The sequence below is a fragment of the Staurois parvus genome, unplaced genomic scaffold (genome assembly GCF_062004578.1).
Source record: "Staurois parvus isolate SC_StPar_1 unplaced genomic scaffold, SC_StPar_1.0 ptg000145l, whole genome shotgun sequence".
NCBI lineage: Eukaryota > Metazoa > Chordata > Amphibia > Anura > Ranidae > Staurois > Staurois parvus.
Genome location: NW_028317941.1, coordinates 9,431,368 through 9,575,546, shown reverse-complemented (window position 1 = coordinate 9,575,546; position 144,179 = coordinate 9,431,368). Strand labels below are relative to the sequence as shown.

General features: G+C 42.9%; 1 protein-coding gene and 1 pseudogene across 2 annotated transcripts; one reads left to right on the top strand and one right to left on the bottom strand.

Annotated features, from left to right (window-relative positions):
- Nucleotides 1-16,282: 16,282 nt before the first annotated feature.
- LOC149464924 (U2 spliceosomal RNA) lies at nt 16,283-16,397 on the top strand (annotated as a pseudogene).
- A 17,506-nt stretch (nt 16,398-33,903) lies between these two features.
- ASMTL (acetylserotonin O-methyltransferase like) lies at nt 33,904-122,142 on the bottom strand. 2 transcript variants are annotated; one of them, XM_089673884.1, is made up of 14 exons: nt 122,000-122,142; nt 107,853-107,974; nt 105,210-105,341; nt 103,774-103,821; nt 100,389-100,453; nt 100,131-100,195; nt 97,102-97,210; nt 91,740-92,145; nt 86,802-86,964; nt 68,289-68,470; nt 67,409-67,526; nt 60,569-60,712; nt 35,255-35,377; nt 33,904-35,178 (listed from the first exon to the last, which is right to left on the bottom strand). In XM_089673884.1, the coding sequence occupies exons 2-14, from the start codon at nt 107,943-107,945 to the stop codon at nt 34,973-34,975; spliced, it is 1,854 nt and encodes a 617-aa protein (XP_089530010.1). In that variant the 5' UTR covers nt 107,946-107,974; nt 122,000-122,142; the 3' UTR covers nt 33,904-34,972. The 2 variants fall into 2 exon arrangements, with proteins under 2 accessions (XP_089530010.1, XP_089530011.1); XM_089673885.1 differs by lacking the exon at nt 122,000-122,142 and adding an exon at nt 113,873-113,958.
- Nucleotides 122,143-144,179: the final 22,037 nt, after the last annotated feature.

The window sequence follows — 144,179 nt, the reverse complement described above, 5'->3', positions numbered from 1 at the left end:
AAAAATATTAAAACCAATATTTTCATGGATAAGGAAGCCTAACAAGGTAACCAAGAAATGAGAAACAAATTGGATGATAGATAATTGTTTTTAGTCTATTTTACAGCTGATTTAAGACACGGGTCAAAACCGACCCATTAACATAAGAGATGGTAACAGGAAACTAACACAAGAGAAAGGATAAATGGATTTAAGTAGTCTAAGTTTAATAACAATGGCCTTAGAAGAAAAAAAGGTCCCTTTAAAAAGAGATTGAAACTTGAGTCCAAGTGTTTAACTTTTCTGATATGATAGTTTCTGCTGTCTTCTGCTAGCAATGGTTGGGGCCCATAAGCATTAGTGGATACTGGTAATTCAATTGAGTTAAACACATAAGCCATGGTACTGCTTAAAGCAAAGGTCTCTTGATACCGAGGTGTAAAGGTGTCCGCATGCAGTGTCTCTAGAGTGATGAGAGAAATAGGTTGGGCATCTGCCTGCTCACCAATCCCATAGAAAGCATGGTCACCTAGTAATACGAGTTCTTGCACAGGATTTGGCTGATGTCAGGGATGTGCATATTTACAGCCTGATTGCCTGTCAGTACAGAGAGGAGAGATGTCAGTGTGAAGACCAGACAGTGGCAGTTCTGATGGAGAGAAGCTGATGCAATCCTGGTGTGGCAATTTGTGTCACCACTGTGCTGAACCGATGTGAACAGTCCCACAGCAGTAGGCCCGCAATCTGTTCCTGGAGTAGAACAGCAGTCTCCCTATGTTCACCTCTGAATCCTGCATCAAGAGAGAGAGACACTCTCTTACTGTAGAATATATCTGCTTTCTTAGCATCCTTCTTGTTCTCAAGCTCTTCTGTCAGTTGTAGTTCAATCAGCATTTAGGAATACAGGATTTATTGGCTATAGGACTATAGGTCCCAAGATCCTCTGCTATCAGAAAAACTGAATCAATTCTGCTAATAGGAAGTTACGCAGTAGTCCCAGTATTGGACACTAGGGGGGAAAGGATTGATAATAGTCTTATTTGTAAATGTCCCTGAATGGCATAATGATATAGTCAGAACCTGGCTACATGTATAAAAACAATCATATATCATATAAAGGAAGAAATGTTTGTACAAGCTCAGATCCTCAGTTTGGGTGTTTATCTCTTCTACCAGCTGGACAATATTAACCTATTATATAAAGTTTCCACTAAGGTGATTTCCTGTCCCTCACAGGAGTAGGAGCACATGCAGAGGGAGTACTACCTTGGGATCTCAGGGAGAAGTTCCTGTGGGTTAATTTCAGTGGCTCCCTTCCAAGCTGGTCCCCTTTCCCCCTAACACTTGTAGCTTGCAGGGAAGGGAGCTTGTCAGGGTCCCAGACTGAGGAAGGGAACAAGAATGCAGCAGTACAGCTAATCCTGAACTTACCTGCCATGTCCTAGCCATACGTTCTGCAGACTTCAGATGGGAGCTGAGGCATGAGCTGATCCTTCCTCTACTCCCTTAGGCTAAGCATGGAGGCTATAACCCTAGGATTTCCTGAGGACTTCTAGTTCTGGAATGACCATGGAATGCATGGCATTTACATTTCTGATGTCAGGTGTTTCTGTAGCAGGAACCTTTTATGTTCCTATTGTATGTGTCAGTACTGGCAGTTTAAGGTGAGGTTGGTGGGGATCAGTAAAGGGGAACCTGGTTCTGTGGGCAGGATTCAAAGGATTCTGGTCGAGTCTACTGCTGGTGATGCTGCCGGATGATGTGACTTTTTCCTAAGATTCTTACTAGAATTGGAATGCATTTGTTTAAAAATCATATATCCTGATTGTTTACTACAGGACACATGCTGGATATTCATAGACCCTGGGTTATGGGCTGCTACCTTCTGGTAACTGGACACCAGCAGAGTGTCCTTTGTCTCCTTTGGTGTACCCTACCCCAATTCATGAGACCTCTGTTTTCTTTTGCTAGTGTCCTGTAGGTGATAGACCTATTCTTCATTATGGAAAGGTTTCTATGCCTAGCTATGTAGCCAGGTACAAGACTACAACTGTATGAGACAAAGAACTTGCTCCAAAGTACATTTGTCTTGCTGCCCCACACTGACTTATGTTGCAGCACTACTCTCCTCCAGACAGCAGGGGGAGAACCAAGTTACTTCAAGGTTATAGACTTTAATACAGAATGGCTGAAATTCTGGGAGATGTAGTTCAAGGCAGTGACCTTTTTAATGAGACAATTGTCTTCCCAGACTAAAAATCCCTATGGCGTGTGTATGGCAGGAGGAACCAAGAGGGATTTACATTTTTTGGTGGGGAAAAGGCCAGTCTCTTAGGGCCATGGAGATGTGAGCAGTCCAGACCAGTTGAATGAGCAACTCGAGAGGGCCTGAGAGTAGGCTTCAAGTTGCTGGGGTCGGAATCACCATTTGTTTGGTTCACATATCATTGCTGCTATTCTGAGATCAGTGCATTTGATGGACCTGCTGCCTCATCTTTACATGGGAGACCTGCATATTCTCCAAATCAGCTAAACTGTCAGTCAAGTCACTGCTATTTCAGGATCAACTCAAAAAAGACATCACAGCCTTTCCATGAATTGATTAGAGAGCCACCAGCCCACCTGTACCCTTTGAACCAAACATACCACTGAGGGCAGAATGCTGTTAGCATTCCCCTTGCACTCAGAACCCACCACTTTGGTTCACATCACATTTTCACAATCACAGGGTGCAGTTATATCTGAGTTTTTCATGCCCCCCCTGGCTCACGACTGTTCTGCATTGCCCTGATAACATTGCATTTTCACTGCCTGCAGGATATAAAGACCACCACTAGTGCACCAACATCTAAAGGGCCCCAATGTTAGCCAATGGAATATTCATCTTAAAGACTGCCCCTCTTGCTAAGCTATAATCCCTTCCTGTTTTTTCTTTGTTACCTTGTTTATACTGTTTACCAGTGACTGTGTTCTCCCAACCAGTCTAGGACTAGCATAGCCACCATTAGGACATATGGGCAATATAGTTCTTGCAATGCTAAATATGATCTACACATACTCTCAGAGGTATTGCTACTGTTCATTCTAATTTGGAGCTAGTATTCCATTTATGTTTTCTCTGTCTCTCCCCCTCTCCTTCTCTCTCTCTCTCCCCCTCTCTCTCGTTAACTACCCAGTATGCTGAATTATATAACCATAGTTGTTGATAGCTTGCATTTGCCTATTAACCCTCTTTCTAAATAATAATCTATATGTTCACTCAAAATAGACTTAGCACTAAGTGTTAAGGAATTTCCTTCTGTTGTTTACTCCTTTCGCTATTAACCTGGTGTGTCAGAAAGGCTAAGACCTTTGAAAGGTTGTGCCATAGAAAAGGGGACTCATCTTAACCAGAAGCTCCTTCAGAGGTAACACTACAACTAGCTCTTATTTATTTTGAATTCTTCAATCAGTTTTTCAATCAACCTCTTCACTGCCTTCTACTACAACAATAGAAGCAGGGCATCCAGATTTGTGCAACCTGTGTAAAACCTTTTGAACCAGACCCCACACTCTGGAGATGGCCTGTAATTTTGCTTTGGGCACATTAAAAGTTAGCTGCAGGGCACTATACTGATTCAGGTCTGTGGCAATATCTATTTTTCCCAGACTCCTCTGGGGGTATGTCCACCATGATGGGTGAAGCCTGGACCCATACAGGGAACAGTGACATGGAAAAGTAGGACAAGTTTTTCGATCATTAATGTAGTCCTATAACAAATATGAGACTTAATTTCTCCACTGCTTTCAATATACAGGTACTTATTGGTATCTAATTTTTATTATTAAAACTTTCAGGAAACAGGAAATCTATGTTTTAATTTATTCACTGTTGACTGTTTAAACTTTCAAACTTGGCTGTAAAAATTCCACCATTCAGATCTTAATCTTAGGTGAATGACCAAATGTTAAATCAAACATCTTATTGTGCCTTTAGAAGATGTTCCTTCATTCAGGAATTCAACAGCCAGAAAATTTGAGATGTTTTTGAAGACTCTTTACTCTTGCAGGTTAGTTAAACTGCAGCTAACTGGGCTAGGGCAACAAACAGTCAACAGAATCCTCTGTCAGAACACTTGCAAAACATTGTTTTCCCCCATTGATGTTCCAGAACATGTCATAACACAAATTTCCTGAATGGCTCTCATTTCTGTCCATATGTGCAGAATCTGAGGGCTGAAAGCCAGGTTAGCTGAAGCTGCCTATAAAAGACACCTCACTCATATGTCCTTTGAAGGAGGATGTCTCTTGAAGAGGCACTGGATAAATTAATGAAAGATGTCACAGGAGGAAAGGTATTTCTCCTGCAGCAGAAGGTTCCAAAACCCCTTGTTCAGGAGCTTTTACCTCCTCAAAACCAGAGTGCCATACTGCTATCCTCAGGATTCATCTTCAAACCCAAAATTTAGTTCTTCCACAAAGTCCACCAAGTCTGCCAAAAAGCCCTCTCCACAATGAATGGGGGGACAACTGATACACGTTGCTTTTGTTTTGGTCACAGATATCCAAAACACATGCATTGAATAGCTGGGGAGTGGAGAGATAGATCTGGGTGTCATCAGCATAGAGGTGGTATTGGAAGCCATTGGTCCTTCCCCTCATTCCATGGTGCTAGGCGTAATCCTAGACTCTGATCTCGCCTTTGGGCCCCACATCCACTCACTGGCTAAATCCTGCTGCCTCAACCTCCGGAACATTTCCAAAATCTGCCCCTTTCTGACCAATGACACCACAAAACAACTTATCCACGCCTTGGTTATATCCCGCCTTGATTACTGCAACTCCCTCCTCATTGGTCTACCGTTACATAGGCTATCCCCCCTTCAGTCTATTATGAATGCTGCTGCTAGACTCATACACCTTATCAACCGATCAGCGACTGCTGCCCCTCTCTGCCAATCCCTTCATTGGCTTCCACTAACCCAACGTATAAAATTCAAAATACTAACCACAGCTTACAAAGATTATACTGTCTCCCTTATATTGTAAAGCGCTGCGCAAACTGTTGGTGCTATATAAATCCTGTATAATAATAATAATTTTTCTTCAGCGAATGAATATGTTTTTTTTTCAAAAGTGTCCTCTCAAAAGTTGCATCTCATCTTTGCAAGCATGGTTTGTTGATTCAGGATCTACGAGACACGTAACAAGTGACAGTAATTTATTTATTCACCTTGACCAGAATAAAACAGAAAAATCTCCACAGCTAATGGGCAAATAATGGAATCAGAAGGAATAGAAGATGTTTTTTTACTGTCCTATTTCCCAGAGTGTCACCAGAAAGATATTCACAAAACAAGGCCATGTAGTGACCTTCCAAGATAACAGCTGTGCCATCACAATAGGAGATATCTTGCTTACAAAGGCTAAAATTACAGATGAAGTGGATCAGCTGAACTACAATGGGGTGGATAATATTGTCTAGGAGGAAAAACATTCAAACTGCATTCACACATGGCACAGACAACTTGGCTACTGAAATCCTGCATAATAAAGAAATTAACTGAGAATGACTATGCAAGTGGAATAAAAAATAGTTCATGCGATCAAACAATGAAATTTACCAGCTGTATAAAAGGAAAAATGGCAAGAAATGCCTTTCCAAAGCAGAGTAACAGCAGAGCTACAAAACCACTGGACTTAACTAATTCAGATCTTTGCAGTCCAATAGAAACATTTACTCCAGGATAGAAGAGGTATTTTCTCACTTTTATAGATTATTACTCCAACTATATTACACTGTATCTGTTACACAACAAAAGTGAAGTACCAGAGAAACTTGAACAGTATTTGGCTCAAACAACCAACACATTTTGCAAAATGCTGAGTGTATTGTGCACAGACAATGGCACTGAATATATAGGTGATAACACACAGGCAATTCTCAGAAAGCATGGCATAATATCTCAAACTACTGTAAATGCAACCCAGAACAAAATGTGGTTGCAGAAAGAATGAACTGTACTCCATGTGAGAGTGGAAGAACCATGCTGGTTGATGCACATATGTCAACTACATGATGGGGAGAGGCAATTATGACCGCATGCTATCTCCAAAATTGACTACTAGGAAAATCAAATCGCCATATTAACTGTGGAATGGAAAGGCCTCACATTTGAACCATCTAAATAAAATTTGGAAGTAAAGCCTATGTGCACATCCCAAAAGAGAAACATACAAAATGGGAAGCTTGCACAAAGGAAGGTGTACTTGTGGGATACAGTGAATCCCAAAAGAGATACCGAATTCTACACCAAGACACAAACAAAGTAACCTTCAGTAGAAGTGTAACTGTCCATGAAACTTTGGTGCATTCCAAATTTTAAACTAACACACAGGCTTCAAAATGAGGGAAATTCCACATCAGTGTCACATGAAGATAAACAACAGTGGCACAGTAATAGAGATTAAAGCAGACAATTCAAATACTGTAAGAGAAGAAACCAGGCCACAAGAGGCTTTAGGAAATCCACCAGAAGCAATAAAGGCATCCCAGCCAATAGTCTGTCATATGTTGCTTGCATAGCATTAAAACCAGAGCCAATGCAGAGGTGACATCTCTTAGTGAACTGAAACAGATTTATAGAACTGAGATCCAAAATGGGACTAATATAAGAAGTAGTTGGTGAGTGGGGATGTGGGAATACAGGCTCATATTTTGCAACAACTACTAAAGTGTTCAGTAGAGATATATTATTCAACCAATAGATGACAGTGTGTATAAGTTTGTAGCTGCATCTAATGATTAAACTGTCTGTTTCTCTGTAATAAAGTTCCTGTTTCCAGAGAGGAGCAGAGAAACACGTGCACTGTCTGTTCTGTAGGGCTATATACAGAATTTCTAACAACAGGTCCTGTTTTTTGGAGAGATCTGGGATCCATTAGACCTCAGATCTCTCCTATGGCCTCCAAAGCTTCTGATCAAACCAAGATTGATTTGGTCAGTAGTGATTTGTTTACATGAGACCTAAACTGGAAGTCACTTCCAGTTTCTGACATCACACAGTGGTAGGAACAGAATCAGTTAATCTCACTATGTCTGGAAAGCTGATGCCACCAGTTGCATCCTTACTGGGCTCCCCAATAGAACGATAAAGGTGGAGGTGGCGGGAGGGACCCCTTCCACCACCTGTAAAAGTGATCCATTGGCTGTACAGAGACTCAAATCACTTTTACCTGATAGGGAATTATCTGCTCTAAAAATCGATAATGGGATCATGGTTATAGACTCGACCATAATCCGGTGTACCACTTAAATCTTAGGCTGTTTATAAATGACTTGAGGATGGAGCATGGTTAAAGATGTATTACAGATGATAAAATAGATAAATATAAAATCATTAAAATTCAGGGGAGCCCATACTTTTAATTTGAAATTCCTGGAAGTGACAGTTCTCTTTTCCCATGCGATCTTTCAAAGCCCTGGAAGAACACAACTAGTATTTGTCTTCCACCCATATGTACACTTTTTAAATTATTTTCACCAAATAATAGTAAAAGGAGACAAGGAATGTGATCACGCATATGGTAAGGTCAGAGGTCACAGCTAACAGGAGTAGCTAAATTACACATACACACAAAAAATATATATATAGAAATTTAAACCTATAACGTATCATAATTATCAACATAAAAAGTGCCACTACATTCTTGTAATAAATATTAAAAACCTATTGCAATCATTCCCTCAAGATAGAGGAAAAGAAGAAATAAGTGATTCTCACTGCACCAAACTTGCCCAGAAGGTCCTGGTACATAGGTATACTCAAACTCCTAGGAGATGCCCCCTGGGCTCTCACAAATTGGACAGCCAAACCTGCTGTCCCAAGGCCCCCTGTGGCATCCTGCTTCTCTGTAACTAGTTTTAACAGCGAGGCTTTTGAAGCCCAGGTTCTGAAGGACAAGGGTTGACCTGACTGTCATTCCCACGTTACTAAAGGTAAGAAAAGCCACAATCCACTACAGTACTTTGAGAGCTCTTATCGTCTGGTGTGAACACAGGCATTTCAGTCCCAGGGAGGTACTTCATATTCTGGCTTTTCTGCACTTGGGACTTGATTGAGACTTAGTTCTAAGTACTCTAAAGGGACAGGTTTTAGCCTTATACATCATATTCTAAAAGCCTTTAGCTCAAAAGCGGTTTTAGACCAGCTAGAGAACAGCGATAGTAAATTAGAACCACTTGCAGAATTGAGTGATAATGATCCATAGGGAAATTCGTCATCAGACACTGAAAAAGATTTTGCGACTTTGCTCAGTGATGTGCGAACTTGGCGCTCTATTTCAAATTTCAGTGTTATTGGTTTGATTACATTATTTAGTTAAATGTATTATTATTATTATATTATTATTTTTTTATGATTATTTGTTAAATTATAATTTATGACTTCGTGTTTCAAATTGTATCATACCCGGGATGTTTACTAGACTCTTGTTCTGACAGATTTTAGTGAGTTATTCCTAAAAGTTACAGGCCTACAATAAAAAAATGACATATTTCCATGCAAAAAAATGTACCGCTTTGAGTACAGAAATACTGACATAATCAGACCGCTAGGGAGGTTAATAAAGGCATTGTCTTGCCTTTCTTGTGACCTGCTCCTTAGCATCCCATGGAAATTGTTCTTCATTTGGACACAGTCAGGATTCTCAGAGTCTATCTGAAAACCACAGACTCTAAATGAAAAGCAGACCCAATTTTTGTCCTGCCAACTGGTGGATAAGACAGCTTTTTTTAAGAGCCTATATCAGGGGTGGGCAAACTTTTTGACTTGAGGGCCGCAATGGGTTCATATATTGGACCCGGGGGCCGGACCAAGAGTAGATGAATGATGTGTATGTGTCATCCATAGTAAGTATAGTAATATTCCCCCATAGTAAGCATAGTAATTAATCCCCCATATAGTAATTCATCCCCCATAGTAATTCATCCCCCATATAGTAATTAATCCCCCATATAGTAATTCATCCCCCATAGTAATTCATCCCCCATATAGTAATTCATCCCCCATATAGTAATTCATCCCCCATAGTAATTAATCCCCCATATAGTAATTCATCCCCCATAGTAATTCATCCCCCATATAGTAATTCATCCCCCATATAGTAATTCATCCCACATATAGTAATTCATCCCCCATAGTAATTCATCCCCATTATAGTAATTCATCCCCCACATAGTAATTCATCCCCCCTATAGTAATTCATCCCCCACATAGTAATTCATCCCCCCCTATAGTAATTCATCCCCCATAGTAATTCATCCCCCATATAGTAATTCATCCCCCCCTATAGTAATTCATCCCCCATATAGTAATTCATCCCCCATAGTAATTCATCCCCCATATAGTAATTCATCCCCCCTATAATAATTCATCCCCCCTATAGTAATCCATCCCCCATATAGTAATTCATTCCCCATATTAATTCATCCCCCATATTAAGTCCCAAAGTCCCCTTGTGTCAATTCACTTACCTTTGCTCCGCGCGTTCCTCTCGCCGTGTTCCCGCGCCGTTCCGGTGTAGCATGAAAATCTGTCTCCTATGAGGATCTGTCCCCCTCGACGTATCTGTGCATGTGCCAGTTTCAGGCATTAGCAGCCGATCGGCAATCTCCGGCACATGCGCAGATACGTAGAGGGGGACAGATCCTCATAGGAGGCAGATTTTCATGCTACACCGGTCTTCAGGGCGGACTGTGAGAGGAGCCTAGCGGGAGCCTAGCTCCGAGGGCTGGATTAAAAGGTCCGCTGGGCCGTATATGGCCCGCGGGCCATAGTTTGCCCATTGCTGGCCTATACTCTAAGAGATATAGTACTGCATGTTACCCTAGTGTACTCACTCTACCAGAGCGGTGGGGTTAACTGAGCATGCCACAATCAGGCATCTGTTGATCAGCTTTTTAAGGCCACCAATTGGTCTTTAGTTCTACTATATGGATGTCCAGGCCTCTGCAGACTCAGCTTTTAGTCTCAAGGTTCTATCAGGAGCACCCTGAGTTGGGTCTTTGACTTTTTTCTGTTTTGTGGGGTATGTTGAAACTGTTCTATTTGCCTCCTTGTCCCCACCCTTCTAATGCATTGCTTGGGGAAGTCCCAGGGTCTTAGAATATTATGCCCGTGTCCTGTACTGTACAAATAAAATAAAAGGAATTACCTGTAATTCCATATCTTGCAGTACAAGACAAGTCACAGGAAAGCCTTCCCTGGTTTCTGTGCTACTCTGCATTGCTTGCTCAAAAACAGTCACACAGTGGGGTATGGTTCTGGGGGAACACTCAAGGGGGCGTGTTTAAAAGCCCTAAAGGTAGCAGCCTATAACCCAGAGTCTATACATTTTCAGCCTTTGTCCTGTACTGTACTTCAGGATATGGGATTTACAGGTAACTCAGAATTCCTTTTATGTGCCTGTATGGTCAGACTGATAAAGATCTCAATGTCTCTCAGGATATAATCAATACATATGATCTGTTATAACTATATGCACAATCATTTTTCCGCTTGCCATGATCTTCCTTTTGGAACATACTGCATTCTTTGTATGTAGGTATAAGGAAAGGATATTGATTTGCAGTGATTCTTTTCAATGTTGACCATAAACACTCCATTTAATCTTCTCATTCCACACGATTATAGTGATCACATGGGCTTTTTGTCCCAATTATATTTCTGTACTTTTTTCACATATTGGTGGTGTCTGGTAAGCTATACACTAGCCATAAGACTTCTTTGAATGTAGAACTACCCTTGTGAGGGCCCCTGTGTAGGAGGTATCACTAAGCCTCTCTCCGCACAGCCAGGCAACAGAAATTTCTCACACAGACTTGCATTCAAAGACAATGACCAGTCCATGGGCTTGGTTTTGTTGTTTTATTAGGGGAAATCAACTTGGATAGGGAAATAGGGATTATGGGATGCCCAGTTTGGCTTGAATCAATGGAAGGGGGATACTGTACAAAGGCAGATCCTGGACTATTCTTTTCCTAAAAGCTGTCAGTCATTGGGGATCAGAAGCAGCTGACCTTTATGGGCAAGGAACTAGCAGCCCCTCAAAAATCAGCTTTATTTCTCATAGCTACATGCAGAGATGTCTTCTCTCCCTCTATAGAGCTGCTCCCAGCTCCACAGCCTGCAAGCACTACCAGCCCTCCTGGCTTCTCAGACAATCTCCTTGAACAAGGATAAAGGATTGAGCCCAGCACTATCCTTAGAAAGCTTGCTACGTGTGGCAGTCTTTCCCCTTGCAGATCCCAGAGAGTTCTGCTGTACTCACACTGTCCTCTTTGCTCCCTGCTGCTCCAGGTCTCGACCCCATTCATGCTACACTGCTGAATGTATCCTCCTGAGCCAGACCGTGCCCAGCCTGAAGGTCACCCCCCAGACCTAGGGGACCCCTTCCAGGCATCAAAAATCTCCTCAGCATTCCATCGTCCACCCAAAACCTCTGTCAGCCTGACTCTCTCATATTTATGGGCCAGTCCACCATTTTACCAGGGCCTCCAAACCTGGCATTGGCCAGGCTCCCATGAACATGCATAAAAGGTCTCCACCCCTTCCTGCTTACTGAGATCTGGAAGGTTCTATTGTCCTCCAGAGTCAAGAGGAGGTGATACAGCCACAAACTGTTGAGTCATCCAGCTGACCTGCAATAAGCAGACCTCAAATACAGAACCATACACAATGATTTTTACTTACAATACACTACACTAGTCAAGTAGCTCAGTGCAGAGATGTTTTAGACTTTTTGCACAACTAAAATGTTTTAAATAACGGAAGATTCAATTTTTATTCCATTGATAGTGATGTCTCTAGCTTTCCTGATTATAACTTTTACAATTCTTATAGAAAATAGATATCCAGATACAGAAGGTCAATAATGCCTCAATCACACCATGTGCAGAGACATGAGTTTTTCTGCTTTTGTTCTGCAAGGGCACAATAAAAACAATTGTTCTCTATGTGACCTTTTCACATCACAACACTATTATAATGTGGAGATTTTTTTTCTGTGAGGAATCTGCAATGTGTATACAGTTTCAAATCCGAATATACAAATGAAGTCCAAATATATGAAACAAATTCTGAAAACAAATCATTTTAACATACATAACAAATAAGACAAAACAAAATTATTAACTTAACAAACGAATATGAAACAAAACAACATTTTTCATCATGCACATCTCTTATTTCTGATCCCCTTTGCTACAACACCTAGACTGTGTTGAGTACTGGTACAGGAATTCTTACAAATGAGTAAAGTATGCTGTGCTTTATACTATACCATTCAATGTTTTTGTGGAAGGAATGTGTACGCACCAATCAATTTAAAATAAGCCTGTTTAGATATTTGTCATAATAATAGGTGGCCTTCAAATACTTTCTACCTACTGTAAATTAATAATTATGATCCATTCCAATTCATATCAATACCCGAACAATTGAAAGCTCAAAACAATAAAGACACTTGAGAAAACATTTGTGAATGTTTATTATCTGGATTTCCATCTAAATACCTTCTAAAACCCAATCTGATCTCCAAATATCAATCAGATGTCATTTATTAAAACATTTTTCTATTACATACACATATAAACTAAACATATCGACTTTACAAATATGAAAACAACAACAAAGAACATAAAAAATCCCCATTCATACACAGCACAGATATTGAAGTTGCGTTGCCAAAAAGTAAAGCCAGGGATTCGGTGCTGCAAAGCCTCCCTTATCTTTGGGATATTGGAGGAATTATAACCTAATTCGAGGTGGTTTATTCTTCCAGATATAGTCTCTAAAAATACCAAACAAAATATTAAAGATTTTAAAGAGAATCCAGCAGGGGGAGATATGAAACAGATATAACAATTGAGGCATCCAGATCATTTTAATCAAATTAATACGTCCCACCATAGCGATAGGTAGCTTACACCAGGACATAAACTATGACCTAAAACAGGGGTTTCCAAACTTTCTAAAAAAAATAACCAATTCATTGTCCTTCCGACTTTAGGGGTTCCAGACTGTGGCCACTGAGAGTAGAATAGGTCCCAACGCCAGTTGAAAAAGACAATGCCCAATCGTTTGTGTCATTGGGAGGAATTGTGCTTCCTCATTGGTTTCATTAGGCTCCATTATTGGTGTCAATGGTCATTCATTCAGAATGATAGCCAAACAACTAGCATTTTTAGTTAGAGAGGTTAGCAAAAGTAGCCCTCATATATTTTTAGTACAGGATTTAACAAACTTCAGAAATGTTTTACATTGACATGTATCAACTATAAAAATTGTCCAAGCAATCAAAGTGATTGAACAAAAGCCTTTTTAGCCATTAACATAAAGCATTTAACTATGTAAATGTTTATTCTGAAAGCCTCCCAGAAGGTCTAAGACTGAGGAAGAGCTGCTTATAGTAGTCCAGTAGCTAAGGGTGTACAGTCTACCTGGGGGTGCTGTGGCCGCTTGACACTTGTTGTGTTCCATGGCTCTTTCCCATGGCATATTGTTGTCTGGTGAGTTTAGAGAAACAGAGATGGTGAGTTTAGAGAAGCAGAGATGGTGAGTTTAGAGAAGCAGAGATCTGTTCAGAGTGGTTTTTATTGGGGGGGGTTGCAAGGAATAGGGGGTGTCTGTACTGAGGATTCTGTACTGGGGGGAGGGGAGTGTCTGTACTGAAGGGAGGGGTGTATATACAGAAGGGTCTGTACTTGAGGGGGTTGTCTGTATTGGGGAGGAGGGGTGTTTATACTAGAGGGGAAGCGTGTCTATACTGTGGGGTTCTGTACTGCAGAGAAGGCAGTCTGTACCAAGAGGGTAGGCTGTGTAAGTGGATTTAGGAACGTTAGAGGGGTCAGCTGGTACGGAGGGGTCTGTGGTGGAGAGGGGGTGCATCCAGCGACTTGTAAGCTTAAATCCTTCTCTAAAATTCAAAAAGCCAATCGTAGGCCACCCCACCAATACTATATTTATCTACAGATATGTCACTTATTTTCCTCCAAAGTCTCTTGACTCTTGAGAAACCTACCCCCTTTGAGCGTATCTGTATTCAGGACCCATACCAACGGGGCATAATTTCCTCTACATATAAGCTACTTTTAGACTCCCGCCCCCTTTCTATTGATGCCCATCTTTATATGCGTAACTGGTCCCGAGTCCTACAGGGTGATATTGCCCTGGATCAATGTAAAAGGATTCTATATGTGTGGTATATAAAGAAAACACTTATAAAATTCTGATCTTTTGATATAGAACTCCTGAGGTCCATGCTCGTAATCCAACTGTTTCTTCTGTCTGCTGGTGATGTGGCAAGGAAACTGGAACTCTTTTCCACATTTTTTGGGCTTGCCAGTACATTGCACCCTTTTGGAGAGGTCCATAGCCTACTACGGGTACTTTTACGGACCCGTTTCATTTGAACCCCTCCTCTTTTTGCTGCGCCTACCTTTTTCAGGCCTCTCCAAATTTGCACAGAAACTTTCTTCCCAGATTCTAACGACGGCCAGGAGAACCATTTCCATGCATTGGCTTTCTAATATGCCTCCTACTGTATCGGAATTGTTGAAGGCTACAGCTGAGATTAAAAAAATGGAGTATCTCACTGTGGCAGGCGCAGCACCATGTAGTGCCTTGTCTGCTGTGGCATTAGAAAAATTATGCAATTGCTGTTTCTTTGTTTGATTAGACTGACTTTACTCTGTAATTCCCCCAATGCCGCTCTATGGATGCAGTAGGTTTAAAGAGCACACCGAATACTTTAGTTAACTTCTTTAATAACTTCAATCTTCTTCATATAACACTGCTTACAATGGCTTGTTTCGTTTACCTTACAGTGGCTTATTTCTTTCGTATTACAGTGGTTTATTTCGTATTACAATGGTTTAATTCGGTAGATTATATCGATAACTTATTTTGTTCTGTATATTTCGATAGCTTATCTCGATGGAACTATTTGGCCTTCTCTGCTTCCATAGAGCTTCTCTGACTGGAACTTTGTTTCCTCTTCTGTCTGGTGAGAAAGTGTCTCTAGAACAATCTAGCAGGGAGATTTACACAGACACAAATGTGAAACTGGCTGGGATTGGTTAAGGCTCTGTACAGTGTGAGGATGGCTGTGATTGGCTCACCTATACACTGACTCTTAAAGGCATATTTTTGTTTCTGCTTCTGCTAAAACAATGAATATATAAATGTCATATAACATTCAAAGACATAGATTACAGCAATGATTTTGCTTTTGGCCTTAACATATGCACATATATACTGTACTGAGGTTATTGGCAGGTTTGGTATACACATATATGTGAACCATATTAGCAACCTAGGACCGTTCTTAGCTGGCCAGCTACACTCACTGCTTTACATGCCCACTCTGTAACTACTTTTGGAGGCAGTTTGGGAAGCATTGGACACTTTTAATTCTGACCTATCTACTCAGTTATCTGAACATGATTGTTAATTCACTGCTGTATATTGACATTGTATGCACCTATGTACCCCTCATCGATGAGCCTGTTTCTCTGTCTTTTTGTTGTTTTGTGTCCATCATGCTATTTGTTGTAAATGTTTGAAAATCAGTAAAAATTAATTACAAAAAAAGAAAGGATAAGTTCATCTTTTATAAAAAAAATAATAATAAATGCAGTGTTGGGTTTATAAGGGGCAACTGCCCTGGACTTCCCTGACAAAAGGGCCCCTTTTTTTTATACAAAAATGATATAAAACAATATAAAAATAATATAAAATAAACAATAAAATAATATAAAATGTAGAATTAAAAAAATACTTTCTTTTTTTAAATGTATTTTGGGAAGTAATATTTTACCAGCCACCATCTGTGTTTAATCTGGACTGGTATATTGTATCATTTTTAAAAACTAATTTGAACCACACTTAGAGTGCTATGACTGCATGTGTGTCTGCACGTCTGACCTCATTCTGACATTGTGTAATGCATTTTAAAAATGCGTGACTGTCATTGGCAATGTAAACCAACTCTGTGTATAAGAGGCCCCCTATGGTCTAAGTCTGCCCCTAAATAAATGCACATCTTTTTGCAGGTGAAAAATTGTACATTTATTGTATTGCAGTCTGTAAGGCATTCTACCTGTGATCAGCAGATCATGGGGACAATGTGTGGATCCTGCAGACACTCAGTAAGCTGTCTTCATGTACCGCGTACAAGCAGGCAATTAATGAATTTCATAAAGAATTATTGGACTACAATAGCGCTCACTAGTGTCCTTGCAGTTCATTGAGAACTACAACCCATCGCTTCTCGGCCTTTTGGCTAAGATCAAGTGTAGTATCTGTTCTTATCAGTGTCCAGTGGGGGTGCTACCGACCATTCTAGTTTACGGGGATGGTTGTTGTACAGTACCCTCACTGGTATGATGGGGGTCCGGAAGGCTAGTACCGGAGGGACAGAAACCAGGGAGCGCCATGATTCGTTCTGGGGCCTTGGGAGTAATTCCTCTGGGGAGACCGGAAAGACCCAGTTCCTCCTGGTTTGAGCAGGCTACCTTGGTCTGGCCTGGGGTCGGGGACGCAAAAAGTCCGCAAACTCAGTGCCCCCTGGGGAAGACGCTCTCAGGGGTGTCACTAGTAACACTTGGGTGTGGGACCCCACGGTGTGAAGATGACACATGGCCACTGTTTTTCACATCTTTTTGCACAGCGCCCTAAGGACCAGGTCTTTTGGCTAAGTCCAGGGCAATTTTTGCTACAGGCCTCAGGGCCTGGTCTGTGCACTATTAGGCACGGTACCACTTTTTTATTTTATTCTATTTATTTAAACCACTCCCACGTTTTGTCACTTTTTGCTTTCTTATGTGTGTGTTTTTCACGGATGGAGGGTGTGGGTCCTCGGGCCTTACCTGAAGTCTAGGGGGAGGATGTGTGGCCATACGGTTCCTTCCTCCCCTGATCCCTAGGGGGTTTTCTCTTCGGGAGAACCCCCTTGCCTAGTACTGGATGTCCGGCTTCGGCTGGGCATAAGGAACGGTGGTCCACCAGGCCTTTTGGCCAGGAGGACCAAATGGGAACCTTGTCCCTGTCAGGAGCTTCGTGCCCCGGGGGATCGGGTGAACGGTCCAACCCTTTCGGGGGTAGGACAAACACACCCCTAAGTGCACGTTTTTCGTGTGTGTGTTTCTGCACTTGCACTTTTTTGCGGACACTTACGGGTTTTTACGTTATAGTTCCACGTTTGCGGACTTAAAAAAAAAAAAAAAAAAAAAAAAAATTGAGAACTACAACCCATAAACCACAATGGCTGACTGTACTTGTTGGCATTCATTCACAGGAAACTGTGAAGGAATGACTTGGACATGTGGGCAGAGCCCCGCTGTGTTTAAATTGTGACAGCAGGAGCAGGGAGAAGATCCCTTGCCGCTGTCAAAGGGAGGGGCAATCGGGGTCAGAGGAGCTGGACCATGTTACATGTTCTATCCTAAATAACCAACACTTTAAAAGTCTTTCAGGTCACCAGTTTAGGGTTAAACAGGAGGTCTGGCATGAGAATTATTGCTCTCATGCTCGCTTACAGTGATACATTACATGGGTGAAATCATCATTGTATTTGTGCATGTGCATGGGGTACTTTCAACTTTTATCATTTATTTTATTTACATTTTTATTTTTTACACCATCTCTTTATATTATTTTGGTGGATCAACTTTAATGCTATCCCAAAAGGGAGGAACAGCATCAGTCAGGTATTCTTTATTGAGAGATCTGACCCCAGATCTCATCTCTGCCCTCAAGGGCATGTGATCAAACCAAGATCGGCAAGCCAGTAACAGTAAAATCAGTACCAGTAAAATCCTCATCAATTTCTACTTCAGTTTGTCACAGAGGAGGGGAGGGTACGGATGTAAATTTCCCTCTTCTGTACTCAGCCAGCCACACAGGATGCAGTGGTTCCTATTACCTACCCCAGAGCCTTTCTCAATATTGTCAACACAGAGGAACCCTTGAAATAACTTTCTAGTCTCAGGGAACCCCTGCTAAAAATGACTATATCTACAGCTCATGATACATTAGTGTGATGGTTAGTGGGAAGAATGTGCCTTACACTTGTGGTCACTGGGAAGAATTATCCCTTTATAGATAGATAAAAAAATCAATGATGTTGGTGGGAACTTATCTGAGAGGCAGAAATTGCTCATTGCTCAAGGAACCCCTGGCAACCTCTGGAGGAACCATGGTTGAGAAACCATGACCTACTCCCAGTAGTACAATAAAGTAGTAGATACAGTATAATAAAAAAAGAATGTGTCCATATTATACAGTGAAAAATCCCCACATTCTGTATTGAAAGCTGGGTGGTCGCATTTCTAGCAAGAGTGCACTCACCCTGGGTACAATGTTTTCCCCTAGAATTTTCCGCTATCAAAGACTTCTTCAGTGAAAGACTTTGTGGATTTACGCCTTTGGGGACAGGATTCCCAGGATTTCCATCAATTACATGTTAGTCTTTTTCTAAAATGAGTCAAAGATCTATCACATCATTAATGTCTTTTTTTCTTGGACATTACAATTAGGACCTATGTGGGTCTACACTTCACTAGTCTGTACGAGTTATACAGTACTGTGCAAACGTTTTAAGTAGTTGTGAAAATATGCTGTAAATTAGAATGCCTTCAAAACAGCACCAATTCTTCTAGGTGCACTTGCACAGTTTTTGAAGGAACTTCTGTGGATGTAGGCTGCCTCAAATCCTTCAGTCTGTTCTTTTAATTTCAGACTCAATGATGTTGAGATCAGGGCTCTGTGTGAGCCAAACCATCACTTCCAGGACTCCTTGTTCTTTACTCAGAAGATGGTTCTTAATGGCGTTGGCTGCATGTTTGGGGTCATTCTGCGGCTGCAGAATAAATCTGGGGCCAATCAGAGGCCTCTGTATTTATCAGCACTGAAGACACCATTGACTCTGACCAAATCTACAACTCCTCTTGCAGAAATGCAGCCCCAAACTTGCAAGGAACCTCCATTATGCTTCACTGTTGCCTGCAGACACTCATTATTGTAACACTCTTCAGCCCTTCATGAACAAACTGCCTCCTGCAACAGCCAAATATTTCACATTTTGAATTATCAGTCCAGAGAACATGCTGAATTTTTCCACACTTCAGTCCCTGAACTTAAGGCAGAATAAAAAAGATGGAAATTCACGCAACTCAGTATTCATTAAAGTATAGCCAAAGCTATTTTTCCTACACTTCTCGTGGACATCAGTGAAGTGCAGTTCATTCTGTACTCCTGTAACCCGTTTTCAGCCAACAGTGGGTTAAAGCTTGCTGTTGGCTAACATCACTCCAGGCTCTGGATACAGTCGAGATCCACCCAGATGCCTAGACTGAGTGGCTGACAGCCTGAGCCTCCTACCCCCTCCACAGCCTGGTACTCTAGTGATGGCTGGAGGAAAAGAGCAAGAGAGTCAGTGACTGACAGTTACAAGCTCTCTAGTCCCTGAAGACTGAGAGCTGAGTGATCAGCGGTCTTTGAATGTTCAGTTCTCAGTCATAGAAGCAGCAGGGGATCAATTCTACACTCATCTAGATGAGTATAAATGTTTATATTCACCTACTCACTCATATTTCTCTTTTAACCCATCACAGAACTGGGCTTTTTTCTGTGGGGTGTCACATATACCATATGTGTATCTGTTCTTGTGCTGGGAGCACCCACACAGCAATCTCCCAGCACGACCGGGCTGTCACTGGGAACCCCCGGGTCCAGTACTAACGATTGGGACCTGGTACACCTGGTTCAAGGTCAACTGATTGCTGTGATAGCCTCTAACTGGCTATCACAGTGATTAGTCACTGTTAAGTTGCTTCCTGTTGTTTTTTTCTCTCTGAATGGGAGAGATACATTCTATATTTCTCTCATTACAGAGAGAATGTAAACAAACTTGTGTTAAAATAATTATAATAATAATATAAAAAATACCTAGATCAAGGTTAGATCTAGGTCAGTGTTTGGGTTAAATCAGAGTCAAAGGTTAGGGTCAGTAAATTTTGGGCAGGATTTAAAAAAAAGAAAAAAAAAAAAGAAATCAGTATCAGTGTGTTTTAGGTAGGATAAAAAAGCAAAATGAGCACTATTGTTTCTTGGCCTTACTATGGGTACAACCACAAATAACATACACATATGTGGCATCATTGCGATTGTCAGAAGCAGGGGAATTTAATTTTGGTTGTTTGTTGGTGGTAGCAAGAAATATACAGCAAAACAAAAAAAAAAGTTTCTTTTTACTATTTTGGGCCAGCTTTCCTTTGGTAATAAAAAAAAAAATCAGGAGATATCTGTTATAATTTACCACCAAAGAAAAGCCCAATTTATCCTGAAAAAACAAGGTATAATCCACCTAGATGCACAAAGCAGTTTGGATGAAATGTATGATTTTGTTAACACGTGTAAAAGTTTAAAAATTGTGTTCATCATTAAGATTTGTTTTACGTTCAGTCACTAAGGGGTTACAAATTCTTAAATTCTTTTGTTTTATCCAAGCAGTTAAATGTACCTGGATTTGACTTATCAGCCTTTTGCAGTCCCTGTACAGAAGAGCTCAAACTGAATGAGGAAGAAGCCAAACTAGGCGAGCCAACTAGTACAAGAATCATACTGATAAAATTGAGTAGGGTGATGGAAAGCGGAGCTCATCAGTCTGCTGCTTCTCCTTTCACTCGCCAGTCACGGGGATTGAGGTGACCTGTAAGTGATAATAAACTTCAGCACAGAAAACTCAAGTCTCCTGTCCTGCCAAACTGGACTGTACAAATGTTATTAATAGACAAAAATAAAAATACTTTGCCAGCCCTTCAATGTATTACATTTGTGTATTTCAGCCTTGCCTTGATTTGAGATTTAGAATACATCCAGAGAGTTTTTTCAATGGATTAAGAAACACATTTGCCATCTGCCAATCATGTCTAAAATAAGCACCTCAAATGTGTGCAGCGATTGGCACTAAAATGTCCAGAATTCCATTTTAGAATTTTTGTTTATCTGAGAAACAGCCAACATGTGAGGCTTGTAAAACCATACCATAATGTCAGAACAAGCTAAAATAGAATCTGAAGTCTCAAACACTTAAATGTTACAACACACTAGATACAAATATAAGGGTTACAACACAATCTGTCTAACTACAAATATTAAAATGTCCAAACAATTTCTGAAAATTACAGATCATACATGTCTGGATTTCCACGTGAGCCAAATTTCTAACGAAAATGCTCTTCCTCCTTAGATGACAACCACAGAGCAGTGCTGTATGACAAATAGAATGCAAACAATGGAAATAAGTCAGTCTAAGTCCATCAAATTAGTAGTTTTTTTTTCTTTTTTTGGGGGGAGGGATAAACAAATTAACACTACTCTGAAGGTTGATACGAGGTATTCTTAGCATCTCCCAATTAAGCTTTGCAGTGTTGCCTGATGCTTATCAAACTGAAATATGTGAAAATGCATCAAAATGCATGTAAACATGCACTGCTGCAAGTGCAAGTTGCAATGCACTTTAGTTGCATGTCAATGTGTACTAATGCATTTTCAGCATAAGGCTGGAAACAAATTTTTATGCTTTTGCACTATGTGTTTCCAATAAAATAAAGAGAAATGCATCAGAACACGGCAACATGCATTGTAACATGTTTATGTGCATGTTGCCATGCTAGGTAATGCATTTTCATTGATTTAATTGGAAAATGCATTAGGGGAAAAAAGCAAAAAAATGGATGGGCATGTTTTCTGTGAGTTGGCCTTGAAAGTGTATCTCCAGTCAAATTGTTCAAAGTGTTTCTTTTCAGGTTGGATAGAGTGGAAAAAGGGTTCTTTGGTCTGGCGCTCCATTATGGTGGGGAGGGACAATGTTAACCCATGGACAGGAAGGGAGGAAAAACTCCAACAGGCATACATTTTGCACTAAAAAATGAAGTTCTGCCCAAGAGAGGATCAAGTCCACTTTTCTTTAAGCAACATGTCTTCTGGTGCCTCATTGAGGATTGATGTTGGTTAGGTTCCAGAATGTTAATAGGAAGTCATCCAGGCCTTCTCCCCAATATTCAGGCTGACATTCATTGTGATAGAGAAAGAAGGGTGAACAGATTGGCAATGCTGATTGCCCACTGCAAAATGCAGATAGCAATGAGATGGAAAGAAAGAAATGTGTGTAAGCATTTGTGATGTCTATTGAAACCAGAAAGTGTCCCAACAACAGAAAAAAAAAATGGATTTTTTTTCTACATACTTACCTGTAAAATAAATTTATTGGAGTACATTCCGGAACACAGAGCAGGCTATTTATGACTATGTGGGTTATATGCCACCTATAGGTGAATGGACACTGGCCGACCAAAGACGTCCTCCCCTATATAACCCCTCCTACACAGGAAGTACTTCAGTTTTTGTAGCAAGCAATGAAATTCCAAGTATGGAGAAAAAAATCCAGTTTTCTTTATAGTACATCACTGGACACAGAGCAGGCTATTCGTGACTATGTAGGATGTCCCAAAGCAATAAAGAAATTTGAGGGGAGGGTGACACCATAACAGCCACTGTCAATAATCCCTCAGGACCTCCCCAGCCATCCATAAAACACTGCAGCCAAAGGCAGAATCCTCTGCGGCTCTGACATCCACCTGGTAGAACCTTGTGAATGTGTGAACCGAAGACCATGTTGCGGCCTTTTAAACCTGAGCCACTGACACCTGATGGTGGATTACCCAAGATGCCCCCACACTGGTAGAGTGTGCCTTCACCTGAAATGCTGGAACCTTACCTTTCAAACCATAGGATTGAATGATCAATTGGCAGATCCAATGTGAAATAGTCACCATGGATGCCACCTGCCCCTTCCTAAGCCCTTCAAGCAGCACGAACAGAGCATCTGACCTCCTGACCTGTGCCATCACCTTCAAGAAGTCCCCTAAAGCATGTACCACATCCAAAGTATGCAGAGATATTTCTCTTTCTGACAAACCTAGGAAAGAATGACGGCAGAACAATGTTCTGATTGAGGTGAAAACTAGAAACCTCCTTTGGTAAAAAAATCGGTTGAGGTCGCACCACGTTATTATGATGCAAAACCAGAAATGGTTCTCTGCAAGAAAAAGCTGCCAGCTCCGAAACCCTTCTTGTAGAAGTGATTGCCACAAGAAACAAAACCTCATGAGTCAACAGGACCAATGGAATATCTCTAATAGGTTCAAATGGTGGTTTTTGCAAAACCTCCAAAACCAAGTTCAGGTCCCAAGGGCACAAAGGTAACCTGACAGGAGAAGCAATATGCATTACTCCCTGTAAAAAAGTGCGAACCAAAGAGTGAGACACACTGGATCTCTGGAAAAAATAGCTAATGCTGAAACCTGGCCCTTAATGGTAGCAACAGCCAATTTCTTCTGCAACCCTGTTTGAAGAAATTACAGAATCCACACCAGAAACTGCAAGCCTTCCAAGTTCAGTAATAAATGTTCCTAGAGACTACCTTTCTAGCCCCCAACATGATGGGGATGACAGAATTCGATACTCCCCTGTCCTTTAGGATCTGGGTTTCAATAGCCATGCCTTCAAATTTAGCAACCGTAAAGCTGGATGCAATATAGGACCTTGAGACAGCAAGTCTAGCCAACACGGCAGGGACCACGGCCCGTCTACTGCCATCTTCACTATGTCAGTGTACCAGGCCCTCCTGGGCCAGGCCGGGGCAATCCCCCCTCGAGCCCCTAAACTCCTAGTACAGCCCTGTCGGACTAAATCCTTATAGGCCAACCCTAAAGCCTGGATGTCCAATACCTCACAGCCAGTCTCACTGCCCGAAGTTCTAGGACATTGAAGGGTAGAACCCTTTCCTGTGGAAGCCATGTTTCCTGAACTGTTGTCTCCTTCAGGACAGCCCCCCAACCTGAGAGGCTGACATCGGTGGATACCAATTTCCACACCACTGACCAAAAGGATCTCCCTCTCTCCAAATTGTGAGTCATTAACCACCAATTCAGGCTTTGCAGTACCCCTGGAGACAGGGAAATACAGTAATCCAGGGCCAGAACCTGCTTCTCCCAAATAGTCAGAATGTTCCTTTGCAGCTGTCTGCAGTGGAAATGGGCATAGGGTCCAGGGCTGTAAGGTTGCATTACAGGCAAAACCCAGAGGATCCTTCTCCTTATCCAATAAGCCTCAGGTACCATCCATATTGGCTAACATTTTTCCGTATGGATCTAATTAAAGTCCCTCATTCTCTAATGGAATCGTTCTGGACTTTTAGGTATGCTCCTAGAGCACATGCAACACTTTCAGTGACCATCCACCTTAAAGACACTGGCGAAAAAACTGAAGTACTTCCTGTGTAGGAGGGGTTTTATAGGGGAGGACTTCTACTCTGATTGGTCAGTCAGTGTCCATTCACCTATAGGTGGCATATAACCCACATACGGTAGTCTTGAATAGCCTACTCTGTGTCCCATGATGTATGATAAAGAAAAAAACTTTTGAAGGTAGGAACAAATTGTGAGTACTCAGAAGTAGGAAACCATAACATGGTTCAAGCAAAACCCATGAAAACATTCTTTTGTTGGTAAAAAAAAAAGACCCCTTGAGACAAGAGCTGTTGGGCAGCAGCAAGCAGACCCACCATGACCGAGAAACGTTTGCATCAAGCAGGGAGGAGACCTGTGTGAAACCCATAGCTCCTGGAAATAACTTTCTGGGCTCTGGCATCTCAAGTGTTCTGGGACTAGAAGGCCAACAGATGTCCTCCCACTCTGAGATGTGGGGGCACCACATCACTATAGAGGCATTGGAACCAGTCTTGGCTGACTTGGAGGACCATGTCCTCTTATAAACCACTTACCACCTGGCCACTGCACTTAAACGGCCGGGTGGGAGCTTCGCCGTTCTCAGTCGACATATCCATATGTCCCCCAGAAAGTGGCCGCGCACCTGTGCGCTCCTGGTGCGCCTGTGTCCCCAGGACACAGAGCATTACCAATTGGCAGAAGGGCTCTTGATTGGCCCCTCTGATCACATTATGACTGTGTCCAATCGCAGCCATTGTGTAATGTAAACAGAGCCGCCTGTCAGTTAATCAGCTCTACTAACACAGAGCCCATTAGTGAGAAGCAAAGTTGATCTGTGTTGCCAGCCAGGGAGCAATGAGTTATAAAAGCACTTGCACACACTGATCACCCAGCTAGTGTCCCCACACATCTGTCACAGTGTCAAACACATCTGTACCAGTGATCAACATTTGTCAGTGTGCCAGTGTCAAATCCACATCTGTACCAGTGGATCAACATCCGTTATACAGTATTAGTTTCAAATAACATCTGTACCAGTGATCAACATCTGTCACAGTGTACCTGTGTAAATCCACATCAGTACCAGTGATCAACATCTGTCACAAAGTACCTGTGTCAAATCCACATCTGCACCAGTGATCAACATCTGTTGCAGTGTACCAGTGAAAATCAAAATCTGTCACACAATACCAGTGATCAAAATCAGCAATATCAGCAGTGCAGCATCAACATGTTCAAAAAATTATACAACAGCGTGGAGGCTTTCCAGATACTGAGTATGAGGGACAAGAGTAGCGGGGAACTCTGTCAGACTCAGATTCTGAGTATGAGCCAGCTGAAAGCAAAGGGTTAGCAACAAATTGTGAGAAGGAGAGAGTTCAAAGAGGTTCAGTATATCTGAAGAGAAGCAGGCATCCACCAATAGTGCTGCAAATCCTGATGCAGTGGCGAGTACAAGCAGGGCAGCACTCCCAGAAGATAGGCCAGGCACTAGTAACAGGGTGTCCCATCCACAACAAGGTAGGGTCCATACTAGACTCCCAGACTTACTTTTATATCCTACATGGTAGCAGAACCTACAATTCCCCCTTTTACAGAGCAGCCAGGCCCTCTGATACAAACAGAAAATGTTTCCCCAATATATTTTTTTTGCTGATCTTGTACAGTGTAATTTGTATGCCAGCCAATATATTTGCCAGCAATCCTAATTCATAATATGCCCGTCAATCTGTGTGGAAAACCCTCACTATGGAGGAATTTAACCACTTTTACCCCCTTCCTGCCCAGGCCAATTTTCAGCTTTCAGCGCTGTCGCACTTTGAATGACAACTGCGCGGTCATGGAACACTGTACCCAAACAACATTTTTTTAACTTTTTTGAGACAGATAGTGCTTTCTTTTGGTGGTATTTAATCACAACTGGGGTTTTTATTTTTTGATAAACAAACTAAAAAGCCTGAAAATTTTGAAAGTTTCTGTTATAACATTTTGTAAATAAGTAATTTTTCTCTTTCACTGATGTACACTAATGAGGCTGCATTGATGGGAACTGAAAGGCGGCACTGATGGTCATGGACAGGCATCACTTGTGGGCACTGACAGGCATCACTGATGGGCACTGAAAGGCAGCACTCATATATGGCACTGATGGACACTGATAGGCGGCACTGATTGGAACTGTTAGGCGGCACTGCCAGCCCTGATGGGCACTGATATGTAGCATTGATGTGCACTGGTAGGCACTGATGGGCACTGACATGTGACACTGATCAACAGTGCCCTGATGATCAGTGTAGATGTCCGCTCTCAGTAATGCCGATTACCGGCTCTCCTCACAAGTTGTCAGCGGGAGGAGAGGACTGCTGATACCCCGCATTTCCTATTTACATGTGATCAGCTGTGATTGGACACAGCTGATCACATGACAGAGCAAACATCATTGGCTTTTTACAGTGGTGCTCCACTGTGTCCCAGGGACACAGCGCACTGCCGATCGCTGCGCGCACGTGCAGTTAGAGTGGGAGGACGTCATATGACATCCTCCCAGAACGAGAGACCTGCCACCCTCCCGTCATTACCTTATATGGTGGGTGGGAGGCAGTTAAAATTTTTCTTGTACTTTGAACATGGGACTGACAAAAAAAATGCCTACTGGTCTACAAAATGTATATATCATATGCCAGTCTAATCATCTTTAATGCCCAGAACACGCTACGAGATAATGAGGTTTTTACATTTCAATAATAATGCCACGTGCCCTCAACATCATCATGATTATGACAAACTGTTCAAAATTCAGCCACTAATCAACTTTTTTTGCTGCATCTTTAAGGAAATGTTTACTCCTGAAAAAAAATTTGTGTGGAAGAATGCCTAGTCCACTTCACCAGAAGGCTTGGCATTAAACAGTACATCCCTAGTAAATTGGACAAATATGCGGTAAATTTCTACAAGGTATGCCACAGGATATACCTATAACGTCAAAATTTATGAGGGAAAGAACAGCCAGCTAGACCTCCCTGGATGCTCTACCTATATGGGGTAAAGTGGCAAAATTTTTGGCAACTTATAGAACCGCTGTTTGAGAAGGGTTACCATCTGTATGTAGATAATTTCTACACAGGTCTTCCACTATTCCACCATCTCTATCTAAAGCAAACTGTGGCCTGTGGGACAACACGGGCCAACCGCAAGGGCTTCCCACAAAGATTGGTCACCACAAAACTAGGACGGGGAAAAAGCCAGTTTGTGGAAAATTAGAGATACTAGCCCCAAAGTGGAGAGAGAAAAGAGATGTCTATAGCTTTTCCTCAATTCATTATGACACCTCAGTAGAACAAGACAAGGTCCTGTCCAGAAACCAAAATGCATACAGCATTTTAACCAGTTAATTGGGGGGGGGGGATGGATGAACGACCAGATGTTACAGCCCTACTTAGCCACCAGATCAATCTATTGGTATAAAAAGGTCACCATCTACTTGTTTCATTTAGCCCTGTACAATTTGTGTCATCTTCTCTAAGTGCACACAAAGATCCCTAACCTATCTGAAATACTAAGGACATTGTTACAGCCCTTTTATATCCGCATGGCCATGCCCTTGAACAAGTTTGCTCTGATTCATTGACCAGACTCCATGAAAGGAATTTCCCCGACATCTTCCTTCTTACCCAAATAGGCTGCAAACCCCAAAGAAAATGTCATGCATGTTCCAGTAACGGAATTCAGTGTGTCACCCAATACTACTGTCCGCAATGTCCCTCCAAGCCAGGCCCATGTAGTGGAGAGTACTTCGGGATCTATTATACATCACTACACTATCTCCCTGTATGACCTGGATTGCTTATCGACAATGCCGCTGCTTGCCGCCTGAACTGACCCTGGATTATTTATTGACAATACCTCTGCATGCCGCTTGAACTATCAACCACATCTGCCTTCCAGGTGAATTGACCTCAGCCTGTTAATCCACCATGCTTTTTGCCTGCATCCTGAACTGATCTTTTGCCCTGCCACTGTATTAGTGAGAGTCAAGACAACATAGGGGTCCCACGTATGTGAGGGGCTCCAGAATAGTTTTTCCAAGTGGAGAAAAAGTTTTTGGCTTTCTCTGGGTTTTGTATTTATCATATTAGGGTGTGCAGACCAGAGGCTTTGAAGAGATTTGGGTGGGAATAAGTCTCTACCCGTTTCCAGGTCTTACCTGAGTTCCTAAGCCTGATTTTTCTGCCTGCTGCCATCTGACCCTGGTTTGTTAATTAACCATGCATCTGCCTGCCATGTGAGCTGACTACGACTCTGCCTGCTACCTGTACTGCCTGTTTATAGACCATGTTCCTGCCTACTGCCAGAACCAATACTTTGGCTATAGTGTTGTTGACCACATCTCTGCCTGTTGCCTGTACTGACTATAGACAGTACTGCCTGCTGCCTGGAGGATTCATTTCGCTGTCCAGGTCCCTACCCGCTGCGTGGACCAATGCTCCCCTCTATGGACAACTGCACTACTAAAATCACAAGTAATCTTTTGTTTACCCTTGTGCAGCAGAATGTATTTTGATGTGTAATTCTTGGTATGTACATGCTATGTATTAGAAGCCTGAAGATGCTACTTGGATGGTGGGCCTCTGTATCTGGCCAGGCTGTGGAAAAGTCTCACATGTGACATTACCATACTCAGGAGTAGCAGAATGTATTTTGGGTAATTCTTGGTATGTACAAGCTGTGTATAAAACATATCTTATAAATTGACAACTTTGTTTAAAAAAATAAGTTTTCATTTTCTTTCCAAATTTTCCCAAAACTTGGGGAAAAAAATGACACGTTCAAAAGACTCATTATGCCTCAGAATATACACTGGGGAGTTTGCTTTCCAAAATAGGGTCATTTTGCAGGTAATTCCATTGTCCTGGTGCTCCAGGGCCTTCAAAATATATGATACGTAGTCAGGAAATTAGATATGTAATTTATGCCTCTAGAATGCCTGTAGGTGCTACTTGCATGTTGGGCCTCTGTACGTGGCCAGGCTCTTAAAAAGTCTCAAACATGTGGTATCGCCATACTCGGGAGGAGTAGCAGAATGTATTTTGGGGTGTAATTGCAAGCATGCTTATGCCGTGTGTGAAAAATAACTTAATATGACAATTTTGTGTGAATAAAATTATTTGTTCATTTTCACAATTGTGGGGAAAAAATTACAACTTTACAACAAAAAACTCGTCATGCCTCTTACTAAATACCTTGGACTGTCTCCTTTCCAGAAATGGGTCATTTGGGGGTATTTGTACTGTCCTGACATTTTAGGGCCTCAAGAAATGAGACAGGCAGTTAGTACATCAGAAATGATCCATTTTCAATGATACGTAGCATAGATTGTAGACACTATGGCCCTGATTTACTAAAGTGCATAGACAGCATCTAGGTCCATGCCCGTAGACTAAAGTCTACTTTTCATTGGAATCTGTCTACTTTTAGACAGCAAAGACATTTACTAAAGAAAGCATCTAACAAATAGACGCAAAAGCAAATTTACTAATGGACACAATAAAGGAATCCATCTAAAAAAGCAGACGTCCTAGAAGTACGTCTAAAGGAATGAAAAATCACTGTAGAAACATGTTCACATTGAAATTTGCTTCCCAAATATCTGGACTTAACTTTAAAGAATACATTCCTTTTAAAAAAAAATTTCAGTGGGTAAAAAATTGTTTTTTTTTTTTTAGGAAATTCCTGATAGTCAAGAAATAGACTATCATGCATTTCTTTTAGACTGTGTCTTATAGTAAATCTCTGTGTGGAGTCCTCAGGAAGACTGCAATCGTGAATGTCAACTGAGTTTTAGAAACAGCACTATTTTTAGCTAGGCATATCTTTATGTATTCTAATTTGTTTTCCTTAGTTCTATTGATTATATTTTTGTTTTTTATCTTTTATGATTTTCTGTAATGGATTTACATGACATTTATTCATATTTCTGTATATTTTGCTCAAAATGTTGTGAATTTGATATATCATATTTCAAAGACCTAGATAATAAATCAGGCTGCTCCAACCCTAAGCAAGAGCATATAGCACCAATAAGGGAAGCGATGGTACCCGTAAGCTTGGATTAAATTTCTGTTACAGGTATGTCACTGATCTGATGCCTCAGAATGAGTGGAATCATCCTCAACTGCCACTTCTTACTCAGGCAATATGTCTGGCATAAAGGCAAAATCAAAGACTGATTTAGGAGGGGATGTCAAAGGGGCACAGCTGTAACCCCTGCTGTCTATGGCCTCTATAAGGCCAGAAATTCAGCCCATGAATTCTGACACTTTGTCAGAAAATTCTTCTCTAGATACAGAGGAGGAAGCAGGTGTGGCAGACAGTCCAACAGAATGGCCAGAGGAAGGCAGAGAGTTAAAGTGAAAGTAACCATGTGAGGAGAGTGTACTTGGTCCCTGAATGGACAAATTACCACCCTTAATGTAGTTAACAGCAGGACCTGAGCTGTCAAGTCCATCTGACCCTTTTTCCCTGTGCTTAAGATCTGTCATGCTTGTAATATTGTCCCCAAATGAGTACTCATGACCTCTGCAGCAGTTGTAAAGGAGGGAAATGTCTGTGCAATAAGAGCATCCATAATGTGCTCACAGAAGGGAGAGAGAACCAGGAGAAGCTGCTAGTCTAAAGTCCTGCCTGCATACAGGAAAGATAGGGCATGCAGCTGCAATAACCCCCCCCCCCCTTTGATAAAGAAGACATGCAGACATATCAGGCATCGTTTGGGGGACTTGTGCAGGTGCAGTAGTACTGGGATAGACATGACAGTGCCAAGTTTCAAATTAACCCTGGCACTCCTAGTTCTCTGCCACGACCACTGAAAGGGTGGTTGGTGGCTCCAATGCACCACAACACCCAACCCCCCCACCCCATTAACAGGCGCATCGGTTCACATCGGTCCAGGACGCATATGTAAACGGCGATCACACCATAATGCCAGGTACCGCTGCAAACATGAGAGCGAGAGCAATAATTCTAGCACCAGATGTCCTGTGTAACTCTAAACTGGTAACCTGTAAAAGCTTTTAAAACGTTGCCTATGGAGACTTTTAAATACCGCAGTTTGTCGCCAATCCACGGATGTGTGCAATTTTGAAGCGTGACAGGTACCGTATTTTTCGCTCCATAAGACGCACCTGACCATAAGACGCACCTAGGTTTTAGAGGCAGAAAACAGGAAAAAAACATTCTGAACTAATGGACTGCAGACATAGTACAGGAGATGACCAGAGACTGCGGACACAGTACAGGAGATGACCAGAGACTGCGGACACAGTACAGGAGATGACCAGAGACTGCAGACATAGTACAGGAGATGACCAGAGACTGCGGACATAGTACAGGAGATGACCAGAGACTACAGACAAACTAGAGGAGACAGTCAGAGACTGCGGACACAGTACAGGAGATGACCAGAGACTGCGGACACAGTACAGGAGATGACCAGAGACTGCGGACACAGTACAGGAGATGACCAGAGACTGCGGACACAGTACAGGGGATGACCAGAGACTGCGGACACAGTACAGGGATGACCAGAGACTGCGGACACAGTACAGGGATGACCAGAGACTGCAGACACTGCAGGAGATGACCTGAGACTGCGGACAGTACAGGAGATGACCTGAGACTGCGGACAGTACAGGGGATGACCAGAGACTGCGGACAGTACAGGGGATGACCAGAGACTGCGGAGAGTACAGGGGATGACCAGAGTCTGCGGAGAGTACAGGGGATGACCAGAGACTGCGGACAGCACAGGGATGACCAGAGACTGCGGACAGTACAGGGATGACCAGAGACTGTGGATAGTACAGGGGATGACCAGAGACTGCGGACAGCACAGGGATGACCAGAGACTGCGGACAGTACAGGAGATGACCAGAGACTGCGGAGAGTACAGGGGATGACCAGAGACTGCGGACAGCACAGGGATGACCAGAGACTGCGGACAGTACAGGGATGACCAGAGACTGTGGATAGTACAGGGGATGACTGCTGACCTTTGGGGAGGGGGGGGAGCGGGTACCTGAATTTGACAGGTACCCGCTCCCACTTCCGCGGAGTTGTTCTTTCATCTTACCTGTTCCTCTATCCAGCCGCGCGCTGTCTTCCCGGCTTCTGTAATGGCGCTCGGCATGACAGCCGGGTGCCCAGTGCGCATGAGCAAGAAGCACTTGCGCTTTGTGATTGGTCCGGCGGCTTCTGGGATCTGTCATGTGTCCCAGGTGCCGCCTTCCCATTCACAAAAAGCACCGCTTCTTGCGCATGCGCACTTGGCACCCGGCTGTCATGCCCACACTACAGAAGCCGGGAAGACCGCGCCGCTGGATAGAGGAACGGGTAAGATGAAAGAACAACTCCACGGAAGTGGGAGCGGGTATCTGTCAAATTCAGGTACCCGCTCCCCCCCCTCCCCAAAGGTCAGCAGTCATCTCTATAAGGTCCCGCTGTAGAGCTGAGCGGCCGGCCCGGTATTCTGACACGGCGGCAGTGGAAATACCGGACCGGCCGCTCCATATTCGCTCCATAAGACGCACTGACATTTCCCCCCCTTTTTTGGGGGGAAAAAGTGCGTCTTATGGAGCGAAAAAATACGGTATCTATTTACTCAGTGTAACATCATCTTTTATATTTGACCAAACAATAGGGTATTATATTGTGGTTGTGTGCACTAAAATTTATTAAAGTGCATTTTTTTTAAATTGCGCTTGAAAAACCGCTGCACAACATTTTTTTCTCCTGGGCCTTTGCTTTCAGAAAATATATAATATTTTGTAGTTCAAAGCAATTATCTAGTAAAAAAATAAATATTCATCACCGCTGAACATTCCTACATATTTTAGATTAACAAAATCAAATTAAAATGGATTGATTTGGGATATTTATGTCCTTGACCTTCATAATACAGTCCTTATTGTTGAAATGGAAACATCTACATCATTTTCCAAATAACCTACAAATAAACTGAAAAAATCTTGATTACATAAGTATTGATCCCCAAGTTAAAAACTCTTAAGCTCTAGTGCAACCATTTGCTTCAGAAATCATATAATAATTTTATTGACCACCTCTTTGCAAGTAACCTGTCAGATGATTTTATGATGAATACACTGGTTTCTGAAGCTGTCTTTGTTAGAGAACATACAGTGATTTACATAAGTATTTGTTTCCTTTGCTTCTTCCAAATTTAGAAGCGTTTCTGTCTGGATTTTAAATGGAACTAATTGCAATTGTACCACTTCATTTACATAACATGCTGCCTCCTCAGCAAAGTATACCAAACAGCCAAATGTCAGACCTGATAAGACTTTCCGACACTAAAGAACAGGGTACTCCTGTAGGGAGGAAAAGGCTGGATGGACAGAGATCATGGAACAGTAAATATATGTTTATGGGGAAGGGGGTAAAATTATAGAGCTCTCCCGCATAAGAAATGGTGAACTGTAATATATTACATTTTGTTCTTGGGTTTAAATACGCTTCAAAGTCAGATGTCACCAATGGACAGGTATACCACTGCTTTATAAAGAGTACAACATGTGTGAAACTGGCAAATTGTGAAATTTATTTGTATATGTCAGGTATTTAGTAGCTCCAAAAAAAGAATTTCAACCTACAGTAAGTACAAGACATCCATCTTTCTCTCTGGATACTTCTTTATTTAGGGTAAACTAGTTCCTAAGCAACTTTTAAAACTAGACTGATGTGACATTTAAATTCCAGAGTAATAGAATTAAAGTGATAGGGTAGAACACTGTTCAAACAACACTGAAATGTTTAGACACCATGGTGTGGAAACCTTGCTGCAAAACCCCACCGAATTATTAGTGGGATTATGATACTAATCATCTAGATGTTTTAGTCAGCAAATCAATAAAAGAGTAAATAGATGTGTATGCTTTTTACCAACACTTTAATAATAATGGATCTGAGTCGATAAGAATTATGATGAACCTATTATATGTGTTCTGAAGGTATTTTATCCAATTAATTTATATAAAACAATAAAAAAGCTTTGGGAATTAAAGAGCCACCGATTGTTCACCAGTTCAGAGCAAAGCAACATCCTGGCAGCCCTCCACTACCATCCCTGCACTCCTTTGCTGCCTACCTGCTATGTTGGTCTAATGTTTTCAGCAATGGGGGAGCATGCAATCTCCCCCTTTGACAGTGCTTCGGCCTGAGCAGCCAAACGCCAGGCACAAACACTGTCAGGTAGATGGAGTAGTTATATCATCCACCTGGGAAACCACTGATGCCAGAGCTTACACATTTTAAACTCCTGCACTGAAGAGGTGGCAAGGGAGTGTGGATTGGTGAGCTTATCTTGCTGCGGGAGGGAGTGGGCTAGGAGGTACTGTCAATCTGCCCTAAACAGAAAGGTAACAGGGTCTCTTTGAAAGGATTATTATTCAAACTTTATGCCAAACTGCCCCCCCCCCCCACCCCCACCCACATGCAATCTACAGTCCTCACTTCAGGCCTCAGGACAACAGATTACTTTATCCAAGGGTCAGGCATAGCTTTCATCCTCTACTGAGAAAAATGGGAGGAAGTTGGGCTCAAGTAACATATAAGTGTAGTCATTCTTTAGTATAACCTTCTTAAAACCTATCTTTTTACAGCAAGAATTGCATCTAATAAGTTGCCAGTGTTCTTAATTTGTACTCTATTAAATCCATGACTTTCTAGAAGTTGCTTGTATTCTGTGCCACTTCGCTGCTTTCCTCCACTCATGCTCAAAGACTGTAATAGTGCTCTTGGCTCCCTCTTTTCTTCATCCAGGACAATTTCAGCAATAAGCAGAGCACTGTTCCCTAAAGAGAAAAAAAAATGAATACACAACAAAATGGTTTAAAATTTAAAACATTTTCTCAGGTATTTATATTGTACCTGGGCTACAAGCTTCTGACACCTTCCTCAAAAGATGGTGTAATTTGTCTTCCAGTAGATCATGCAAGACTCTAGATAAGATGTACAGATCAGCCTTTGGAAGAGCATCATCTAGAAAGTTACCTATAAGCAAAAGACACAGGTATAATATGTACACAAATACTAGAAGCTAACAAGATCATTTACCCAGTACTCATGGAGAGTTGGGGGTGGGTCACTCAGTGGTACACCTGCACCCAGACTATTTACAGATTCTTAAAGTGGTAAAAGAGCTTTAAAACAAGACCTTATGCACCTTGCTAGCTTGCTACTTGTAATCTGCATTAATTGTTTCTTAAAGGGTAACAACATTTTGGAAAAAATGAAAAGGTGAATTTACAAACCCCCCCCCCCCCCCCCTTATGTGATCCCCATCCTCTGATGCCCTCTCCAGTCAGTATAATGGTCTGGACCTTTAAAGCTCCACTGAAAAACATTGGGAGGCTGTATATATTTCTCAAAATCACAAGTGCTCAGTAGTCAGCACTGACCACATGACCAGGACGATCAGAAAGAATGTCTTCTTTGTTCTGGGTTGTCATCCCGGAAAAAAGAAGCCTCAAAAGTATTCTCACTGGTCACTGCAGTCATGTGGCCAGCGCTGATTAATGAGCCCTTATCACTGATCGAGTGTCTGGCACTGTGTAGTTTTAAAATTCTGTATCATACCAGCTGGAGATGGTGGCAGAAGATGGAGATCACATAAGGTATGTGCACTAAGAACTGGAAGGGTACGGAGGGTATTGTTTGCTAGTTAACCTTTTCATTATTTGTGAACAGGTGAACTAGCTTTAAACTCCCTGTAAATATCACAGCAAAGACTCTAAAGTTGGGTTTTAGTCAGTTTCTTACAGCTTAGAACACACCTGCTGCTTGCTTGCATTAGATGGTTGGCAGGCTGTCAAAATCAGCTCTTAGGCTGCAATCACACTACAGTAGTGTGTGAAATGTGCTTGATTTTGCGCATGTTCACAAAATGTGCAAAAACTGGATTTCATGCTTGTAGTGCCATTCAATGTTAATGGGACTCCAAACATGGCATGCAAGAAGAAAAAAAAATAAACATGCACAGCTCAAAAAGATACCTGAACTTCTTTGCCACATTTGTCGCATGTAGGCCAGCCCACTAAAATTAATATGTGCTAAGTGTGACAACACACTACATAACATGAATAGGGGCTTAAAAAAAAGCTGAGATTCCTTTGCTATATTGTGAAATTTTGAAAACACATTTCTCCACAATGCTTATAGCTACAGAGGTGAATAATGACTTAAAGCGCTTTTACAGGTTGTTCAAACAGTAAATACTTTAGTGTGAATAGTCTAGACAAAGGTTCCTTTTTATGTCAGCACACAAAGCCGAATTTCATATTAATTTTTGGAGTTACTCTGATGAAAGTCAGTGCAGCATTTAACACCTATAGTGCTGGGATCCAAGTCACAATGCAGGATTAAAGTGTTCCTTTAGTCAAAATGCATTTTTGTACCTAATTTTGCTAAGTGCTGGGAAGCTGTTTGTAACCAAATTGTAGCTTTATACTATACATTCACTGCAGTTCCCTTAAAGGGTAACACCACTTTTGTGAAAAAAAAAGTGCAAATAAAAAAATAAATACTATGGTGTATACAATTGCAACACGTCATATTGTAATTGAATGTTATTAAAAATTACCTTTCCTTTTCAATCTGCAGCGCTGTAATTTTCTGTAAACTGCAATGCAATGCAATATGGCTACCTGGAGATGGTGTACAAAACACCCCTCAGATATAGGCATGGCAAAAAATATTGGCATTCCTGCATTTCTGTCAGATGATGCATCACTTCACCCAGAAAATTGTAAAAATGTTTAGGCATTCTCATGTTTATTTTGTTTGTGTTGGTATGACACAAAAAAGTGGAAAAACAATAAGCCAAGTCTGATGCATTCCACGCAAAACCCTAAAAATGGACTGGCCAAAATATTGGCACCTTCTCAAAGATGTAAGAAATAATTGCATTCCAAGTTTGTGATGCTCCTGTAATTTGTAAGTAAACTCACCTGTATCACATAACAGATGCTGAGGGGGCGTGGCTAGGCGCATGGAGCGAGAGGCAGCACCTCTGCTTAGCTCTCGGCTCGGACCTCCTATACAGGCTTCCATCCCTCTCACAGGTTGCCTTACGCCCTCCACATGGGCAAGAATCAGCACCGGATCCCCCCCGGAAAACAATGGGGGGGGGGCGGTCCGGCAGTGATCTACACCGGCTTCTAACCCGCCTAGGGCGCCCCGGCCTGCAAGATGGCACCAGCACCTCTGTCCTTCTCATCCCCTCGGGACACAGGGCTCCATGAAGATGGTCAGGTAAGCCCTCGGGGCTCCCTCTCTCCACCTAGGGATTCTGCCATCAGCCTACAGGGCACAGAGGTATCGCAGCCCTTCCCCAGCATCTCTCTGCTCTGAGGATGACTGGGACCTGCAGTCCCACATGCGGTCCCTGCACAACTATATTAAATCTCTCCCTACAAAGCCGGATTTTGAACTTTGTATGTATTTTCAATATGTTTCACACAGACAAGAAATCTCTGATCTTCAATAAGATATTTGTGTGTGTATGGAAGAGATTGAAAATACCACCGACGGCCTGTGCAACGCCTTAAAATCCCATGAAGAGACCCTTAACTCCCATACGGTCTTAATACAACAACTCATGTATCAACAAGTAGACACTGAGAACAGGAACCGCCATAATAATATACGGATTAGGGGCATACCAAAATCCATTGAATCTAAAGATTTAGCCGTAGCGGTTACCGCCATATTCAATCAACTGTTACAGCAACCTAAAGACACCTATATTGAGTTGGACCGCGCACATCGCACAAATGCCTCCAGAAACCCTGATCCATCTTTTGTTCGTGATACCCTATGCAGGGTCCACTACTTCAAGGTCAAGGATGCCATTATATGTGATAGTCACAAAGACTATCCAAGACTTTGTTTTTGATCACTCATTGGACACCATAGGCCCCCTTACTCAATGGAAGACCATTAAATGTGTTCTTAGAGGGGTTCTTATTAAACATGACTCTTGCTTGAACGGCCGAAATGCGTCGCCTGTTTTCGCTCATTGCATGTCTAGAATCCTCCCACAAATGCACATTGGACCCGGGGCTTGCGGTAGACTTATCGCCAACTTTTAGATTCTTCCCCCTCATTGCACAAGACAAAGCACGCAACACTCATTACTCCCTTGTTAATAAATGTGGCCAAAACCTGGCGCATGTACTCCATCCTCGACCGTCCCGTCACCCAATCCAGTATATTAAGGCGCCTGGCAATGCCAAACTCTACCACAACAAAAGAATCTCTTCTGCGTTTGAGCGATATTATTCTCAACTTTATAATTTGTCTTCGGCAAAACCTGATGCTCCTTCTGTTTCCTCTCTTCCGGCTATGTCCCAATACATTGCTGAGATGGCGTTGCCAGTTCTAGATGCCCAGGACGCATTGGATCTGGAGGAGCCCTTCTCGATTATGGAAGTTCTTGGGGCAATTAAGGCCCTGAAAACTGGTAAGTGCCCAGGCCCAGACGGGTTTACTCCAAGATTTTACTAAACATTCGCCGCCCAACTGGCCCTGCTTCTAGCCCAAGCTTTTTAGGTTATCGACGATATGAACGTGCCCTCGCCAGCCTTCTTGTCTGCTAATATTTTAGCCATCCCTAAGCCAGGTAAAGACCCTTCTCTTTGCGGTAGCTACCGCCCAATCTTTCTACTTAATCTAGATGTTAAGCTTTTTGCTAAAGCTCTAGCGAACCGCCTTTCACCTTTCCTACCAACTTTGATCCGCCATGATCAGGTTGGCTTTGTTCCTGGTCAAGAAGCTAGGGATAATACTTCTAAAACAATCCATCTTATCTCTTACATCAAGCAACATGGCCCAAAGGCTTGTCTCCTCTCATTTGATGCTGAGAAGGCATTTGATCACTTTGACTGGTGCTTTTTACATCTTACCCTAGAACAGAGAGGTCTAGGTTCGCGGTTCCTCGCTCAGATTATGTCCCTCAAGTCTCATCCTTCAGCGTCCGTCCTGGTAAATGGTATGGTTTCTTCGCCCTTCCCCATATTTAACGGGACTAGACAAGGTTGTCCCCTCTCGCTTCTCTTTGTTTTAGTAATGGAACATCTTGTGAGAGCCATACGAGCTAATGACTCAATCTTGGGTATCCACACTTCTTCCTCACATCAAAAATTATCGCACCCTGAAAACCCATCTCTTCAGGGAAGCCTACCCCGCCCTCACCTAACAGCCGATCTCCTCAACTCCTCCTACCACTCCATCCCCCACAGCCATTTCCTCCTGTACCACTATCCCCTCCCTCCTAGATTGTATGCTCCAAGGAGCAGGGCCCTTGACCCCCTCGTGTATTGTATTGTTACTGTATTGTCTCATGTACTGTCCCCCACTATAATGTACAGCGCTGAGCAAACTTTTTGGCGCTATATAAATACTGTATAATAATAGTAATATACGCAGATGACCTTCTAGTTTACGTTCAACATCCACTTATCTCACTTCCTAATCTATTCCACGAATTCCGCAGATTTGGTTTATTCAGTAACTTCAAACCTAATATTTCTAAAACAGAGGCTTTGAATATCTCTTTGCCTGACCATGTGTTGGCGCATCTAAGCTCTAATTTCTCTTTTCAATGGTGACCAAAGGTTATTACGTATCTAGAGGTCATGATTCCTGACGATCTTAATGCTCTGTATTCCCTTAATTACTTACCCCTACTCTCACATGTCCGAAAAAACCTGGCTTCATGGGGCACTTCAGCTTTGCACTGGTTTGGATGCATCAACACCCTCAAGATGGATACCTTAACTAAGTTACTATACGTTTTCCAGACTGTACTGATCTCTGTGCCTAGGAGTTTTTTTTATCTCTGTATGCTCTCTCTCTTGATCAGATTTATTTGGCACTGAGGGTTCTCAAGGTTAAAATATAGGTTACTTACTTATCCGAATCTCGGGGGTGGAGTGGGTTTGCCCGACTTTGAGTTATACTATAGAGCCGCGTTGCTAGCCCGGATGCTTGATTGGTTACCCAGACCCTTCCGTGAAGCCTCTTGTATGATAGAAGAAAATCTATCTCAGGTTGATCTTCGGTCTCTACTATGGGGTTATGGCCATGACGTTCGGCGTTTCCCTGGTCTGTCCCCATTGACTGTGACTGTACTGCGGCTGTGGTATAAAGGGGTGTCATCGCACTCTTATCTTCTGACCCCTCTCCCTTATCACCCCTATTTGATAACCCCGCTCTTCCTCAAGGGCTGGGTTCTTCTGCTATCAGTCCCTTTGCACGCGCCTCATGGCCCGTGACTCAAGACTTTGTTTGCCCCCAATCAGGCCATCCGCTCCTTCAGGGTGGGCCTAGAGATTGGTTGACCACTTTACATTTATCTTCATTCTGCAAGCACTTATACTCTTCCTCCTCCATTCATCGTCAACTCTCTGAGTTTGAGCAGTTGTGCTCCCACTCTGAACCGCTGAGACATATCTTAGCCTCCCTTTACAAAGTGTTACATAATGCACTTCACTCCAAACTCCCTCTCTATACTAAGGCGTGGGCTTGGGACCTAGATAAAGACATATCGACTGAAGACTAGTCCACATCGTTCCATTTCACTCACAAATCGTCTATTTCCTTTATTCACAGGAAAAGAACTTTAAGCTCCTTTCCCGATGGTACAGGGACCCCTTCTCCCTACACAATTTTTTTCCCGCTACAACTAATCTCTGTTGGTGCTGTACTAAAGCTGTCGGCACACAGCTCCATATTTGGTGGGACTACAACCAAATACAACCCTTCTGGCATCAAGTTTTTTTATGTATATAACAGGATTTACGGTGAGTCCTTGGCTCCATTGCCAGAGATTGCTCTCTTCTCTATGTTACCGGGCTCACTGGCAGCACAGAAGAAAAGTTTATTGTGTTTCTATCTGTGGCCCGCCAATTGATACCCCTCTTTTGGAAAACGGCCACCCCACCACGCCTCTGCCAATGTGGGTTTCTGTGCTTAATGATATCATGTGTATGGGGGAAATGCTGGCGTTTGCCAATGATACCTATGATACACACAAGTTACTGTGGTCGGTCTGGCTCCATTTCTCCTCCTCTTTGACTTTCCAAGATATATGTTCCCCCGTTGTGCCCTAATGAAGTTGAGCCTTGCTCCCCCGGTTTATTCTGAAATGTCCGCCAGTTTGGCCCTGCAGCTCGTGCCTGGGTGCGGAGTCACTCTGGTGGGGCCCTGTTGGGGGGCCACTTTGACTCTGCTTCTCGCCGTTCCCATCTCCCGACCCTCTCTCTTCTTGCCCTTTACTATTTCTACACCCAGCTTCTCTCTTTTCTTTTTATGTTTTTTTTATCTTTTCTCTTAGTTTCGGTTATACACTTTGTTATGTGGAGTTATTACAGTCTGTTTTATAAGTCCCACCTGGGGAGTCCCCCCTTGAAACTATGTTTTTTCATAGTTCTGTAATATATGCGGTTGATCCTCTCATCTTTCCGTTGAATGGAGTCGATTTCATCCACCCACAAGGATCAACTTTATATCTGGGATGTCTATATGTTCATTTACTTGTACATGTTATTATTCCGAATTCTCTGTTATGTTAAATTTCATACAAAATATATTATAAAACAAATTTGCCTTTAGCAGGTGCTGACAATATAGAAATCACATGACAATCAGTTACAATGGTAAAAAATTGACTCAACCTTTGTGTGTGTGTCTGTGTGCCACATGGAGCATGGGGAAGAGAAAGAGCAGCAAAGAATCGTCTGAGGATTTGAGAAAAAATTGTGGAAAAGCATGGACAATCTCAAGGTTACAAGTCAGGGATGTTTAATTTCTATCGCCCGGAGCCCGGGACATGCAGTTCCGGGCTCCAGGCAAGAAGTTTTGTTCTACATTTAACCCTGCTGCGGGCTATTCCCTGCCACTCGCTGTGGCAGAAGCTGAAAACAGAGAAGCCTGGCAGCACAAGACCCTCACTGCACTGCACATGACAGCAGAGGAGAGGGCAGGGGATTTCTGGTTTTCTTCAATGCGGCTGCTGTTCTGAGCAGAGTACACAGTACACAGACTCCTGTCTCCTATCAAACATCCCTCTTTATCTCCTTACGTATTGTATTACAGCCTACCCTAGCCCCGACTAATGATCCTCTGCAATGAAAAGCCAGCACTGAGTTTTGCTTCTCTTTCCGAAAGACGTGCATACATACTCTCCTGACTTCTTCTTATTTGGCTGTCAGTCCCGGGACACTGAACCAACTCCAGTCCTTGCAGCATACTGCTCCAAGATCTGCCCCTTTGCTGTTTCAGGAATGGGTGTGCTGCTGTACCCCACCTATAATGGACATCTCCTGGAATCTTCCTGACCAAGTGCACTGTGGTATGTGACAATCAGCATGTCCAGTAGTCACATAGAGTACACTACGTTCACACACAGCATTATCCCCCACCCCACTAATCCCCAATGTCCAACTCCTCTCCCACATACCCCAATGTCTCCCCTTCTCTCCCAATTATCCCCAATGCCCCCCCTCTTCCCACCACTTATCCCCAGAAGACTGGTCCAGACTTCCAGTATAGATGTATAAAAAAACTAATTGATGGGTACAGGAATGATTGATTTCAGTAGTGTGCTAACAAATGTTAAATTGAGTGTGGCAATAATTTTGTTCAGTCCATTTTTGGAGTTGTGTGTGAAATGTGTCAAAATTTGACTTTTTGTTTCTGTACTTTTTTGTGTTATACCAATACAAACAAAAGAGATAAACATGAGAATGCCTAAACATTTGTAATTGCAACGATTTTCTGGGCAAAGTGGTGCATTATCTGACAGAAATGCAGGGGTGCCAATATTTTTAGTCATGACTGTATATAATGCCCTGCTTGTGTGATTGGCTTACTTATTTTCCCAGAACTCTGCACTAAGAGACAACTCAAATTGTGTGTATCCCCTGCACCAAAAATGTCATTTTTGGTGACATACTTCCAAAGGAAATTATGGCTAAATGGATGCAGACACTGAAGTTTTCTTCATTAGAGCCCTGCAGGTGCAGCAGCTGATTGATAAATATAAACCACTCCGATACAGTTATGTTTGCACATGGACACAGACAAATAAACAGACACTCCTTCAGAATACCAAAAGGTAGGAATCTGCAAAAACGTTTGTTACAATCCTTGCAATGTACAAAGATTGCCCAGAGAGGAATATTTTTTCCTCAACAAAAGTGGAGTTACTCTTTAAATATAAAACTTAAAAGGAACTTGTCAGAAAGAAAAGACCTGAGAACAATTAGATATAAGCTGTATACTTGCAGTAAAGCTGCATCAGTACACTTTAAAAGCATATCTAGTCAAATAATGGCAACTTCCATTTGAGTCTTCTTGCACCACAAGTACCACTGCTTTATGTGATTTTAATTAAAATGGATATATAGTAGCTCCACTCATATATACAATATTTCTACAAGAAAAAACAGAGATTAATGGTTGTTTATATCGAACATACTATACTTGAACAGACATATATTTAGAGCAGATGCCAAAAACAGAAGTCATTGTGAGGGGATTGATTAATCGGCTCTGCTAGAAAACATCCCATACTGCAGAGATACAAAAGATAACTGCTAAGCAAATAATATATTATATAGTCATTAGCTTAGAGATACCACTGATCTATTACAATGTCTACTCCCAGTATTTTTGCAAAGTATAGAAGAGTTTCCCAACTTCCCTTTTCCGAGTAACAGGCAGTTCCTCTCATTATTTGGAATAAACACCAAGCGTGCAATATGGATTCTAGGTATTTGGCTATCCTTTTAAACTCCCTGACATGTTTTCTGAGATTTTAAAGTACATCTGTAATGCTGGAAACAATGATGTAAGGGCTGTAGGAAATGCCCTTATCTTGTTATACACTAATTCAACACTGCAGAGACGGGTGAAACGCGGCTGACTAGCACGCATCTCTTCTTCCGGTCAGACCAGGCAGTAGATTTACCATTCTGACTAGAAGTGTGTACATCACAAGAATGGCCGGCTGAAATCACCTGGCCAGTATATACTCTGTAAATATATCAGATCAAATAATGTGGCATTGGATCCAAGATGACACAGGACTTCACAAAGAGCAGAGACACTCAACATTACTGTTCATTCATTTTTCTTAAGTACTATTCCAGTTTTGTACGATTGCATTTTTTTTCACAATTTGCAAGAGTTTGGCCTCATGCATATAGGGTGTGTGAACAAACCTCTCTGAATGTCAGAGGAGAAAAATGTGGCAGAAAAACACTACAAAACCCACATCTTGCACACGTTTATGTACATTTATGTTTAGATGTAAATGCATTCTACTGGCCAGAATATTATTATATTCTAGCCATTAAAACAGTTTACACATTGGCCAAATATCGGCTGCATCGCCTGGTTCAACAGAAACCAGCCAACACTTGGCCCTTGTGTACAGTAGCCTGCCCAGCTTCTGTAGAACAGACATGCTAGGAAAACACTTGCCAATCAGCATACGATCAGCGCTCTCAGCCAATGGCATCAGGTTCTGATTGGTGTGTTCTGGCGAGGGGGGGGGGGGGGAGGTGATAACACAATAGCTCAGCAGGGAGATCGCTGTACTGACATCACACAGTTAGCACAAAGACCATCTTCCAATCTCCTCAGTTTTTTTTTTTCATTCAGCCCAGCGAAAAATGTGTAACAGGCATTTGTTGTAGAGATCAGAGAGTGGGAGTGGCTAAGTAGTTTAGCAAAATACAATGTGCAGAACTGCTAATACTAAGTCCAGAAAAATACTGTGTGCTGTCAGCTTACAACAGATCTTAAAACGGTATTAAACTCACAACCAAACATTTTATATTGCAGTTTACCAATTCTTCAATATTATAGCTGCAGTTTTTCTTTTCTTTTTAGGCTTTTGTCCTTTATTTTCACCTAGTGATCTAGCCAGTAGGTCTGTTGATTTTTAACAAAAATAAAGCTGTCTTGCAGATGTAGCAGTCACAGGGATGAGACAAACCAATTAACAATGGCAAGTGTGCCTACAGTGATCATCATTTAAGTAAAACCTTTATTCCAACAAAAACAAAACTGTTGCTGTAACTGCTTACAGTGAGCTGGAGTTTGGCTTCAATTTGTTTAGTGTATATAAAACTGCTAGTTCATCTACAATGCCTTGAAAAAACATTCATACCCCTTGAAAATTTCCACATTTGGCCATGTTACAACCAAAAAGGTAAATTTATTTTCTTGGGATTTTATGTGATACACTAACACAAAGTTTGTGAAGTGGAAGTAAAATAACAAATGGATTATTTTTTTACAAATAAATAAGTGAAAAGTGTGGCATGCATTTGTATGCAGCTCCTGAGTCAATACTTTGTAGAACCACCTTTTGCTGCAATTACAGCTGCCAATCTTTTTGGGTATGTCTCTACCAGCTTTGCACATATAGAGAATTAATTTTTTGCCCATTCTTCTTTGCAATATAGCTCAATCTCTCAGATTAGATGGATAGCATTTGTGAACAGCAATTTAAGTCTTGCCACCGATTTTCAATTGGATTTAGGTCTGGACTTTGACTGGACCATTCTAACACATGAATATGCTTTGATCTAAACCATTCCATTGTAACTCTGGCTGTATGTTTAGGGTCGTTGTCCTGCTGGAAGGTGAACCTCCGCCCCAGTCTCATGTCTTTTGCAAACTCTAACAGGTTTTCTTCTAAGATTGCCATATATTTGGCTCTGTCCACCTTCCCATCAACTCTGACCAGCTTGCCTGTCCCTGCTAAAGAAAAGCATCCCCACAACATAATGCTGCCACCACGTTTCATGGTGGGGATGGTGTGTTCAGGGTGATGTGCAGTGTTGGTTTTCCACCACACATAGAGTTTAACTTTTAGGCCAAAAAGTTAAATTTTGGTCTCATATGAACAGAGCACCTTCTTCCACATGCTGTGTCCCCCACTTGGCTTCTCACAAACTGCAAATGGAACCTCTTATGGCTTTCTTTTAACAATGGCTTTCTTCTTGCCACTCTTTCATAAAGGTCAGATTTGTGGAGTGCACACCTAGTAGTTGTCATGTGGACAGATTCTCCCACCTGAGCTGTGGATCTCTGCAGCTTCTCCAGAGTTACCATGGGCCTCTTGGCTGCTTCTCTGGTTAATGCTCTCCTTTCCCAGTCTGTCAGTTTAGGTGGATGCCATGTCTTGGTAGGTTTGCAGTTGTGTCATACTATATTTTCTGATGATGGATTGAACAGTGCTCTGTGAGATGTTCAAAGCTTGGGATTTTGTTTTTTTATAACCTAACCCTACTTCTCCACAACTTTAAGCCTGACCTGTCTGGTGTGTCCCTTTGCCTTCATGATGCTTGCTCACTAATGTTCTCCAACAAACCTCCGAGGGCGTCACAGAACAGCTGTTTTTATACTGAGATTTAATTACACACAGGTGGACTCTATTTACAAATTAGGTGCATTGCGAAGGCAATTGGTTCCGCTAGATTTTAGTTAGGGGTATCAGGGTAAAGGGGGCTGAATACAAATGTACTCCACACTTTTCACATTTTTTTTGTAAAACAGTTTAAAAATCATTTATCATTGTCCTTCCACTTCACAATTATGTGCCACTTTGTGTTGGTCTATCACATAAAATCCCAATAAAATACATTTACATTTTTGGATGTATCATGACAAAATGTGGACATTTTCAAGGGGTATGAATACTTTTTCAAGGCACTGTAACACTCACTTCTCCCCACACTGGTGATACTGTTGTCCTAAGGTGTCTCTGTTGCTCCTCCATGCAAAGTGAAGGCACTCTAGTACAGGAGGTGTGCTACTGGCAAAGTAACCAGGTGAAAACAGAGGGGAAAAAAGCCTAAAGAAGAAAACCGATGCAACCACCAAATTTTATGACTGTTAAGCTGCAATATATTACATTTCGTTATCATACATCACTGGACACAGAGCAGGTTGTTCAGGACTATGTGGGTTACAGGTCACCTATAGGTGAATGAACACTGGCCGACCAATCAGCAGGAGGTCCTCCCCTATATAACCCCTCCTATACAGGAAGTAGCTCAGTTTTTTGGCCAGTGTCTGTAAACTGGATGGTCACTGAAAGTGTTTTGGGGCTCTTGGAGCATACCTGAAAGTTCAGAAAGGTTCCATTAGAGAATCAGGGACTTTAATTGGATCCATTCGGAAGGCTATGAGCTAAAATAGATGGTACCCAAGCCTCGCTGGATAAGGAGAAGAATCCTGAAGGTTTTGCCTGTAATGCAGCCTTAATCTCCCTGGCGGTATTCCTGAGTGTAGCTCGGGGTAAGTTTTCAGTACCAAAAGCGGTAACCTCGAGCTACACTCGGGCTTACCATGCGGCGTTTCTCAGGGATTCCCTGCAGCGCTTACCTTGTCCTTTGCTCCCGCGATGCGTCCCCTGCAGCGTCCCCGCCCATCTCCTCCGGCCGATGCCGGCATCCGGCTTCCGTGTTCCCGCCCATACGAGCGTCGGGGCGTATGGGACGTATGGGGGCCGGAACCCGGCGGCAAATTTAAAAACTGTCATTTTCTAATAAGCGAATATTACATAGTAAAACATTAGTGTTTCAAACCAATTCGCATACATTTTGTCCCTACTGCTTTGTCCTGTGCCCTGCCTGCATTTTGACTGTTCATTCTGCCTGGAAACTTAGAAAAGTCCATGGCGTCCAAAAAGCGTCCCTTTAGGTCAAAAGCGATTTTAGACCAGCTAGAGAACAGCAAGAGTAAGTCAGAACTACTTGCAGAATTGAGTGATAATGATTTGTGGGGAAATTCGTCATCAGACACTGAAAACGATTTTGCGACTGAGCTCAGCGATGTGCGAACTTGGCGCTATATTTCAAATTTCAGTGTTATTGGTTTGCATATATATTATTGAATTAAATGTATTATTATTATATTATTATTTTTTATGATTTCGTGTTTCAAGTTTTATCATACCCGGGATGTTTACTAGACTCTTGTTTGGACAGATTTCAGAGAGTTATTCCTAAAAATTACAGGCCTACAATAAAAAAAAGTACATATTTCCATGCAAAAAAATGTACCGCTTTCAGCACAGAAATACTGACATAATCAAACCGCTAGGTGAGGTTAATGAGCTGGACCCCATGCAGATGGAACCCTGTGCAGTTGTAAATTTGGCCAAGCAACTTCCAGCAGTGTGCTATATGGGTCCAAGGCAGTAGCTCCTCAGCATTGGGACTGAATCCTTGAAGGTCTGTATGACAATGTCCGCCGTGATGGGTGAAGGTTGGTGCCTGACAGAGATCTGCGGCGGAACTGGTTAGATATCTCCTGTTTTCTCTCTCTGTAAAGAGAAACAAACAAAAGCTCTAATTTGGAGGGAAAAGTAGAGGTGTTGTGACTGAGATTTCACCAGGGGGAGTGCTCACAGTTGTTCCCAAGATGTGCCAGGACACACGTGGGCTGCTGTTAGTGAGGAATCTCCTGTGGCTGGGACACAGAGTGGGCTATTCAGTAGGGGCACATTAGTACTCCCCTGAGGGGGAAGCGTGGACCAGTCAGTCAGGAGCCACCCTAGGTGGCTCATAAGGCAGTAATCTGCAATAAGAGTTTTTTAAGCACACTACTTGTGTAGCAGTATCATTGTGATCTGTGTTACTAGTGGAGGTGCACAGGTTTGTGCTATCTGAAGTAATACTTTCCAGAAAGCGGAGCGTGGGAGGTGCAGCAGAAAAGGGCACTAATATCCTGAGGAACCTAGCCAAAGGTCCGCTGTAATATCTTCTCCTGGCAGGCCAGAAGCGACTGGGCAGTCTGAGCCACTGTGTCTATCTGGCATTGTGGCTACTACTGGGGCTTCTGCCTCAGCATATGTAACCAAGGATGATCTTGCTGCAGCCTTAGCGGGTTTAAAAGATAAGATCGCTGGGATGATTGCATCAGTTTCTCAGGGGACCAAGAAGCGGAATAGATCCCCATCACTAAAACCACCAATCCTGGAGCAAGAATGGGTGCAGCCAGATGAGGAAGAGCTAGAGGAAGGTCAGGCAGTAGAATTTCTGTCTGAAGAGTCACAGCCTGAGGAGAAGAGGGAGGTCTCTGCCTCTCAGTCTCAGAAATGTTTAGTCCAGAACCTCACAGATATGGTACGGTCTGGATTCAGGCTACCTCTAATAGAAACCTTTGAGGATACTTATTCTTCCCTGGGCTCTTTGAAGCCTTCAAAGAGTACTCAGGCCTTTCCAGTGCATCCTTTTCTGGAGCAAATTTTTTTGCTGACTGGGATCACCCAGACAGGGTTTTTGTTCCACCAAAGAGGTTTTCTGTTTTGTACCCCATGGAACAAAAGTTTTTGGGGGTTGCCTGTAGTGGATGCAGCTGTTTCATCCTTGAATAAATCTTTAACATGTCCTGTGGATAATGCACAGGTTTTCAAGGACCCAGTGGATAAGAAGCTGGAGTCTCTCCTTAAGGCCTCCTTCTCCCTGGCAGGTTCTGCCACACAGCCAGTTGTGGCAGCTATTGGCATTTGCCAGAGTCTGACCATGTCAAGCAGTGGTTTGGAAGACCATCAGTGCAGGAGGAATGCTCGGCTGAGGAGTTGGAGGCTGTTCCGCGTGCTTTAAGTTTCACGGTTGATGTTCTTAAGGATTCGATGCAGCAAATTTTTTGCTTGGCCCTCTTATCAGTGCACATACGCAGGGTTTTGTGGCTGAATAGTTGATCAGCAGAACTGCCATGCAAAAAATTGTTGGCAGGTTTTTCCTTTCATGGGGAACGCCTGTTTGGGGAAGATTTGAACAAATATATCCCAAAGATTTCAGGAGGTGGTAAAAGTACTCTTCTACCCTCTAGGAAGAAATCCAAACGCCCTTCTTTTAAGGTGTCAGGGATTTTGGTTGCTGGGCCCTCATCTACCAGGCAGTCGTTTCACCACACACACAGATCCCAGCCTCCAGGGGGATCTCAAATCAAATTCCAAGGAGGCCCAGGGTGCAAAAGTCATCTAAGACAGATCCAAAGTCCACCTTCTTATTTAGGGGCGCCTCCTCACTTGTTTGAGTGGGGGGAAGGCTTTTGAATTTTGTGGCCGCATGGAGGGCTCCAATCCAAGACAAATGGGTAATTTCCACAATTGTTCTGATGTACAGACTAGAATTTCGGGTGTTTCCCTCTCCCCGAATTCTAAGATCAAATGTACTAATAAATCCAGAGAAAAGAAGCACTATATTTCAGGCACTCGAATACCTATTGTCATGAAGTTTCCAGTGGAGATTTCAAGTGTTGTAATCAAACCTGTTTATAGTCCCAAAACCAAAATGGGATGTAAGGCCATTTTGGATCTCAAGGGGCTAAATCAGTTCCTAAATGTCCGATCCTTTCGTATGGAATCGGTTCAGTCATTCCCTTTGCTCAATTCCACTCCAGACTGCTGCAAAGGTACAATCTGTCTGTTTGCAACAAAGATTCCGACCCTGGATTACTGTATGTTTCCAAAGGTGTGGCACAGCCTTAATTGATGGTTGATAACTCACAATTTGGTGAAGGGAAAATCCTTTCGGCCAGTGGTGTGGACGTTGATAACCACTGACGCAAGCCTTTCAGGTTGGGTAGCCGTTCTGGAGGAGGCCACAGTTCTGGGAACATGGCTTCCACGGGTAAGGGTTCTTTCCATCAATGTCCTGGAACTTCAAGCAGTGAGGCTGACTCTGAGGCATTGGACATCCAGGCTTCACGGTTGGCTTGTAAGGATTCAGTCCGACAATGCCACAGCAGTCGCATACATCAACCACCAGGGCAGTACCAGGAGTCGAGGTGCTCAGAAGGAGGTGAACTACATTCTGACCTGGGCAGAGAGATATGTTCCAGGTCTGTCAGCAGTGTTCATTTCAGGCGTGGTAAATTGGCAGGCAAATTATCTCTGTCGCCGGCAGTTGATTCCAAGGCAATGGGCTTTGCATCCTGATGTTTTCAAGGAAATCTGCCAGTGATGGGGCTGCCCAGATATAGATCTATTCACATCCAGGTTCAACAACAAGGTCAGTCTTTTTGAGTCCAAAGTAAGGGGCCCTTGACGACAGGGGTAGACGCCTTAGTGATTCTTTGTAACCAGTTCTCATTGATTTATGCCTTTCCTCCGATCCAGCTGCAGCCGCGTCTCTTACGCAAGACTCGGGAGGAGTCTATTCCGGTAATACGGATTGCTCTGGCCTGGTCCAGGAGGGCCTGGTACGCGGACATAGTGAAGATGGCTGTAGATGGGCCGTGGGCCCTGCCATATTGGCCAGACCTGTTGTCTCAAGGTCCTATATTGCACCCAGATTTACGGTTGCTAAATTTGACGGTGTGGCTATTGAAACCCAGATCCTGAAGGATAGGGGAGTGTCGGATTCGGTCATCTCCATCATGTTGGGTGCTAGAAAGGAAAGGAAGAACATTTATTACAGAACCTGGAAGACTTACACTGCCTGGTGTGAGGTTCATAAATGGCACCCACGAAAGTATGTGATTGGCAGGATTATGTTGTTTCTTCAAAGAGGGTTGCAGAAGAATTTGGTTATTGGTAACATTAAAGGTCAGGTTTCAGCATTAGCTATTTTTTTGCTGGAGGCCGATTGCGTTTCACTCCTTGGTCAGCATCTTTTTACAAGGAGTGATGCGTATGGCTCTTCTGGCAGATGAACAGGTTTTTTTTTGTTCTTTAAGAGCCTTTTTAAAGGCATAAACCAAGAGGGAAATGTGTAAGTATTGCAGAGATATACCATAAATGCTATTTATTTTGCCTCAACTTACACAATACAATGTATGTTAACATGTGAAGCAATACAATGCACTAAAGCTACTTCAACACCCACAGCATCCAACTCCTCACCACAGGAACTAACTGGGTGCAATATACATGTCGCCCAAGGCCATACCACAGTGCCTATGAACAGTGTAAAGTAGTAAAAATCCACAGTTAGACTTACCGGTAACAGTGTTTCCAGGACGGCACACCTGAGAGATAATAGGCTCATCGCTGCCAGGAAACACAATCAAGCATCAGCTGTTAAAAGCCCCCAACCTTTCCCTTGTCTCTGAGTTGTACCAAAGTAGCTCCCTCAACCAGTCCACAAGAGGAATCGGTTTACATCACCACCTACTGCTTAACAGGGTGGGAAGTAGGCTGCCGTTCTGGAAGATTCCTAGAAACAGTTACCGGAAAGTCTAATTGTGGATTTTCTCCACTCATCTTCCAAGACGGCACACCTGAGAGGATAATAAAGTAACCGCAGGCCTACCTTAGGGTGGGACTACTCCCTGTAGCAATTTCCCGCCGAAGGCTAAATCTTGTTGCAACAGCACCTCTACATGGTAGTGCTTCTAGAAGTTGCCTTGGCTGGACCTGGTGGCTGCACTGTGAATCTGTTCCCAGGTGGCCCCTGCTTTCTTGGCTCAAGATGTTGCCAGGGCTCTGGTAAAGTGTGCTTTTAGGTTTTCCGGTGCAGAAGTCCCTGATCTCTCATATGCTAAGGTGATGGCTTGCCTAATCCACCTAGAAACTGAGGCTTTAGATGCCTGAAGCCCCTTCCTTGGTCCAGAATGTAATATCAAGAAATCGTTAGATCTTCTGAACCCTCTAACCCTCCTAACATTCAAACAGTGGAATTTCCCTTCCTTATTGTTCTTCGGATTATCACAAAAGGAATGCAGAGTAATTTTCTGTGTCCTATGAAATGAAGAGGCTACCTTTGGTAGGTATAATGGGTCCAGCCTCAAGGTGAGTGTCTGGAAAAACCAACAAAAAGGGTTCTTTAATAGATAAGCTTTGTAGGCCTTCTACTCTCATAGCCATGGTAATGGCTAACAAAAAAGGAAAGTTTCAAGGATACAAACTTAAAGGGAACCTCTTCAGTTGGTTTGAACTTTGGTGCTTAGTTAAAGTCTCTAACAGTCTCTAACACCCTAGTCAAATCCCACGGTGGAAACCGTTCTTTCTTGGCTGGGGTAACTCTTTCCCTGGCCACCAGAAAACATTTAACTAAGGAATCTCTCACTAATTAGTTGTCAAAAAAAACCAAAAACGAAAGCACTGCTACTTGCACTCGAAGGGTGTTGACAACCACACCCTTCTCAACCCCTTCCTAGAGAAATTCCAGGATGACTGGAAGAGAGGTAGAAGTCAGCTGTATCTGCTCACACAAAAGGTTTTCCTTATTTTTGCATAAATCCTCCAGGTCACAGGCTGATTAGGAGGAGTGTGTCTATTACCCTATCAGAGTATCCCTTTAGTTTGAGAATCTGGCACTCAGGAGCCAGGCCATCAACTGTAAGAATTCCAGTCTTGGGTGCTGTACCGGGCCCTGGGTGAGGATATCCGGCATGAATGGAAGTCTCCAGTGAGGCACAACCAAGAGCCCCTTTAGGGTCACAAACCATGCTCTCCTTGGCCACCACAGCGCAACCAGAAGAAGGTGACTGGTCGACTGGGTGAGCTTCTGTATAACCCGTGGGATTAAGGCCAATGGTGGAAAGGCGTATGCCATACCGAAATGCAAGGGCATCCAGGCCTCCCGATTCCCTTTCCCAAGATAGGAAGAAGTACCACCTTACCTTCTTGCTTTTGCCATTGGCAAACAAATCCATCTCTGGGCTGCCAAACTCCTGTACTATGGCCTGAAACACCTCTGGATTCAGGTCCCATTCTCCTTGCCTGATTGGTTGACGGATGTGGCAATCCGGCTCCCTGATGTCTATACCCTTTATGAGGACTGCAAATATGGAGACTACTTTCCCTTTGGCACTGTTTAGGATCTCTTTGGTTAGATTTAGGAGAAGCCTGGATCTGGTCCTCCCCTTGGTGGTTCAGATACGCCATGGTAGTAGCATTGTCGGAACTGTACAGAATCTCCTAGCCTGAGATTCTGCTCTCAAAAGCCTTTAGTGCCTCGCATACCGCCCTGAGTTCTCTGAAATTGGAGGAGGCCTACCTTACCGCACTGTCCCAGGCACCGTGTACTTTGCATCTCCCTAAGTGGGCTCCCCACCCCCAGGTGCTTACATCCGTGGTGACTTTCACTGGGTTTCACTGAGTCCAGGGCCTGCCTTCCCGCAGAATGCTCAGGATCTATCTCCATGCCAGGGAGGACTTTATCTGCGGGGTAAGAACCACTCTTTTGTCCAAGGATTCTTTTTTCTTGTCCTAACTGGAAATGAGGAAGAACTGAAGGTCCTTTGACTGGAGCTGTGCCGAAACCACTGATGCGATGCACTTGTACTCTAAGAATCTGTTTAAATTCTTGAGATTTAAGACGTGGCAGAATTTCCCTGAGGGTTTAGGAACTACAAACACATGGGAGTAGAATCCCTGGTATTGTTGGCCTCTTGAATCCCTTCCAAAAGGGCTTATTTTTTCACCATGTCCCTTGGGGGACGATTCAGAGTAATGATGGAAGAGCTTTGTTGAGAACTCTAGATGGTATCCCTCTCAAATAAGTCAATAGATGTATGGAAAGTCTGATAGCTTCTCCCATTTGGAGGCGAGCTGACACAGTCGGCCCCCTACCCTGATCTTGGTGCCACTTTGTCTCCTTGGTGCTGGCCCCTGGTGAGAACAGCAAATTGTTCATCTGCCTACCCCTACCACTGGCCCATATTTTGCTAGGTTCCTTGCTAGCTCCTTGTTGATTCTGTCCCGAAAGGCCTTTAAAAAATGTCTTATATTTTTCTCTCTTGGGCTTGACCTGGATCTTCTTCCCCTTTCAGAGGACCTGGCCATAACTGTATCTAGACCTGGGCCAAAAAGCAAGGACCCTTCAAATGATAGCCCACACAGTTTGGATTTTGACATGAGGTCACCTTGTCACGCCTTTACCCAAACAGTTCGCCTAGCAGAGTAAGTCAGAGCGGCTTTCTTAGCGGTGGCCCTTATGGGTTCCACAGCCGCATCTGCCTAATAAGCAATGGCCTTCCCTATAATCGAGAGATAATACAGTACCTCTTCTGATCTGGCCTCCTGCATCAGGTGTTTAGTAAGTCTCTCTACCCAGAAACCTGTGTTTCTGGCAATGCAATTTGCTGCCAGGTCACAGTGGATGCATTAACCTCCCAAGCCTTTCTCAGGAGTGTCTCTGTTCTACAGTCCGTTAGATCATTAATACTTCCTGAATCCTCAAAGGAGAGGTCAGACCTCTTGGTTACTTGTCCAACTTAGGAATCTTAAAAAACCTCTCCTCGTCTTTAAAGGGAAACCTTCTTTTCCATGTTTTAGGTCTGACCATTCTCCCTTCTACTCCTGAAAGATGAGGTCTTTTAGGGACTGGTGGAAGGGGAGCACCTTAGACTGGGCTTTGACAAGGCCCCTGTACATTTTGTCCTGTGCAAAGGCCTCTTTTGGAGGTTCAGGAATCTCCTCTTGGCGCAAATGGCCTGCAGGAGGCCCTCCAGATCTTCCAGGAAAAAATAGGTGTCTACCTGCCCTAACCTTCTCTGTTCCACTTCTTCCCCTGAGCTGCGATCTGACTTAGCTGGATCTATATCTTTTCCTCCTTCCTCCTCCCTAATCTGAGGGAGTTCCTGAGAAGATAGGAGAAATAAGCTTGCCCTCCCCCCCCCCTGGAGGCAAGACTTTCCTGTGAGGATGGGCCCTCCTTAGGTGCTGTCTCTTCTGGGCCTGGGGCCTGCAGCTGACCCATATAACAACATGGGTGGGGGTTTTTAACAGCTGGCCATTGACTGGGAGGAAGGAACCTATCATTTTTCATGCGTGCCATCCTGGACAATGAGTGGAGAAAAAGTACTTTAAAAATAATGTCATGAAACATTTTTATTAATCAATTGCCTGTGGCATATTAGCAATTTTATTAGGCACAACTGAATGCAGTTTCTGCAGAACTAGCATAGTACGCTCTTTCAAGGATCCTGGAGAACTGGCCAGAGTTCCAACATGAACTCTCTGCTTATTTTCTTCTGTCTCTGAAAGTAATTCCATGCTGGCTCAATTTTGAGATCAGGTCTCTTTGGGGGTCATGTGATCAGTTTTACACTTTTTTGCTGCAAATAGTTCTTTAATGTTTGGGCTCATTGTCATGCCGTAGGGCCTCCTTAATGCATGTATTTCTGAGCAACAATTCTGACCAAATCAGTAACCTCTGTCTAAGCCCCAATTTTTTATTTTTTTATTTTGAGTCATCAGTCCAGAGAGCCTGCTACTACTTTTCTTCAACCCACTCATGTTTTTAAGCATAGGTGAGGCATTTGGATTTGTTTCCACCTCAGCGGAAACTTAATAAAAAACACTTTTTATAAGACTGCTCTGGATTTTTGATGTGTACCATGGTCCCATTGGTTTATGCCAGTTCCTAACGGATAGTAGTGCTTCTGATTTTAAAAGCTGGTAAAAAAAAAAGTGCTCCTTGTCCCCTCCACATGTGTAAGCCGAGTGCATCTGTCAACAGAAATGTCTCAATACGTGATTTCCTTCTGGGGACAAACACTAGAAAGGCTTCTCCAGCTCATTTACACTGTGTACATGTGCAGTGTGTGCTTTCTTTTTAGCAGCAGCTCCCAAGCACCGATGAGTTTCTGCTGCCATGTCTTAAACGGTTTACACATAAGGAATGGCAAAGAAACACTATTTTTACTGAACCTCACAAAAAAGAAAAAAAAAAGACCCCTTTTACACAAAGATTAAACAGCATTAAAAAGGAATAGCAGAGCAAAGATACAACTGCATACATAACACTATCAATTGAAAAAGGATGACCTATTACAAGAAGGGAACGGACAGTTTTTCAGCAAATATGTTTTTTGCTCCTGGTTTTCCTGTGATATCTTCTTCCAACAGGTGAAGACCAGAGGTCAGCGAGGAAAGAAGACACTCTAAATAATGTAGTAGGTCTCAGACTAAAAATGTTATTCAAATGTCCACCTACTATTCACCTTGATTCTGGATCTTGTTTTATATATCCTTATCTACCATTTCTTTCCTTTGTTTTTTTTCCTCATTTTTAGTTTATTTCAGTACTTCTTGTATTACAATATTTTCCACTTCATTCAAAGTAAATAAGGACACCTCACAATGTTCTGTTTAAAGCCTTTGGAAAAAAAAAAAACTTTCCTCCCTTTGAAAAAAAAAATGTTTACACCTGCACAGGTGGCCTTCAAAAGTATTATATATTATACATTATCACTCTAAATTCAATAAAGAATCTTTCAAGTGAATGTTTACTGGAAAAAAAAACAAGGTCTGATTAATATAACAATATAGTGCTGGAGCATCTTCTCATAATTGGGCTTTTCATATTTGGGTGAGAAAAGTACATTTAGAAACTTCGCTCTTTGCAGGTCTTTTTTCTTAACTGTAGTACCATGTTTTATTATGAACGAGTGGGTGACTATTTTAGATGGACCTTGTTTGTAAGTGCAAGGTCTGCTTTAATAAACTGCAATAATTCTTCACAGTACTTTACAAATGTGTCAACATTTTATTACCAGTAACAATTTGTCTGCATTGAAATTTGTGTACTTAAAAGAACAATGAATAAGGAAAAAGGGAATGAGTGGGTGAATGCAATTATTTCTGAAAGCTTGTCAGGTATGGTAATTATGCAAACGTGTTTTCTTGGCTCTTCAACAGTATGACAGAAGACAACTCTAAAAAAAATTTCAATTATTTACTGTATGTATTAATTAGCAAATTGTGAATCTAAAATGATGGTTTATTCAAACCATGTTACATAAAGTAGTTCTAAATCTAAACTCGGTCACCAAAATCAAATATGAACATACCAATGACATTTTAAAAGCTTTTTTAAATCTATTAAATCTCAGTTTTTCCTAAAAATATCCCCTAGGCCTCCTGCTATCCAGTTCCTTCCTTGGCCTGGCACTTTCTGTTATGGGGAGGTAACTGTCTCCCAATTGTTCTCCTGCGCTGTCAGCCTGTCTCACACATGGTCTTAATGGATACAAGCAGCTGTGCTGACACACCATACACTTGCATTTTCCCATTTTGTCACTTTTGGGAAGCCTGCCTTGAGTAATGTCAACTTGGATATGGACAAGAAGTACCAGCAAAGAGGCTAGGGAAAATCAGTAATGAAAAAAGGGCTGAGAAAATGGAGAAAGCAGAAAAAAAGCAATTATTTATGATATTGAGTGCTGTAACATATGAAAAGTCATCCTGCTAAGGTTTAAATCTACAGTAATACCTCGGTTTACAAATGCCTCGGTTAATGTAATTTTTGGTTTATGAATGAAAATCCATTGAAAATAATGCCTCAGTTTACGATTTTTTTACAAATGTTTTTTTCGCAATACGAAGTGTACGTCAGTGCTGATTTTTAAATGCAATTGCCGACTTTTTTTTTTCTGTTCACTGAAGTTCACAGAATTAGCTGTCACTTTCCCGGGAGTTAACGGAAACTCGGGGAAATAAACTAAAAGAAAACTTTCTTTCTTTTAGCTGGGGGGAAAGTGACAGCTGAATTTCTAAGCTATAATGAGGAAAAAAAAAAGGGGGTAATTACATTTAAAAACCGGCACCATAATAAATTAAAAAAATGGCGTGGGGTCCCCCCTCCCATCCATATCAAGCTCTTCGGGTCTGGTATGGTATTACAGTGTTTTGGCATGGAGGGGGCTGTGAAAACATGAAAAACAAACAAAAAAACAAACAAAAGAAAAGTAACAAGCCAAAAAAAAAAAAATCGGATTTGCATTTTTGGTGTAAAATCCACTCTAAGCACTAAAGGACCCGTAGAGTTATACAGGAGACTTTATTAAGCCTTCAGGACATTTTTAAAAAATCAGTCTCCCCTTCATTCTTTGACTTCTGAGATATCACGTTAGTGCATTATATTGTTGGTTGATTAAGATCTTTGACTGCACAGCAACAAAGCAAAAAGATCACCTTATAAAATGTCATAGAAGAAATCGCTTATAAATCCTGGACAACATTATAAAAAAGAAATCAAATACCAAAGTGACATGTTCAATTAGTATTTGGAGGCCATTTTTGTAATGTTGTAAAAAATCTTAAAAACCTAAACGAAGCAATTTTTTTTTCACTTCAGAAGAGTTTCAATTTCTGTCAGGTTTTGATTTCGGTTTGTGAGCCTTCCACAACCCACTTTACTAGGTACACCTATTCAATTGCTTAGTACCACAAATTGCTAATCATATGACAGCAACTCAGTGCATTTAGGAACCTAGATATGGTGAAGATAACTTGTTAAAGTTCAAATCAAGTATAAGAATGGGGAAGAAAGGGGATTTAAGTGACTTTGAACATGGCGTGGTTGTTGGTGACAGATGGGATGGTTTGAATATTCCAAAAACTGCTGATCTACTGGGATTTTCACACACAACCATCTCTAGGGTTTGAAGAGATTGGTCCGAAAAAGAGAAAATATGCAGTGAGCAGCAGTTGTGTGAACGAAAATGCCTTTTCGATGTCAAAGGAGAAAGGGCAGACTGGTTTGAGATGATAAAAAGGCAACAGTAACTAAAATAACCACTTTGTACAACCGTAGTATGCAGAATACCATCTCTGAAAGCACAAGTCAAACCTTGAAGCAGATGGACAACAGCAGCAAAAGACCACACCAAGTAGGTATACGTAATAAAGTCGCCGGTGAGTGTATAAAACACTGCCAGGAGTTCTGACCTATCCCTATTCTACTAAATATGTGTTTCTGGTTTTGTTTGTGTCCCCACTGGAGTTTTCCCGATCACTTTCTGTCTAACCGAAGGTAAGGGGAAATCTTTCCAACAATGTGCAATGACAGAGGATCCATCCATCCAAATAAAAATTTAATGTTTTGACTAACATTTAAGGAGATCCAACTGGTTGGAAAATGTGAGCTACTACTGTTTCCTGCTGACCACCACACGCCTAATGGAGACATTGTCCAATGTGTTTTTAACGTTACATATGTATATACGCTGATAAAGGGAGCTGAGGGACCAAGAAGGAATAACCAGGTTTTCTAAAGATATTGTCCGAGCAGTCTGCAATACTACATCCTGTAGGAGAAATATTCCCAGTCATATTTATCTGTGAAACATTTTAAGCAAGCAATATGAAAAGCCTTTGATTTCAATACGCAACACAACCATTGTGGATGAAGAAAATAAAATAGGTTGGACATATTTACTAAATGACCTGTAGTAATGATATCTACAGAGAAAAAAAAATACCTGAGGTAAATATTATACGAGTGGAGTCTGATTTTTCTGGCTGGAACTGAGTAACGTTTTTAATAACTTCAGGAAGGTCGAAAACTTTGACTTTCATCTCTGGGTATATCCAAGACAGTTCATGAGCAAGGGCACCAGTGCAGCCTTTATGAAAGAACAATACACAACTACAATTAAGCATATACAATATATTGCCATTATAATTTTCAACAAAGAACACATTTGATTCCATAACATATTAAAGAAAGTTGAAGTAGGATTCACATCCCAACACTGCACTTGTAGAAAACAGAGTCCTGGACCTGTATAGCACCCTGCGGCTAATTACACTAAGGTGAGCACCCAAGCAGGACCCAGTCCCCGAAGCAACATTACAGGCTGTCTCAACAGCATGGAGTCTGGGTACAGTTTCCAAGGTATTACCAAGGTTACAGCAATCAGGATGCACTGCTTCTATTGTTAAAGTAGAAGGTAGTAAAGAGTTTATTGAAGAATCCAATATAAAATAAAGGCAATATAAACTAAACAGGTTAAGCATAGAACACTTCTACAAAGAGGAGAAAAGGTCCATCACTTAGGGACACTAGTACAAAGGACTCAGAGAGTGGGGTGGAGTTATAGGAGTCCACCCGGGAGCATGCCCAGCAAAGCTTTTGCCAATGTCCAATCACCTAAAAGTAGTAACCTATAACTCAGGGTCTATGAAGAGCCTGTGTCCTGTACTGTATGATTAGGACACATTGGTTTTGCTGGGCATTACCGCAATGCCAAAACTGTGGTACATCACAGTGTCATTAATTGACTAGCCTTGCATTATGTTGCACCACAACATACAGGTAGGGACCATCTGTGTCCTGTGTTGTTCTGAACTAAAAAAAAAAAAGCAGTCACAGTTAAAACCCGAATTGTCCTGCATTTATCACCTATTCAAAATGATGTGGAAAATGTACTTAGATATATATTTAAAAAATGTATAAATAAAAATCTGATTAAGGCTTAGCTCACACTACTGCGACTCCATTCTTATGCGACATTCAGTGCACTTGTGTAGTACGAACTCGATGAGACTTTCAGAGTGGCTAGCATATTCTATGGAGCCAAATCGCACCAAAGTTGTACAGAATTTTTTTTCAAAATCGCAATGCACAGAGTTGCACTGATGTGAACCCGCATCATTAAACATATTGCATGCGACTCTGTGTGTCTCAAGTCGTATCAGAAATTGCACCAGTGTGAACCGGGTGTTAGAAAAAAAATCCCTCAAAGATCTACTTGTGCCTCTTTAGAAGTCAATGTGAATCCATACTACATGCATGGCAAAACACATGACAGATGTAGATCAAATGCCCTCTGGATTGCACTACTCAACGTTTACTCAGCAGATCACACTAACAATTTCAAAAGCCAGCCTTATTACAAATGTCAAACACAAAAATAGCCTTGCTGAAAGTGCCACAAAAACAAAAAAGTATAAAGTGTGCCACCACAAAGTCTCGGAATTCTTGGCCATTTTGAACCAGCAAACCTCCCGCACTTAAATTTTTTCTGGAGCTTACCTGCCTCTCCCACACATTCCTGTTGGTCAGTGAGCCAGCCCATAATAGCAATGCACCAATAGGATGTGATGGGAAAAGCCCTGACACTACCAGCATAAAAGAGGAAATTAGAATTGCTGTAGGCACAATTCCAAGTGCATGTTATACCTGTAGCGGAGCTTTATTATTTTTTTAAAAGGACAATCACCATAATATCTGGTAGGATTTGATAGGAAGAGGAAGATTTCACCAAAACTAGAAGACAGCAGCACAAGGGACACATCACACTGATGGTAAGTAATGCCCTTGTGCTGATTACTAAACTAAGGCTTTAACACATTACAGCTGACTTGCTTGGTTCGTATGGTGGGCACAAGCTAACATCAGCATCTAAAAAAAACAAAAAAAACTAAAAAACTTCAGAGCTGAAAACACAATGGACAGTGCACACCCTCTCTGCATCATTGCTTTGCAACATATTTTCTCCAGTACTATAAAAGACTCTAAATTTAAAGGAAAAGTATAGTGTACTGTCGTTGAGTTTATGGTCATTGCAGGGATTACCTTATCCACTTTTGCAGCCAAACTGGGATAATATCTACTTTATATTTGTTACAGGTTCTCATTCACATAGTAGATCTTAAAGCAGTTCTATGGTCACAGAATACACTTTCATTTTCTAAACTTCAGCATTGTACTAATACACGATTATGGGTGACATTCCAATATAAGCTTACTTGAAAAACTCCTCTCGTTGTGAGTCCTGTCTGTCTGATGGCCATCTCTTTCCACAACTGACTGGATTCCCTGCATGCTTTGCAGCTTATCCTCTGCTGTTTACTGTTAATTTCTAAGGACTACATATCCTATGGTACTGTGCTGCCTGCAAGCCGTGATTCCTGTACTGACCCTGCCTCCTGAAAAGTCTCATTTCAGCACTTCTGTAGTTTAGAAAGCAGGCTCTATGTATGACACAGTAGTGTCTATTCACAGGCCATAGTGAATATGTGTCACAGAGTTCCAAATACATGTGTGGGTATCTTTACAAACTTCAAGATCGTTCAGATTAATAGTAGGCTAGACATAATTGAAATTCAATGTAGAAATATATGATTTTACATTTTGACCATCGCTATGCTTTAAAAAATAAAGACTGCAGCATACACTTTACTTGCTTTTTTCTGAAAATTCCAAAACCAAAGTGAGCAGATTCAATTATCATTTGTGAATTAGATTAAAACACTATCTGTTCTAACACATACATACAGATCCTGAAGCTGGGCTTTTTCATTGTGTGTTAATTGGGGAGGGAGGGGACACTCCCTGTGTCACTTTTGTCAGTGAGAACAGACTACAGCCGGCCATATATAGATTGAATCACAGCCAGTTCAGCAGGGACCGGCTGAGATTCAATCCATCAATGGGAAAGCTGGATATACTGAAGTTGACCAATCAATCAATTTCAGAACAACCAGCCTGTCGTATTTTTTTTTACGCGATCACTGCTGGCAGTTATGGCCGCCAGCAGTGATCAATGTTTTCTGCCAGCAGGGAAGGCTCCCCACTGAAAGAACACAACAGCGCTGTGGGAGGGATTCCCCCATCAACACAGCCAGAATCTAGCAAGTTTTTGAAAATTGCATAATCTATGGGTTTCTTATGTTTCTCTCAACTCAATGTGTCTATCTTGGGCCTGCACCAAAACATCTAGAATGGTAAGATTTTATTTTTTTTTAATTATTTTTAGATACAGTGAAGGAAATAAGTATTTGATCCCCTGCTGATTTTGAATGTTTGCCCACTCACAAAGAAATGATCAGTCTAAAAATCGAATGGTAGGTGTATTGTAACACTGAGAGACAGAATAGCAACAACAAATTCAAAAGAAATGCATGTCTAACAAATTAAGCACTGATTTGCATGTTCATGGGGGAAATATGTATTTGATCCCCTATCATTCAACAGGATTTCTGGCTACCAGGTGTCTTTCATACAGGTAACAAGCTGAGATTAGAAGCAGTCTCTTAAAAGGAGTGCTGCTAATCTCATATTGTTACCTGTATAAAAGGCACCTGTCCACAGAAGCAATCAATCAGATTCCAAACTCTCCACCATGGCAAAGGGCAAAGACCAAAGAGCTGTCCAAGGATGTCAGGGACAAAATTGTAGACCTACAGAAGGCTGGACTGGGCTACCAAACTATCACCAAGCAGCTTGGTGAGAAGGTGACAACAGTTGGTGCAATAATTCACAAATGGAAGAAACACAAAACAACTGTCAGTCTCCCTAGGTCTGGTGCACCATGCAAGATCTCACCTCGTGGAGTGTCAATGATCATGAGAACAGTGAGGAATCATCCCGGAACTACACGTGAGGATCTTGTCAATGATCTCCAGGCAGCACAGTAACCAAGAAAACAATTGGTAACACACTACACCGACAAGGATTGAAATCCTGCAGTGCCCGCAAGGTCCCTCTGATCAAGAAAGCACATGTCCAGGCCCATCTGAAGTTTGCCACTGAACATCTGAATGATGCAGATGAGGACTGGTTGAAAGTGTTGTGGTCAGATGAGACCAAAATCGAGCTCTTTGGCATTAACTCAACTCGCCGTGTTTGGAGGAGGAGGAATGCTGCCTATGACCCCAAGAAGACCATCCCAACTGTCAAACATGGTGGTGGAAACATTCTGCTTTGAGGGATTTTGTCTGCTAAGGGGACAGGACAACTGCACCGCATAAAAGGGACGATGGACGGGGCAATGTACCGTCAAATCTTGGGTAAGAACCTTCTTCCCTCAGCCAGGGCATTGAAAATGGGTTGTGGATGGGTGTTCCAGCATGACAATGACCCAAAACACACAACCAAGGCAACAAAGGAGTGGCTCAAGAAGAAGCACATTAAGGTCCTGGAGTGGCCTAGCCAGTCTCCAGACCTTAATCCGATTGAAAATCTGTGGTGGGAGCTGAAAGTTCGAGTTGTCAAACATCAGCCACCAAACCTTAATGACTTGGAGAGGATCTGCCAAGAGGAGTGGGCCAAAATCCCTCCTGAGATGTGTGCAAACCTTGTGGCCAACTACAGGAAAACGTCTGACCTCTGTGACTGCCAACAAGGGATTTGCCACCAAGTACTAAGTCATGTTTTGTGAAGGGGATCAAATACTTATTTTGCTCATGAACATGCAAATTGGTGCATACCGTACTTTCCGGCGTATAAGACGACGCCCTACTTTTCCTGGTAAAATATAGGGTTTGGGCTATACTCGCCGTATAAGACTACCCCTCTTCCAACGTACACCAAATCAAAATTAAAAAACATCAGATTTGATTTTAATATGGTATGGTATTTCAGTATGGTATTCCAATGATGGGGTGCTATTCCTCCCACTGACACCAATGATGGGGCACGATTCCTCGCTCTGACACCAATGATGGGGCACTATAAATTTTTCACTACTGACAGTGAAAAATTTGACTGCAAATGGGAAAATGCAATGCAAAGTAATTTTTTTTGCATTTCTACATGCCTGATCTTCCTCTTTTCTGTTATGGTATTTAATACAGAGATCTGTAGATTAGCAACTAGAGGAATCTAACATTTCTAACATTTTCAGCTGATTGGCCAACTCATGGGGGTATATTTATAAAGCAGTTAATCTCTTTCAAGAAAATTGATCTCTAAAATGTATAGCTAAAATAAATAAATAAAAAATACAACCAATTCTCAGGCAGATAAGAAAAAGCAACTCAGTATAGATAACCTTCCCATTTTTAGGCACCAACAGGTTTGATAAAAGCATGACTGAAGTTATGTACAGTGCATCCAGAAAGTATTCACAGTGCTTAACTTTTGCCACATTTTGTTATGTTACAGCCTTATTCCAAAATGGATTAAATTCACGGTTTCCTCAACATTCTACAAACAATGCCCCATAATGACAACATTAAAGAAGTTAGTTTTGAAATCTTTGCAATTTATTAAAAATAAAAAATGAAAAAAACCACATGTACATAAGTATTCACAGCCTTTTTGCAATACTTTGTTAAAGCACCTTTAGCACCAATTACAGCCTCAAGTTATTTTGAGGCACAAATATTTTTGGTCGATTTCTCCCAGTCTTCTTTGCGGCACCTCAAGCTCCATCAGGTTGGTGCACAGCCATTCTCGGATCTCTCCAGAGATGTTTAATTGGGTTCAAGTTGGGTTCTGGCTGGGCCTCTCCAGGACATTCACAGAGTTGGCCCATAGCCACTCCTTTGTTATGTGAGCTGTGTGTTTAGGGTCGTTGTCCTGTTGAAAGATGAACAGTCTCCCCAGTCTAAAGTCCAGAGCACTCTGGAACAGGTTTTCATCAACAATATCTCTGTACATTGCTGCAATCATCTTTCCTTCGATCCTGACTAGTCTCCCAGTTCCTGCTGCTGGAAAAAATCCCCACAGCATGATGCTGCCACCACCATGCTTCACTGTAGGATGGTATTGGCCAGGTGGTGAGCAGTGCCTGATTTCCTTCAGACATGACATCTGGCATTCAGGCCAAAGAGTTCAATCTTTGTTTCATCAAACCAGAGTTTTGTTTCTCATGGTCTGGGAGTCCCTCAGGTGCCTTTTGGCAAACTCCAGGCGGGCTGCCATTTGCCTTTTACTGAGGAGTGGCCTCCGTCTGGCTACTCTACCCATACAGGCCTGATTGGTTGAGTGCTGCAGAGATGGTTGTTCTTCGGGAAGGTTCTCCTCTCTCCACAGAGGAACACTGGAGCTCTTTCAGAGTGACCATCGGGTGGTTGGTTACCTCCCTGATAAGGCCCTTCTCCATCGATCGCTCATTTGGCCGGGCGGCCTGCTCTAGGAAGATTCATGGCTGTTCCAAACTTCTTCCATTTACGGATGATGGAGGCCACTGTCATCATTGGGACCTTCAATGCTGCAGAAATGTTTCTGTACCTTTCCCCAGATCTGTGACTTGATACAACCCTGTCTCGGAGGTGGGAACAGGATGCACCAAAGCTCAGTTTTGAGTGTCATGGCAAAGGCTGTGAATACACATGTACACTTTTTTTTTTATTTTTAATAAATTGCAAATATTTCAAAACAAACAACTTTCACGGTGTCATTATGGGGTATTGTTTGTAGAATGTTGAGGAAAAAAAATTAATTTAATCCATTTTGGAATAAGGCTGTAACATAACAAAATGTGGCAAAAGTTAAGCGCTGTGAATACTTTCTGGATGCACTGTATAAAATATATACAGCCTGCTACATGAACCACCAGGATGGTACAGAGACAGAACATAAAACATACCTCCTAAATCACATGCAGTACTGTACTTGGAAAGGTCAAAAGCTGTTGCTACATCTCTTGCTGTTATTTTAAGCGTGCAATGCATGGCCCTCATATAACGCTCCTTGACTTCAGGTCCCTGGTAATAAACAAAAATTTAAAAAAATGGAATTATATAAGCATGCTAGCAGACAACTGGGATCTTTATTATAAAATTTGATCACTATACATGTTAACCTTTACATTAGCTTCATCACAAGCAAGTCAACACACAACTAATTGGTTGTAACCATTTAACAGATTGGAATCAACGTGGAACTGTCAAAACCTCTTGGATGGAGTAGGGAAAGTTGCTCTATTTGGATTTTATTGCTATCTGTGTCCCTGTTGGAGAGAACCATCTTAACTTCATGTCCTGGTAGCCACTACTACCAGAAAGAAGTTCAGATCCAAAAAAGTATAATCATTATTCAGAGAGAAACCTTCAAAATTTTTGTTTTTCTTGTGAACCTAAACAAAGCTGATATGATTCTCAAGATCATCCTCTGCTGCACTCTAGTGGTACAAGAAATACTGCAATACACTAAACCTCTCACCTATCACAATATGTAGGAGAAAGAAAAACATACAGAATAAAAGATTTGTTTCAAAATGTTAGGGCAGTAAAATAATTGCTTTTTATTTGTTAAGTATTGTGTGCAAAACCTTCTGAATCTTTCACAAGGACTACAAAACATAAGCCCAGTAAACTAGGTCTGTCATCTATCAAAGCTTTTTTTGTTTGTATTACGGACAAAGAAAAGAGATAAAGAATAAAAAAAATTAAAAAAAAAAGGATTGAAAAAGCCAACACACTGAAAGAGATTATAAAATGGCATATACAAGTATATACAGTACTTACATGCACATGTTCAGCTGTTTGTCCATGGGCTTTATGGTGATAGTTTATTCCTTCTACTACTGCAGACTCCAGGTGGGTATAATGGGACCACAGATGGTCATTAGAGTGAATGATGTAACCGTGAACTGAAAATTCAGCATCGGATACCAGAAAGGTGTTAGCTAACTCCGTATTACTATATACTGTAAGAACAAAAAATAAAAAAAAATGAGTCTATACCTGTACAGCACTGCCAAATTTCTGTTTCTTTTAAATATATTTTTGTCATATGATAGCAGCAGAAATGTCAAGTAACATACAAATATAAGATTTATATAGATATCGGATATAAAAAGTCACTACATATGAGACAAAAGAACGTTAATGTTAAATGCCATTTACACAGATTACATAATATGGGCTACAATGACAAATACCTAAACACCTAGGAAACCTAACATAAGTATAGTGTACACTTTCTTTAGACTGTTTGGGTATAAGCTAGGGATGCACTGATGCTGATACCAGTATTGGTATCAGTGCCAATACGGAGTATTTTCACGAGTACTCATACCCGTGAAAATGCTCCCAATACACGGAAGTGATACTTTGTGTCAATACAAAAAGGTATGGAAACAAATTGTACCACAAAGAATAGCATGTGATTTGAACAGGAATGCGAATCCTGCCCAAATCACATGCAGTTTGCCCTCTGCTCCTGTGTGAATCCAGGCTTGTCACAGACTGAGTTCACACAGTAGTGGTGCGGGAAATCTCCCTGCACCGATCCCATGCTGAGTGGAAAGTGGGAGAGAAGGGATTGTGGGGATGTATACCCTTGGTGGCAGATGCTCTGGATTCTCAGCTGTAGGAGCGGAGAGAAAGCCGCAAGTTTTTTAAATTCCTGTGGCTCTCTCTCCTCTCATTGCAGGGAAGACAGTACGGGCTAGATGGCTTTTGATGTCAGCACCGTCACATAGACATTGCTGACCAATCAGAAGCTATCTAGCCCATACTTTCTTCCCTGCAAGGAGGAGAGAAAACTGCAGGGATTTCAAATCTCCAGACCTGTGAAGCAGCTCTCTCTCCTCTCCTTGCAGCATTGACAGTATAGACAGCTTCTGATTGGTAAGCACCATCCATATATGACAGTGCTGACCAATCAAAACTCGTCTAGCCCATACTGTTATCCCTGCAAGGAGAGGAAAGAAAGGAGTTCAAATCTCAGTGGATCTCTCTCCTTCTACAGCTGAGAATCCAGAGCATTGCAGCAGCTTTTTCTCCTCTTCTACTGCTGAGTATCCGGAGCATCTGCCTCCATCTGACACCAAGGTCTACAATCCCACATGCCCTTCTCTCCCACTCTCTAATCAGCATGGGATCGGTTCAGGGAGGTTCCCGCACCACTCTTGTGTGAACTCAGGCTATGACAAGTGGGGAAACTGCATGCAATTTGGACAGGAATCGCATGCTATTCTTTAAGGTCCGATTTGCGTCCATACATTTTGTACATATATATTGACGTAAATTGCAACGCAAAGTATCGGTACTCGGTATCGGAGTGTATCTGACCGAAAGTATTAGTACTCGTGCTTGCCGATCCAAAAAGGGTATCAGTGCATCACTAGTATAAGCAATAGCTATGTACAAACATATAGTATTAATATACAAACATATAGTATAGAGTATTAATGAAGATTTTTTTTTTTTCAGGTACTGAAACAGTCTATGTACTATAAATATAGAACCAAAGATAATCATACATTCAACATACAATTGATATTCTGAAGCCAAGATGACAATCCATAACTATTTTGGGTCACGTCTTGTTTGTCATGTTTTTTAAATATGTACTAATTGCTAAAGATTCATTACTAAGAGATGGGACACAGGCTTTCTAACTTGAAGAGTCTATGCCTAGAAACAGTGTTTATAGGTGTATTCCAGCATCGCCTAGTAAAGCTAGACAGGCTCTTCACCTGCCCTGAAATGGTTTACACTAAATGAACTTCACACTATGAGCTCTCCAGTTTTGTTGCCCCTGGTAAGTCCCTTTCATTTACTGGACCTCAGTTCTTTCAATGACAGAGGCTCAGCAATTCATGTGGACATTATCTAGGGTGATCTGGATTCAAATACAACCAGTCAAGGAATACCCACTTCTCCAGGCAGACATCTACCCATCAAGGCATTTTGAGATTTGTATAACTCTTCCCAAAAGCTAGCTTGAATACTGAGGGTATGTGCTATATTGTTTTTAGGAGACTATGTAGAGAAACCTTCTGGCCCCTCCCATTAGCCATTATTCGACTGTATTGCATAGAAAAACACAGAGACCCAGTTATGATCATAACTAGCCAGCTGGATCTAGATTACCCAACGATCTTGACCTTGTCTTGAGAAAAGTTATTTTTTTTCTCCCTTTAGAACCTTGATCTTTGTTCCTTTAAAAATCATCTTCTAACAGGCTTGTAGCAAGAAGTTTACATGACCCAACACAGAATAAAAAAAAAAGTAAAGCAAATGTTTAACATCCTCAGAGGACTTTCTCAAAGAGGTCTTGCCTGTATTCAGAATAAAAAAAAATGCTGCTCCAGGTCAGTCTGCTTGTTAACACCCCATACACTTGCCAATCAGGTACTAGCCCAGCTTGCAAGCCAATCAGTATATGGAAGAAAATTCCGGGGTGGCAGCACACCGATAGATCCACTTTATTGATTAAAAAAGGTCAGCAGAACTTTACCCATAACAAATTGATAAAAAAATAATGTTCTTTAGTAAGGAACAGACATTCCACTTTAATAATTATGCTACAAAATTAGTGTGTGGTGTAAATTACCTCCAACATTGCTCCTGCTTCTTCTTGCTGGAGACTGCCATTTTGCTGAAGGCAAAAGCCCCTGAGCAGCATTAAATCTTCAGGCTATCAGCAGATCAGCCTCCAAAAATTTGGCAAAGTACCAAAAAAAAGAGAGCAACTGAGCAGATCAGGGTGAGACAAAATATTACTGGATCATAAGGGTACACTGCCCAATTTCACCAAATCATCATTTTTATACATATTGTCCAACTCAAAGATGTATAAACTTAAATACCTATTGGACTTAGGCATATCAGGTGATGTGTATTTGTGTAATGAGAGAGGGTGTGGTCTAAGGAGATCAACACCCTATATCAAGGTGTGCATATTTATTAGCCAGCTTCTTTACCTCAGGCAAAATGGGCCAAAAAAGAGATTTAACTGACTTTGAAACGTAACAAATTATAAAAAGTCTTTCAGAGGGATGCAGCACTCTTGAAATTGCTAAGCTATTGGGGTGTGATCACAGAACCATCAAATGTTTTGTTGCAAACAGTCAACGGGGTGGCAAGAAATGTGTTGAGAAAAAAAAGATGCAAATTAACTGCCAAAGATTTGAGAAGAATCAAACGTGAAACTACCAGGAGCCAATTATCCTCCAGTGCTGTCATATTGCAGAACTGCAACCTTCCTGGAGTGCCCAGAACTACAAGGTGTTCAGTGCTAAGAGACATGGCCAAGATAAGAGAGGCTGAAACCCAACCAACATTGAAGAAGACACACAAGTTGAAACGTCAAGACCGGGCCAAAAAATATCTGAAGACAGATTTTTCAGTGTTTTATGGACTGATTAGATAAGAGGGACTCTTGATGGACTAGGTGGATAGCCCCGTGGCTGGATCAGTAACAAGCACAGAGCTCCACTTCAACTCAAACGCCAGCAAGGTGGAGGTGGGGTACTAATATGGACTATATTATTAAAGATAAGCTAGTTGAACCTTTTTGGGTTGAAGATGGACTCAAAATCAATTCCCCAAACTACTGACAGTTTTTAGAAGACACTTTCTTCAAGCAGTGGTACAGGAAAAAGTCAGCATCTTTCAAGAAGACCATGATATTTATTCAGGACAATGCTCCATCACATGCATCAAAGTACTCCACTACATGGCTAGCCAGTAAAGGCCTTAATGATGAATGAATAACGACATGGCCCCCTACCTCACCTGATCTAAACCCTATTGGGAACTCGTTGGCCCTTCTTAACCGCTTCCCACCCATGGACTGCGGACAGGCAGTAGCTGCAGACAAAGCGACGTACCCATACGTCGCTTTGCTCTTCCGGGTTTAGAGCTTGCATGCGCACGCCCTCCCCTCCACTGTCATTCATTGTAGGAGGTGTATGTTAGCAGGTCTTGGTCAGTGATTTTGGCTGGGACTCTGCCGATCTCCTACAGCGAATGGAGATGCAGATCTGTGCCTGTATTTGTAAACACAGGCACAGGATCTAGCTGGTTCTTCTCTCCCTGGAACCATTTTGTTCCAGAGAGAGAAGAAAGACATCGCACGTGAGTAAAAGCAGCACCCTGTACTCACACACGTTAGAGACATTTTAACCCCTTGATTGCCACATTTAACCCTTCGATTGCCCCCTGCCAGTGCCATTAGTACAGTGTCAGTGTACAGTATTTTTCACTGATCACTGTATTAGTACCACTAGCAACGTCATTTAGCATCAGGATCAGTTAACATCCCTCCCAGCTAGGGTCAGCTAGCAATAGATTGCCCGCATACTATCGCACTCACGCTATAGGTCGCTGATCACCGTCATTACTAGTATAGTGTTTGTACGGATCAATATATTGATCACGAACAAAACTATACCAGTGCCCCTTTAGTATTAGTGTCCCCAAAAAAACAGTGTTAGCAGGATCATCCCCGTTCGCTGCCAGCACTAGCGTTCAGCCCCAACGCTCCCCCCCACGCCTAACAAGAAGTTCAATGTCAATAGAATTTCTGATCACTGTCACTTGTAATACATTGCACATAAAACCGCAGTGTTCACAGAATCAGGCCTGATCTCGGTTAGCACTTGCCGGTAAATTTTTCTGTAGCGGTTCAAGCAGTCTGACAGCCAGGTGCTTTTTTTCCCGTGAGTCGCACTAGGTACCTGTAAATTTAGAGTCCAAAATGTCCAAAGAAAGGTACACCAGTGAAGAGGCCTACAAGATTCTGAGCATGTCAGGTGAGAGCGAAGGGGAAGACTCCCTGACACAATCAGCCTCAGAATACAAACCTGTAGACCGCAGTGGCACCCTGACAGGTAGCTCGGACGATGGAGAAGAGGTCCCTGTTAACCACTTGCCTACCGGGCACTTATACTCCCCTTCCCGCCAAGGCCAATTTTCAGCTTTCAGCACTGTCGCATTTTGAATGACAATTGCGCGGTCATGCAACACTGTGCCCATATTAAATTTTTATCATTTTTTTTCACACAAATAGAGCTTTCTTTTGGTGGCATTTAATCACCACTGGATGTTTTAGTTTTTGTGCTATATACAAAAAAATAGCAAAACATTTGAAAGAAAAAAAAAAGTTTTTGTTTCTATTATAACATTTTGCAAACAGGTAATTTTTCTCCTTCACTGATGTGCGTTGATGGGACTCCACTGACGGGCGGCACTGATGATGCACTGATGGGCGGCACTGATGGGCACAGGTGGGTGGCACTACTAGGCACTGCTGGGTGGCACTGCCAGGCAATGATTATCAAGGGCACTAATCATCAGTGCCAACTACTTCTCTGACAATTGCCGGTTATCGGCAGTACTTTCCTCACTCTGTGACAGCGTGAGGAAAGTGCAGCCGATAACCGGCAACTGTACTTACTCGGTGATCTGCTGTGTCATTGGACACAGCTAATCATGTGGTAAAAGGCTGCTGTGATTGGCCATTTACCATATCACTTGAAAAGCTGTGTTCGTAGGACAAAACGATCACCAGCGGCGCCGGGTGTGCGGCACTGGGGGCGTGTTCTGGGAGGACGTTTATGGACGTCCTCCCAGAACTAGACAACCGCGCTGTAGCCGTCTTTTGGCTATAGCGCAGAAGGGAAGAGGTTAAGATCAGGAGTACCCGACCCCATGAAGCTGAATAGGATCTAGGATTGCATGACTTGTCTCATATGCAGCAGAGTGTCAGTACCAGTGCCACACTACCTTCTGATGAACTGGTGAGCACCAGCGGCCTAGTATATCCTGGTCTTTTTTATACCAGCACTGCAGTATCAATTGGTGATGTGGCGAGTCCCATAAGTGCAGTACAAGCTGGTGCGGTGGCGAGCACAAGTAGTGTCCCGCAACTACCAAGAATTCGCACACAGGCCCGTAGAGCCCCTAGTGCCTTCTGGACATGCTTGTAAATCTTAATTGGCAGCCCACAGATTCTGCAGCACTCGTACTTCCCCCATTCACTGCCTAACCCGGAATTCAGGTGGAAACAGCAAATTTAACTGCCCTTGATTTTATGGAGCTGTTTTTTTACAGAAGATTTGTACAATTTGATTGTGGGCCAAAGCAATTTATAAGCTCAACAATATATTGCCAAAAACCCAAATTCAAACCTTGCCAGACCATTCGCATGGAAACCCATTACAGTTTCTGAATTTAAAACTTTTTTTGGCCTAACCCTCAACATGGGCATTCCAAAAAAGAATGAGTTGCGGTCATATTGGTCTACAGACCTGATTCATCACATGCCCGTGTTTCTCTGCTGCCATGACCAGGCATACATATGACACGATAATGCGCTTCATGCGTTTCAGTGATAACACACTCTGTAATCCTCAGGGTGACCCTGAACATGACAGGCTCTACAAAATGTGGCCCCTCATAAACCCCCTCACTCAGAAATTTGCAGATGTGTATACGCCCCAGAAAAACATCTGCGTGAATGAGTCCCTCATTCACTTTACTGGCCGTCTTGCATTCAAACAGTACATCCCCAGCAAGCGTGCCAGATATAGGGTCAAATTGTATAAGCTGTGTGAGAGGGCCACAGGCTATACGTACAAATTTAGGGTTTATGAGGGAAGAGACAGCGAAGTAGAGCCTCCCGACTGCCCAGACTACATGGGGAGCAGTGGCAAGATAGTTTGGGACTTGGTGTCGTGGTTGTTCCGTAACAAGTACATAGACAATTTGTATACAAGCGTGTCTCTATTTAGACATTTGTACAATCTTGGAATTGGCTCATGTGGCACCGTGCAACCTAATCGCCGGGCCTTCCCCCAACTTCTTGTAAACACCCAACTTAGAAAGGGGGAGAAAGCCTTCTTGAGGAATGATGAAATGCTTGCAGTGAAGTGGAAAGACAAATTAGATGTTTTCATCCTGTCTTCCATTCAAGCAGATGCGACAGTCCAAAATAACACAGTATCTAGCGTTGTTGAGAAACCCATTATAGTCCACGACTATAACCTTAACATGGGAGGGGTGGACTTCAACGACCAAATGGTGAATCAGAAATCATCAGAGCCCTTTTGTATCCAGGAAGTGCTGTGGCCCAATCCTCAAATCCAGATGCAGTTAGCGGGCTGCATGAGAGGCATTTTCCAGATGTCCTCTCTGATACGAAATAAGACGCAACACTCGCTTTTTTTGTCCCTCCTGTCCTGGCCAAGTTGGTCTCTGCCTCAAGGACTGCTTCCGTCACTACCATACAATAGTGGAGTATTAGTATAGGGAACAGCACGGCACAGTTCAGGGAACATATTTACACAGGGTGTCAAAAGATTTTCGGTAGTCAGGAAACCGGCTATTGCATTTTGAGAGACCCTTCAATCTGTTTTCAAAATTTAAATTTTAAATAAATAAATAAAAAGTTCAAGTCCAAAAAAATAATAATTAAAAACCAAACAGTTATAGTTTTTTTTTTTTGTTGTTACTGCTCTACTGTTACGATTTTACTGTTTTATTGTTAACCATTGCTGTTTTCTTTGCAGGAATATCAGTCAGCTGCAGCACCGACTTGTTTATTCTGATAGCAACAGGGTCTTGCTCTCAAAATATACATAAGTATGTGTGTGCAGTGCTGCTGGATGATATTTTTCATCCGCAGTTTCATCCGCCGAAGCATGGGGGCCTGGGGTGGCCAGTGGGTGGATGGCCCCTATGCTTCAGCATATATATTTTATAATATTTTTTGGCACATTTCATGTGTGCCCACCATTACAAGTGGGTGGATGCAGGGAGGTGTATTCGAATGGTGGGCATACCACACAATTTGTGGCAGAGATTTCTTCTCTTTTTTTTCATCCAGCCCACAGGCTGCATAAAAAAAAAAAGAACATAGCATATGACCCCTATGCTTCGGCATAAATATTTTATAATTTTTTTGGCACATATTTCAATAAAAATGTTGTTTTATTGAGTTACGGTTTTATTTTTAACCATTGCTGTTTTCTTTGCAGGAATGTCATTCAGCTGCAGCACCGACTTGTTTATTCTGATAGCAACAGGGTCTTGCTCTCAAAATATACATAAGTATGCAGTGCTGCTGGATGATATTTTTCATCCACAGTTAAAAAAAAGAGCATATATGCCGAAGCATGGGGACCTGGGGTGGCCAGTGGGTGGATGGCCCCTATGCTTTGGCATATATATTTTATAATATTTTTTGGCACATTTCATGTGTGCCCAGCATTAGAAGTGGTTTGATGCAGGGCAATATATTCTAATGGTGGGCATACCACACACTTTTTCTGGCAGAGATTTCTTCTCTTTTTTCATTCAGCCCACAGGCTGCATAAATTTAAAAAAAAAAACAAAAAAAAAAAAACATAGCATATACATCCAAGGACCAGCGACTTAGTGGTATGGACAGCAGCCGCCATCTTGGTACTCCCACAACCTCTACACCTTTCCTGAAGTTTTTTACTGCAAGAATTTTGCCTGTTTTGGTCTGCAGACCTATTTTAAATGTGGGTAGTTATTTCTAGATGTTATTTTAAATAATGTTTGTGACATATTACATTATGGGAGTCTTCTTGCTTGCATCTTCCATGTGAGGCATTGTAGAAGACAGAGGTCTGCGGCCATTGCTGCAGCATGCTTATGAGTGTTTGTCGGCACCATTGGAGATGATCCTTGGCTCTCTGATTGTGTCGAGGATCTTTCTCCTGGAAATCATCGTTTGAGGCATTCTATGCTTTGCGACTCCTTGTGAGTCGAATTTTGAAGGTGAGCAGGCACGCTAGTCGGTGGATTTGACCATATATGTTTGCAGCACTGGATCTGTCACGGTATGCACTGAAGATTCACTGAATTTTTTTTCAGATTTTTTGGGACTGTAATTTTCCTTTTAATTTTTTTTTTCTCATCGTTTTTCATTTTTTGGGACTGAGTCACTTTTTGATGTTTTTGGAGTGAGTCGCTTATCCATTATTTTTGATTGAGTATTCTGGGACTGCGTCACTTTTTTGTATATATCAGCGTTTGATTTATTCACTTATGTCACTAGCACTTCTTAGCCGGTTTGTTTTCGCTGGCGTGATCACTTATGAAGTATTTTTGATCGTCCATCTTGGGATTGAGTCACTCTTTGTATATATTAGTTATTGTTTTATTCACCTGTGTCACTAGCACTTCATAGCCAATTTCCTGCGGCTGGCACTGTCACTTGGTATTTTTTGCACTACCTTACTAATTTATGCTATGTTTACACCGGGTTGAGAGTTATATTTTTATCTAGTTTATGTAATTCATAATTAATTGGCCAATATATTGTGTTTTTGTGCATTAAAAGTAAAAAAAGTATTTGTTTCTTTTTAAATTGCGTTTGAAAAATCGCTGTGTGAGTACTATGCACCCACCATTTTATTCACTAGGGTGTCTGCTTTAAAAAATATATAATGTTTGGGGGTTCAAAGTAGTTAGTAATAAATAATTCCTATAAAAATATACAGATTTTTTTCATGGGAACAAAAAGTGTCAGAAAAGGCTTGGTCTTCAGGTCTTAGAAAAGAGATCACAAAAAAATTGTCAAACTATTTATTGCTCACACATAGGTATATATGGAATTACTCCCCAAAATACATTCTGCTACTTCTCCCGAGTGTGGGGATACCACATGAGAGACTTTTTGGCAGTCTAGCCAAGTACAGGACCCCAAAATCCAATAAGCACCTTCAGACTTTTAAAGGGCTTTATTTCTTCATTACACCTCCTGACTACTTATCACAGCTTCGGAGGCCCCGAAATGCCAGGATAGCACCAAACCCCCCAAATGACCCCTTTTTGGAAAGTAGACACCCCACGGAATTTGATAAGAAGCATGGTGCGTATTTTGCAGATCTCGTTTGTTGCCACAAGTTTTTGGAAAATGAAGAAAACAAAAACATTTTTTCTTTTCTTTTATATTTCAAAACCTTGTGAGAAAAAATGAGATCTGTAAAATACTCACCTTGCCTCGTATTAAATTCCTTGAGGTGTCTACTTTCCAAAAAGAGGTCACTTGGGGGGGGGGTGGTTTGGTGCTATCCTGGCATTTCAGGGCCTCCGAAATTGTGATAGTGAGGAAGTGAAATGAGCAGTTATGCACCTTCAGGCTTTCAAAGTGTCATTGGATGTCAGGCTCCTTTATGTGGCTAGGCTCCCAAGTCTCAAACATGTGGTATCCCCATACTCGAAAAAGTAGCGGAATGTATTTTGGGGTGTAATTCCACATATACCCATGGCTTGTGTAAGCAACATATCATTTAAGTAACAACTTTGTGTAAAAAAAAAAAATTATATATATTATATACGTATATATATATATATATATATATATGTATGTGTATGTGTGTGTTTTTGTCATTTTCCGAAGACTTGTGGAAAAAAAAAAAAAATCTTCCATGGACTCAATATGCCTCTCAGCATATAGCTTAGGGTGTCTACTTTCTGAAAATCGGTCAATTGGGGGTGTTTGCACTGTCCTGGAATTTTAGCACCTGAAGAAATGTGATAGGTAGTCAGAAAGTAAAAGCTGTGTAATTCCATTATCTATACCATAGTTTGTAGATGCTATAGCTTTCACACAAAGCAATCAATATACACTTATTGGGATTTTTTACCAAAAACATGTAGCAGAATACACATTATGGCTTAAATGACATTATGATGACATTTGAGTTTTTTGGATATTTTTTTATGACAGAAATGAGAAAATATTGTTTTTTTTTTTCAAAATTTTCTGTCTTTTTTTTGTTTATAGTGTGAAAAATAAAAAGTTCACAGGTGATTAAATATCACCAAAAGAAAGCTCTATTTGTGCGAAAAAAGGACATAAATTTAATTTATGTGCCATATTGCATGACCGTGCATTTGTCAGTTAAACTAGCGCAGCGCTGTATAGCAAAAAATGGTGTAAATTGCAGTATCTATACCATAGTTTGTAGATGCTATAACTTTCACACAAAGCAATATACAGTTACTGGGATTTTTTTTTTTACCAAAGACATGAAGCAGAATACATTTTGGCCTAAATTTATGAGTAACTTTGAGTTTACTATATATTTTTTATAGGCAAAAGTTAAAAAAAAAATATTTTTTTTTAAGATTTTGCGGGGTTTTTTTTTTTTTTGTTTACAGCGTGAAAGGAAAACAGTACACCTCTCTTAACAGTGTATGCAAGGCTATAGTTGCTGCTGCACAAAAAGCTGATCATCAACAGACTCCATGAATGGAAGGCTTATGACTGTTACTGAAAAGAAGGGTGGCTGTGTTGGTCACTGAATGTTTTCCTTGAAATGTCAGAAATGTTTATTTGTACATTTTCGGTTGTTTATTATTCTCATTTTAACAGATTAAAATAAGTGAGATGGGAAAACTTTGGTTTTTCATTTAGTCGCATAATAATTCTGCACACTAATAGTTGTCTAACAATTGTGCACACATGGATGTTCCCCTAGGAAAGCCAAAACCTCACTTTTACTTTCTTAAATATTCTGGTTTGAGGTTTAACATTTTGGATTGACCAAGAGCACAGTAGTTGTTCAATAATGAAATTAATCCTCAAAAATACAACTTGCTTAATAATTGTGCACACAATGTATAGGCACCTACTGTTAATGTATTACATTGCCTGAAGTGATCTAGCAGGACTTAATTTTCTGACTAAAGTTTCACTTTAATAGGCAAGTTCATAATAAAACCAGTTTTCGTCCTTGCATTGGCTTAAACTGAAACTTCACCCAAAAGGGGAAGTTCCGCTTTTCCACCACCTCCCTCCTCTCTGACTTTTGTGCTCTTTTTAACAGCTTGCCCGCTGCCCTATAGTAGAATTACTGCTACAGGGTGGCAGGGCTGCGCAAAATCACATATATATATATTTATATATATATATAAAGGTGCCTCAGACCTTTCATTAGAAGACACCAGGGAATTAGCAGACTCCATACTTGCTTTCCCTACTACTAATCAGCCAGTTTTAGACACCACTTTAAAGGAAATGTTGGTTTCACTGAGAAGCACTATCCACACAGATATCCTAACCTTAGTTCAACAATTTAAATCGGACATTAGTGAAGTAAATGAAAGGGTGACTCATATCGAACATAAACTGGAGGAATTTGCAGACACCTTTAATGAACTGGTAGACGTGCACAGTGAATGAGAAGATGACATCATCTGGATCAAAACCAAACTAGCAGACGGAACAATATAAAAATCAGAGGAATCCCAGAGTCTGTTAAGCATCCTGAGCTACATGCATATTTCTACAAGGTACTCTAGGGAGCACTACCAGATGCTCCCGCTGAGGAGCTTGCTATTGACCGTATACACCGGCTCCCTAAACCTAAACATATATCCGAACGTCTACCTAGAGACACTGTAGTCTGCATCCACTTTCACAAAACCAAAGAAAAATTGCTCAAGCTCACGAGAAATCCAGATCGGCTCCCAGAGTGCTTGCAAGGCCTCACGCTTTATGCAGATTTGTCGCAGTTTACTATGAAACATGGGAGAAATCTGGCTACGATTACTAAACTGCTACGCAATCATAACATTCCCTATAGGTGGAATTATCAAGCTAAACTGCAAATCACCCAGGAGGACAAGATGTTCTTCATTACAACAGTTGAGGAAGGCCTGAAATTACTACAACACTGGCATGTCCTTGATTCAGCTTGCAATTCTCCTAGGAGTCCCTACGCTCCACAATCACAAATCACCGCCTGGCAAGTTGCTGACGCTGGCTGACAGGCTCTGTGTATGTAATTCTCATGTTCATAAGTATAGCTCCGGCAGTCCCACGTAAAGCTATAAAAAGCTTGTTTATTTTTCCATAAACCCCCAAGAGTTATACTGCCTATACTTTGATCAACGTATACTTACCTAATGAGAAACCTCCCCACTACTTGAAGAAAATTTGGAAAAAGGCAAGGAAGCTGAGTCAAGGACATACCATACTATGTGGAGACTTCAACGTTATTCATGACAACACTCTTGATAGGTCTACCCAGGAACAGAAAAACGTCCGTAGAGAAACTCTAACCGATTTCATAGTTTCTTCCCAAATCTTTGTCGCGTGGAGATGTCAAAACGCCGGTGAGAGGGACTATACGTTCTTTTCACCGATGCATTTGACCTACTTTCGAATGGATTTTTTTTTTTTGATGGATAAATTCTTGTTACAGTCAGTGACGAATTCAGAGATCCATACAATGACTTGGTCGGATCATGCTCTTGTGTCTATTACAGTTGGAGGGGGCCGTATAGAAACTAAAGCGAATAGATGGAGGATCGATGTTTTCCTCATGACCCTACCCGAAAATAGAAGCAAAATAGTTCAACACATTAAAGAATTTTTTGGCATGAATGAAAAGTTTATTTTGGACCACTTCGTGTTGTGGAACTCACAGAAAGCATACACTGGGGCAAAAAAGAATTTAGTCAGCCACCAATTGTGCAAGTTCTCCCACTTAAAAAGATGAGAGAGGCCTGTAATTGGCATCATAGGTAGACCTCAACTATGAGAAACAAAATGAGAAAAAAAATCCAGACAATCACATTGGCTGATTTGGAAAGAATTTATTTGCAAATTATGGTGGAAAATAAATATTTGGTCAATATCAAAAGTTCATCTCAATATTTTGTCATATAATCTTTGTTGGCAATGACAGAGGTCAAACGTTTCCTGTAAGTCTTCACAAGGTTGGCACACACTGTTGCTGGTATGTTGGCCCATTCCTCCATGCAGATCTCCTCTAGAGCAGTGATGTTTTGGGGCTGTCGCTGGGCAACACGGACTTTCAACTCCCTCCAAAGGTTTTCTATGGGGTTGAGATCTAGAGACTGGCTAGGCCACTCCAGGACCTTGAAATTCTTCTTACGAAGCCACTCCTTCAATGCCTGGGCGGTATGTTTGGGATCATTGTCATGTTGGAAGACCCAGCCACGTTTCATCTTCAATGCCCTTGCTGATGGAAGGAGGTTTGCACTTAAAATCTCACGATACATGGCCCAATTCATTCTGTCCTGTATATGGATCAGTCATCCTGGTCCCTTTGCGGAGAAACAGCCCCAAAGCATGATGTTGCCACCCCCATGCTTCACAGTAGGTATGGTGTTCTTTGGATGCAACTCAGCATTCTCTCTCCTCCAAACACGACGAGTTGTGTTTCTACCAAACAGTTCTATTTTGGTTTCATCTGACCATATGACATTCTCCCAATCCTCTTCTGGATCATCCAAATGCTCTCTAGCAAACGTCAGACGGCCCGGACATGTACTGGCTTAAGCAGGGGGACACGTCTAACACTGCAGGATCTGAGTCCCTGGCGGCGTAGTGTGTTACTGATGGTAGCCTTTGTTACGTTGGTCCCAGCTCTCTGCAAGTCATTCACTAGGTCCACCCGTGTGGTCCTGGGATTTTTGCTCTCCGTTCTTGTGATCATTTTGGCCCCACGAGGTGAGATCTTGCGTGGAGCCCCAGATCGAGGGAGATTATCAGTGGTCTTGTATGTCTTCCATTTTATAAATATTGCTCCCACAGTTGATTTGTTCACACCAAGCTGCTTGCCTATTGCAGATTCAGTCTTCCCAGCCTGGTGCAGGTCTACAATTTTGTTTCTGGTGTCCTTCGACAGCTCTTTGGTCTTTACCATAGTGGAGTTTGGAGTGTGACTGTTTGAGGTTGTGGACAGGTGTCTTTTATACTGATAACAAGTTCAAACAGGTGCCATTGATACAGGTAATGAGTGCAGGACAGAGGGGCCTCTTAAAGAAGAAGGTACAGGTCTGTGAGAGCCAAACAAGCCTTGCTTGTTTGTAGGTGACCAAATACTTATTTTCCACCATAATTTGCAAATAAATTCTTTCCAAATCAGCCAATGTGATTGTTTGGATTTTTTTTGTCATTTTGTCTCTCATAGTTGAGGTCTACCCATGATACCAATTACAGGCCTCTCTCATCTTTTTAAGTGGGAGAACTTGCACAATTGGTGGCTGACTAAATACTTTTTTGCCCCACTGTATATGCGAGGCATACTGTTAAAATTGAGTGGTATAGCTAAAAAGGCAAAAGGCACAGTTACTAGATAACTTTCTTACAAAAATTCAGGTCTTAAAACAATCTCAAAACAAAACCCTCAGCCTTTGTGTACTCAAAGCTTTCGCATGCTAGATAGGAACTTAGAATGCTTTTACTATCTCAGAATATTTATAAATTAAGAGCATTGATCGTAATCATCCATGAAACCTATATCATTAAATATTTTATCTACAGCACGCCTCTTGTTAGAAAATGGAAATCTGCATTAGTTCCTAGCATAACAGGTTAAACAGTATTTAGATATAATATTTGAATACAAGCGAATAATGGCATATAGAGACGGATTGGCTGATTACTTTTACTGAAGATGGCATTCTTGGAAGCAATTGATGCCTTCCACTGGGTGACTTTAACATACTCTAAGTTAATCTGGTACCGATATGTCAATTTACTGTATGTTGTATATCATTTAATGTGTTTTCAATTTCATCCTGGATTGCTACAGTATATTGTGTGTTGGATTGATACCCCTATGTACACTATCTTTCTTTTCTTTCTTGTTGAAAACGTATTGAAAACTCAATAAAAAGTATGTGAAATAAAATAGCACAGGTGATCAAATACCATCAAAAGAAAGCTCTATGAAATGAAAGTACATAAATTTCATTGGTGTACAGCGTTGCATGACCACGCAATTGTCAGTTAAAGTAATGCAGTGCCATATTACAAAAAAATGGCTTGGTCAGGAAGGGGGGTAAATCCTCTGGAGAGCAAGTGCTTATTTTTTTTGGGGGGGGAAATGGGTACCTGGTTTTGACAGTTACCCATATCATCTAGGCGATCAAAGCGCAAGTTCACTGCCCTCTTTGTAGACTGTGGGATCATTCACAAAGCGCAGTTAGTAAACATGCTGGAGACTCTAAGACCGGTGAGGAACAGGTCCAAGTGAGAACTGCACTGGATCCCTGGACAAGTGTTCTCTTATTAAAAGTCAGAAGCTGTAGTATTTTTCATTCTCTGTAGCATTAAAGATACACACCCACCAGCTATAGGAAGATAAGGAGATAGATCAACTGTAATGTCAGGAGAAAGAAAAAAAAAAAGCATGCAGAAAAGTTCTCTTTTTTTTTTTTTTAAAGGTACTTTTGGGTCCTAGGGCATAAAAATGATAGGAAAATACTTACTCCAAAGTATAGCTCTTCTAACCGTTTTCAAGTGTACTAAGAAAATAGGTATGTCTTGAGTTGGACTTTAAGCATGTAGCAAACCTGTTGCTAGTATACAAAGTCTCCACAAGCTGTCTTCTGTAAGGGCTCGTTCACACTAGGCTGTTTTGCCAACGCTTGCCAAACGCCCCTATAGCGTTTCGCACGCGTTGGTCCGGCGTTTGCGGAGCGTTATTAACGCTCGGCAAATGCTCCGCAAATGCCGCATGCGCGGTTTAGCGGGGGTTGCTAGGCATTTGCCGAGCGTTAATAACGCCCCACAAACGCCTATAATGCAGTTTGAGTGGTGTTACCGCTCCGCAACCGCACCGCAAACGCCAGCCGGGCGTTTGTAGAGCGGCACCATAGACGAGAATAGGAGGCTTTAAAGCCTCCTGACTCGTCCAGAGGCGTCCGTTGTGCCGCAACGCAAATGCTCCCGTTAGAACAGCACCATGTGCTGTAATGTGCAGAATTGGCAGAGGCGTTTGGGAAGCGGTAAAAACGCTTACCAAACGCCTCTCTGCCACCTGCACACAAGGCTAGTGTGAACGTAGCCTAAAAGAAATAAGGGTGTTGCTGCAACACCACAATGAGGGAGCGATGTAAGACCGCATACATCTTAACAAGAGTTTATAACTGAGACTAAGAAAATCGAACAAGTGCAACACATAAATCCGAGTGATTATTTCTCCTTCTTGGTTTGAGGCATCACTCCCTCCTTGTGGTACTGCAGTAACACATACATCTGGTGTTTTTTTCTGCATCTTGGTTTGAGGCACTGGGTCCTGGGCTCACCCATCCGAGGGTTTGCTGTTCCACATTTGTTTTATTTTACTGCACATTTTGTCAACAGCCACAGCAGACATTTCAAAAGTTCTGTTTGTCCTGAAGAAGCAGGCTCTGTCCTTCAAAACGTGTTAAAGAAATGAACACTTTGATCCACTTAGAGGTTGTCACTTCACATATATCTAAACTGTGCTTGAAAACCATGAACATCAATTGTATTTGTAAAATGTGCAATTCATGTTTTCTATCTTTTGGGATTTTAACTTTTCTACGCTGTAATAAAAAAATAACATTTTAGCTTACCTTTGGTGTGGTACCTTTAAAGTCCTATTTGGCCTTTGCTTTTTAGCTAGCATTGACAAGCTGACACACCTGGAAATGTCCAGCAGCTGTGGCATGAGAGGTCAAATAATGTTTCTGCAGCATGCTGGACCTGTAAGGATGGTCATATACACTTTTTTTTGTTCAGCTTGCGGCCACAAGAGGTGGATGGATGTTTCCTTCCCCGCTGGGACATTTCATACACCGACCAACAGCTGCAGACGCTGTTCATGGAAAATATTCCAACATGTCCCTTCAACAGAAGAAGTCGATTAAACAATCAACTTCTGTACATCAGGGTTCAGATCGGCTGAACTTCAATCAGCGAGTATGGCCACCGTAGCTATACAAGTTATTCTTTTACAAAGGGTAACTATAAGGCCTTGTTCACACCAGTGTGCAGAGACATCAGTTTTTCTGCACGCATTCTACAAAAGCACAAAAAAAAAATTGTTCTCTATGTGCCCTGTTTACACCACAACACTAGTATTACTAGCAGATTTTTTTTTCTGCACGAGTCGACAACTTGTATAAAACTCACTGAAGCGCACATGAAAACAGATTTAAACTTGTCTCTGCAAGTGAATTCTGCGTGTCAGTTCTCATCAGTTTTTGTGCATGTATGGTGTGAACAAGCCGTTAGAGATTTTTATACTAGCTACATGGTCACTTTAATCAGTAAGTACTTGATTTTCCTTTTGTCCCTATTCTTCAAAGTGGTAGGCTGCTGCCTAAAACTCCTTTATCCCATGAAACGTAGCAATGGCTATTTCACTTGTGGAAATCAATTGTACAAAAGAAAAGCTACCACATCCTGATTTTTTGCTCTCATTTTAAAGTTTTCAAGACTAAAACATTACACAGAAATAAATTACCACTAAGATTTACCTTGATGAGTTTTCTCTAGCAGGCCAAGGGCGACACAGGCATCAAGAAGCCTTTCAGTTCCATGTACAGAAGCATTAATCTTATCCGCAATATCCATGGCCTTCAGCGCACCTTTATCTTTCAACTTATCAAAGACCTTCAGTTTAGATGCTGCAAACAATGTCTGTAAACAGAAAGACAAACAGAGGAAATCACAGTTGTGGACATTTATCTACATTGTGCACATAGACAAGGACTAGTTTGGGCTATACAGATTAGACACAGAGCAAATACTTTTTGTAGAAAATGTTGTTGTTTGTTCTGTCTAAAGCAGATATAGAGGACTATGTGCACCTTACCCTCCAAGCTAGTTATAAATTGGGGCAGTTCCAATTAGAAAAAATACTTATATTCGTGAAAGAAACCATTTCTAAAGAAAAAATCCTTAAGGCACACTGGTGAACAAAAAAAAAAGTATTGTCAAAAATTTTAAAAAAATGACATGCGTAATAGAGTACTTGCACACAATCAGAGTGTGCTCAATGATTTATATGTGTAAGCGCTATGTATATAAAAATATATCTATTGATCCTTCCAGTAAGCCTGCCTAGATGTCACTTTCTTGAAAAGGGAAATATGTAACTATCACACCACTGATCTTTACTATAACAGCACATTCACACTGATGCGGTACATTCTTCCTGCACTGCGGATGCAGCGCAGTGTACCTGTGAGTTTCGTGCGGTTATCTGAACTTTGTATAGAATTCTATTGCATCAAGCAGTTTGGTGCATTTTCTGAAAGTGCACCAAAACCGGCTAATGCAATAGAAGTCTGTGGTAAAGCACAAGTAACCGGCACAGTTAATCGCACAGGATAACCGCACCGCATCAAAATGAAAGTGCCATAAAGTCCAATTTTTTTATGGGAAAGATCACATCACAGTGAAACATTTCAGAGCTCCTCAGGACTTTTTTGTCAGGCTTTTTTGTCAAACATTGCAATGTTGGCAGACAGAACTTGTACTTTGTTCACAGTTCTCTGTGAATGAATGAATGACGCAGCTGTGCGGGCAGAGTTCACACAGCTGCACCTATTTCAAAAGTGACAGCTGCTGGGGGAAGGGGAACAACAACCCTAAATACCCATGTAACTTGTAACATGTTCCTAGCCTTTAAAGTGGTACTAAACCCACAACAATAAAATCAGTTTGTATATTCAGCAAAGCATGCTTGTAATACACACTGTTAATCCTCTACATTTTGTAAAAAGGATGTTTCATTGCGTCTTCTCTGATCTTTCGCTTCTTCAACGTGTCTCCTAAATATCTTCTGATAGAACAGAGGCTCAGGGGCAAGCTGCACATGCTCAGTTTGGTGTGTATTGCTAGTTTTTTTTTTCTTGGAAAAGTGCATGTGATCAACACTGTCCAAACAGAGGTCAGGGGACCTGCATCCTCCTACAGGAGAATGAAAACTCCTCCTACAAGCCGTAACCAGTACTCTGCTAGACACTGGAAGAAGTCACAAGACTAATCTAACTGCTGATTAAGAAAGATTGAGAAAAGGGATTTGGCAGTTTATACTTACTAAAATAATTGTATTTCCATGTTCTGTGGTTTTGTGTACTGTGGGAAACCAGATGTAGTGAATGCAGGGTCCTGGGTTTAGTAACACTTTAAATACTCTTTAGTTAGGCCTTTACATTTGTGTGTGCTTTGAAAGGAACGCTCTGTCAACAGTTGTCGGTTAGCCTCTATTTGGTCATAAGTCGCCCTCACCCTTCTCATTTAGTTCTTCCTTTACATCTACCCCCTTTTACTTCTATATTGACAAACTCACTGACATTATACTTTCCTTTGCACCAAAAAATCTTCTGTGTGACAAATGCTATACAAATGATTAGACCTCAATATACAGATGCGTAAAAATACAACCATTTGGCGATTCACTTAAAATAAATTTACCAAAAAACAAAAGCGCAGTGCTTCTAAGAGTATTGGCAGATGAATAGGGAAACTGAAATCAATGTATGCAGCTGACCTTGGCGAGTGGTCAAGAAAACACCAATTTGTGTCTCGACTAACAGGCTTACAAAGCAGGAATCCACAGCAGACTTTCAAGAAGTCTTCAACAACACATCCCAAGATTGGGAAACAAAGGGGCAGAATCACCCAGTGACATTACCCAGTGACCCCACCCTTTTGTTTCCTTTAGCGGCGGGGAGAATGACACATCTTTCTTGGAGCTATAGTGAAGGAAAAAAAAAAAAAAGCTGGTAATTACATTTAAAAACCAGCATTGACATATAGCGGCAGCCAGTGAGGGATCCTGACTGTAGACACTGCTATACAATGCTCCTCTCCTGCCCCCTCCTTGCACACACTGCCCCCCTACCCCCTGTCACAGCACCTGTCATACTGCCTCCCCACCCCCTGTCACAGGACCTGTCACTCATATACTATCACATAGGGGACTATCGTTCCCCTATGTGATAGCAATAAAATCATCAGTTAAAAAAAAAAAAAAATACACATTAATGTAAAAAAGCAAAAAATATAAAACAACATTTGAGCCTCCCCACCCCCACATACATTTCAGTTTTCGGCCTCGTGCATTCTGAATTTTCAGTGTCGGTTTCGGCACCAGAATTTTCATTTCCGTGCACCACTAAAAATATACTTACTAAAGCCTGTACTGTAACTTTTTACTTACTGCATCAGCAGTCACATCCAATCTTTCAAAGAAGGTTTAAATTTGAATGGTGCTATAAGACAGGTCTTATTATTAGCATTTTTATCATGCTGCATGAGCGAGACAGCAAGAAGCTTGCAGTGAGTGTTTCAGCAACACAAGCTAGTGCACTTCAAGATCAATCGTCTGGATGAAAAGCCAATGCACTGAGCTAGTAGACTCCCTTCCCTGTATATATTTCAAGACTTTACTTTCAACCTTGTCAGAAGTCTACTTTTACGTTAAAACACTACAGGAGGCCGCTGCCATCTGTATGAGATTAGAAGTAGGCACCTGTTTTGGGAGCGGGTTCATTTAGAGGGCTAGGTAGTTCTTATTATGAAGTGAGTCCTTCAAAGCAGGCTTACACTTAAATGTTAACAAAGAGCTATGTTACTGGTATTTATGTAATGGTTAAAAAAAAAAAAAAGAGTTTCATAGAGAAAATTCTGCTTCAGGTTTTGTGAACACAGGGAAAAATTGTCGATCCTCCTCTTTAGCAGATCTTATGTGAATATGTAAATGTTTAGACTTTTGGTCAGGTTACCAGTGCTGAAAGAAACTCAGGGCAGCATTTTGTACAGGAAGGTAAGCATTTTAGCTTTTAAGCTACCCTTTATTTACTTGTACCTGGAAAAGTAGTAGGACAACTTTAACCGCCTCCCGCCTGCCATATAAGGAAATGACGGATGCAAGGCGGTTTTCTCGTTCTGGGAGGACGTCCTATGACGTCTTCCCTCTCTAACCGTGCGTGCGTAGATCCGGGGGCGTGCAGCGTGGCAATCGGTGGTGTGCCGTGTCCCTCGGACACGGTGGATTACCGATCAACAGAAAGAGCCAAAGATGTTGGTTCGGTCATGTGATCAGCTGTGTCCAATCACAGCTGATCACATGTAAATAAGGAAATGTCGGTTATCAGCATTTCTCTCCTCACGAGCTGTCACGTTGACAACTCGAGAGGAGAGCCGGTAATCGGCATTCCTCAGAGGGGGCATGTACACTGATCATCAGGGCACTGATGATCAGTGTAGCCCCAGCAGTGCCACCTGTCAGTGTCCATCAATGCCAGCTGTCAGTGCTCATCAATACCACCTGCTAGTGCCCATCAGTGCCACATATCAGTGCCTACCAGTGCACATCATTGCCACATATCAGTGCCTATCTGAGTTGCCTATCAGTGCCAGTCAGTGTCACCTATCAGTGCTGCCAATCACTGCCAGTCAGTGCTGCCTATCAGTGCGCATCAGTGCCACCTATCAGTGCCAGTCAGTGCCGCCTATCAGTGCCATATATGAGAGCTGCCTTTCAGTGCACATCAGTGATGCCTGTCAATGCCCATCAGTGCCACCTATCAGTGCCCATCAGTACAGCCTATCAGTGCAGTGCTCATTACTGCAGCCTCATTAGCGCACATCAGTGAAGGAGAAAAATCACTTATTTACAAAATTTTATAACAAAAACTAAGAAAAAAACTTTTTTTTTTAATTTTCAGTAGTTTTTGGTTTGTTTAGCAAAAAATAAAAAACCCTGAGGTGATTAAATACTACCAAAATAAAGCCGTATCTGTCTCAAAAAAATTTCATATGGGTACAGTGTTGCATGATCGCGCAATTGTCATTCAAATTGTGAAAGCGCTGAAAGCTGAAAATTGGCCTGGGCAGGAAGGGGGTATAAGTTCCCTGTAGGCAAGTGGTTAAAAGAGAAGTTTGGGAATTTAAAAATAAACTTACATACTCATCTAGGTGGATGCAGCATCGGTCCGATCTGTCCCCAGTCTCCTCCAAGACCAAGAACTGACTGTGGAGTGCTCGGTTCTCAGTCTTCAGTGAGCAGAGTACTGGTGACTGTCAGTCACCGGCTCTCTGCTCTGTCCCTCCCCTTCAGCGCTCACTGGAGTACCAGGCTGTGAAGGGGGTAGGAGCAACTCAGGCTCCCAGCGGCTCGCTGAGAGTAGTAGAATGCCACTTGACCCTGACTATTTCTTAATTATGTGTCTATTTAGAGTGAAAATCAGTCTAATTTTCAGTAACAAATATGTCCAAGTTTGCTGCCCAGAAATCCAGAAGCACTGGTTGCAAATACACTGTAAACTTGTCGCAGAGAGCGTGATAGGCAGCCTGTGTCGCTAATTTGCTTAATACATACAGTACTTCCATTATATTTAGATAAATGGCTGGAGCTCAGCTAAAAATATAAAAAAGGCATAATATATATTTGAGACACATACCTTTGATGCTTTAAAGCCATCCAGAAGTTCAATAATTTTTGAGGGGAACTGAATGGTGTTTTCTGACTTTTTTTCAACTCCATTTTGAATAATTGTTGTAGGTTGTAAAGAGGGCCCAGAACTACAACTGTTATTACCACAATCCTTCCTTGCCTTCTTTATGTCAGAGTTCTTACTAGAAGAGCAGTCTTTCTCCACGTCACTGAGGTTTTCAAAGCTCTCTACATATGGAATGGAGTCATGCTTTACTCTATGTATGGATTGTTTGGAAGGTGGATAGTAGATTTCTGCAAGCTTTTTGCAGAAGTGGTTCAGCGGAAAACCAACTACATTCAAAAAGTCTCCATGTACACTTTCTACTAACATTCCCCCAAGAGACTGAATGCCATATCCACCAGCTTTATCCCTGAGGGAAAAAAAAAAAATTGCTAAACAATTATATAAAGCAATATGAAAAAGTACTATTTGTAGTAGAACGTATTACTGGAGTTCTGTAAATTGGTAATCAATTAACATGTGGACATTGGAAAGCATGGTGACTAAGTGGGTAGCACTTCTGCCTAGCAGCACTAGGGTCATTGGTTCGAATCCCAACCACGACACTACCTGCCTGGAGTTTGCATGTTCTCTCTGTGCTTGCGTGGGTTACATCTGGGTACTCCAGTATCCACCCACACTCCAAAGACATGCTGGTAGGTTAATTGGTTCCAGTCTAATTTGGCCCTAGTATGTGTATGTATGAATGTGAGTTAGGCACTTTAAATTGTACTGGGACTGATGTGAATGTACAACATACTGTATATTTAAATTGACAACGCTATATAACTAGAACTACTGCCTTTTTATATTGTACAAAGAAATTCTGCATAGCTTTACAGAGTACCAGGAATTCTTTATGTCAGTCTCTGACAGTACTTTGGCCAAATTTACCTACTATAATTATATAGAAACACACCACCTCTGGGAGCATCCAGCAAGTCTCTGCAATAGGTTTGAGGACTATGGGAATAAAAATGTATCACAGCCATTGCTGTAAGCTTAAAGTGTATTTCCACATTTGCAGCCAAATTGTGATTGGCTAAGTTGGGATAACACCTACTTTGCACTTATAATGCATAAAATTAGGGGCCACACATCAATGATGTGACTTCCAAGAGATCCCTACGTCTAAGCCCAAGAGGGTAAAACACGTCAGCAAGGAGAAGTCTTAGATGGAGATCTGCAGCATGGATTGTACAGCTGAATGAAATCCATTAAAGCAAAAGGCATCATCTGTGTGCAGCCCCTTTCTTTTCTGGCATTGTAATTGTAAAGTGTTATACCAGTTTAGCTGACCCCAACTTGTCTCCAACAAAAGGTATGTATAAGCTGTAAAAATAAAATTGTCCTTCAGTCTATCCCTTAATTGCACATTGCAAGCTATTCTGATATAACAATACAACCTGCCTAAAGAGACATATTGTACAAACCTGCTCCAAAGAAACAATTAGAAAGGTAAGAAAAAAAATGTTTGTTAATATATTTTCAGGTATTCTGTGTGATTGGTAGGACAATGTATTGGTTGGGGGGGGGACTCAAATTTAAAATGCAAAGGTGGAAATTAAGCTTAGGGACTATTAGAATAAAAATGCATCGCCCCTGTGAAACCTTTTCTGTAGATTTGAGGACTGTGGGAACAAAACTAGATCACCCTGTGTGAAACCCATAAAAACATGACAAAAAGGTGGGACAATTGCTAACCACTGAGTATAAAAGTTTAATTTTTTCGTTTGATAAAAATTTAACAGTACATACAGTTCCACCTGCTGGCTGTGAGTAAGCTCTACATCCCAATGCAAGTACTGAAAACATACTGTATTTGCATACAATGAGAAGCCTCTGGATATTTCATGTTTTATTTACATATTGATCACTTGTTATTAAGCAATGGCATAATGTATATGATAACTAAGTTTATCTTTAGATCTGAGGTCATCAATGCCGTAGCCTCCTTAGCGGTATGATTACACAGGTCTGCGACTAAAAAGCTGTTTGATTATTTTCATCTAATTTCCATGTATTTTGGTGTGCTGAAAACAAATAAAATATTGAAAAAACTCCTAGACGTCATGATTTGCCACAAAATGAAAAATTGTCTTCAAATTTATCAAATTTTTTTAATTTATATTTTTTTTATATTATGGGTTTTTAACCAAATTTAAAGTCCAAATTACTGTTAATTCACATAAGTGCATTTAAGATATAAAATGCCAAAAAAAACCTTAAAGGGGTTGTCTGAGTTATGTAAAAAAAAATAGAGCACTGTAAATCTGATGGTCAGCAATATATACATAAGCTAAGCAAGTTTTAGGGAAAAAAAAATTCTATTTCCTCATTTCACTAGTTCTCTTCTGGCCCTTTGTTGTTATTTGCAGGTAAACAATCTCTGCCTCTCCCCCCCTGCAAAGGGGGTGAATACAAGTGCTGCTCTGAGTGACATGTCTGACTACTGGGATACTCAGCAGCATGCTGTATGTGTAAGCCTCAGCCCTGAGTCTGTACTTCTAATGGTAGAAGGGGTTAATCTTTCCTTAAGACTCCAGTGGGTGGGATACCAAATTCCCTTGTTTTCTGTGTCTATGGGACAGTCGAGACCGACAAAATCACTGGACCAAGAAGAGTTGGCAGCTGAGGGTGCTAACAGTCGGTGAAAAAAAGTTCTCCGAGAAACTTTGGTACCTTCCCATAAAAGTTCTTCTACCACCTCTCCACATAAAATTGGGACTGATGAAGCAATTCATAAAATCACTTCCAAGAGATGGAGAATGCTTCAAATACTTGGTCACCAAGTTTCCAGGCCTGTCAGAGGCAAAATTGAAGGAAGGTGTGTTCGTTGGACCAGACATTAGAAGGCTTATAGTTGATCAAGAGTTTGTCAATACCATGACAGATCCTCAAAAAGGGTGGATTGCATTTAAAGATGTCGTATAGAAATTTTTAGGCAATAACAAAGATCCTCACTACAAAAAGATCGTCAGACGAATGCTGAAAGCATTTCAAGCTTTAGGTTGCCTGATGAGTTTGAAACTACATTTCCTCCAGTCCCACCTTGACTACTTTCCTGAACATTTGGGAGCTGTGAGTGAGGAACAAGGCGAACGATTCCACCAAGACATTAAAGAGATGGAAAAGAGATACCAGGGAAAATGGAACATTACAATGATGGCAGACTACTGTTGGATGCTTCAGAGAGACATTCCAGATGCTACTCACAAGCATAAATGCACCAAGAGGAGCCTCACAGGGAAGAAGAATCGAGTTTACTGTGTGTAGATGAGCTCATTTCAGTTCAAAAAAGGATTTTCATAAAAATTGTAATAAAACTTTAATTTTATAAGTCTATTTCCATTTATTTTGAGGTATTGCCTTATTTAACATAGTTACCTAAATTGTCAGGGAACGTGATGTCCTATGACAAAATGGAGGTCATTTTCGGATTCAGCGCACCAAAAAACATAAAGATTACGTGGAATAACCAAAACAGCTCTTGAAAAAAAAATTTGAAAAAGACCTGTGTTATGTCAGTATTTCTGTGCTCAAAGCGGTGCATTTTTTTGCATGGAAATATGTTTTTTTTTTTTATTGTAGGCCTGTAATTCTTAGGAATAACTCACTGAAATCTGTTCAAACAAGAGTCTAGTAAACATCCCGGGTATAATAAAATTTGAAACACGAAATCATAAATTATAATTTAATAATCATAAAAAATAATATTATAATAATAATAAATTGAATTCAATAATGTAATAAAACCAAAAACACTGAAATTTGAAATAAAGCGCCAAGTTCGCACATTACTGATCGCAAAATCGTTTTCAGTGTCTGATGACGAATTTCCCCACAAATCATCACTCAATTCTGCAAGTGGTTCTAATTTACTATCGCTGTTCTCTAGCTGGTCTAAAACCACTTTTGACCTAAAGGGACGCTTTTTGGATGCCATGGACTTTTCTCAGTTTCCAGGCAGAAAGACCGGTAAAAATGCAGGTAGGGCACAGGACAAAGCACTAGGGACAAAATGTATGTGAAATGGTTTGATACAGTAATGTTTTACTATGTGATTTTAGTGTATTTAGTGAATGTCACTTTTTAAAATGTTTAAATTTCCCGACAGTTTCGTCCCCGTACCTCCCGATGACGCAGGGAACGGAACCCGGAAGACGGATGCTGGCATCGGCCGGAGTAGATTTCCTGGGACGCTGCTGGGGGGACATAGCGGGAGCGAAGAACAAGGTAAGTGCAGAAGAGATCCCGGCGCAGCGCTGCAGGGTATTCCCGAGTGTAACTTGTGGTTACCACTTGTGGTGCTGAAACTTTACCCCGAGCTACACTCGGGAATACCTCCAGGGAGGTTAAAGGAGAAGTGCAGCTAAAGCTTGTTTTGGCTGTACTTCTGTGGATCTCAGGAGTGCAGTTCGTTATGCACTCCCGTGACCCGTTTTCAGCCTACAGCAGGATAAAATCTGCTGTTGGCCTGTTGTCACTCAGACTGGGGAAAGATCCTGATTTTAAAGTCGGGATCCACTCAGATCCCTTGACCGGCACCTGGCTCAGCCTCCCAGTAATCAACTGAGAGCCTGAGCCAGCCACTCCAGCCCCCTTCACAGCCCAGCACTCCAGTGAGTGCAGAGGGGGGGGGCAGAGCAGAGAGCAGTGACTGACAGTCACCAGCTCTCTGCTCACAGAGCACTGTTCTCACCTTAGAGGCGGCGGGGGACAGATGCAGCATCGGAGCAATGGTGAATCCACCTAGATAAGTATAATTAAAAAATGAATACATTTAAATGGTGCCATGTCCTGGGTACCAGTTTTGTAAAGTGAGCACAAAAGTGAAGGACATATTGACAAAGAACTGAACAACAACTTTATTAAAGAGGGACATATTTATGCTCTTGCAGGCCTAAAAAGTGATGCTAGTCATTGTTCTTTCTCTGTCAGAAAACATGTTCTCTTGGTGGATAGTGGAAGAATGCGTAATTATTTTATCTCAAGGACCATTATGTGAGAAGGCAATAGAATGTGTGCAAGGTTATCTTATACCCAAACTCTTGCCTACCTTTGGTGGTGCCATCTCATCCTTGACAAATTATTTTGATTAAGTGAGATGACAAACTGTCCTAACAAACTAAACATTTAGAGTTTTCCCTCACTTTTAGTTCCAGTGCAATGGTAAACAGAGCAAAAGAGTAAGAAACCCTACAGTACTGTATTGAAAAAAAATGCTTTGGCTTTAGATACAAACTAATCTAGATTACTAAAATATAAAATACGTAAAAAAAAAAAAATCATAGGACAAATGCGCTGGACGCAAACAAGAACTTACATTGGCTCCCCACTGTCGATGTACTCCCACAGAAGATCTTCTGACAGAACAGCAAATTTGACTTTGGTTTCTTCATAAAAATCAACAATATCAGTGTCCAGCTGGTTATCTAAAATAAACAATTGTGGTTAGAATATTAATCCGATTAAAACAGTTGAGAACACTGGCTGTGCTACATTAGCCCAAAAAAACTTCATCAAAGTACATAGGATGTGTAGCATACCCTGTCCATCTGTGATGCTGCTGTGGCCCCCTTCCTCCTCCCAACTGCCAGCAATTCCTAGCTCTGAAAATAAAATCCAGGAGCTCTTGCAGCTGCTGCTCTCAAAAATATATTAGATGCAAAATAAAGAGGTAAAAAGTAGCACTACTACTATTTGTTATCTACGGTTTATTCAAAAAAGAAAAAAGCGTTTGTTTTTTTTTTAGTATCCTGCACAGCACCTGGTGTGCAGTGTGGTGCGATCCGGTGGGATCGCTACAGTGCCAATCTCCGTGCATCGCACTTACTTTTTTTTTATGAACTTTATTGAAATGTCACAGGGGCATTTCATTAAGTTCAATTGGAGGCCATTTGGCGCGAGGCAGTGAATTGCCTCACACTGAACTGGGCTGGAAAAAATTACTGCATGCAGTACTTTTTTCAGTGAACACTACCACAATGCAGTGGTGTGAACTGGGTACACCAGAAAGAGCCACTTGCCTGGCTGTGCAGAGGGACTGCACTGGATTAGCTGCCAGATGCAGTCCTCCCGTATCTGGTGTGAATTTACCCTAAGGCCTCATGCATGCAGGATGTTTTTCAAACTCTCCTAGAAGCCTTTCTTCCTGCAGCAACATTCTGGCAGTAAAAACGCCTGACAACAAGTTTAGGTGTGTTTAGCCATGCCAACTGTCTGGGCATTAGTTCATTTAAATGGCCAAATTAAATAATTTAATCTGGCCATTGAAATTAATTAATGCTCAAGTGCTAAACACGCCTAGCATTTACACACGTTTTGAAGCATCAAGCATTTTTTCAGTCAAAGCACCACTGCTCCTGGATGCACTGGCAGTAGGGTTTTTTTTCTGCTTCTAAACATCTCTGCCTTTAAACTCCTCTAAAAGTTTATGTGTGCATGGACACACAAGATAACATGCAGGGGAGTCTACAAGCAGAAAAAAAAAAAGAAAAAATGCCAGACGCCCCTAGAAGCAGCTGTAAAAATGCCCCCCCCCCCCTTTGTTGCATCTTCACTATCTGGTTACATAGGTGGGTACTTGCTGCTTTCCTAGACTATAGGGTTTAGCTTGGTATTGTAGTGGCAGTGCGGGAGGTTTTCCCTATTCTATAGTCTGTAAAAACATCCAGTGTGCATGAGGCCTAAATAATACAAATAGAACTCAAACGAACAAGGACAGGTACACTTCCTTGCAATATTCTATATCTATAGGGCTTTTCTGTTGCTTAAGCCCGTGTGAAAGGGGCCTAACTCACGTCACCTAATCAGGCATAGTTACCAAACACAACTAAATAACATACAGTGAAAGGATGTGCAAAACTCAAAAATAGCCCACTTGTAATCCTGTTGCTGTAATATAAAAGTGTTCCTACAATTTTTATTACTACGAAATGTGTGGAAGTCCCAATTTTTTTGTGCATATATCAATCTTGTGATTTTGATCAATCTATGGTATAATCATTATGTGTTGCACACTCTACCACCACAAGCTGCTCACCTGGTGCTTAGAGCTATTGGGAATAGGTCAGGATACGCTTTCTGGTTTAAGGGGATATTATGGCCTGGATGGATGTTGTAAACCCAGATCGAGCCGAATACACCAGGATGATGCCTTCAGCTACAGACATCATCAGCGGTGCTGACAAATGTAAAAGCAATCCAACCAGCTAATTAGCCACTGAAGCGCTTTTACAGGTGGCAGAAGGGGGGTGTCCCCCCCCCCCCTTTCACCTTCCCGGGGTCTCCCAACCCACTCCCCGCCTGGGACTGAATCTGGTGGTTACGCAAGTTGACCATAGAGGTGACCGAGGACTGGAGTTTCTCTGATCATCTCTATGGTCTAAGAAACTGGAAATGACAACTATTTTGTCACTTCCAATTTCACCAGGATGTAAATCGATCTTGGCTTGAACAGATGCTTTTAAGGGTAGAGGAGAGATCTGGAGTCTAATACCCCCAGATCTCTCCATAAAGAGGAGAAGGGAGCAAGAAGGAAGTGCCACCTAAGTGCAGTAATAGGTAAATCAATTTACATCTCTACAGCTATTCAGGATCCTGGCTGGCAGTACCTGAGAACACTGCACTATCAGATGAGCCCTATATTATCCTACAACTGTTTGTGAATCAATTTATCTTGCTAACAATGCACTTAGGTGGCGCCTCCTTCTCTCTCCCTTAACCTATTATATCCAGCTGGCTATACTTTAAGGATGGCAGCCCCTAATATACCCTCATCTGCCATCAAAGACCTATTAACTCTATGGATTATTCATGGTCACTGTTTACCTTCAGTGCCATACGCACTGTTTTTTTATATAACTGCTGGATACTAAACCTCTGAGAGCCAGAACAACTCCATTTTTACATTCTCTCCATAAGGAGGACATGTCACTGCTCCAGCTATCACAAGGGATATTGTTCATCCCTTGTATTAGCAACAAAAGTAAAAAAGTTAAAGAGACTGTGAATAAATCACATTTTTTGTTTTTACAGCGCCCCTAACCCACCGTGCTCACATGCATCTATAAAAGACATATATTTACTCATTGTAACATCATCTTTTATATTTTACTAAACAATTGAGTATTATATTGTGTTGTTGTCCAAACAAACTGGGTTTGAAAAACCACTGCGCAAATACTGTGTGATATAAAAAACTGCAACACCCACCATTTAACCTGTAAGGCCTCTGCTATAAAATATATAATGTTTTGGGTTCTAAGTAATTTTCTAGCAAAAAAATGCTGATTTTTACATGTAGGAGAGAAGTATCATTAAGTTTGGGGCTGAAGAAAAAAAAATAATTACCTTTCTCACTTTTGCAGTGAACAATTGCTACACCTGTAAAGACACTGTGTTCTTTGCCACTCAACCTACAAAAAATTGTAAATACAACTGTCAGTGTTCCTTTTATCATTATCATTCAAACCAGACAAAAGATTTTTAGGAACGCTTTTTCAGTTTAAATATTTGCATAAATGTCATCAACCTGACACAAGAATTTACAATATATTCTGAATCAGAAATCACATTTGAACTCAGCCATTTACTAGAAGAGTTGCCAACCTTGATAACATATTATACGCGTCTTGTTTGTCAAGAGGCTTTTCAAGGATCGCATCTTCTAGTGTCTGTAGAAAAAGCAGCATGTCATTATAAAGTATTGCAAATACATTCACAAAATGCACATGTCAGGGTTGGTTCACACTTTTGCATGTTTAACGCAGTTAAATACATGAGGAACTGCACATAATATTCAAGATGAGATATGTGCTATTAGAATTAATCTATACATTTTCATTCTGTCACTCAGACTAGCACATAAATGCATGTGAAATACACTAGTCATGCATTTTGCACAGAAGGCCTTAGGTACCATTCTTCTAAAAACTTGTGGGTTAGAATGTATTAAAATGTACAAAAAAAAAAAAAGATAGGTACCTGGTAACTTATTTTCTGAGAATCTTCGAGGGCAGCATCTGAGAGAAGACTTGAAGACAACGAACGCATAAGCCACCATTATAAAAAAAAAATAACAGATACCTCTGTGCCTCAATACTACAAAAGTACAGATGGAGGAGGTAAAAATCTGTAACAAGAAGTCATACAACTTAGAAATTACCAAATACCAACCCCATTCAAGATTTAGGTCAGGGTAGCTGTGCTGCCCTGGAAGATTCCAAGAAATTGAGGGATAGGTGGTCTCCTCTCATGATCATGTTTCAAATTTTTTACAGACTTCTTCGTAAATGGCTTGTGTTATCTTTTTCCTGCTGGCAAGCAGTGTGTTGATGACCTTGCCCGAAAATCCCTTGTTCTTTAGGATCATCCTTTCAGTAGCCAAGATGAAAATTTTAGGCTCTTCAGATGATGGTTAGTTGGTGGACCATGTTTCAGAAGATCTTTTTTCAGTGGCAGTGGGATGTGAGTTTGTGTGCTCATGCTTTGTAGGTGAGCGAACCATGCCCTCTGTGGCCAACAGGGTGCAATCAGAATGACTACTGCTTTCTCTTTCTTGATCTTTTGGACTACCTTTGGTATCAGATTTGTCAGGGGGAATGCATAAGTAAGATGGAAAGACCAACTCTGGGAAAACGCATCCAAACCTGCACTGCCATTATTCACTATTATTTGGGAGAAGTTTGGTGTCTTGGAATTCGTTCTTGAAGCAAACAGGTCTGCAGCGGAGTCCCCCACTTCCATGTAAGCCAGTTGAATGCTCCCTGCTCTAGGGAATATTCTGCTTGTATCAAAAACTTTTCCTGCTCAGAAAGTCTGCCAATGAATTTTCAGCCCTCTTCAGATGGATAGCTGACAGATGACAATATCTGGGGTTTTACGATGCTTCTAAAAATAAAAGCACCAAAAAACCCCAGTCACTTGACAGGAAGTACCGTAACTCTGACGAAACATATGGCTGGCCAGGCCTGTTACTGTGCTCACTTGGAAGTGGTGATAGAAAGGAAGTACATCATTGGAAGTGACACCAAAAGCATGAGCCACTCCACCCAGCATCATCTTGCTGCAACTGGTGTAGCAGGCAAACTGTACCAAGCACTGCAGCACCCCAGGTCAGTGAACGCAACTCCATGTGAGGCCACCACCTGCCCTGCAGCCTAGAGCTGAGTACAGAGGAACAACTGGGGTCTGTGGGGGGAGCACAATGGATGTTTATCTGGAAAGCCTTACAGCTGGGAGGATGGTTGCATACGTCCCAGTGGAAGTGAAACCACAGGCCGAAAAAAATTTGAATGGGGAGAGCGCTGTCCATCTGTTCCCCAGGAAAACCCTGCCTAGGCATGCCTAGCACCCTCTGATGCCATGGGAAGGCAGCCAGGCAGGGAGACTCCTGCAACAAGCACAACAGACTTGCTTGAGTAAAAATAAACATGCAATCGTCCTGTTGGTCCAGAGGGAACACAAAGAAATAAGGCCCAGTTGTATGCGTCGCTTTTTTTTTTTTTTTTAATAATGGTGGACGAATTCCCTGTTTTCAGGTGGGAGGAGTCTATTCTCATATGCTGCCCTGGAAGATGACTTGAGAAAAATAATACTTTAGGAAGGTCCATTGGAATGAACTGTAAATGCACAAAACTGTTGATAATACCAGTTTAAAAACTGCATCTGCACCAGAGAAAATTTGCATTCTGAAAATTTTTTTTCTGAAATTGTGTAATAAACAACAATTTTTATATCACCACAGACATACGTAAATGCATACAATTATATTATAACACATAGTAAACACTAAAGGCCAACAGTATCAAAAACCTTTTTCTTTTTTGATAGAATGGATAGCAATCAGAACTTCTGCTGGGATTTCATTGCTGTCAGTGACTTCATTGAAGAGATTTCACTTTCTGGGAAATCACCAGGACAGAGAGAGAGAACAATATCTTCAGTAAAGCCCCTTATGCATGGGCTGAATATCAGGTGGTATCAGCTGGTTCAGTAGAAACTGGACGATATTTGGCCGGTGTGTACAGCAGCCAGTCTGGCTTCTGTCAAAGGGGTAAGACTGAAAAAGGTATGCCTATTGGCATCCAGTGATCAGTGTGTTCCGGCGGTGGACCAACCCCGTCAGAACACAATAGCTCAGTGGGGACATGGGATTGTTAATATAGGCCCCCCCCCTCATTTTCTGTTGCATTTTTTTTTTCTGTTCACCTCGCTGGGTTGAATGAAAACAAAAATGATAGTATGGATTAGGCTTAACAGGACAGTAGTTGAACTATTTTGTTTAGAAGGGTTGATTGAAGCCCTATGATCTAGGATAGGTTGATAAAGCTTAGAACTTCTGTTCTAAGTTTTTATACTGATGCCTGTGAACCTATTCAGCTAGCCATATACACAGATTTCTTTTGTTCACCCTGGGGGCTGAACAATAGAAATCTAACAGCTTCCTCTATCCACACTAAACACAAATCTTTCATGCCAGCTATTGTATCCTGACAGCCTGCAGCCAGGCTTGTCAGGATTCCCAAACAGTGGCTGCATACAGTATGATTGGATACAGCCACTGTTCAGCTGACAATTTTACAGTCGGCTTCTACAACAAATGTCAAGTGAACTACCAACGTTTGTTGAACTGGGTGGTGCCAAAAAGAGCAGGCATAGCATGAATTCAGCCAATTTAGCAGGAATCAGATGAAATTAAAGATATGTATGGCAGCCTTTAGTTATGTTCATCACACATCCTGTGTGGTAACCAGGACAGAAAGTGAAGAAAAATACACCAATGAATATACAGACCGCTATAAAAACTCTTTCCAACTTAACAGTAGAGATGTGTGGCACTCACATTTCCCCACTTTACTGAAACTTTTTGAGTAAATATAATGTACACCAATAACTGTCCTGTTCAGCAAAACAGACCTCCTATTGGCTACAACAATTTGAAAAAAAAGAAAAAAAAAAAAGAAAAAGATTTTTAGTTTAATGACTTGCTCACCACAATAGTATCTGCTCCGATGACAATATCTGGGGTTTTACGGTGCTTCTAAAAAAAAACAAAAAACATAAATGTAATTACAGTAAATTATTAACCTTTATGGTATGTTTAGTGGTTCCTAAAACAGCAATCCTATCTCAAAAAAGGTAAATGTTTTGGCCTTTTTTTTCTTTAGAAAAAGCACAGGTTCAGCAAGCCATTTCAGTTAATAGTACAGAACTGAAAATATGTGAAATAGAAATAATTTCAAAGTTGAATATATGTAATAGGGAAAAAAGTTTTAAAACTAAAATTTTACAGGGCATCCAAAATGCTTCGAATCATGTTCATGACCTGTTATGTTGAATACTAAACACATACACTTACTTTGTTTTAGAATATTTCACATTTACAATACTTAGCCAGCAGGTACTGCTCTATTTAAATTCTGTGCTCTATAAAGTTTCTTGCTGAAGGTGCCTACAGACTGTAGGCAGAGGCTGGTCAATAAAATACAATCCGGGATGAATGATCTTCCTCATGAATGGCCATTGTTAAAAACATGCATGGCCACAAGACAATATGTGGTTTATTTACTAAAGCTGATTCACTCAGAATCTGGTGCACCTGTGCATGGTAGCCAATCAGCTTCTAACCTCAGCTTCTTCAATTAAGCTTTAACAATAAAACCTGGAAGCTGATTGGCTTCTATGCAGAATTGCACAAGATTCTGAGTGAACCAGCTTTAACAATAAAACCTGGAAGCGGATTGGTTTCTATGCAGAATTGCACAAGATTCTGAGTGAACCAGCTTTAGTAAATAAACCCCTATATGTCTGTACTGATGGAGCAGACAGCACTGAGGCCCCAGCCTCTGTGGGGTAAAAGATTAGCAGCTCCTTGGAAATTAATTCTGGCTGATCAGTTTTTCCCCTAACGGGGGCACTGAAGAGGGTCTACAGGCATGCATTTTCCTTCTGTCCATTTACAGAATTATTTCCTAAGATTGTAAACACCTGCAGAGTTGCTTGACCAGAAATAGACCTAAAGAATGCACAAAATAGACACAAAATGGACACACTCCCCTCTTCTAAGGAAAATAAAGGCTGCCAGAAAGCATAAATGTGGTAATAGGCTTTCTTATTATTAAGTCAGTCATATATGAAGCATATCATAGATGACAATTTGTGAATTCGACCTTTTTTTTTTACAATATAAGCATATGACATTAATAAAGCATAAAGAGAACCCAGTGAGGAATAATGCTAAGGCCCCTTTCACACGCCGACTGGATCAAGTCTGCCTATCAGATTTTCAGGTGGACATGATCAGAAGGTCCATGCATTCCTATGAATAGACGGTAGCACTTCTGGATGCACCAAGTAACAGTCATCCAGAAGTGCTACCGTAAAACAATTATATTCTACCTGAGAACAAAGTAAAGCAACCAAACTAACCATGTGCATTCTTCTTGCCACTTCCAGTGCCTTTTGCTTAGCAGTTTCAACCGCATATTCTTGTGGAGCAGAAAACAAAGACTTCTCAAGAGTTTCTTTGAACCAAGATGGAACCACTTCAAAGCGAAGACCCTATGCATAGCAGAAATGGGAAGGGAAAAAAAATGTATATTTCAAAGCAAACATATGTCATCCAGTTACAAAAAAAAATGTTCTTTAAACCAGTGATTAAAGTACACCTTTCCAATGAAAAATATTAAAGCATTATTAAAGAAGAACACCAGATATGGATGGCTTTTTTTTGCACCTAGGACCAATGTAACTATGCCCATGGGTTCCCTCTAGAAGCTGGAAAACACTGTAGTAGACATCACTACTACAGTAATCTGAAACAGCTTACAAGTCCTATGTCGAGCGGCTGCCCTGCTGTATTGTGAATACAGGAGGTTGCCCTTTCAACACAGGCACCAATTGAGAGAGTGCTTTAATTTCCTCAATGCATGCAAATCATTCTCTGACTGTATAAAGTGGTAAGCATGACATCACCATGCCTAGCTGGTGACCTGGAATTCTTCTTTAACCCCTTGACGCCGACGTTACACAAATACGCAGCCTCACGGAAATGGGCTTCTTTGCGTACGTGTCTTTGTGCTGGGAGCGCACCGTACAGCGCTCTCCCAGCACAAAGACTAGGGTGTCACTGAGATCACCGGGTTCCAATTGCTGCGGTAGCCTCTGATTGGCTAACTCAGTAATCAGTCAATGTGAAGCCCCCCACCATTGTTTTTTTCTCTCTCTCTAAATGGGGGAGAGAGAAACATCAGGGTCAAAGGTTAGGGTTTTTTTTTTTTTTTAAATTGGTATCAGTGTGTTTCAGGTAAAAAAAAACAAAAACAAAATGCACACTATTGTTTCTGGGCTGTAGTAGAGGTACAAACAACAAATAACATACACATATATGGTATCGCTGCGATCCTCAAGAACTGGGAAATTTATATTGGGTTGTTCTTTGGTGGTAGGTTATGGTAGTAACAAGAAACACAAAGCTAAATTTAAAAAATATATTTTTTTTTTACAATTTTGGACCAGTTTTCGTTTGATAATAATTAAAAAAAACACAACAGGAGATATCCATTACCATTTACCACCAAATGAAAGCCCAATGTGTCCTGATAAAAAACATGGTACAATTCTCCTGGATGTACAAAGTAGTTGTGATGATATGTACGGTTTTACTACCACATGTCAAAGTAAAATTTTACTTAGGCTTTAAGATTTGTTTTATCCTTAGGCGTGAAGGGGTTAAGCCCAGTGTTTTACCTCTAGCTCCACATAACTAGCTGTAAAACAGTTGTTTTATCTCTGCATTTTGCATCACATACCCTCACCTACTCACTGTATCCCTCTTAATTTTGCTTTCCTGAACTTCTGGTCAGGGAGCGCACACTGTACAAATGGATTGAATCTGATGCTTCAGGCTACATGCCCCATGATTTATTGCGTATTGTCCATAAAGCACATGTGTGCCCTGAGCATAACACTGGAGCACCTGAGCACAACATGGAGTGGTCCTACCAGAGCCTGGGCCTCCAGAAGAAACCTGCAAGGCAGTTTAGTTACCCTACAGGTGGTAATTAAATAGGTAACCTTTAGTGGTTCATTATATTGTAATCAATTGAGTTACAGCAGAGGGATAAGCAAAACAGGTCAGTTTTGCACTATGGGCTCTTTCACACAAATGTCTAAAACAAGTGGTTGAGCAGCATTTTTACAATCTTAACAGCACACCTACATTCTACCATTGCATCCAACAAGCTCTACACATACCACATCCATAATGCTACGTTTGATTGCCTCTGCAATTTTAACTTGGCTAGCACAGTTTGACACCACCAGCCTGAACCATTGATACAAGGCAGAATCGAACCATGCTTTCATTTTGGTTATGCCAAATTCTGACCCTACTGTTGCCTTTCCATTATTTCAAACCAGTCTGCCCATTCTTCTCCGGCATCAAAGCATTTTTGTCCACACAACTGCAGCTCACTGGATATTTTCTCTTCTTCGGACTTCCCTGTAAACCCTATAGATGGTTGTGCGTGAAAATCCCACTAGATCAGCAGTTTTTTAAATGCCCAGCCTGTCTGGCACCAACAATCATGCCACGTTCAAAGCCACTTAAATCCCTTTTCTTTCCTATTCTGATGCTTGGTTTGAACTTCAGCAAGTCATCTTCACCACGTCTAGATGCCTAAATGCTTTGAGTTGCTGCCATGTGATTGGCTGATTAGCAATTTGTGTTACCAAGCAATTGAACAGGTGTACCTAATAAGGTGGCCGGTGAGTGTACGTTTTTGATGTTTCTTGCTTCTCAGGTTGAAACAATATGTTCCTGCTCTCACACATGTAAAGTGTAAAGAAATCTTCTTTTCAGAATATCCAAATCAAAATTAGTGATACATGAGGCAGTATATAGACACTTAAAAGAACAAGTCTTGAAAGGCTTTATACTATGCCAAGCATTATTTATTAACATATCACTTCAATGCAATATTTAATCAAATCAAAAAATTACTGCAAAGTTGTGAGATTGGGTTTGGTGCATGTTACCAAGTAGTTAAATATCAATCACAATTTACATACCACATTGGAAAGTATATCTTGTCTTCGTGGAGATGCACTGGCCAGTACAACCCTCTTCCCTGCCAGCTTTGAAATGACTGGATTCAGCAACATTTTTCTTCTGTAAATAGCACTTTAGCCTCCTAAGCGGATATAAAAAAAAAAAACAATATATAAAACATGTAGTCTGAAAGTCAACTACAAGCACATTCATTTTAGTGTAATAATAGTAGAAAGTAAAAATTGACAGTCTCCTTATAGGTTAGATTTAAATAAACCACCAAAGAATTATGCGCTCGATGCTAGATAATAAGGATGCACACTACGTTCCGAATACAAAAAAACAAAATCATAAACAAAAAGAGCGTGCAGAACCTCTGACCATAAATATCACAATGAGAGCAAATAAAGTGATACAAATAATATCAGCATCAATAAATAAAACCACCAGTATAGTGGAATAAAAAGGCATATTAAATATAAATCAAACAATAATATCAGAATATGGTAATAACCTCCACGCCCAAAGTCACCTGCAGAGGTTCCTTGCATAAACTAAACACATAGGAAGGGGTTAGTGGTCTATGATGTCATCACACCATAGGCCTGACATGCTTGTGAGTATATTTGCATGAAATAAATTGGTGTTTTTAACAAAATTACTCTTTGGTCTTTTGTATTTTACTGTGAATCTTATTGTGGAGAACTGCACTCTCCGGACAGCCAGCAGAGAACCTGGTGGGCATGGAGGTTGTTATGATACCCTGGTGTGATTCATATTTGGTGTAACCTTTGCTATTGACGTCTTACAATCTGGAGATCTGGGTTATCCGATAAGGGAATTCATATAACTATGTCTCAGGTGGTTTGGGCTAAAACAGGTACAATTGGGGCATTTAATTTTCACACAAGAATCTACACTGGTTCCCAAATCTGGCCCTGACATATTTCTTTGGGAGTAGAGTATCATTTTCACACAACATTATTAAGTGTTCTTGCATGGCATGACCAATTACTGTTATCTCACATATATATTCTTATTATTATAGCCAAATTTACCACCCTAACTCCTCCCACAGTTTTTACACTACATAGACAGTAATATACTGAAACGTGCGAATTGTTCCCGATTGGTGTGCTATTACTTTGTGGAACGTTTCGCCGAATGGTTCACAAAATATCGACGTTTTTGTGGTGAAATTGGTCCCATAGGAATGAATGGCGGAATGTTCAAAACTAGAGTGTGAGCAGAAAAATCAGGACATGCTTTCTAAACTGCCATCACTCCCTCATTTTCAAGCCCACCTACACAAACCTTGTATCAAAACGTTCAGCTATCCCCGCTGCCACTAAAAATATCCACGGCTAAGCCATAGTCCTGATAGTTTTCGCAATATGACCATTTGTTTGCAACTCACGCTGCCCATTGACATTCATTGAAACTCCACTCTAGCCACCTCAAATTTGAAGGGCAATATCTAAACTGTGCCTTCATTTTTAATATTTCAGAGACATACTATGCATCAAAATGTAGGTCTGGGTCTTGTGATTCTCACAATATAAAGCTCTTCGGTGTAGGATTTACAATTTTTAAACTACAACCGTTTGAAGATGGCAACCGTCAGTGAAGTGAGCAAGTTGGAGCAGTTTGTTTTTAACTGCTCTTCTCTGCCCTTGCTGTAGAGTGAGTTGCCATAGGAACCCAGGTGTGTGAGCAGGCAGCAGAATGACAAGCCACTCCACCCAGTTACTCCACCCACTCCAGTTGTAGACTACTGGTGGAGGCAAGAACACTTCACACAATTTCCCCAGAAATTGAAGCTTTTCTAGTTTAAATTGGACCCCAAGTGAAGCCCTGTATATCTGTTTGGAAGTGGATTTCCTTTTCTATTATATCATGGTTTTATTTATACTATGTTTCTTATCCTTTGTAATGATTTTCTGTAATGGTTTTACATGAACTTTACTCATATTTCTGTATATTTCACTCGAAATGTTGTGAATTTGATATATCACATTTCGAAGATCTAGATAATATACACAGTATTATTGACAGCTGAATCTAAAAATAAACAAAGGTCGACAATCAAAAAAAAAAAAGGCGAGGGGTCCCCCTTCCCATCCATATCAAGCCCTTCGGGTCTGGTTCGGATTTTGAGAGGAAGCCCCAAGCCCAAATTAAAGTTAAAAAATGGTGTGCGGTCCCCCCCAAAAATCCATACCAGACCATTATCCAAACATGCAGCCCGGCAGGTCAGGAAAGGGGGTGGGGGGAACTAGTGAGCGCCCCCACCCCCCTCCTGAACAATACCAGGCCACATGTCCTTAACATGGGGGGGTGCTTTATGGCAGGTGGGGGGGCTCCCCTCCCCAAAGCACCTTGTCCCCATGTTGATGGGGACAAGGGCCTCTTCCCCACAACCCTTGGCTGTGGTTATGGGGGACTGCGGGCAAGGGGCTTACTCCCCAGATCCCGCCCCCATGTGAATGAGTATGGGGTACATGGTACCGCTACCCATTCACAAAAAACAAAAAGTGTAGTCTGAAAAAAGAAAGTACACGGTCTTTGACAAGCCCTTTATTAAAAAGTAAAAGAATGTCCCCCACAGTAGATCCAATGTCAATCACGATGCCTGCTGCCGAAGGCCCGAAAAAATATATTTTTTTAAAAGTCTCTGCACGTCTGTCTGCTCCGCTGACTTGACAGTTCTTAAATATGTAAGGGTCAGGGCCACCCGGGGACATCACCCATATGACCCCGCCCCAGGTGACATCATCAATCGGGGAATGCTAGCTCATGGATGTCACAAGGGGTGAAGTCACATGCCTGATGTCCCCAGGTGGCCCCGTCCCTTACATATTTAAGAACTGTCAAGACTGCAGAGCAGACAGATGGCCAGGAACGGAGACTTTTTTTAGTCTTTTTTCGGGTGGCGGCAGACATCGTGATTGATGTTGGATCTACTGCAGGGGGACATTCTTTTAGTTTTCTTTTTTAATAAAGGACTTGTCAAAGATTGTCTCTTGTCTTTTTTTACACTACACTTTTTGTTTTTTGGGAATGGGTAGCAGTACCGGGTACCCCATACACATTCACATGGGAGGGGGGATCTGGGGGCCCCCTTGCTAAAGGGGGCTTCCAGAGGCCTCCCCGCCTCAAAGCACCCCCCACATGTTGGGGGCATGTGGCCTGGTATGGTGCAGGAGGGGGCACTCGCTCGTCCCCCTTTCCTGACCTGCTGCGCTGCATGCTCGGATTAGTATCTGGTGTGGATTTTCCTCTCAAAAATCTAAATCAGACCTGAAGGGCTTTTGTATGTTTTTTTTTTTTTTTAAATTGCCAGCAATTCTTTCTTTTATATTAAGCTCTCAGTGGGAAACCCCACTGGCAGCTGCAACATAAACGCATGCTTTAAACTACTAAACGGCTGCATGACTTGATAAAATAACTCATGCTGTATATTAGTAGCATTTTTTAGGGAACGCAAACTTTAAAAAAAAAAAAAAAATGCTGTGTGGGATCCTACCACATAATTGGATGCGGTAAGATACCGCGTAGTGAATTGTGCCCATTGTGTGACTTAGCCCAAAGGGCACTCCCCCCCTCCTCCTCACTCACACACGCTCTTACTCTTTTTCTTTGGAATCTCAACTCTTGGCTTGACAAACCCTTTCCAAAAGGGCATGTGGCCTGGTATAGTTCAGGAGGGCTGCATGCTCACATAAGGGTCTGGTATGGAATTGGGGGGCACGCCATTTTTTTTTGTTTAAATTTTGGTGTGGGGGTTCCTCTCAAATCCCAAACCAGACCCGAAGGGCTTGGTATGGATGGGAGGGGGGACCCAACGCTGTTTTTTTAATTCTTTTTTCATTTCCATCCTTTGTTCAGCTGTCCGTGGGGAACCCTGCTGACAGCTGATGGCTCCTAGGTTTGGGGGGACTCCACGACCCCCCATTCCTTAACAATCCATGACAGTACTGACAGATACCAGTACATACAGCATGCCTGGACCACTACATAAATAACTCATGCATTTAAATATTTATTTCCTTTTGTGAATTGACTTTAAGGTCTTTTTATGCGGTATTTCCAGAGTGTTTTTGCTATTTTCGGTAAATAGCGTATACTAGCAATAGTGAATTGACATTTTCAGTATCGCATGCGAGATGTGGTCATGTGACTGACATAACTCATGTGATAAGCTTTAGTGAATTGTGCCCATAGTGCCAATAAATTTTGCCATGGGGTTCCCCTTCACATCCCTGTTCAATGTTCTGTTGTATGCTGCACAGGTACACTTGTTTTACTGTTGCTTTATTTCTGGGCATGCTAATGAACTCTGATTTGTGGGGCCTGTATACCAGCCTGTGGTGGTTTTGGGGGGTAAGGAAGAGATATTGTGCCTAATTGTCCAAGACCCCACTAAGGCTGTGTTTTGATGTGGGCTGTAAATGTTTTGCATTTTGTCCTTCTAAAGTGTGTTTTGTGGTGTATTATTCTACTATGATCGTGTTTATGGTTTGGGAGCATCTGTTAATACTTACCTTGTTTGTAATACTAACAAATGTCAATTGCTCTGCTCTTACAACTCCTAACTTGGATAGAATTTGCTTGCTTATTTAGACCGAAATGCAGCTTTATGCCAAACATAATCAGAAATGTATGCGTGTGGTACTTGGGGAGGTGGGAGGTGTTGGCTGTGATATTTGCACTTTATTATGCTGTTTTATTTATTTTGATCTCGGGACTATTTTGTGGATAGAGAATCCTGCATCTGACCAACTGATGGTGTGTGCTAAGTTTATGGCCCTGAAAATGTTGCCTGATTCATATTACCCGTTTCTTTGCTGCTGTACCGTTAAAGCACTGGTCATTATAAGGCGTGATCCTTTAGATTGCAAGCTCTTATGAGCAGGGCCATTCTATTTTAGCAACATAAATCCTCCTGGTTTCTTTTCCCCAAGAAATTGAATGTACCTACTTGCTGCTGTCAAAATAAATGTTGACTATGTATTGCATCAATAAATCTTTGCACTATGTATTGTTTGAATAGTTTATTGATTACATGTTCTAGTTGAATGTATTCACACCCACACCACTTTTTTTGACCTATATAATAGTATGCACAAATATTTAGAGTGCACATATGTAAGTATGTACCTAACCAAAAGCACTCTATTGCACCACAAGACTGAATGTTATGTAACAATGAATGCAGCAGATGGATAAGTAGTGTTCAATGTGCAGCTAGGCATTATTTTGAAACAATCCTCCTAACAGTAAAAATTTGGGACTTAAATGTGTTTTGCCTTTGGCCCTGTGCTGCATAAGAACATATATTCGGCAATGTCACATCGGCAATCGTGCATACAGGGAAAACCACTATGGTGTACAAGAAAGCACCAGAGCGAATGCCAGACCGGAAATACGTCATCACGTTTGCGGAAGGAGATTTGCGTGCACCTGGAAGTGATAGTGGGAACTGGAAGCACAGATTTTCTGGAAAAATATATGGCGAGATCTCTGTTCTCCACAGTGGAGCTGTGCTCATTTGCAAAGTGTGGCCATTGCTCTAATGTTCATAGCATGTGGGGGTGATGTGATAGGTAGATGCTATAGGTTTTTTTTTTTAACAGGCCAATGTGTAGATTTGCTGGGGCTAGCTGTACATCACTTAGCGCACATGTGCATACACATGTTACTTCCTGTTTATCTGCATATTAGCACTGTGGTATTTATTGGTCACAGATCTTAAGCATCCCAGTACCTGGGCCTTCATGTTTAGACCTGCCATATATGTGTGTATAATGTACGCATATGTGCCAAGAGCACTTTTTCTGTGTGCTCCAGGCACATTTCCCAAGGCCTCAGTCAAAGCTCCCAAGCATACAAAAAATCTAATATGTAAATAAATACTCTACACCATAACCCTTATAATAAACCCAAATAATTCAAAGTGTAAAAAATTCCAAACATTATATCCAATCCCAAAAAGTATATATAAGTCACTCAAATCAAAAAAGCATGTAAGTAAAGTCACTTCAACAAAAATAAGTGTCCACAATCCAACGTATCGAATCATCTGGTGCTGACCCCTCCAATGGCTCTTAAAAGGACAGAAAATACCTCACAAAAAAGGAAAAAAACTCAGACAGTGCATTACCTTAATAAATAAATTTAAAAAAATCATACCCTTTCTATATACATAAATGCAACTCAAAATAAGAGCAAAATTCATATAGTGCAAAAATAGTGAACAATGAACAGTGAACACTCCTGAAGCATACTTCCTAGGATATCATTTACCACATTCTCCTGAATGTCCTCATGGCTTAAGGAAGCATTTCATAGGACTCCAGAGTGCTCATGCAAGTGATATATGAATAAAATATATAGTGTAATTCCGTTTTTGCAAAATGTTAAATTGTATACTTTAACTGCTTACAATGTTAAAATGAATAAAAAGCATATTCCCATGCCCTTCAAACCATCCCTTTCCTCTATACTGCTTTTGGGGCTGCATAATTGCTTCTCGTTCCTGAATGAACTTGCAACGGATATTGGAGTCCCCATATTTTCCAGATGTGGTTAAGCCGTGTGCTGGCAAAGAGCAGAGCCTGGTTTTGGTTTTCCAACCAATTTGGAGCTTGCAGGCATGTGTTCTCATCAGGCCATGTATTTGCCTTTTTTTGTGTCGAATAAATACTATTTTGGTTCCTAAAAGAAAGTGACATATCCTCTTGATTCCATTTCCTAGACTTAAGATGGCCAGATAATATGCAATCTGATTGATGAACACTCAGTGCAATTTCCTCCACATGTAGCTAAAGTCTGTAACAGGAGGACCTACCAGAACAATGCATTCATTTAGAATGGGCCAGGCCCATACAGTACATAATGGAGGTTTGCTATGAAGGAACATTCATGTTTGGATACCTGAGCTCATGTGGTTTGGGTCCAAATATTGCTGGCCATTGCAACGTATTGACTAATGCAGCTCAACATACATCAGGCATAAATAAAAGTGTACCTTGTCCATAGAACAGCCGCTGGGAGGTCCTATATGGGCACACAGATCTGGCCCATGCATAATTGGGTACATTCTGGCAAATGAGAATTCGGGATGCTTTATAATACTAAGGGGTTAGTTCATTAATATTATTATTATACATGATTTATATAGCACCAACAGTTTGCTCAGTGCTTTACAATATAACGATGCTTGCTTCAGGGAAAACATTACTAATAATTGTATTTCAGTAGAAAACGTGTCCGATTCCTAGACACATTGAGGTGCATAGCAGAGGTTCAAGGTATTTCATGGAAGAAGTTATCGCAGGGCGTTCAAATACTTCTGTTCCTCACTGTAAGTCCACCTTCCTCTCTCATTCCCTAACAAGTGGAGGTGTTCTGTGGTGGACAAAAGTGAACTAGGCAGGATTGATAACACTGCCTGGGAGTAGTAGTGCATGGGAAATTATGAGCAAAATTTATTTTTTGCACTTATTGAACAGATATAATAAAATGCTTTATTTACCATACCAAAATGAAGCAAACAGGAAGTTAAATCCTTAGGGTTTGCATACAGCTCACCATCTGTATGCCTTTTTAAGTTCTCCAGAACAAGCAAAAAATTAGGCTGCAGAGAAGGACAGCTACTCTCTATGTGAGAGCAGATCCAACATTTCCTCACCAGTTGAGCTGTGCAATCTGCAGCTCTTGGGGATTCGACTGCTCAACATCCAAAACAATTCAACCAGATTTTGAGCAACAGGTAGCCCTACAAGAACCATCCAGCTCAACAAAAGTAAAGTTAAAAAACAAATGAGCAAGGTGGAAATGATTTAGGCTAAAAATAGTGACGGCATCCTATCAGATGCCATCACTGTTTGCCAGCGCCATTGTGTTGAGGCAGCTGCGGCTGATGCCACAATGGAAAATAACAGATTGGTATAGGTTACATAGGCTATATTTATCTTAATTATATTTTTCAACTTTACTGAGTATATATTTCATAAGTATGCAGCTTTTGTGAATATGTACGTCAAAACAGAACTTTTCCCATAACAACTTGATAAAAAATGTTCTTTAGCAAGGAAAATATTTATTTATTTATTTCAAATACATTCCACATTACTAATTATGCTACCAGATTATTGTGTGCTGTAAATTGCTTCCATGCATTGCTCCTCTTCCTTAAAAGAGGCTGCCATTTTGCTGAATCCCATAGCCCCTGAGCATCAGTAAATCATTAGTTTGTCTGCAGTTCAGCCTCTTGTGGCTCTGATTTTCAGCACAGTGCCCTGAATAGAGAGCATCTGAGCATGGGCAGAGCAGGATGATACAGTGCATTACTGGATTTTAAACAGTATAGGCACTTATCTGTAACATTTTGCATAATAATACCTGCAAAAGGGGCCAGCATTAAGTGATCTATCAGGACTTAATTTTCTGACTAAAGTTCCACTTTAACTCTGGTAAAAAACCCTTATTCTTTTTTTATTTTCTTTTACAAAATTGTGCTGGTGCAATGAGAACTGTAATGCTTTCACATAGCAAAATATAGGATGCCAAGTTCTTCGATACATTGCAGATAGGGTCAGTCGGTGACGGAAAGTGAAACATGTCTGTTTTACAGTCTGCTAATGGAGTTCAGACTTTGGTCAGTGCTTTCCAGAAGTTTGATGAATGGGCAAAATGGATGTTTAACCTGCAGAGCATTATCTAGCTACAATTCAAACATTACATATTGACTATTGGATTATGTGGACATCACTTTACAATCTGTGAAACACGGATTTCAAGGTTCTTGTCAAACAGAAAACTGCAGAATAATGAACATCACATCACTCAAAAACATATTTACTGTATCTTACTACACATTCTCTGGACTAAACTCACTGCCCTTTAGTTACAAGATTAAACTGAAAGTTTTTTTCTTGTTTTGGACGATGAGGTAAGGTTTTAATTGTACCTCGATTTCTTCTAATTTGCTGTCCTGAGGCAACAACCAGAAGTGAGAATAACAACCTCCTTCAACAAGTGTCTTCATTGGGAGATTTCTCCTTTAAACTTGTTCTGGTGACAGCTGTTCATTATTACATTTCCCCTCACTTGTTCCAATGGCAATGATCATCAGGAGGGAAAGTGAGAGTGAACCATCAGCAGGTACACAGACAGATTTAAAACCAGGCAAACTTTTTAACATTTCCTCATTCTGTTTTCAGCTATAATAAAGGTTTTGGCTGGACCATAAGAAATATGTTTATTTTTTTCTGCATGACCAGTACTTGGCTTTGAACAGGTCTGCAGGAAAAATATGATTATAGACAACACATGATGGTTGGGTATGCAGGCAGGATCCACACACTGGCTTCAGTACCCTGGGTCCCTCAACACAAAAGACAGGTTTAGATGTCTGTTCATGTCTAATATATGGAGCAGGGATGGGAGGTATGCTGAATTATCACTACAATAGTTCGGGCAAGTTTTCTAACTAGCCCCTGAGAAGTCTTTCCTAACGGTGTCCTCGGTGACTTCTAGATATCAGTTAATTAACTAAGCTGGCAAAAATGGCTAGATTGGGAGAATGTGTCATGGACGGGCTCTTGCTACTTAAACAAAGGCTTCATTTTTTCGATGCTTTCTGACAAAGCCTTGGCTAGGGCAATTATAAAATTGGGGACACAGAATAATTAGCCATCATTTTAGCTCTTAAAGAATGAAGGCATTGAGAGTACTACTGTGTCGGTCTTCGTTTTGACTGACCATAAGAATCTCACCTTCTTGTCTGAGGCCAAACGCTTATCTCTTAGAAGGGCTAGGTGGGCCATTTTTCTGTCAAGCTTCAATTACATGGTCTCATTCCCACCCAGCACGAAGAAAATCAGAGCAGATTCATTATCGCAGTTTTCCTCCTCTTCAAAAATGGAGTCTGTTCCTACTCCTGTGATACCGCCTGACCACATTTTGGCCACTATTCGCACTAGTCTCATTTCAGCTTTGGGTGAGAAAATTCAGGCTTCTCAGATCAATTCTCCTCCTGGAAAACCTCATGACCGCTGTTTTGTCCCCAAGAATCTCTGCACTGATTTGCTCCAGACCTACCATTCTCCCAAAGCAGCTGGGCACCCAGGGAAAAATCAACTCATATGGTCTATGTCTCAACAATTCTAGTGGCCTAGTGTCCGTCCTGATGGAAACGCATTTGTAGCCACTTGTCCCATGTGTGCTAAGAACAAAACACCCCGACACCTTCCAGATTCAACCAAAATCTGGAATAGTTCCTACATTGCTACATTACAGATTACCACAACAACTGGTCAGACCTTGGGCGGAGTTTGCTCACAATAACGTCATCAATGCCACCTCCCGATTATCACGGTTTATGGCAAACTATGGGTTCCAGCCATCCATGCTGGCTGATACATTAGTACCACAGGGAATTCCTGCATTAGAAGAACATCTTCGGGAACTCCGCTCCACTTGGGTGCAGATCCTTTCAACATTCCAGAGAAAGGTACAAACTCCTTGCTGACCACCGACTCCTACCTGCACCCTCCTCCCAAGTTGGGGAGAGGGTCTGGCTGTCTTCCCCTAACCGCTGATGTTTTCCCTCACTAAAACTGGCGCCTCAGCATATTGGGCCTTTCAGTATACTCCATAAGGTAAACCCAGTGGTATACGCATTAGATCTTTCTTCCAACATGCGTATTTCCAATATATTCCATGTCTGCCTATTAAAACCTTTGGTGTGTAACTGCTATAGCAACTTGGTACCATGCCCTTGCCTGGTCCAGGTTGACAACCATCAGAAATATGAGATACAATCTATCATTCACTCCTGTAGGTTTCGTGGACGCATACAATATCTAGTTAACTGAAGGGATTACGGTCCGGAGAAATGCTCTTGGGTCTCGTCCTCAGACATACATGCTCCTGCCCTGCTCCATGTTTTCCATATATGGTTTCCGCTCAAGCTTGGTGCTCCCTGAGCAGCTCTTTTCTTTCAGTGCTCAGAAGTCGGTTAATTACGAGCTACACAGTGACTCACCTGTATATCTTTACCTGCCTCATTAGTCCAGCCTACAGTCAGCCCTTTTAACTTTTTTAACAGCTTAGCTCACTTCCTACTTGCCCTTGCGTGGTCTATGATCTCCAGTGTGTTTCTGTGAATAACTCGGTCTGGCTGACTTCTCTTCCGATTTCTGTTCCTGACTATGCTGACTTCTGGTTTCCTGACCCTAGCTCATCTGATTACCCACTCTGACTTCCAAACCCTGGCTTCTGTTTTTGACTACGTTTCTGAACTGCGTTCTTTATGCTATTTCATTAAAGGTGTGATTTTAACTGTACTTTCTGGTTCCTAACATTATGTCAGCAAATTTTAGTGAAACCTTAAAGCAACCCCGTTACAACATTAAAAAGTAGAAAAGAGGGTTCTTCTGCAAAGAAACGATCAGATGTATGAACATATGTACAACCATCACTGTACTTTCTGTTTCCTAACATTATGTCATTGAATTTTAGTGGCACCTTAAAGCAACCCCGTTACAACATTAAAAAGTAAAAAAGAGGGTTCTTCTGCAAAGAAACACTCATATGCTTACCCATCCCACCACCCATCTTTAAGAGCTATGGTGTTCCCACTGGAAGATTTCCCATTTCCTCTTCTGAAGACAGCCCTAAAGGTCTGAAATGTCCCTCACTTTCTTAGTTACAAACACCACCACTACAAAAACAGGGAATCTCCCCAATGGGGACACAAAGAGCAATACAAACTTGACAGAGGATCCAACCCTTCCATTCTATGCCAGGTTTTGCCTAAGGATACCCTTTAACATTAAAGTTGTATACTGTAAACTCTCCCTTACCCTAGCAGCGTGCTCTCCCTCCTCCACAAATCTTTTCCCTTGTTCACAAATACACACGTGTGTGCCTTCCCTTGTCCACCAATCCCAGCGCACCTAGCCCGCTCTCCCTTGTCCACCAATCCCTGCGTGCCCAGTGCGCTCCCCCTCGTCCACCAATCCCCGTGTGCTCTCCCTCGCCCACCAATCCCCAAGCGCCCAGCATGCTCTCCCTCCCCCCACCAATCCCCAAGCGCCCAGTAAGCTCAACCTCCCCCACCAATCCCCAAGCGCCCAGTATGCTCTCCCTCCCCCACCAATCCCAACGCGCTCAGCGCGCTTTCCCTTGCCCACCAATCCCCACAAGCCCAGTGCACTCTCCCTCTTCCACCAATTCCCACACACGCAGCACACTCTCCCTCATTCACCAAGCCTCATCCACCAATCCTCACACATGTAGCGTACTCTCCCTCATTCACCAATCCCCACACGCAGCGCACTCTCCCTCATTCACCAATCCCCACAAGCCTTGTGTGCCAATCCCCACACACGCAGCATACTCTCCCTCATTCACGAATCCCCTCAAGCCTCGTCCACTAATCCCCACACACACAGCGCACTCTCCCTCATTCACCACACGCCTCGTCCACCAATCCCCCTACACGCAGCGCACTCTCCCTCATTCACCAATCACCATACGCCTTACCCGTCAGTCACCACACACGCAGCACACTCTCCCTCATTCACCAATCACCATATGCCTTATCCATCAGTCCCCACACATGCAGCACACTATCTCATCCACCAATCCCCACGCATGCAGCATGCTCTCTGTCGTTCACCAATTCTCACATGTGCCGCACACTCTAACATAGTTAGTCTGGCTGGAAAAAAGACAAAAGTCCATCCAGTTCAACCATAACAAAAAAAAGTTATAATCCTACACCCACAGTTGATCCAGAGGAAGGCAAAAAAAACCCCAGCAAAGCATAATACAATTTGCTCTCCCTTACCAAACAATCCCCACACGTGGAGCATGCTCTCCCTCATCCACCAATCCAGACAGTACGCCCTCCCTTGTTCACCAGTCCGCATACGCGCAGTGCGCCCTCCCTCGTTCGCCAGTGCGCACTCCCTTGTTCGCCAGTCCGCATACGAGCAGTGCGCCCTCCCTCGTTCGCCAGTCCACATATGCGCAGTGCGCCCTCCCTCGTTCGCCAGTCCGCATACGCGCAGTGCACCCTCCCTCGTCTGCCAGTCCGCATACGCGCAGTGCGCCGTCCGCCAATCCGCATACGCGCAGTGCGCCCTCCCTCGTCCGCCAACCCGCAGTGCGCCCTCCCTCGTCCGCCAACCCGCATACGCGCAGTGCGCCCTCCCTCGTTCGCCAACCCGCAGTGCGCCCTCCCTCGTCCGCCAACCCACATACGCGCAGTGCGCCCTCCCTCGTCCGCCAACCCGCATACGCGCAGTGCGCCCTCCCTCGTCCGCCAACCCGCATACGCGCAGTGCGCCCTCCCTCGTTCGCCAACCCGCATACGCGCAGTGCGCCCTCCCTCGTTCGCCAACCCGCATACGCGCAGTGCGCCCTCCCTCGTCCGCCAACCCGCATACGCGCAGTGCGCCCTCCCTCGTCCGCCAACCCGCATACGCGCAGTGCGCCCTCCCTCGTTCGCCAACCCGCATACGCGCAGTGCGCCCTCCCTCGTCCGCCAACCCGCATACGCGCAGTGCGCCCTCCCTCGTTCGCCTATTCCCATACACACAGTGTGCTCTCCCTCGTTCTTCAATTCACATACACGCAGTGCGCTCTCTTTTTCGTCCACCAATCCACATACACGCAGTGCGTTCTCCATCCACCAATTGATATATATGCAGTGTACTTTCCTTCATCCACATACATGCAGTACATTCTCCCTCTCTTTTATTCAGAATAGAGAGTGCATGCTGCTCATGTGCAGATTTGTGGATGGGCAATACTGCAGCTGCACTCACTTCCTGCAATGATGGGGTCACACTGAACACACCATCTAACCTAACTTATACTCAGGACAGCACTGATCACCCAAAACACTACTCTCTTGAATCCACTAAAAATGTATTGTAAATGTAAATTAGCCCTTTAAACCTATAAGACACTCAATTCACTGTGTGAAACCTCCCCATTGTATTTTACATTTTCCCATTTCTCTTCACTGAAAGCCATGTAATCTCTTCTCACATACTTATCTAGTACTAAAGTTATGTCATCCATTGTATTGCTGCCACACAGATAGCAGACATTATGTACATAGGAATACATTCCATGCAGCACTTACTGACTCCAGTTCTTCCTACACCTGGACAGGGAAGCAGCCGTAAAATGACACGTGACTTACTAAGGCAAGCCCCTTGCTCTCTCATTGGCAGCTGACAATGGTAGTTTGAGGCTCCAATGCTTTCCAAAACATAAATCAAAACCAAGATTATGTTAGCCCACTCAGAAAATGGTGACCTATAGCAGACCGTATAATGTAACTCATATATTTCCCGCATATACATTGCTGCAAAATCCTCGATTGTCAAAACTGCCAAACCCTAACATGGCCACCAGACGCCTGGCTAAAGAATGAGCATGCTCAGTACAGTCATGTGATAGAGTCGGCCATTTTCTTGTAGTCTAAGTCAGCTTACAGCTCTATAGACTGTGTAAGGCTGGCCATACATTGCACAATTTTCTTTCTTGAGAAGTTTGCTTTAGATTTACCAAAAACCATATAATATGAGGTCAAACCTAAACAACACTTTCAATTGTATCTAATTAGACAGGTCCTTGTGCTACATAGTTGAAGGTAAATCTAATGTAAATTAGACAGAAAATTGTATAGTGTATGGTCAGCCTAACTGCTAATGATGTTAAAGTAAAAGTCTGACAAAAAAAGTGTAGCACGTCTCTGCAGTGCATTCACATGTTTTATGACTTGGGAGACTGCAAGTACAAACAAAAGTCACGTTTGTGACATGCTTTCACTGACTTGAATGGAGAAGCTTGGCAAACTTTGCAAGTTGTAATGCCTGCCAAAGGTTGCAGGTGTAGCGGCATGATTAGTATGCTATGAAAATCGGTTTCTTGTGAAGCAACAGCGCATGTGCTGATTTAACCCCTTTGCACCGGCGCTTCCCAGCCCTTTAAGGGTTTCAGAAGCCGGGAGGTGGGGCGGGGTTTAGGGTAATGTGACACGCCGTCACGGCGGTCACATGATCGGGAAAGGTCCTGATTGAAAGACGAGACTACCAGACATGTGTGCTGGGAGCGCGCGGTGCACGCTCTCTCAGCACATATGTTCTTGTTTAATAGAGCGCAAATGTGCGGCCGCTCGGCGTCTAGGCCCAGACTCTGGGAGGCCGCACATTTACAGTCGGCAGGCATGAAGAGGTTAAGGCACAGCAAGTGTCAGTGAATTAGGGGATGGCAGTTTCAGTGACATGGGGAGGACAGCATAGTTGCCAACATTTAAAAAAAAAAAATTGTGACACTTTTTTTCCTGTATGACCAGAAAGACAGTGTAGGAGGAGCAGTATGTTAATTAGGGTGGGGCATTCATTCATGGGTGTAGCCTATCAACAAAAAGAGGATGGCGGCGCATGAAAAAATGGGTGCAGTTTAGATTACGCTAAACATTGGGTGTGGCTTAAATGGGGTGTGGTTAAACCAAGTCTGAGATTCTCTTGGGCTCACTCCCATGCAATTTTGCTCTCCACCGCAACATCCCAAAAAAACAAATAAACACAAGCATAGACTTATCTAAAAAAAAAACTGAATGTAAACATAAAAAACTGGTTCACTCTGACTGGTTGCTAAAGGTTACAGCACATCATTACCACTCACTGATTGGTTTCTAGAGGTTACTGCAGTTAGTACAGGACTATGGTCAGAGACTGCAGGAATAGTACAGGAGTTGGTCAGAGGCTGCAAGTGTAGTACAGCAGAGGGTCAGAGGCTGCAGGCGTAGTACAAGAGAGGGTCAGAAGCTGCAAGTGTAGTACAGCAGAGGGTCAGAAGCTGCAAGTGTAGTACAGCAGAGGGTCAGAGGCTGCAAGTGTAGTACAGCAGAGGGTCAGAGGCTGTAGGCGTAGTACAGCAGAGGGTCAAAGGCTGCAGGCGTAGTACAAAAGAGGGTCAGAAGCTGCAGGCGTAGTACAGAAGAGGGTCAGAGGCTGCAGGCGTAGTACAGCAGAGGGTCAGAGGCTGCAGGCGTAGTACAAGAGAGGCTCAGAGGCTGCAGGCGTAGTACGGCAGAGGGTCAGAGGCTCCAGGCGTAGTACAAGAGAGGGTCAGAGGCTGCTGTCAGGAATGGACTTGCCAGTAATGGTGGGACTCACCTGCCTTGTGGGCTGCAGTACCAGGGCTGGCCAGCGGGTGCTCTCAGCAATCAGAGACTCAACCCTGCAGCCAGCCAAACACCTGAAGCTAATTATGCAGGTGTATTTAAGGGATGGCCAGACCTGCAGTCTGGGCCTTGGTGTGTGCTTTTCTATGGGCCCCTGTTCCTGTCTGACTGATTCGTTGCTGACCCTGCCTGATCCGGACCTCTGCTGACTTCTCCTGTTTGATCCCTGGCTTGTGACCCCAACCATTCTCTGCCTGACCCCCTGTACCTACCTGCCCGTTAGTTGCTGTACCCGGCTCGTGACCTGACTACTCTCTGCCTGATCCTTCTGTTCCTACCTGCCCGATTGTTATTGACCCGGCCGGCCTGACTACGCTTGCACTGTATGTTTTGTTATCTGTGGGTGGTTTGGTTTGGTTCGTTTGCACTGTGTTATGTTTTAGTATTGCACTACGTTTATGTATTGTTAGTGTTAATAAATTATATTGTTTATAACATATCTGAAGCCTGCGTTTCCCTGCGTCAGTTCACATACCTCTGGTCATACCCGGGAGCCCTGACAGCTGCAGGCGTAGTACAGGAGAGGGTCAGAGACTGCAAGTGTAGTACAGCAAAGGGTCAGAGGCTGCAGGCATAGTACAAGAGAGGGTCAGAGGCTGCAGGCGTAGTACAAGAGAGGGTCAGAGGCTGCAAATGTAGTACAGCAGAGGGTCAGAGGCTGCAGGCGTAGTACAGCAGAGGGTCAGAGCAGAGGCTGCAGGCATAGTACAAGAGAGAGTCAGAGGCTGCAAGTGTAGTACAGCAGAGGGTCAGAGGCTGCAGGCGTAGTACAAGAGAGGGTCAGAGGCTGCAGGCGTAGTACAAGAGAGGGTCAGAGGCTGCAGGCATAGTACAGCTGAGGGTTAGAGGCTGCAGGCGTATTACAAGAGAGGGTCAGAGGCTTCAGGGGTAGTACAAGAGAGGGTCAGAGGCTGCAGGCGTAGTACAGCAGAGGGTCAGAGGCTGCAGGCGTAGTACAAGAGAGGGTCAGAGGCTGTAGGCGTAGTGCAGCAGAGGGTCAGAGGCTGCAGGCGTAGTACAAGAGAGGGTCAGAGGCTGCAGGGGTAGTACAAGAGAGGGTCAGAGGCTGCAGGGTCAGTCAAACTCCACATACTTTGCAGAGGTCATCTTTACACCTTCGGGGCCCCTAAAGGGGCTGACCAGCTCTGTTCCCATGATTCCGGCCCAAAACATGACTCCACCACCGCCTTGCTGACGTCGCAGCCTTGTTGGAACAGGGTGGCCATCCAGCCACCATCCACTACTCTATCCATCTGGACCATCCAGGGATGCATGGCACCCATCAGTGAACAGGGCTGTTTGAAAATTAGTCTTCATGTATTTTTCTGCCCAATGCAGCCGTTTCTGCTTGTGAGCATTGGTTATTGGTGGCTGAATAGAAGGTTTATGCACAGTTGCAAGACTCTGGAGGACTCTATACCTTGATGTCCGTGGGACTCCAGAGGCACCAGCAGCTTCAAATATCTGTTTGCTGCTATGTAATGGTATTTTAGCAGCTGCTCTCTTGATCCGATGCATGGATCTGGCAGAAATCTTCCTCAATGTGCCTTTATCTGCACAAACCCGTCTGTGCTCTGAATCAGCCACAAATCTCTTAATAGTGCGATGATCACGCTTAAGTTTTCGTGAAATATCTAATGTTTTCATCCCTCATCCAAGGCATTGAACTATTTCACTCTTTTCGGCAGCAGAGAGATCCTTTTTCTTCCCCATATTGCTTGAAAATGGTGCTCTGCTTAATAATGTGGAACACCCTCCTTTAGTAGTTTTTCCTTAAATTGGGCTCACCTGCCAATCTAATTATCACAGGTGTCCGAGATTGTTTTCAGTGATCAAAAGAGCCCTGACACACAATGCCATCCATGAGTTAAACTGAAAAACAAAATATTTCATCTTTGTGACACTTAAATAGAATTTGCATAATAATTTGGAACACGGTATATTTCAGTGATGAACAATGATTTAAAGATATTCAGCCGGGTTTTGGCAGATAGATTGGCCCCTATTATCTCTATTTTGGTCTCATCTGACCAGGGGCAGACTGACTATTTGGAAACTCGGGCACTGCCCGAGGGCCTGGGGTCAGTAGGGGGCCCCATGAGATGTCCCTGCTACCTTTTTCATAGGCTTTTTTGAGTTTGGGCAAGGACACAGGGGCCCCATGATCCCCTATTGCCCGGGGGCCCCATGAGTTGTCAGTCCGCCCCTGGCCTGGCCCATTCTAAATGAATGCATTGTTCTGGTGGGTCCTTCTATTACAGACTTTAGCTACATGTTGAGGAAATTGCACAGACTTTTCATCAGATTGCATATTATCTGGCCATCTTAAGTTTCGGTAATAGAATCAAGAGGATATGACACTGTTTTAAGGAACCACAAAATAGTCTTTATTCGACAAAACACAAAAAAAGGCAAATGCATGGCCTGATGGAAAGATATGGCTGCCAGCTCTCATCTTTTATGCAAACCAAAAACTGGCTATGCTGTTTGCAAGTACACGGCTCAAACATATCTGGAAAATATGGGGACTCCAATATCCGGTGCAAGATCATTCAGGAACGAGAAGCAATTGTGTACCTCCAAAAGCAGCACAGAGGAAAGGGATGGTCAAGTTGCTGTGCTGCTTCCAAACCACCTCTGGCATGCCAGGGTGTTTATGCAGGTCCTTGATGCCAGTTCTTGCCTGGTGTCACAAAATATCCACTGGCCACAAATAAAGGCAAGTGGAGTGCATGAAGGTGGCTTTCTCCAAGGTTAAACTGCCAGCAGGACCACTCCTGTAAAAGGAGATCAAAGAATCATTGACATTTCATCAGGACAATCACTTCTCAGTGCAGGCTAGCTAGAGTGTCTTTTTCATTCTTTACCATTTCAGAAGACAAGTGGAGGACATGAAGGTGGCTTTCTCCAAGGTGAAACCGCAAGCAGTACCACTCCTGTAAAATGAGAGCAAAGAATCATTGACATTTCATCATGACAATCACTTCTCAGTGCAGGCTAGCTAGAATATCTTTTTACTTTGCTACCATTTCAGGAGTTAAAGTAAACATTCCTGTGTTTGGAAAGGCATAAGGTCCCCCCCCCCCTCAGGCACACTAATGCTTACTTGAAGTTGAGCCCCATCCATATACCCTGATGGGCTTTGCTCTCTGGGCTACGTGGCTCATGAGTGAGTCTTCTTGGGCTCACACCAGAACAGGGGCACTAGACAGGAGAGAGAGGCCAAGGAATGCTGGTGGGGGAGCAATGAAATTAAGGATTTGGGCTACTCTGTGGCAAACTACTGTGCAGAGCAGGTAAGTCTTACATGTTTATTATTTTATTTTGGAACAATTGTTAAGATCACTTTTCCAAACCCACCTGTGACACCAGACAGCTAATCACAACAGGCTTCCCAGGGTCTCCCTCTGCCTTGTACTCCAGCAATTAATCAGCTGAAAGAAAAATAAAAACATTTAGATACATAGCAGAGGTTCTTTTTTCTTAATAAATCTACACGTGGCACAGACAATAGCCAAAACTGGCCAGCTGTTCTACTCCCTCTCCACTCTCTTGCCCAAAGCCACAGCATTTATTCATGTAATGTTTGCGTGGCCAGGAAAACTTGCTGTCATGTTGACTGCACACTGGCTAAAATGGCAAGCATCGCTTAGCACCCGCCCTATAGTTTTGGTCTAACTGCACTTTTGACATTAGAGGAAACAAATTGTCGTCAGATGTTATTTATGGAAAGGGAATAGCTGTATCAAGGGTTAAGAGTATCTCTGGCATCGGCAGATTCAACCCCAAACCTGATAAAAATTTTCCAGGGGCCCAAGGAGAACGCCTGCACTCTTTTAAAGTGAAGATGTTAGCAAACCCTAACATCTTCCATACAGAAATTTTTAACCAGGGGAAAGACATGGGGGACTTGAAACCACTTCCACTGTACTCAGCTGCAGTTTTTGGGGTGTGAGTTTGGTGAGCAATTTCTTCCCAAACCCAGCTGACCAAAAATAGGACACAGAAAACATCTCTGGCATGCCTAACCCAAGTTAACATCAGCCCAGCGCTCTGTGCTGTGATTTTTCGTACCTCTAATGACCTGTGCACATACATTTTCCCCTCGAAAAGCTATGGGAGTCTATAAAATGACTAGTAGATAACTCCTGACCTTTTTTTATGGCTACACAAGCAGTGAGAAATTAAAAGAGCATTTGTCAAGAAAATCTTCTGCCTATGCTTAAGGAGGGTCATAATTGGCACGTGCTATTTGTGACCCCTGACATCAATCTTCCACCATGCTTTCAATACAAACCTAAAGCTATAAATAACGAGCCCAACTAAGTTTATAACCAAATAAAGTTTACCTCACCTCTGCATTCTTTTCCATTGTGTTTTCAATGACCATAAAACAGATCCAAAAGGGGCCATGTTGCTGAGACTGCCTATACTTTAATACAAACATCATTTTAGTGCTCTCTTTGAACCTGGCTTTCTCCAAGTCTGTGAGATAGTGGCCATAATATATAAATCTAGGCTATCATTTAAATTTCAGCTAGGCTAACATTTCCAGAGTGCAATTTATCTGTTTATAGGATGTAAACCTCTATCAAACAGTTTGTAAAGAAAAAATATGTAAAAAAATATAATTTTACCAAAATGCCCTCTTCCAGTATAAACCATGTGCAGCAACAATAGAAATAATACCTACTTAGGTCTACCTAATTAGAGTGAACTAATGTACACATTATCTTCACTCTAATTTAGGTGGGTGTTAACTAATTTACAGTTAGGTGGGTGTTATTTCATATTGTCCCTGCACATAGTTTATGTTGGGAGAGGACACCTATTTACAATTTGTTAAACTGAGGATTATAGAGTGAGTTTAATCTCTATGTTTCTCTGGCTTTTTTGGAGCTTGGTATCAGGCAGCTCTATAATAAAATATCATTTTAATTCACAGCGTGGTCGGAGTCATTTATTTGTTTAACATTTAATCTTTAGTCTCTAACAATGACCAACCAATGGTTTTTAAATAAATATTTAATAACAAAAATGTATACTTTATATATGTGTATATTTTGTAAGGTGTGTGTTGTGTCTGTAATATCAATGTTCCGAAAGAAAGCTTTCAGTTTACTAAAAGTGGAAAAAGTGACTAATAACTCTAATACATCTTCTGATAATGTTCCTGCACATTAAAAAAAAGAAAGAACCCATTTATTGGCCAAGCTGTCCAAAACATACCTTCCAAATTGAGATTTCTCACATTGATCATTTTAATACACACCTAAATAAGGATGCCTTCTGACAAAATAGTGTGACAATCCAAGACATGATCAATTTCTAGCTGAATCTGAAATTCCAGTTCTAGCATTTTTCTAATGCTCCATTGGCAGAATGACACTTTCACTTGTAATCTAGTGGTGACACCTGGTAGATACTTTTACAGCCACAGACTTTTCTCTAACATCAAGTCTTCTACAACGGTGACATCGGGTGGTTGTTTTATATGTTGCAAGCTGACTTTTTTTCTTTTCCAAGCAGGGCTAATTTTTAGGCCTTTTACAGCTTAATTAGCATAGCTTGCATGTCATTTAGACACGTTGGTGCCTGCCAAACTGTCCATCCATTAATTTGTCTTGCTAACAGCATCAGGAGGACTCTTCAGGTATTATCTATGCTGAGGGCATGCGTCCAGGCACTCGGCCTAGCACCCCGTTCCCAAGGGGAGGCCAGTCTTGAGGCTTCCAAACCTTCCTGGGCCCCACACGCTCCCCCAGGTCACGGAAGCAGGGCCCAATTGGTACCCGACTCAGCCTATGAGTAAGGGGAGGAGGAGGAAGAGGAGGGGACACACCATACTATCCCACCCTCCATCCAACCAGCCGACTCCCCCACCAGCACATTCCTCCGCTTGTGGGTGGGCAGGCTAAGGGGGGGAGCAGGCCACACAGGACAGCACCCCCACCCCCATGTCTGCTGCACCCTCACCTTTTTTCCATGTATTCTTTTTCTGTGGTCCAGGAGCCTGCAGAGGGGTGGAGGAAGTGCCGCTGGTCCCCCCTCTTTTCCCTTTCTCTGATAATGATCCTTCCACAGGTTCACCTACAGAAACCTTGTTATGACTTACTTCTTCTAGTCAAGTGTCCATGATGAGGGGCAATACCCGGCTGCTCGAGCGGCACACAGCCGGGTGCTTTGCCCAGTCCTAATGCTTCCAAACCTTCCGGGACCCAGATGCTCTGCCATGTCAGGGCGTAGGGGCCCGAGCGGTACTCGGCTCAGCCTGCCGGTGGGGGGAGGGGAAGTAAGAGGAGGGGACACACCACAGCAGCCCACCCTCCATCCAAGCTTCCAACCCCCCACCAACGTGTTCCTCTGCTTGTGGGTGGGAGATCAAGGAGAGCAGGCCACGAGGGCCAGCACCTCTCCTCATGCCTGCATCCCCACCTTCATTCCGTGGCTTCTTTTTCCATGGTCTGGGACCCTGAAGAAGGGGGGAGGCAGTGCTGCTTGCCCCCCCGCTTTTCCCTTTCTTCGGTAATGATCCCTCCACCGGTTCACCTACAGAAAACTTGTTATGACTTTTACTTCTAGTCAAGTCCATGCTGAGGGGGACACCCAGACAGCACATAGCTGGGTGCTCGGCCCAGCCCCCCTCCCCAAGGGGGGCCAGTCTCCAGACTTCCAAACCTTCCAGGCCCCAGACACTCCCCTGGGTCAGGGTGGCAGGGCCTGAGCGTTACCCGGCTCAGCCTGCCGGCGGAGGGAGAGGGAGGAAGAGGAGGGGGGCACACCATAGCAGCCCACCCTCCGTCCAACCAGCTGACCCCCCCCACTGGCGCATTCCTCTACTTGTGGGTGGGGGGTCAAGGGGGGAACAGGCCACGCAGGCCAGGCACCCCCACATTTTTTCTCTGGCTTCTTTTTCCATGGTCTATTACCCAGAAGAGGGGGCAGGCAGTGCTTCTGGTCTCCCCACTTTTCCCTTTCTCCAGTAATGATCCTTCCACCAGTTCACCTATGGAAACCTTGTTACAACTCTTACTTCCTCTAGTCAAATTTGATTGTCTTCTCTGCGCTCCGACAGGGCCATCACTGACTCCCGATGGGGCAAATCCGAAGACCTCACTAAACCATCCAATAAGTAGTAGCGACGGGTGGTGTGTACAAAGGGCAGGAACTTAACATAAGCTTATGACCCAGATCTTTAAGGGCAACACAGACCTGTTGTTACTCGATCTCGTTTGGCTGAACAGCACTTGTCCTTCTAAGAAGTTGGACACGAACCACCAGGGGTCGAATAACTAGAGCATGGAGGAGTCTTGTTCGCTATCAGAATTAACCATACAAATCGCTCCAAGAACAGCCTTGCACCACCACCCACAGAATCGAGAATGAGCTATCAATCTGTCAATCCTTTCAGTGTCCGGGCTGAGTGAGGTTTCCCGTGTTGAGTCAAATTAAGCCACAAGCTCCACTCCTGGTGGTGCCCTTCCGTCAATTCCTTTAAGTTTCAGTTTTACAACCATACTCCCCCCATAACCCAGATTTCCCAGAAGCTTCTTGGAGGGTCATGGGAATAATGCCGCTGTATCGCCAGCTGGCATCATTTATGGTCAGAACTGCAACGGTATCTGATCGTCTTCGAACCTCCTACTTTTGTTCTTGATTAATGAAAACATTCTTCACAATTGCTTTCGCTTTGGTTCATCTTGCGCCAGTCCAAGAATTTCACCTCTAGTGGCACAATATGGCCCCCAGATTGGTTTTGGTCTGATAAATGCACACCACATCCCTGGGGGTCAATGCTCATCAGCATGTATTAGCTCTAGAATTACCAGTTATCCAAGTAACAGATGGAGCGATCAAAGAACCATAACTGATTTAATGAGCTTTTCACAGTTTCACTGTACCGGCCGTGGGTGCTTACACATGCATGGCTTAATCTTTGAGACAAGCATATGCTACTGACAGGATCAACTAGTTAGTTGCCTCATGGGGGTCAGCCGCCACCAACAGCAGAGGGGCACACAGACCAAACTGCTCTGGGGTTCCATGTTGAGCACTGCCCTCACCAGGGAGGCATGGGCAGGACAGACACCAATGCTCATCTGGGGGCTACTGGGGAAGGGGAAGACACCCACCTCAGGCACGCACCCTATGCTCATTGCATGCCTTCCATAGAACAATGTGGTGGGGGACTGCTGGAGATGCGCTCCACCATCAGAGGCACCCAGCCAGCAAGAGGGGGGCAAGGCAGGGAGCAGAGGAGAAGGCAAATCCCCAACTCCTTTTCCCAGCCAACCGTCCAGCCCTCCCGCTCAGACCAGGACCACACAGCAGTATCCTCTGGCCAGGCCTGATTCTCGTTGGGGTCCTGGCAGACTCACCGGACATTCACCATGGGGGGAAGCCTCATGGGGGACCTCTCTCTGACACAGGTAGGCCACATACCACATCCCCAGGTGGGCAGGAGGGGAAAGGCATCCTGGGGTGGCACCAGGGTGCGGGGGAGCTCCATTGGTCATCACCTAGCAAGGAGGAGGCTCAGATAGGGCCCATGAGGGGTCCGCCAGGTGTGCGTGGACACAACCACCCCCTCCCACAAATCTGTAGCAGTGTGCCCGCTTGTGGTCCAGAGGGGAGGGGACCAGCATCCCCACCACCGGTGAAAGCCACCCTGCTTGCACAGCTGCCTGGAACTCCTTCCTGGCTGGTGCCCCCTCATCCCATCCTCACCCGCGAGGATTGGGATGGGAAGGCGATAAAGTCCTTTCGGCCTGCTCGCAGTGGCCACCTGGCTTCACAGGCAGGTTTCCCTGGGCTGGTACACGGCTCCCTGTTACTGGCAGGATCAACAAGTTAGCCATCGCATGGGGATTGGCCACTGACATCACCGGGGGGGTGTGCAGACCGAACCACTCTAGGGTTCCGATGTGGGCCGGCTGGGAAGCAAGGAGCCAAGGGCCAGAGCGGGGGCTGGCTGAGCACTGAAGCTCATCTGGAGGACCCTGGCACCGGGGAAGGGGTGGACGCCTTCCTCCTGCATGTGTGCTATCTCCATTGCTTGCGTTTCATAGACCAATGTGGTTGGGGGCTGCCGGAGACACGCTCCGCCACCGGAGGCGCCCGGCCGGCGAGAGGGAGGCGAGGAGATCCCTTTTCCACACTGATCGACCGGATCTCCCACTCAAACCAGGGATGCATCTTCTGTCTGGGCCTGATTCTCCTTCAGGTTCTGGCAGACTAACCAGACCTTCAATGCAGGTGGTGGCCTCGTGGGGGACCTCTTCCTGTCACAGGCAGGCTACGGGCCATGTTCCAGTGTGGGCGGGAAGGGGAAGGCATCCTGGGGCGGCCGCTGGTGGGGCCTGGGCGCACTCTACCCTCCCCGCCAGGACAATTTGCCCAGCAAGGAGGAGGCTTGGTTGGGGTCAGTGAGGGGGGCCACTGGGCGTGCATGGACACGACCGTCCCCTCCCAGACTTCTGCAGCAGGATGCTCGCTCACGGTGAATAGGGGCAAGGACCACCACCCTGCTGCCCAGGAAAGCTGCCCCACTTGCCTGGAACTCCTTCCCAGCTCGCACCCCTAATGCCATCCTCATCTGCGACTTCCACGAGGTTCAGGATGGGAAGGTGGCAAAGTCCCTCCGGGCCAGCTTGCCTCAGCCACCCCGTTTCACATCCGGCTTCCCCGGGCCCGGTATGTGGCATCTTGATCCCGGCGGTTCCATGTTCCCCGGTCAGATTGATGCAGGTGTCTGGCCAGCTCCCCACGCCGGCCTGTGACTCTACTCGACAGCAGGCAGTTCCATGCTCCCCTGCCAGCTCCCCATGCCGGAAAGCGGGTCCTTGCCTCCCGGCTGGCTGGTTCCATGCTCCCCACTCAGCTTTCCGCAGGGTCCCTGGCCAGCTTCTTGCTTCCCGGCCGGCCAGCAGGCAGTTCCCTGATGCTCAGTCAGCTTGCTGCGTGGTCCCCGGCCAGCTCGCCATGCCGGCAAGTGGGTCCTTGGCTCCCAGTTCCATGTTCCTCGGCCAGCTCCCTGCGACGGCAGGCAGCTCCTTGTCAAATGGTTCCATGCTCCTCAGCCAGCTCCCCATGACGGCCCGTGGCTTCTTGTTTCCTGGCTGGCCCACAGGCGGTTCCATGCTCCCTGGTCAGCATGCTATGTGGTCCCTGGCCATCTCCCTGTGCCAGCATGCGGCTCCTTGGCTCCAAGGTGGCTCCGCTCGCCAGCAGGTGGTTCCATGCTCCCAGCACCATCCTGTGGCTCCTTGCCTCCAGGCCTGCTCCCTGCGCCGGTGGCTAGTTCCATGCCCCCAGTCAGCTTGCCGTGCGGTCCCCGGCCAGCTCCCCATGCTGACCTGCAACTGCTTAGCTCCCGGACAGCTTTGCGCTCCACCAGAATCTGGCTCCCAGGGACTGATCTTTGTGCCCAGGCCCGCACGCATGTTGTGGTCGTCCTCTTTCTCAGGAATGGGCCCGGTCCCCTCCGGAAAGCTTCCTTCCCTTCGGGCGAAGCTCGAAGTCGGGAAACTGCCTTCTTTTGCGATGTTCAGGACAGGAAGGTGGAAAAGTCCCTCCAACCAGCTCGCCACAACCGCCTAGCTTCACAGCCGGCTCCTTTGTGCCGGCCAACGACTCTCCTTGCCAGCAGGCGGTTCCATGCTCCCCTGCCAGCTCCCCACTCTAGCACACGGCTGTTTGCCTCCCGGCCCCTGGCCAGCTCCCCATGGCTCCTTGTCAGCTCCCCTCACTGGCTGGTGGTTCCATGCTCCCCAGTAAGATCCCTGCACCGGCATGCGGCTTCTTGCTCTCCTGAGAGCTGGCAAGAGGTTCCATGTTCCCCAGTCAGCTTGCTGCACGGTCCCTGGCCAGCTCCCCGTGCTGGCCTGTGGCTCCCAGATGGCTTCCCTTGCTGAAAGGCAGCTCCATGCTCCCCAGCCCGCAGCTACTCGCTTCCTGGATGTCGGGCAGTTCCATGCTCTCCAGTCAGCTTGCCACGCGGTCCCCGGTCAGCTTCCTGTACCAGTCCACTGCTCTTCAGGTGGCTTCCTTCACCATACTAAAGGTAATTGTTAAGAGGTTATCAATTAAGTTATCATGTCACCCAATATTTGGTTTCTATTCAGTAGCCAAAAAAGGCATTCAAAAAAGAGGGGTTTGTGAAAAGAGATTCACAGAAAAGCGGCTACATAATGAATAGAACGTGACACTCAGAAAATTTCCAAAAATTATGCTTTATTACACATATATAGATATGACATATGGGCATATGCCCTGGTTTACCATCACCTCAGTATGAGACAATAACACACAGACCTAAAACCATATAAAATGACATCAAGACCGGTCTAAATGCATGTGCAACAGAAAGAATGACTTCAAGAGTCTAATACCTCTGCAGCGCAAGCACATAGGTGAACACTTCCATGGGGAGGTGTATCCAAAAATTGTACCATAAGTATACCATAATATTGAATATATAATAAATGACAATATCAATCTGGTGAATCCCAATAAGGGAATCCAAAAATTATACTATGGATATATATATATATCACATGTATGCAAGGCAGCAGCACAAAAAGCGTGAAGAAGAGAACAATAGGCCTAGGGCCTGTATGGAAAAAGACATAAATGTCCAATATATGATACAATGCATTCCTGTGCCAGCACACGTGGTTGGGGCCCATTCATCTGTAATATGAACAGCTGTATCTCAGAGCTTTTGAATGAAAATAAGCCCCAGTTATTCCCAGGATGGGAGAAAAGATGCAAATAGCAACATTCTGCTTGAAATGGTGTCTTCACCACTGTTTGTGGACTACACACCACCTTTTGTAGAAAAAACAACAAGACATATCCCAAGGTATCTTCTGCTTGTAGAAATATATATGGTGTTATATCTTGTGTCCTACATAAAGCACCATGATGTCCCCATCCTGTAGTAAAACAAATAATGTGGGAAGTCACTGACAGAGCTTACACTCAGTAAGATATATAGATCATATAGATCACAGAGGATCATATATCTAATGTCCCGCAACAATCCACTCACCACCTGTGCTGTGGAAAATGAGAATAAAAGAAATGTCCTTCATGGGTATTGCCATACACGGCCACAGAGACCAGGGAGCCACCGCTGACATCCACCGATATACCGCGGGCTCCAGCCCCCTCTTGGCGCTTGTGCTGCTCACACTTGCCTCATGGCATGTGAAGATGGCTTCCTCCTCATGGACCAGCGCGCGTTCCACCTAGTGCGCATGACCGGAAGTGACGTAACTGACGTATGACGTCAACGCGTTTCGCCGATGGGCGTATCTCACTCAGCTTCTCTTCTTCACGCTTTTTGTGCTGCTGCCTTGCATACATGTGATATATATATATATCCATAGTATAATTTTTGGATTCCCTTATTGGGATTCACCAGATTGATATTGTCATTTATTATATATTCAATATTATGGTATACTTATGGTACAATTTTTGGATACACCTCCCCATGGAAGTGTTCACCTATGTGCTTGCGCTGCAGAGGTATTAGACTCTTGAAGTCATTCTTTCTGTTGCACATGCATTTAGACCGGTCTTGATGTCATTTTATATGGTTTTAGGTCTGTGTGTTATTGTCTCATACTGAGGTGATGGTAAACCAGGGCATATGCCCATATGTCATATCTATATATGTGTAATAAAGCATAATTTTTGGAAATTTTCTGAGTGTCACGTTCTATTCATTATGTAGCCGCTTTTCTGTGAATCTCTTTTCACAAACCCCTCTTTTTTGGCTTCCTTCACCAGCAGGTGATTCCATGCTCCCCGGCCAGCTCTCGGCATCGGCCCATGCATATCTGATGTCTGGCCAGCTGGCAGTTTCATGCCCCCAGGTCAGCTTGCCGCGTGGCCCCCGGCCAGCTCCCCACCCTGGCCTGTGGCTCCAGGTCGGCTCCCCTTGTCGGCAGGCTGTTTAATTTTCCGTGGTCAGCTCCCCATGCCGGCCCACTGCTTCTTCCTCCTTGGCCGGCCAATGGGTGGTTCCATGCTCCCCGGTCAACTAGCCACGCAGTCCCCGTCCCATTCCCCATGCTGGTCCGCTGCTCCTCATCTGCCAGGGGACCCCCCTCACTGGCAGGTGGTTCCATGCTCCCCAGCCAGCTCCTCATGCCGGCCCATGGCTATTTGCTTCCCAGCCATCCGGCGGGTGGTTCTATGCTCGCTGGTCAGCTTTCCGCACAGTTCCCAGGCAGCTCCCTGCTCCAGTCCTAGGCTCCTTGCTTGCCTGCTGGCGAGTGGTTCCATGCTCCCTGGTCAGCTTGCCATGCAGTCCCCAGCCAGCTCCTCACACCGGCAAGTTGCTCCTTGGTTCCTGGTTCCATACACCTTGGCCAGCTCCCCGTAATGGCCCGTGGCTTCTTGCTTCCTGGCTGGCCCACAGGCAGTTCCATGTTCCCCGGTCAGCTTGCCGTGTGGTCCCTGGCCATCTCCCCATGCCATCCTGTGGCTCCTTGGCAGCTCCGCTTGCCAGCAGGCAGTTCCATGATCCTGGCTAGCTCCCCATGCCATCCAGTGGCTCCTTGGCTCCTGGCCAGCTACCTGTGCCAACAGCCAGTTCCATGCTCCCGGTCAGGTTGCCGCACAGTCCCCAGCCGGCTCCCGGTGCTGACCCGCAGCTGCTTGACTACCGGACTGCTTCCCGCTCTGCCAGCGTCTGGCTCCCAGGGACTGATCCTTGTACCTGGGCCCGCACACATTCTGTGGACGCTCTCCTCTTTCTCAGGAATAAGCCCAGTTCCCTACAGAAAGCTTCCCCCCTCTGGGTGCAGCTCCAAGTTGGCCGGCGGCCTCCTTCCACGACTGACAGGCTGTGCTCACCCTCGTTACAACTCTGCCAGAACGTCACCCCCATTTCTGGAAACTTTTCAAGCCCCTCACCTGCGACCACCTACTCCCGTTTATGCCTCCCAGGACTGTCTGACCTCCACCCGCGCGCCAGCACCTCAGAGGACTTGAGCCAGCTTTGCCTTTTGGACCCCTTCTCCTTCCAGCCGAGCTGGCCAGCGACCGTTGAGCAGGCAGCTCTCATCTCCTGGAATCATCATCTCCCATCTTCTCCTCCAGCCAGTGTCCCTTTGAGGGGATGCCGCAGCCATCCTCCTCCTTCTGGCCAAGCTGGCCAGCGACCCTTTGAAGGGGTGCTGCCGCCCTCCTCCTCTTCCTCCCGGCCGGGCTCTCCCCTCTATTCTCCACTCCCCCAGCTGAGCTGGCCCACGACACAAGCCCTGTGCAGGGGGTGGCCCCTCTCTGGGCCAAGCTGTCCTGGTGGCAGGAATAGGGAAGGGGGGAGTGGCCACCCACGCTGCCCACTGAAAAGACAAAAGCTTGGCTCAAGGGATGACTTTCAATAGATCGCAGCGAGGTAGCTGTTCTGCTATGTACAAAACCCTGACCAAGAATCAGGTTGTCTATGAATGATTTAGCACTAGGTTCCCAACAAACATGCAATGCGTTCCAGGAGAGAGGCAGCCTGCTTCCATCCGCACTCCAGTCCTGAGGCAAGCAGCGATACGCACCGGCCCCCTGCACTGGCAAAGGGGCTGGGGTGGCAGCCATCCCAGGCCAACATGGGCTTCGTGGCACTGCTGTATCATCACCTTTAGGGGGGATTCTAACTTAGAGATGTTCAATCACAATCCCACAGATGGTAGATTCGCCCCATTGGCTCCTCAGCCAAGCACATACACCAGATATCTGAACCTGCAATTCCTCTCGTACTGAGCAGGATTACTATTGCGACAACACATCATCAGTAAGGTAAAACTAACCTGTCTCACGACGGTCTAAACCCAGCTCACGTTCCCTATTAGTGGGTGAACAATCCAACGCTTGGTGAATTCTGCTTCACAATGATAGGAAGAGCTGACATCGAAGGATCAAAAAGCGACGTCGCTATGAATGCTTGGCCGCCACAAGCCAGTTATCCCTGTGGTAACGTTTCTGACACCTCCTGCTTAAAACTGAAAAAGTCAGAAGGATTGTGAGGCCCCGCTTTCACGGTCTGTATTCATACTGAATATCAAGATCAAGCAACCTTTTGCCCTTCTGCTCCACGGGAGGTTTCTGTCCTCCCTGAGCTAGCCTTAAGACACCTGCGTTACCGTTTGACAGGTGTACCACCCCAGTCAAACTCCCCACCTGCCACTGTCCAAGGAGCGGGTTCACCTGATGTACTTGGCACCAGAAACGAAAGCTTTTCGGGGCTCACCCCCCACCTTACTGGGTAAGTGAAAAAAACGAGAAGAGCAGTGGTATGTTTGCATTTCTGGCTATAGAGTTGCAAGCAGCCACCAGGTGTCATAAGTGAGTTGATTTTTAGTTGTGAGTTCCACTATCAGCCAGTAGATGTCACTGTGGCATTAGCTTTAAATTGCTTTTGTTTTAAGCTCCAGAAAAGACCAAAATACCTTTTTTTTCCATGATTTCTTGAAGAAATGTTCTCAAGTCTAAAATTGAACCGGTCATTAGAGAAACACATATGTACAAGTTATGATTGGAGGCTTTGGGTCATTTTGTCATTTTATTCATGGAATATATAGTTGTCCAATTTTTAATTGATTGCATCCCATTGCCAGCAATATTGCTCACTTTCATACTCACAGAAGATGAAGACCGTTTTCCGACTGCTGGTGTCAGATGAAACTCGAAAAATTAGAATATTGTGCAAAAGTTCATTTATTTTAGTAATGCAACTTAAAAGGTGAAACTAATATAAGAGATAGACTCATTACATGCAAAGCAAGATAGTTCAAGCTGTGATTTGTCATAATTGTGATGATTATAGCTTACAGCTCATGAAAACCCCAAATCCACAATCTCAGAAAATTAGAATATTACATGCAATCAATAAAACAAGGATTGTACATAGAACAATATCGGACCTCTGAAAAGTATAAGCATGCATATGTACTCAGTACTTGGTTTGGGCCCCTTTTGCAGCAATTACTGCCTCAATGTGGAGTGGCATGGAAGCTATCAGCCTGTGGCACTGCTGAGGTGTTATGGAAGACCAGGATGCTTCAATAGCGGCCTTCAGCTCTTCTGCATTGTTCGGTCTCATGTCTCTCATCTTACTCTTGGCAATGCCCCATAGATTCTCTATGTCAGGCGAGTTTGCTGGCCAATCAAGCACAGTAATCCCACAGTCATTGAACCAGGTTGTGGTGCTTTTGGCAGTGTGGGCAGGTGCCAAGTCCTGCTGGAAAATTAAGTCAGCATCCCCATAAAGCTCATCTGTGGAAGGAAGCATGAAGTGCTCCAAAATCTCCTGGTAGACGGCTGCATTGTCCCTGGACTTGATGAAGCACAGTGGACCAACACCAGCAGATGACATGGCTCCCCAAATCAACACAGACTGTGGAAACTTCACACTGGATTTCAAGCATCTTGTTGTGTGTGCCTCTCCATTCTTCCTCCATACTCTGGGTCCTTGGTTTCCAAATGAGATGCAAAAGTTGCTCTCATCAGAAAAGAGGACTTAGGACCACTGAGAAACAGACCAGGTCTGTTTTTCTTTAGCCCAGGTAAGACGCTTCTGATGTTGTTTGTTGTTCAGGAGCGGCTTGACAAGAGGAATACGACATTTGAAGCCCATGTCCAGGATCCGTCTGTGTGTGGTGGCTCTTGAAGCACTGACTCCAGCCTCAGTCCACTCCTTGTGAAAGTTCCCAACACTTTTGAATGGCCTTTTCCTGACAATCCTCTCCAGGCTGCGGTCATCCCTGCTGCTTGTGCACCTTTTTCTTCCACACTGTACCTTTCCACATAACTTTCTATTAATGTGCTTTGATACAGCACTTTGGGAACATTCAACTTCTTTTGCATTTACCTTTTGAGGCTTTCCCTCCTTATGGAGGGTGTCAATGATGGTTTACTGCACAACTGTCAGGTCAGCAGTCTTTCCCATGATTGTGATTCCTACTGAACCCGACTGAGAGACCATTTAAAGGCTCAGGAACCCTTTACAGGTGTTATGGCTTAATTAGCTGATTAGAGTGGGACACTTTGAGCCTAGAATATTGCACCTTTTCACAATATTCTAATTTTCTGTGGATTTGGGGTTTTCATGAGCTGTAAAACGTAATCATCACAATTATGACAAATCACGGCTTGAACTATCTTGCTTTGCATGTAATGAGTCTATCTCATATATTAGTTTCACCTGAATAAAGAGAATGGGTGAATAAAGAGAATGTGTCTTGTATTGAGGTATATAGAGGACTTGTGCATGGGACAATAAAGAGAGCCTGTCAACAAAAAGGCCTGCAAATGGTCTTATATCTTAGCAGCCAGAAGACTCTGAAATATTTGATCTCTGACAGAACTCAAAGGATTCATGATTTGGGGCAGTACAGTAGCTTGACAAATAGTGTTACTGCCATGCGGCGCTATTGGGTTCCTGGCGTGGAGTTTGCATATCCTATCCGTGCTTGCATGGGTTTCCTCCCACAATCCAAAGACGCACTGTCATGTTAATTGAATCCAGTCTGCCTCAGCCCTAATGATGGTGATAGAGACCTCTGACTCTAAGTTCCTGGAAGGCAGGGACTTATGTGAACGTACGGTATGTAAATGTTTGGTACATATGAATACCTGTCATAAGATAAACAAGGGCTGTTGTGAAGTGGCAAGATTGGCATGCACAGCTACTTTGCTCACTCCACTGAATGGCATCCAGCATGGCCAACACAGCTATCCCCACTCCTCCAATGACAAGTGGCAAGCGTAGCTTCCCCCACTCCAATGAAGGGCTGCCATCTTGGCTCACACAGCAACTCTACCTCTTCTAATGAGGATCTTGATATTACAAATCTACTTCCCAGCTCCTTTGAAAGAGTGTGACTATATCTGAAACCACGCCCAACCCCCCCAGCAGGAGTATGACCACCCCCATCTCCCCCAAAGAATGCGACCTTACCTGGCATCATGCCCACACTCCTAGCCCCCCCCCCCAGAAGAGTGTGACCATACCTGATATCATGCCCTACTTTCCCAGCACACACACACTCCCCACCACAGCATGAGTGTTACCATACCTGGCATCCCCCAACCCCACAGAGAGTGTCCCATGCCAGTCCTTACCCTCCTGGTAACTCCTCACCTGTCCTTGTCCAACACTGGGTCTGATCTGACTGATTAGTAATATACAGATGCCTACCTCTGTGAACCGGTCATTGTGCAGATGTGGAGAAACAGGATTTGACCACCTACCTGATGAGATGGAGAACCTAAATAGCTGGTGTCGCTGGCTGCTGCCATGCCAGAGAAGCATTGCAGGGCAGAGCCCAGGACTGGTTACTCATGTCAGAGCAGACCCTACATGGTGCAGTCCCCAGCCTCCTCCATTTTGTCTGCACTTTATGCTCTGCATGCTTGGCTCTATTCTGCTCATCATCCTCCCAGGTGTCACTGGTCCCACTTGTAACGATTATGCGCAATAGAGACATGGAAGCTGTATGCAACAGCCATCTTGTTAAGGTCTCAGCCATTTTGTTTTTCATGAACAATCATCTTTCACCCCTCCTCCTCCCCCTTGAAATGGAATTTGTATCAGATTTCAAAAGAGCCTGTTATATTAAATAAAACACAAATAGAGGCCAGCTCCAGAACTGTAAACCACTAATTAGGCTTGGCAAGATGTCTATTTTGCAAAGACACTTTCCTCTGCCCTATCGTTTAACAATAACTCAGTCAGCCGCCCCACATGACCTGTTAGGCATTAGCGCTCTAGGAATGCAGAGCATGCCAAAAATCGTCTATTCCATATGTAACAATTCATAAAATTAAACAGGAACTGGGCACATTAATATTAGGTATATATTTGGATAGATCATTTTATGCCGAACAGATTCAGATCATAAATGAGCACATAAGAAAGTGGAGAAAGCAGTCTCTTCCCTCCTGGGTGACGAAAGGTATGCTGTGTTTGGTATCCCTGGGTTTGAAATATAATTCTGTATTTTAGTCTGGCAGTTGCTAGAATACAACCTGCATACACTGGAAGTTATTAATATTAGTATGAAATTGTAGTTGGGACTTGGTCATAAACTTGGTGACCTCCTGGAACCCATCCCCTAAACTGGTTGGTCAGTTGTTCTTAGGCAACACCCCTTTAATATCATAGAAAAGAACTGACAGGCTTGGAGAAGGGGAGCTCTCATTTAACATCAATCAAGAACAGGGGCGGACTGACCATTGGGGAACTCGGGAACTGCCCGAGGGCCCGAGGTCAGTAGGGGGCCCCATGAGATGTCCCTGGTACCTTTCATAGGCTTTTTTGGGTGTGGTTTGAGTGTGGGCGAGAACACAGGGGCCCCATGATCCCCTATTGCCCGGGGGCCCCATGAGTTGTCAGTCCGCCCCTGATCAAGAAACATCTTAACAGACTTGAGAGCCAAGGCAACATTTTTGCTCAGACAATTGGACTCTGATAAAACCAAGGACTTTGCAAGTATTCTTCCTTCTTAACTCCTTTCTTTTATTTCTCTCTTGCTTTATTGTTCTCTTTATGTCTTTGTAACATCTTTTTTCTGTAAATATTTTAATTGCACCATTTTGACCTTTTTAGTAATAAACCCTATTTTTAAAAATGCTGAAACTGCCTCTAAAGCTTTTAATGAAAATTGAAGAATCCGTCTGTTGAAGAGTGCTATTGTATATAATAATCCTCTGAATAGACCTGTCTGTGGTGACTGTGTGTGTTGCAGATGCTTATGCTAAAATCAGTGTTATTGCTAGGATTTGTGAGTTTCCTCCTTCTCTGTAAAAAGGCGGTGGTGGCAGTATGAAGGGTTAATTGTGTAATTAACCTAACCCAGTAACAATCGCTCTCAGGCTGCTGGCACATAGATTGTGGTCTCGAGAGCTGGAAAATCTTTGTGCAGGGTGCAGATGAGAGTGGCATTGTTACGCAAGTGATAGCACGATGTGAGATTTGCTGGTCCTTTGTCATGAGTTGATGAGAAGGGCAGAGGTCGGGTGCCGCGTTCCATCACACCACTGCTTTGTTACCGCGATG

Bases quoted from the DNA above. Each gene is read 5' to 3' on its own strand.
- ASMTL (XM_089673884.1), bottom strand. From the start codon at position 107,945: ATGTTGCTGAATCCAGTCATTTCAAAGCTGGCAGGGAAGAGGGTTGTA. The intron at 105,342-107,852 runs GTATGTAAATTG...TGCTATGCATAG, and splicing joins AAGATATACTTTCCAATGTG to GGTCTTCGCTTTGAAGTGGT. The intron at 60,713-67,408 runs GTATGTTTTATG...TCTTTCATAAAG, and splicing joins TACTGCATGTGATTTAGGAG to GCTGCACTGGTGCCCTTGCT.